Source organism: Panthera tigris, chromosome A1 (genome assembly GCF_018350195.1).
Source record: "Panthera tigris isolate Pti1 chromosome A1, P.tigris_Pti1_mat1.1, whole genome shotgun sequence".
Taxonomy (NCBI): Eukaryota; Metazoa; Chordata; class Mammalia; order Carnivora; family Felidae; genus Panthera; species Panthera tigris.
The window spans coordinates 104,606,566-104,745,141 of NC_056660.1; the positions used below are offsets into that span (position 1 = coordinate 104,606,566).

Sequence of the window (138,576 nt, forward strand, 5' to 3'; positions counted from 1 at the left end):
TTCTCTTCCAAAGCATCCTGTGTATTTGCTTCACTAAGTGGGCACACACCTAATGTTGTAAATGTTTGTCGAATGCAACTTCATACCTTGAGACTCTGCCCTGGTGTACTTTTAGTTTTACAATATTATGTTTAAGAAACACTCTTTATACTCCATATTTTTTCCTTTTAGTTTCAAGTGCTACTTGGGGCTTCCCAACGGGTATGAGAATGTATCTGTGATAATTGAATATTCTCCCAAACGTAACAATCCAGAAACTAGGCTCACATTTGAGTATCATTTTTAGGATTAGAGCCAGAAATGTTCTTACCGTCTAGTCTTCAGGCAAGGTACTGACCACATACCTTTCAAAATGTATTTTAATATTTTGAGTCCTCCTGCTCCAAGGGCCACACTTTGAGAACCACTGCTGTGATACCATTCCTGACTCATTCTTAATGTCCTAAGTTATTTTAGAGGGTGAGGTCACCAAGATAGCAGCATAGGTCGTTCCTGACTTCCCCGTTCCTCTCAGAACAGCAATTAACAACTATTCATGGAACAGATACCACTGAGAGGATCAGAACAAGGTAGCGAGGTTGATGTACCCCTCCGCCATAGAGACTAGGACCGACCACGTGAGAAGGGCAGGAGGAGCAGCGACGTATGGGACTGTTGCCGCACCACCAGGCCGGCACAGCACCACACCGAGAAAGCTTCCCTGAGCCTCTGGTCCCTCCGTGGGGCACAGAACCCAGGCTGTACATCCAGCTCCCCCAACATTATGGGTTACTTCTTGGGAGCTCCTACTCTAGTCTTGAATCCTAGGTACTGTGGGCGAATCTGCAGGACTTGAGCACAGTGAATTTGATGATGACGGGAAAGTAAGCAGGGGCTTCCAACAACCAGCACTGGCACCTTGGCCAACCCATTTCCTCCCTGCAGCCCCCAAGCAGTGGTCCCAACAAGTGGTTTTGCTCATCTGCAGCACCAAGGATGTGGCACAGTCTGATGAGGGAACTCAGCAGGGAGCAGGTCAGCCTGCTTTCAGTCCTATAATCAACGGCCTCACCAGCCCTGGATCCTGGTCTGCACCCACCCAGGCAGGGGAACTGAATCAGAGCCCAGCCCTCTGCAGAGTGTAACTCTTATTAGCCCCATCTGACCCAGAAAGGCTAGCAGAAACCCCTGGAAGCTGCCTAACCTGGCAGTGCACGTGCAAGGAGTATGGTAGGCAGAGCTGATCATCCACAAAATGAAGTCAGTGCCAGGTGACCCAGTCAGAGGAGCTAATTCCTACCCCACTCACCATTAAGTAAAAACTCCCACCACCACCACCAAGCCAGAAAGCCTGGCTCAACCACCTGCAAAGCTAAGTAGCCTATCAATTCTTGAGCAGAGAATGTGGAAGGCAGAGCTGACAGTCTGCGGAGCAAGGCTAGTAACCCTGGTCAGGTAGGGAAATTGAGGCAGAGAATGGTTTAAGACAAGACTATAGGGGCGCCTGGGTGGCTCAGTCGTTAAGCGGCCGACTTCAGCTCAGGTCATGATCTCGCGGTCCGTGAGTTCGAGCCCCGCGTCGGGCTCTGTGCTGACAGCTCAGAGCCTGGAGCCTGTTTCAGATTCTGTGTCTCCCTCTCTCTGACCCTCCCCCATTCATGCTCTGTCTCTCTCTGTCTCAAAAATAAATAAACGTTAAAAAAAATTAAAAAAAAAAAGACTATAAATAAAGAGCCTTACCACCCACCTTGGAGCTGGTTCTCCCAATGTGCTCTGACAGAGAAACTAATTCATAGCCTCACTCAATGCTGAATAAAGCCTCAGCCTGCCTTCCCAGAGAAGTTAGCCAGAGCACATGTAGTCCATCCAACAGCTCACGATTTTACCCATTTATAAAGAATAAAACCAGTGGCCTTGTTTGGCCAGGAAATACATTGTATACTCTTGTGTGATTCAGGTGCCCAATCAATGAACCATGCATGTCCTGGGTTCTGCCCTGCCAGGGCACGGAAGCTAATTCCCTATGCTGCTTAGTATCCAGTCCCAACCATCTAGTATGCCTGACCAGAGAATCCTACCACTTCACTTGGGCAAGGAATCAAACCAGGAGTTCAGTCCAACCATTCGCAAAGCCACACCCCACCTCCCAACCCAGACCAGAGCTTGGGCAGTGGCCTCAACCCACAACAGACCCTGAAAGCAAACCTCACCAGCCCAAGGATGCGCCTAGCAGATACTTCCTACCATATTGAGCTTCCTGGGGAAAAACTGTTTATGCCTAATCGAATCTGTAAAGTAGAGAAGAGGAACTGCTTATTTAAATGTGCAAATACCAACATCAAGAATTCAGGATCATTAAAAAGAGAGCAAGAAGCACCAAAGAAAACATAAAACTCCAGTAACTGACCCTAAAGAAATGGAGAGCGCTCAAATATCAGACTAAAATTCAGAATAATCCTTTTAAAAAATGTTTAGTGAACTGAAGAATACACAGATACCTCAATGAAATTTGAAAACAATGCATGCACAAACTGAAAAGTTCCACTAATAAAGAGCAATCATCAACAACAAAAACCCAAGTAGAATTCCTAGAGCTGAAAAGTATAATGACTGAAGTGAAGAACTCAATAAAGAGCTTCAAAAACAGATTTGATCATGCAGAAGAAGTCATTAGTGACTTAAAAGAACAGGTGAAATTATGCAGAGGGGGAAAAATTAAAAAAAAAAAAAAACGAATGAAAGAAGCCTACTACCAACAGGACACCATCAGAAGAAACAATATTCACTCCTTGGGAATTCCAGGAGGAGAAGAAAAACAGTACGTGACAAATTAGATTTAAATTAAAAATGGCTGAAAACTTCCCAAAACCTGACCCCAAGAACCCAAAATAGGTTGAGTTTGAAAGGGGCTGCAAAGAGACACATTATCATTAAACTGTGAAAAGTCAAAGGTAAGTAATTTTGAAGCTAGCAAGAAAAAAGAGCAGAGTTACATGCAAGGGAGCTCCCAAAACACTATTGATCTCTCAGCAGAAATGTTCCAGGCCAGGAGAGAATGGGATGATATATTCAAAATATTGCAAGAAAAAACTCAACCAAGAATTCCACACTTGGCCAAGCTGCTGGTCGTCAGCAATAGAGAGGTGTAAACTTTACCAATCAATAAAAGCTGAGGGAGTTCATCACCACTACACCTGCCCTACCAGAAGTGTTAATGGGAGTTCTTTGGAAATAAAAAGAATCCAATTAACATCAGAAAAATGTAAGAAGATAGCATAAAACTCACAGGTAATGGTAAATACATAATCAAAGTTAGATTCTGTAACATGGAAGGGTGGTAGATAATGCACTTATACTTCAAGTTTTAAAACATAGTAAAAATAACCATATCTGTACTATCCTGTTACTAAAAACCAAATATTTAAAGATATGCAAACTATAATATCAGTAAACAAAAATGGGGGTGGGGAAAGCATGAAGTTTAAGAATGCTATTCAAGTTAAGTTTTCAGTTTAAGATAGGGTGTTACAATTATCAGATATTTTATGTGAGCCTCATGGTACCTTTATTTATATATATATATATATTTTTTTTTTATTATGGTACCTTTAAAGGAAAAACCTAGGGGCGCCTGGGTGGCTCAGTCAGTTGGGCGTCCGACTTCAGCTCAGGTCACGATCTCAAGGTCTGTGAATTCGAGCCCCGCGTCTGTCTCTGGGCTGATGGCTTAGAGTCTGGAGCCTGCTTCCGATTCTGTGTCTCCCTCTCTCTCTGCCCCTCCCCCCGTTCATGCTCTGTCTCTTTCTGTCTCAAAAATAAATAAACGTTAAAAAAAATTTTTTTTTAATTAAAAAAAAATAAAGGAAAAACCTAAAGAATTACACAAACAACATTACAGTTCAAAGGATATCTGTACCAAAAGATATCAAAACACAAAATGAGAGGATATGAAACAGTAAACAACGGATCTGCAAAACACCCAGAAAACAAATGACAAAATGGCGATAGTAAGTCCTTACCTATCAATAATTACTTTAAACCTAAATGGGTTAAGTTCTCCAAAACACAAAGAATGGCTCTGTGTGTGTGTGTGGGGGGGGGGGGGGGGGAACCAACAAGATCCAATGATATGCTGTCTACAAGAGACTCACTATAGCCTTAAAAAGGACACAGACTGAGAATAAAGGGATGAGAAAAGATATTCCAAGCAAATGGTAACCAAAAACAAGCAAATAAAAAGGCAGGGAAGCTCTACTTTTATCAGACAAAATAGACTTTAAGAATGACTACAATAATAAGAGACAAAGGACATTATATAATGAGAAATGGATCAATCCACTGAGAAGATGTAACGCATGTAAATATTTATGCACTTGATATCAGAACCCCTAAATAAATGAAGGAAAAATGAATAGCTTAAAGACAAATCAACAGTAATACAATAATTGGGGCTTTTCTACCAACGTTTCAACACTGGACAGATCATCCAGACAGAGAATAAAGAAGGAAACAGCAGAAAGGGGAAATTAAAGGGGAAAATAAAAATTATCTTCAGACAATGAAAATGGAAACACAACATGCAAAAGCTTACAGAATGCAGCCAAAGCAGTTCTAAGAGGGAATTCATAGCAATAATGCCTACACTAAGAAACAAAGATCTCAAATAAACAATGTAACTTCTTCAGACATTTCATTTGGTAATTCTTGTAGAAACAAACCTACTTGGAAAATTTTCTAGGCTTAGAAAATATAAGGAATGAAAGGCACTTGCCATTACTGATTGTAATTCAGAAAGGTGATACTAAATTTTGTGTTGGCTTTTTCATATATGCCCACATGTGTAAAGTAGAATCCAAGATTAAGAATGAAGAGGATACAATAGAAAACAATATGGGAGAGAATATGAAGAATAAGTTAGAGGTGAAAATTAAGTCTATTAATTTTTGTATAAATTGCAGCTATAAAATAAAAACATTAATGAGGAAGTGCTGGGGTAAGGGGGTAAAAGTGGCATTTGAAAAAAACTAAGAACAATACTCTTCCAAAACAATAAAACATAATCCTAATAGGTTTGGGGGAAAAGAGAAGAATTTTTAAAATCTGCCGACCTCTTTAGATTAAATGGCAATTTTGCCATTCCATACATATAATTATAACTCAACAACTGTGTGTTCTTCAAAACATTTTGTTAAAATCCAAGAAAAAAAATTTTGGATTCTTTTGAGTCTCACCAACCCAGAAACTACAAGATCCCATCTCTATCTAAAAACAAGAGAAAGTAATGCTCCCAAGCTTATTGTACAAGGCTAGCATTACTCTGATACCCAAATCAGACAAACACACTACAAAAGAAATTATCGGCCAGTATCCCTTATGACTACAGATACAAAAATCCTCAGCAAAACATCAGCAAACCAAATTCAATAACACATTAAAAGGATCATACACCATGAATAAGTTGGATTTATTCCAGGCATGCAAGGATGGTTCAGTATCTATAAGTCAACATGATACACCACATTAACAAAATGAAGCATAAACATTTTATGATCATCCCCATAAATACAGAAAAAGGATTTTACAAAATGTAACATCCACTTTTGATAAAACCTCTCAATATCATGGGTAAGGAGGGAACATACAACCACTTACTGAAGGCCATATGCGATAAGCCTATAGCTAACATCATCTCAATGATAAAAAGCTGACAACTTTCCTTTTAAGACCAGAATTAGGAATACCTACTCTTGCCACTTTTGTTCAGTGTATTATTGAAAGTTCTAGTCACAGCAACCAGATAAGAAACCAAGGCTTCCAAGTTAAAAAGGAAGAAGCAAAACCATCACCATTTACAGATGACATACTATACATAGAAAACCCTCAAGCCACCATCCAAAAACTACTGGCAGAAATGAGTCCAGTAAAGTTTCAAGGTACCAAATGAACATGTAGAAATATGTTGCATTTCTATACACGTGAACTCTGTGTCAACGATCAACAAGTTATTAAGAAAACAATTCCATTTATAACTGCATCAAAAAGAAAAAAAAAACAAAACGTAGGAGGAAGCTTAAAGATTTATACTCTGAAACTATAACACATTGATGAGAGACACTGAGGATGACACAAAACAAAGTGAAAGATCTATCATACTCACAGATTGGAAGAATATTGTTTAAATGTCCAAACCACCCAAAACAATCTACAGATTCAATACAATCCCTGTCACAATATCCGTGGCATTTTCAAAAACAGAACTATAATAAACAATTCTAAAATTTATATAGAACCACAAATGACTCCAAAGGGCCAAAGCAGTCTTCAGAAAGAAAAACACGGTAGGGGGTATCCTGTTCCTGGATTTCAAACTATACTACGAAGTTACAGTTCAAAACAGTATGGTAGTGGCACAAAAATAGATACACAGATCAATCGAACAGAATAGACAGGCCAGAAATAAAACCACACTTATACAGTCAATTTATCTACAGCAAGGAGGCAAAAATCTCCAAAGAGGTAGAGACCATCTCATCAAAAAATGGTGCTGGGAAAACTGGACAGCTTATATGCAAAGAATAATAGAGTACTACTTTCTTACCTCATACGCAAAAATAAACTCAGAATGGATGAAGGACTTAAATATAAGAAATGAAACTGTAAAACTCACAGGAAAAAAAAACAACATAGGCAGTAAGCTCTTTGACACTGGTCTTTGCAATATTTTGAGAGGCCTATTTCCTTAAGTGAGGACATCAAAAGCAAAAACAAACAAATGGGACATCAAATTAAAAAGCTTTCTGCACAGCAGAGGAAACCATCAACAAAACAAGAAGGCCACACAACAAAAGGGAGAAGATAACCACAAATGATGAAACTGGTAAGGGTTTAACATCCAAGTATATAAAGAACTCCTACAACTCCATAGCAAAAGAACAATTACAAAATGGGCAAAGGCCTGAACAGATATTTTCCCAAAGGATACATACCTATCATGAAAAGATACTCAACATCACTCACCGTCAAGGAAATGCAAATCAAAACCCCAGTACGTTATCATCTTACACCAGTCAGAATGACTATGATCAAAAAGACAAGAAATAAGTGTTGCTGAGGATGTGAAGAAAAGGGAACCCTCATGCTCTATTATTGGTGGTAATGTAAATGGGTGCAGCCCCTCGGGAAAACATGGAGATTTTTAAACATATTAAAAATACAAATACTAGGGTGCCTGGGTGGCTCAGTCGGTCCAACCCTCAATTTCAGCTCAGGTCATGATCTCACAGTTTGTGGGTTTGAGCCCCTTAATCGGGCTCTGCACTGACAGCACGGAGTCTGCTTAGGATATTCTCTCTCTCTCTCTCTCTCTCTCTCTCTCTCATTCTATCTCTACTCCTCCCCACTCACACTTTCTCTCTCAAAATTAAAAAAAAAACATTAAAAAAATACAAATATTATACAACACATCAATTCCACTTCTAGGTATTTACCTGAAGAAAATGAAAACACTAATTTAAAAAGACATGCACTCCTTTGTTCATGACAGCATTATTTATGATAGCAAAGATACATAAGCGACCTAATGTCCACATCAACTAATAAAGATGTGATTTATATATATTATATATATATATATATACACACACACACATATACACACACACATACATATATACATATACATACATATACACACACACATAAATACACAATATTTCTCAGACTTAAAAAAGAAAGAAATCTTGCCATTTGTAACAACATGGATGAATTAGACTTATTGTGGTGACTTTTTAATGTATATAAATACTGAATCACCAGAAATGATACACCAGAAACTAATACTACATTGTATAGAAGTTATTCTCTAATAATACCATTCACGTGTTTACGTACTTGATTTTTCTACAAAAATAGTTTCTGTTACTATGGCAATATTTATCTGAAAAAGGCAGCCTCTGACAGTCAACTATTAATTGGAGTAACCAGTGTATCATTATGAGCCAATAGTGCAACAAATCTGGCAAGTTATATTTAATATTCAAATAATGAACAGATGGGTCAGATAGGAAAAATTACAACTATGAAGAAATGCAAATGTACATAAAGGATACACATCAAAACAGAAAGTCCACAAGGCACAAACACAAATATTAGAAGGATGCTTCAAAAATCAACTACTATTGGAGAAAGGTTTTATGAAAGCAATACAGAATCTAAGTGAACACACCTCCCTATAAATTAACAGAACTCTAAATACTTGATCTGACATCCTCACCAATGTTAAGTGCTACAATACTAATTTCCTCAGGTTTTTCTGAAAAAAAATCTATAGGATTTGTGTACTTAACTGGTGCAAAAATTTTTTCTCAACTGTACAAAGTGGAAATCACTTCTGCAGCCTTTAAAAAGAAGAAAATTAAGGGGTGCCTGGGTGGCTCGGTCAGTTGAGTGTCCGACTTTGGCTCGGGTCATGATCTCACAGTTTGTGGGTTCGAGCCCCGTGTCAGGCTCTGGGCTGACAGCTCAGAGCCTGAAACCTGCTTCGGATTGTGTGTGTGTCTCTCTCTGTCCCTCCCTCACTCAAGCTCTGTCTCTCAAAAACAAGTAAATGTTAAGTAAAATTTAAAAAAAAAAAAGAAAATTAAGAATTTCTTCACTTTAAGACAAAAAAGCAGAGTATCTATTTTGCCACACCATGTGACATATACAGAGGGAAAAGCACAGAAATAACAAATGAATTGATGAATTACCATAAGGTGGACACACTCACACGACCACCGCTATGATCAACAAATAAGCGAGCCCCTCAAATCACCCCGTAGACCTCCTTGAAATCAGTCCTCTACCTCCTCCCCAAAGGTGACCAACCCTTATCTCGCGCTCCAACACAAATAAGGCTTTTGCCTGTCGTTGGACTTTAAATACTTCTGTGGCGTCTCTTCTTCAACACCGTGTCTGTGTCAATCATTTGTGATGTTGGTACAGCATTATTTGTCCACTTGCCTTTCTGTGTAGTGCTCTGTTGTCTGAATATACTGTAAGTTATGCATTTTTTTCTTCTGTTACTGGACAGGTGGGTCTGTTTCCAGTGTTGGGTTTTTGGGGTTGTTTTCTTTTTTTTAACTATAATGGGTAATGCAGCTGTGGACAGACATCTGGTACAGTTATTGTGATGCACATGTAGAGCAATGCTGCTAGAAATATACACAGAGTGGAAGTTTTGGGTCATAATATACGCATATGCTTAACTCCAGTAGGTATTGTCACAATGTGGTCTGAGTGATCAAACCACTTTGCGCTCCCACCATTAGTACGTATTTCTTCTGCTTTCCTACAGTTAATAATTCCGTATCTTTGCCAATTCTTGCTACAATTCATTAAAATGTTTCCTTTTATTAGGGTTTCCATTTACTTTTTTCTGAATCTGAGGGGCACCTGGGTGGCTCAGTCAGCTAAGTTACCCGTTCTTGATTTCTGTTCAGGTCACCATCTCCGGGTCGTGAGATCGAGTCCCCACGTTGAATTCCACACTGGACGTGGACGCTACTTGGGACTCTCTCTCTCACTCTCCCTCTCTCTCTGCCCCTGCCCTGTTCACACTTTCTAAAAAATAAGTGAAAATAAATATTAATAAGTTAAAAAAATAAACTTAAGGGGCACTTAGCTGACTCATTGGGTAGAACGTGTGACTCTCAATCTCACAGTCATGAGTTCAATCCCCACATGGGATATGAAGCCTACTTAAGTCAATTTTAAAAAATGAATTTGAGGGGCGCCTGGGTGGCTCAGTCAGTTGAGCGTCCGACTTCGGCTCAGGTCATGATCTCACAGTCCATGGGTTCGAGCCCCGCGTGGGGCTCTGTGCTGACAGCTCAGAGCCTGGAGCCTGTTTCAGATTCTGCGTCTCCCTCTCTCTGCCCCTCACCTGTTCATGCTCTGTCTCTGTCTCAAGAATAAATAAACATTAGAAAAAATTTTAAAAAAATGAATTTGAGCCACTTTTCATATATTTGCCATTTTGTTATCTTCCTTTATGAAGTACTAAGTCTCCTATTTTCCCATTAAGTTTTTTCTATTTCTCAAATGATTTTTAGAAACTCTTTATATACTCTGAGTAATACATGTTACGGATACCACACACTTGTCTTTCCACCCCCTATGTGGTATGCGTCACTGAACAAAAGTTTAGATTATAACAGAGAGGGCTATTTCTCTCTTCCTTTATGGTTAGTGCCATTTGTGACCTATTAAAAAAAAAAAAGAAAGAAAGGAAAATCTTTACCCCAAGTTCTTGAAGACATTGTACATTGACTTATACATTCTTCACTGTTGTTGCTTTTGTATTTGAGATTGACAGACCTTCTGGAATCATTTTATATGTGTATAAAGGGCATGACATAAAGTTTACAAGTTTTTCCCCTCAATAGAAATACACAGTTTTGCTGATACCATTTGTGTAAAAGACCATGTTAGATTTACTGACCTTACAGCACTTTAACTGGATTAAAGTCCTTCTACCATATATGCTTCTCTTTCCTTAAAAAGAGAAATTCTATGTATTTTATTGATTTTTTTAATGTTTCTTTTTGAGAGAGAGACAAAACACAAGCAGGGGAGGGGCAGAGAAAGAGGGAGACACAGAATCTGAAGAAGGCTCCAGGCTTCAAGCTGTCGGCACAAAGTTTGGGGCCTGAACCCATGAACTGTGAGATCAGGACTTCAGCCAACGTGAGATGCCTTAACCAAATAAGCCACCCAGGCACCCCTTTACAAATGTTAAATCTCAGTATACATTATTGGTTTTGTTTATAAAATCAACATTCATTTATATTTACCTATGATTTACTCTTTTTATTGCTCTTTATTCCTTTTTGTGTTTCTGAACTTTCTTCTGGTATTATTTTCTTTTTTAACCTGAAGAAACTGCTTTCTACAGGTCCTTTATTGTGCATCTTCTGGGGAAATTCTTTTTTAAAAAATTTATTCCATAATTTTTTTCATAATTTTTGAAGGATGCTTTCCCTGGTTATAGAATTCCAGTTTCACATATGTTTTTCCTTCAACACTTTTAAGGACAACATACTTATATCCTCTGGCTTCTATTGTTTCTGTTTGTAAGCCAGTTGTCAGTCTTACTGTTGCTTCTTTGAAGACAGGTGATACATGCTTTTACTCGAACTGCCTTCAAGATTTTCTCTTTGCCTTTGGATTTCAGCAGATGTACCATGATGTGCTGAGAATCTGATGCTTCCAAATTCTATAGACCTCTATTCTGGGACTATAGCTACACATACAATAGCTATTTTCACTGTGTCCCTGATCTCTGTTCTCTATTCTGTCCTTTTCACTCTCAACTTCAGTCTGGTCATTTTCTTCCAATTAGCATTCAGTTTACTAATTCCTTCCTCTCTTGTGCCTACTCTGCTACTAAACTCATCTACTGAGTTCTTGATACTCTCTTCTTCAGCACTACAATTTCTATTTTTGTATTTTTGATAATTTCCATTTTTGGATAAAATTCTCCATTTTTTCTTTTAGTTCCTTCAAAATATTAATCTTGGTTATTTTAAAGATCCCACCTGGTAGCGTTATCTTCTGAACCTCCTGTGGGTCAGTTTCTATTACTGATTCTTTTCTCTTAGTTTCTGGTAAAAACCTGTCTTCTTGTAACAGCTGCTCATTTTTGATTGAGGGCTAAACATTGTGTATGAGAACTGCCATGGTAATTTGAGACTCTGTATTTTCCTTCAGAGAGGATCTAGTTTTGCTTTATGCCAAGGAACCAGGTTAGCAGCATATCAACTTAACCCAATAAGACATTAAAATAATTTAAGGTGCTTTTAATCCTTCTGAGGAGTAGAATGCTCTATTTTTGGTTCAGTCTTACTCCTGGAATGTACCTGAAACCCGTGGCAGGTCTTACACTCCATTTCTCTCTCCCTAGTCCTGTGAATCTGACAAAAGCTGTGTTCCATTTCTTACCTCAGCCACTGCTTTCATATTTCACAATATTCCCAGTGATTAAATTGGTGCCAGGCTTATGCCTCTTTCTACATACATGGAAAATTTGTTCTCCCTTCACTCCTGGACATTGGTTCCACAAATTTTCACTTCTTTCGCAGCTTCCTGATTTCAACTGAATGTTTTTTTGTTTGTTTGTTTGTTTTATACGATATGTTGTCTGGCTTTTCATTTGCTCTTTCTGGGAGGGTTTTACCTAAAAATCTCGGTTGCTGTTGCTAAAAGTAAAACTCACCTTGTCATTTAAATAAAAGCTGTTGTGTCTCTAAGTATATAGTCAGGGAAATGCAAAGATGTATCGTTTAATAGAATTTTCAAATCCAAAGTCCTTTGCAGAAAACCATTCAATTCCAAGCAAGTTCATTTGAAATATATCAGAACAAGTAGAACTAGAGAGGAGTCTATCGGAGTATTCAAATTACATCTCCACACACCCTGCACATCAGTGAGGTTATCGCATGTCAGAGGGGTAGGAGATACCTAGATTATCGCGGTTTGTGGTGGTGGCTTTTGCTCAGAAGCAGCCACTCGTCAGAGTACAGATTTAACTTCCTGACCACAACACGGTGCCTGCCCATCATCCTAAAATCTATTTGCCTCTTAGAAGGCTTTGTAATTAGCATTATTCCCTATCAATTCAATAATAGGTACTAATAGCCAGATGGTTTCTATGAGTGGGGCCTCTTTTTTTTAAAAAAAAATTTTTCACGGTTCTTTATTTTGAGAGAGACAGAAAGAGCTCCAACAGGGAAAGGGCAGGGAGAGAGGGAGAGAGGGAGAGAGGGAGAGAGGGAGAGAGGGAGAGAGAGAATCCCAAGCAGGCTCCACGTTAGCAGTTCAGCCTGACGCAGGGCTCCAAGTCGCGGACTGTGAGATCATGACCTGAGATGAAATCCAGAGTTGGACACAAGTGACTGAGCCACAAAGGCGCCCCACATACGGCCCACTTTTAATGCCTAGTTCCAAATTCTTAGTGCATCCCTGCAAAGTGAGTGTTAGTATCATTTCACACATTTTTTAAAAAGGTTATTCCACTCGAAGGATAGCCCATGGAACACCAGCACCATGGAGGTCCTATCTACCATTATACTTCAGGGCTTGACACAATTATAAATATTAATAAATTTAATACAAAAATGAGTAAATATCTTGTGACTAAAGGAGCTCAAGTGTGTATGACCCCATAGGCCAATTGTTGTTTTTTTTTTTTTTCCTGTACCATGCAGGATGATTATTTAATGCGTATGTTGTGCTTTTTCTTTTCAGTATGAAAACTTTTTTAAAATATCAAATGCAAGTCTGGCTTTGAAAGGACCGTCAGTCACTTAATGATGAAAGAAGGAGTTTAAATTGATTTAAAGATGACTGTCCATCAGAACTGTTCAACTTCAAACGACCAGACTACTGAAAGCTGCAGACTGAACTCCACCATTGCAGAATTGGAGAGCTCCAAGTTAGAAACTCTGGATTTGAAACACGGGCTCAGCCCTCAGGACCTGGGTAATTTCAAGCAAATTTTTCATCTCTTCGAGCCTCACATTTTTTATGAGTAATACACAAGTGCTGATACCACAGGCACAAGACCATCTTGGGAAATACATCAAGTGATATTCATAGTCAACTCCTTTAAGTCCATTTACTCTGAACATCTGCCCACCATGATGATGGCTGTGATGTTGGAAAATGGGAATGTTTCATGTAATGGAAACCCTAAGTGCTAGCCAACCAGTCATCCACCCAGCACTGCGGCATGTGCTACGCTGGGCATAACATGACACGTCCACGTTGCTCTCCTCTATCAGTCCTTCAGGGCTGATTTTTCAAGGATGGTTTTCACCACACAGACACTTCTATTGTGATTGGATAAATGTATTCCCAAAAACCTTTGCTTTCCGTATAATTGCGTGTAAGAAATAGAAGTTACGTGAACGGATGGTGTTAGGGTCTGATTATTCAGAACTCATCCCTCTTGGAAACCAGAGTAGTAAGAGATTTGATGACAACCTCAACCAGAATATCACACAATTAAAAACAAAACAAAACTAAACAAAAAAACGTGCTATATTCCCAATAGGACAACAAGACAACTCTTACCAGAGTGAAAAAAAAAAAATGAGGTTCTGGTTGAATATGGTGACGAAGGAGATTCCTAAACTCACCTCCTCCTACATATGCACTGAAACTATGGCTACATGCAGAAAAATATCTGCAGGTAACATCCAGTAACATCTGGATAAGTACTGAATCATCAGGCTGTACATCTCCAGTCTTTGTATGAACGAGACCTGTGTGCCTGCCTTGGTGCTTTGGCCTGAGAAGCAGGCTTCTGGTCTGGCTCCCAACTAGGAACCTACTAAGACACTGTCTGCAGACAGAGGTCTGTGAGCACCATCTCTGTGACTCTCCTCTGCTTCGCTCTGGGTCACTGGAATCTCCTGGCGGGGAAACCAGTCATCTGGTGCCCCGATCTCTGTGGCTGCCGCCAAGGTAAACACTTGTTAATTGCCTGGCTCTGGTGGCCAGAGGGATCTGCACCAGCAGGCCCCATGGGACTGTTACAAATGGACAGTTTTTAACAACCTACCTCCCTTGCAGGGCAAGCACAGAGACAGCAGAATGACACCTGTCCCCACAGTCTGTCTGTAAAAGAGTCCCCTGAGCTTATTCTCATGGCTACAGACTGAGGGGCAGGTTTGTACTTAAACGTACATCAGGAGGCTGACAATAGTCATTTCCAGAGACTAAAGAGGCCAGAAGGTGCTGACTTCATGCTCTTCTTTTGCCGCACCCTGGGCTGTTCAAGTCTCCAAAAAAAGACCTTGTGTACATATCTGGCAATTAGGCCATTATGTCTGTGGCCCACAGGACATCCCTTGATAGTCTGGTTCTAGTGGCCAGCAGGGTTTGTGCTGACAGGTTCAATGGGATGGTAGTAAACCAAGAAGCAGTCCTTTTTTTTTTTTTTTTAATGTTTATTTTTGAGAGAGAGAGAGAGAGAGAGAGAGAGAGAGAGACAGAGCGAGAGTGAGGGTGAGACGAGGAGGGGCAGAGAAGAGAGGGAGACACGGAATCCGAACCAAGCTCTAGGCTCTGAACTGTCAGTCCAGAGCCAGGGGCAGAGCTCAAACTTATGAACCGTGAGATCATGACCTGAGCCAAAGTCAGACACTTAACGACTGAGCCACCCAAGTGCCCCAATAAGCAGTTCTTAATTGTGGGTCATTCAAGGGCTCAGCACAGAGGACACAAGCAGAAACATCAACCTCCCAGTCTTCTCCTGAAGGAAGTATTTTTGCATACTTTAAAAACTGCTGGAGGCTTCTAGGTGGCTCAGATGGTTGACTGTCCAACTTCAGTTCAGGTCATGATCTTACGGCTAGCGGGTTCAAGCCCAGCGTCAAGCTCTCTGCTGTCAGCACAGAGCCTGCTTTGGATCATCTGTCTCCCTCTCTCTCTCTCTGTCCCTCCCCTGCTTGTACTCCCTCTCCCTCTTTTAAAAATAAACATTAAATAAATAAATAAATAAATAAATAAATAAATAAATAAATAAAAACTGCTGCCTAAGGGTCTGGCTTCTACTCAGCCTACATTTAGGTGCTGAGATCTGCCTCTTTGGAACAGTGACAGGTCTTACACCCTCAACTACTAAAGCCACTAGAAAGAAATTAGTTGCTTGGAAAATTGCAAAGCTTTGGTAGACAACCAAGAACTAGGACAAGGTTGAATGTTAACACCATTCCTTCAAGAATGGGAGAGATGGCTGCTTTAAACAATTTAAAGAAGCCAAGACAGATAATCAAGGAAAATGAAGAAACAGAGGAATGTGTTCTAAATGAAAGGACCAGACAAAACTTCAGAGAAAGACCTTAGTGACATGAAGTTACGTGACTTACCTGATGAAGAGTTCAAAATGATGGTCATAAATATTCCCACTTAACTAAGGAGAAGAATGGATGAAAAGAGTAGGAATTTCAACTAAAAGAGAATATAATAAAGTATCAAAATACAAGTCCAAAAGATAAAGAATATAATAAGCCAACTGAAAAACACCGAGAGGTTCACAGAAGTCTAAATGAAGAAGAAAGGATCAATGAACTCAGGCTAAGGCAGTGGAACTCAATCACAGCAGCATAAAGTAAAAGGAATGAAAAGAGTAAACATGGCTTAACAGACTTAGGGGATATCATAAGAAGACCACCATTCACATTACAGAGAACTCAGAAGGAAAAGACACAGAGAAAAGGAAGAAAACTTAATTGAAGAAAATCATGGCTGAAAATTTCCCTAACCTCCAAAGGCACAGATATTCAAAGCCAGGAAGTCCAGCAAGTCCCAAACAAGAGGAGCCCCAGGAGACCCCACAGCAAGACACATTATAATTCAAGTGTTGAAAGTTAAAGACCAGGAAATAATCTTAAAACCAGCAAGAGAAAACAACTTGTTACATACAATGAATTCACATAGACTATCTGCAGATTTTTAAGCAGATTTGCAGGCCATAATGAAATGGAATATATTCAAAGGGCTGAAATGAAATTAAAAACAAAACAAAACAAAAAACAGGTGACCAAAAATACTCTACCTGGCAAAGTTGTCCTTCAGCATTTAAGGAAAGAGAAAGAATTTTACAGATAAGGTAAGGCTTAAAAGGTTTATCACCACTAGTCCAGCTTTACAAGAAATGTTAAAGGAACTTCTTTAAGGTGAAATAAAAGAATGATAATTAGTAACAGGAAAACCTATTATAAATCTCATTGGTAAAGATAAATATTTATATTAAAATTTAAAATAATCTAGTGGCGTAAAGGTTGTATGCTAATGACTTATAAAGTTAGTATAAGCTTAGAAAATAAATTTAGTAAAAGTAACTATAACTACACTAAGTTAATGGATACACAAGATAAAACAATATTAATTGTGACATCAGAAACATAAAACATGGAAGCAGGGAAAGAATAAGAATGCAGAGCATTAGAATGCATTCAAACTTAAGTTATTATCAATTTAAAATAGGCTAATAGAAGTTGTTTTATACAAGATTTAAGTTTACCACAAAGCAAAAACCTGCATCAGAGCTGAAGAATTCAGCTCCTAAAATTGAAAATATACTAGAAGTTATCAACATATTAGAGAATTCAGAAGAAGAGATTAGCAATCTAGAAGAGAGGGTAATGGAAAGCAACCAAGCTGAATAGCAAAAAGAAAAAAAAAGAATAAAAAATGAAAATAGGTTAAAGGAACTCAGAAACATCATCAAGTATAATAATATTGGCATACAGGGATTCCAGAGGGAGAAGGGAGGAAGGGGAGGGGACGGAAAATTTATCTGAAAAATTAATAGATGAAAACTTCTCTAATCTGGTTAAGTAAACAGACATCCCAGGCTAGAAATCACAGAGAACCCCTAGCAAGATGAATATAAGGAGGTACACATGAATACACACAATAATTAAGATGGCAAAAATCACAGAACTTTAAAATCAGCAAGAGAAAATAGTTATGTATATACAAACAACAAGCCCCATAAAGCTAGGGCTGATTTGTCAGCAGAGACTTTTTGCAATCCAGAAGGGAATAGTATGATCTATTCAAAAAAATACATCATGAAAGGAAATAACCTACAACCCAGAATACTCTGCCTAGCAAGTTTATCATTCAGAATAGAATGAGAAATAAAGAATTTCCTTGATCAAAGAAAGGAGATCAAGAGTTTACCCACAATAACCAGCCTTACAAAAAATGTTAAAGGGAATTCTTTCAATGCAAAGGCTACAACTAGGAGAAAATTGGAAGAGCAAAAAAATTTACCGGTAAAAGCAAGTGTTTTGTAAAATAGTAGATCACTTGTAAACCCAGTATGGAGGTTAAAATACAAAAGTAGTAGAATAGATTATTTCTACAAAAATTAGCCAAAGGATAAGCAAAATTAAAAAAAGGAAAATATGGTATCATGTACCATATTCACAGAGGGAATAAAAATGTAGTGCTTTTAGAATGTGTTTGAACTTTCTGTGACCCTCAAATTAAGATAGATTGTTATACACAATGATGCTATAAATAAACCCAATAGTAACTACAAATCAAATACCTGTAATATATACCCAAAAAATTAAGAGAAAGAAAGCCATGTTTAACACCAATGAAAGCCATCAAAAACCACAAGGGAAGAAAGCAAGTGGAGAAGCAAACAACAGAGACAAACTACAGAAACAACCAGAGAACAAGTAACAGAATGGCCATAAGTACAGATCAATAATTACTTTAAGTGTAAATGGACTAAATGATCCAATCAAAAGACACAGAGTGACTGAATGTGAGATCATGACCTGAGCTGAAATTAAGAGTTGGCTGCTTAGCTGACTGAGCCACCAAATGCTCCCACAAAGTGGGTTCAGAGGGAATATACCTCAACATAATAAAGGCCATATATGACAAATTCACAGCTAACATTATGCTCTATGGTGATAAATAGAACTTTTTTTCCCTAAAATCAGGAAAAAGACAAGAATTTCCACTCTGACCACTTTTACTCAATACAATACTGGAAGTCCTGGCTATAGCAATCAGACAAGGAAAAATAAAGGCATCCAAATTATTAAGGAAGAAGTAAAACTCTTTATTTGCATGTAACATAATACTATACATTGAAAACCCTCAAGACTACACCAAACAAACAAACAAACAAAAAAACTATGAGAATTGACAAATCAGTTCAGTGAAGTTGCAGGATATTCAATTAAGACACAGAAATCTATTGTGTTTTCACAGACTAGAAGAGAGTAGGAGAAAGAGAATTTAAGAAAACAAGTCTATTTACAATTGCATCAAATACAACAAAATGCCTAGGAATAAATTTAGCCAAGGAGGTAAAAGACCTATCCTCTGAAAACTATAAGACAATGATGAAATTAATTTAAGATGACAGTAATAAATAGAACGATATTCCGTGCTCATTGACTGTAAGTTATAAATTTCCAGTTTTGACATTCCTAAGTCAGATAAAAATACTGCACAAAGAATATAGACAATATTACAATCATGTTGTATGGTGATAAAATGGTGACTATGCTTATCATGGTGAACATTAAGTAACTTATAGCATTGTCAAATCAGTATGTTGTACACCTAAAATATATGATTGTATTTACTTATGCTTCAACAAAAAATCCCAAAAGCCTATAGTAGATACACAATAGGTAAACCAAAAGAATTCTAATCACATCACTGTGGAAAAATCATCAAACAACAAAAGCACAGATCGAGACTAGAGAACAAAAGTATTAAAAGACTGTCAGAAAACCATGAACAAAATTACAGTAAGTCCATACCCATCAATAATTACTTAAAAATTTTTTTTAATCTTTTTTATTTTTGAGAGAGAGACAGCATGTGAGCAGGGGAAGAGCAGAGAGAGAGGGAGACACAGAATCCAAAGCAGGCTTCAGGCTCTGAGCTGTCAGCACAGAGCCTGACACGGGGCTCGAACTCACCAACTGTGAGATCATGACATGAGATGAAGTTGGACGCTCAACCAACTGAGCCACTCAGGTGCCCCTATCAATAATTACTTTAAAAGTAAATGGACTAAATTCTCCAATTAAAAGACAGAGCGGCTGAATGAATTTAAAGGGGAAAAAAAAAAGACCTAATTACGTGGTGCCTGTCAGGGACTACCTCAGCTTTAAGAACATACACAGACTGGAAGTGAAGGGATAGAAAAAGATATTCCATACAAACAGAAAGCAAAGCAAAAGAAAACAGAGATAGCTGTTTTTTATCAGGGAAAATTTACTTTAAATCAAAGACCGCATTAAGAGACAAAGTCATCATACAGTGATACAGTGATCAAATAAGAGGGTATAACACTTGTAAGGCTTATGCACCCCAAATCAGTAAGGAGCAATTAAACAGATAGGCAAACATTAACAAGACCAAAAGAGACAAACAATAACACAGTAACAGTAGGGAACTTCGATACTTTATTTTCATCAATGGTAGATTATCAAGAACAAAAACCAATAAGGAAACATTGGACTTACACATTGAGATGAATTAATAGATATTTATAAAACATTCGATCTAAAAGCAGAATACACACTTTTCTAAAGTACACATGAAACATTCTCCAGGATACATCATATATTGAGCAACAAAAAACTCTTATTACATTTAAGGCTGAAATAGTAACAAGCAGTTTTTCTGGTCTAACAGTTCAAAACTTTATTTATAAGAAAAAAACTGGAAACTTCACAAATATGTGGAGATTAAACAACATGGTACTATGCAACCCATGGGTCAAAGAAGATATAAAAAAATAAAAATAAAAAAGCAACTCTATACCTCATCAAACTGGGGGTGGGGGGAAAGAATATAGAAGTCTGAAGTTAGTAGAAGCAAGGTTATAACAAAGACCAGAGCAGAAACGAATAAAATAGGGACAAAAAAGACAATAGAGAAGATGAAACTAAGAGCTGTTTTTTGAAAAGACTGACAAACCTTTATGGAGATTCATCAAGAAAAATAGAAGAATCAAATAAATAAAATCAGAAATGAAAGAGGAGAGGAGAGGGGCACATGGGTGGCTCAGTCAGTTAAGCATCCAACTTCAGCTCAGGTCATGATCTCGCAGTCTGTGAGTTTCAGCCCCATGTTGAGCTGTGTTGACAGCTCAAAGCCTGGAGCCTGCTTTGAGTTCTGTGTCTCCCTCTTGCACTCTGTCTCTCTCTCAAAAATAAACAATAAAAATTTTTTTGAATAAAAAAAGAAATGAAAGAGGATAGGTTACAACCAATACTAGAGAAATACAAAGGATCATAAGAGACTACTAGGAACAATTATAGAACAAAAAATGAAAAATGTTGGACAAACAGATTAATTCTAATAATATACAACCTACAAAGAATGAATCATGAAGAAATAGGAACTCTGAACAGAGTAAGGAGATTTCATCAGTGATCAACAGTCTTCCAAGAATCCAAAGGCCATGAGATTAGTTTGATTGGTGAATTCTATCAAACATTTAAGGAAAATTAATACCAAGTCTTCTCAAACTATTCCAAAAAATTCAAGAGGAGGGACTCTTCCAAACTCATTCCAACTCCAAACTTCCAAACTCATTCAGTGAGACCAGCATTACCTTGATAACAAAACCAGACAACAATACCACAAGAAAATAAAATTACAGGTCAATATCCCTAGTGAATATAAATGCAAAAATGCAAAAGTCTTCTGGAGCACCTGGCTGGCTCACTTGGAAAAGCATGTAGCTCTTGATCTCAGGTTCATGAGTTTAAGCCCCATGTTGGGTGTAGAGATTACTATAAAAAATAAAAAGACTTAAAAAAAGAGAACAAAATATACGCACATTGAATTTAACAGTACATTAAAAAGATCATACATGATAATAAAGTGAAATTTATTCCAGAAAGGCAAGACAGTTCACTGTTCACAAATCAGTTTGATATACCATGTTAACACAATGAAATATAAAATTATATGATCATTTTAAGAGATGCAGAAAAAGAACTGGACCAAGTTCAATATGCATGTATGATAAAAACACTCAACAAGTGGGTATAGAGGTAAAGTACCTCCACCTAATAAACTCCACATATGACACATTCACAGTTAACATCATATTAATGGTGAAAAGCTGACAGGTTTTCCTCTAAGAATAGGAAAAAACAAGATACCCACTCTTAACGCTTTTATTCAACATGCTATTAGAAATCCTAGGCAGAGCAATTAGACAAGAAACAAAATGCATCAAAATCAAAAAGAATTAAAACTATCATTATTTGCATATGGCATTATAATATATATAGAAAACCCTGAAGACTTTACCAAAACCTGTTAGAACTAATTGACAAATTTAATAAAGTTGCAGGATTCAAAAAAATCAACCCGCAAAAATCTGTTTCATTTTTTTTACATAATAATAAACTATCAGACTAAGAAAATAATCTCACCTACAACTGCATCAAAAAGAATGAAATACCTTAGCAACAAATTTAACTAAGCAGGGTGGGGGGTGGGAACTGTAAGGTATTGATATAGTAATGAATATAGTAAATTAAAGAAGACAAAAATAATGGAAAGATAGCTCATGCTCACGGACTGAATAATCAATATTGTTAAAATATACATAGTACCCAAAGAAGACTACAGACTGAATGTAATCTCTATCCAAACTCCAATGGCACTCATAAAATTAGCAAAAACCATTCTAAAACCTCTAAGGAACCACATAAGTCCCCAAACAGTCAAAGCAATCTTGAGAAAGAAGATCAAAGCTAAAGGTATCATGTTTCCTTATTTCAAAATGTATTACAGCTATAGTGATCAAAAAAGTATTGTAAAAGGCCTAAAAAAACCATGAAGATCCATTTGACAGAAAAGAGAGCCCAGGAATAAACCCACATGTACATGGTTGATTAATTTAGGGTAAAGGAGGCAAGAATATACAATGAAGAAATGACAGCTTCCTCAATAAATGGTGTTGGGAAAACTGGACTGCCACATGGAAAAGAATAAAACTGAACCACTCTCTTATGCCATATGCAAACTAACTCAGGATGGATGAAATATTTCAAGACCTGAAACCATAAAACTCCTAGAAGAAAACTGGCAGCAAGTTGCTTAACTTTGGTCTTGCCAATTATGTTTGGATTTGACACCAAAAGCAAGCTAACAAAATCCAAAGTTAACAAGTGAGCCTGTATCAAACTAAAAAGCTTCTGCACAGCAAAGAAAACAACCAACATCGATAAGGCAACCTGTGGCATGGGAGAGAATGTTTGCAAATGATTTATCTAATAAAAGATTTACTATCCAAAATACATGAAGAATTCATACAACTCAATAGCAAAACACCAAACAATCTCATTAAAATAAGGCAGAGGATATAGATAGCTGTTTTTCCAAAGAACACATACAGATATCCAAGGAACATGTAAAGGGGTTCAACATCGCTCATGATCAGGGAGAAAGAAGTAAATCAAAACCAAAATGATGTATCACTTCATACCTTTTAGAATAGTTATTATCAATGCACTTGGGTGGCTCAGTTAGTTGAGCATCTGACCCTTGGTCTTGGCTCAGGTCATGGTCTCACAGTTCATGGGTTCGAGCCCAGCATCAGGCTCTGTGCTAGCAGTGTGGAGCCTGCTTGGGATTCTCTCTCTTCCTCTGGCCCTCCCCGACTCATGCTTGTACTCTCTTAAAAGTAAACTTAAGAAAAGAAAAAAAAAAAAAAGAATGGCTATTATCAGAAAGAAAAGAAAGAATGACCAAGATGGTGACATTGAACATTGCTTATTTCACTCCCATTCACAAAACAAACAATTAACAACTATTCTTGGACAAGACGCTATTGAGAGAATTCTAAAACTAAGGATGGAGACTGAAGCACCCAAGTAGTCCTAACTAGTAGTTTAGTTTTGCTCATCACCTGAATCAAGCCCATGGTACACTCAGAGCAGGGAATTCTTGGGGGTGCAGGTCTGCCTATTTTGGATCTTCAAATTTTCCAGGCCTGCCTCCTGGTCTTCTCTTGCCCGTCTAAGGTGAGCACAGTCATTGCCTCAGCCACTGATGAGTGAAGATCTCAGCCCCACCACACCAGAACCCTACAGGAACAAATGTAAAGCTATATATCCAGAAATATTTGAGCCAAGTCTGGCAGCCAGAGCTGATAGTCTACAGAATAAGCCAGAGACCTTAGTAAGCCAGAGAACTTGAAGCCTCTATCAGCCACCATCAAGACAACAAAGAGTCTTACCTGCCTCGGAGATGGTTCTTCTACTGCACCCATGCAGAAAAACTAACGGCTTCCACCATCGACAGAGCACAACTGTTGGTCCTGTCTGCCCAGCGACTTTAATACACAGTCTTTTTTGATTAGTATCAACAAATAATACATTGTGCGGGCCCTGGGCCCAGTCCTGCTACCCTCCCTAAAACAGAGAAGCTGATTCATAACTCCATCGACTGCTGCAAATAGTACCCAGTCTGACTGTATAGTAAGTCTGACAAGAAAAACTCGGAAAATTCATAGTTCCTCCTAGAACTTCACTTAGGCAGGAAAGCAAACCAGCAGTCCTACTCAACTCCTTTCAGCTTGCATCATGTCCTCTCCTGCTGATTCAAAGCACTGACCTTGATAGCAAGCCCTACCTGCCCAAAGACATGACCAGCAGACACATCCACACATCTGATCTGAGCTGACTGATGGAAAATGGTCTCTGCCAAACAAATCTGTAAAGTCTAATAAAGGAGGCCACTTACTCAAATGTGCAGATACTAGGGTAAAAAAATGTAGCATGATAAAAAATGTGGTAAACATGACACCATCAAAGGAAACTAATAAAGCTCCAATAATTTATCCTAAAGAAATGAAGAACTATAAACCATCCAACATATAATTCTTAATAATTCTCTTTAAGTATTTTAGTGAACTATAACAACACACAAAGAACTAAACGAAAATAGGAAAACAATGCATGAACAAAAGAGAAGCTCAATGAAGAAATCATAACCATCAAAAAACCTAAAACCAAACAAATTCTAGAGCTGAAAAATACAATGATTGCACTGAAGCAGTCAATAAAGAACTTCAAAACAGACTCAACCATTTAGAAGAAACAATCAGTTACCTTCACGACAAGAAATCTGGCATTATCCAGTCAGTGGAACAACAATAACAAGAATGAAATGAATGAAAAAGATAGAAGAAAATCTATAGAAATAATACGGCACCATCAAAAGAAACAATATTGTGATTATGTCAATTCCAGAAGGAAAAAGAGAAAGAGATTGGGACAGCAAATATATTTAAAGTATATATAACGAGGCACTGGCTGGCTTAGTTGGTAGAACAGGTGACTCTCGATTTCAGGGTTCTGAGCTGGAGCCCAATATTGGGTGTAGAGATTACTAAAAAAATAAAATAAATTTTAGAGTATGTTCATACTATAATGGGTGGAAATGTCCCAAAACTCAGGCGAGAAATGGACATCCAATCTATGAGGCCAAAGGACCCCCAAGAGATTGAAATGAATAGGGCTACACTAAGACACAATATAACTAAACGTTCTAAGACAAATAATTTTTGAAAGCATCAGAAGAAAAGCAAGACATTACATACCAGGTAAGTCCCATAAGATTATTAGATTTCTAAGAAAAATATTTCAGACCAGGAGAGAATGTGATGATATGTTCCAAATATTCAAACAGAAACCCGTCAGGGGCATCTGAGTGGTTCAGTCGATTGAGCTTCTGACTGTGGCTCAGGTCATGATCTCATGGTTCATGAGCTTGAGCCATGCTTTGGGTGAGCGGTGAGCTCCAGCCCCACAGTGGGTGAGCTCGAGGCCTGTTTCTGGTGAATATGAGCCCCATCTTGGGTAAAAAACATGAACCTCGCTTCAGGGAAGCCCCACTTCTCTCTCTCTCTCTCTCTCGCTCTCGCTCTCTCTGTGCCCCTTGTGGGATTCTCTCTCTCCGTGCCCCTTGTGGGATTCTCTCTCTCTCTCTGCCCCTCACTCATTTGTGCCCTGTCTCAAAAAAAAAAAAAAAAAGCCTGTCAAACAAGAAGTCTACACCTGGTAAAGCAATCCTTGAAAAATGAAGGAGAGATGAAGACATGAAGGAGAGATCAAGACTTTCCTGAGCAAACACATACTAAGGGAATTCATTGCTACTAGACCTGCCTTCTAAGGAATGATGCAGGCAGCTTTAAGTGTAAGTAAAAGGACACTAGTTAACATCCTAAAATGTAAAACAAGTATTGAAAATCTCACTGGTAATGGTAAATACACAGTCAAAATTAGATGCTGGAATATGGTAATGATACTGCATTATTCACTTACAACTCTAGTTTACAAGTTAAAAATAAGCAGCAAAAACAAAACCTAACTACAATTTGTTATGAGCTGCACAAGATAAAAATATGGAAAGAGTAACATCAATAACCTGGAATGTGAGGGAAAGGAGAAGTAAAAGTATAAAGTTTAGAAATGCTATCAAAGTTGTTGTTAGTTAGAAATGAGATGTTATAATTTTAAGATATTTTATGTAAACTTCATGGTAACCAGGTAACCATAAGGAAAAGCTCTATAGTGATTACACACACACACACACACACACAAAACAACATGATTGAGAAGTCAAAGTATGCTGATACCAAAAGACATGAAATCACACAAAAAACAGTAGGATACAAAACAATGAAAATGGGCCAGTTCCTGTAGTATAGTGGTTGTCATGTTCACCTCAGCAAACAGTGTAAATGGATCTACATAACACTCAGAAAATAATGAACAAAATAGCAAAAGTCCTATGTATCAATAATTACCCCAAAATAAAAAGATTAAATTTTCCAACCAAAAAACATTCATGGCTGAATGAATAAAAAGGTAAGACTCAATGATATGCTGCCTACCTGAGACTCATTTTTGTCTTAAAGATGCATAAGCTGTGAGTGAATGGACAAAAAATTTCTTCAAGCTGATGGAACCGCCCACCCTGCCCCCAAAAGGAGGTATGGCTGTACTTAGACAAAATGGATTTCAAAAGAGGTAAGAGAGACATAGGAGGGCATTATATATTAATAAAAGGAGTTGATCCATCAACATATATATGCCTATATATGTATAATACATCTTGTTATAATTACATATATATCTCCACCAACATGTATATGTGTGTGTATATAAACATCTTGTTATATAAGATATAACTAATGTAAATATTCATGCACTCAACATTGAAGCACCTAAATACATAAAGCAAAACTAAGAGCTAAAAGGATAAATAAATAGCAATGTAATAATAATTGGGGACTTTAATACTCCATTCTCAACAATGGATGTGTCAAACAGACAGAGAATCAATAAGGACACAGTGGATTTGAACAATACTATAGGCCAAATGGATCTAACAAACATATGTAGAACATTTTATCCAGTAACAACAGAATACACATTCCTAGTAAATGGCCATGAAACATTTTCTAAGTGAGACCTTACGTGGGCCACAAAACAAGCCTCAGCAAATTGAGGAACAAAATTGTACCAAGTATCTTCTCTGACCACAAAGGTATGAAACTAGAAGTCAAAAACAGGAGGAAAACTTTAATTTCTTGCAAAAGACAAAAATGGAAACACAACATATCAAAACTTGTGGGATATAGTCAAAGCTGTTCTAATGGTTTATGCAATAAATGCCAACTTTAAGAAAAAAGATCTCAAATAAACAACAAAAATTTATGCTCTGAGGAACTAGAAAAAGAACAGAGTTAGCTTACAGTTAGTATAGGGAAGGACATAATAATGATTAGAGAAGAAACAGTGAAATAGAGGACAGGAAAATAATAGAAGAGATCAGCACAACTAAGAGCTGCTTCTTTGGAAAGATAAACAAAACTGACCGTCTTTAGCTAACCAAAGAAAACTAACCGAAGAGAAAAGAGAACCCAAATGGACACAATTATAAATGAAAAAGGAGACACTGCAACTGATACCACAGAAATACAAAAGATCCTAAGTGGCTACTTTGAGAAGGCATATGTCAACAAATTGCATAATCCACAAGAAACGGTAAAATTCTTAGAAACATACAATGTACCAAGACTGCAGCAGGAAGAAACAAAAAATCTTAATAGACCAATTAGTAGTAAGGGGATTGTATGAGTAATGGAAAAACCTTCCAACAAAGTTAAGCCCAGGACCAGACAGCTCCACTGATGAATTTTACCAAATATTTAAACAAAGAATGCCAATCCTTTTTAAACTCTTCCAAAAAATCTTAGAGGAGGGAACATTTCCAAACTAATTTTATGAGGTCACCATTACCTTGACACCAAAGCCAGATGAGGACATTACCAGAAAAGAAAACTATAAACCAATATCCCTGATGAATACAGATGCAAAAATTCTCAACAACATACTAGCAAACATAATTCAGAAGCACATTAAAACAATCATTCACAAAGATCAAATGGGATATACCCCTGGGATGCAAGGGTAGTTCAACCTACACAAATCAATGTGAAGTATCACATTAATAAAATTAAAGCTAAATATCATATGGTCATGTCAATGGAGGCAGAAAGAGCATTTGACAAAATTCATCATCCATTCATGGCAAAAGGTCTTCACAAATCAGGAATAGAAGCAACGTAGCACAAGGTAACAGAGATCATATATGATAAGCCCACCGGTAATACCATATTCAATGACAAAGGGTATAAAGTTGTTTTTTTTTAAGATCAGGAGGAAGACAAGGGTGTCTCCTCACACTATTCCTATTCAACATACAAATTGAAGTCTTAGCCAGACCTATCAGGAAAAAAAAAAAAGGAAAGAAATGAAAGTCTCAGAATTGGAAAGAAGGAAATAAAATTTTCTCTATTTGTAGATGACAGGATTCTATACACAGAAAATTGTAAAGACTGCACCTAAAAACTCTTAGATCTCATCATTAAATTCAGTAAAATTACAACATACAAAATTCACATACAAAACTCAGTAGCATTTCTGTGCACTATCAATAAATTATCTGAAAAATAAATAAAGAAAATGATCCCATTTACAATAGCATCCTAAACAAAATACTTAAAAATAAATTTAACCAAGTAGGTAAAAGATCCTCTCTCTACTCAGAAAACTACAAGACACCGATGAAAGAAATCAAAGACAAGTAACTGGAAAGCTGTCCCATGTTCATGCATTGGAAAAAGTAATATTGCAACAATGTTCATATTACTCAAAGCCATCTATAGATTCAAAGCAATCTCTATCAAAATTCCAGTGGAATCTCTAAAGAATCTTAACAATCCTAAAATTTATATGGAACCACAAAAGACCCCTAATAGTTAAGCAGGACTGAGAAAGAAGAATAAAGCAGGAGGCATCACACTTTTTGATTTTAAGCTATACTATCAAGCTATCGTCATCCAAGCAGTATGGTACTGGCCTAAAAACAGATGTATAAGCCAGTGGAATGGAATCAAGAGTCCAGAAGTAAACCTACACATTACAGTTAACTAATATTGGATAAGAGAACCAAGAATACTCAATGGAGGAAAGACAGTACTGTCATTAAGTGGTGCTGCACAAACTAGATAGTCACATGTAAAAGAATGAAACTAGACCCCTATCTCACACAACTCCAAAAATTAACTTGAAATGTATTATAGATCTAAATATAAGACTGGAAACCATAAATCTTCTAGAAGAAAACCTAAGAAAAAAAATCATCTTGACATGGGCCTTGCAAATGAGATTTTTTTGGATATAATAACTAAAGTGAAATCAACCAAATGAAAAATTAAAAAGTGGGACTATGTCAAACTGAAAAGCTTCTGTATAGCCAAAAAAAAAAAAAAAATCTGCATGGGAAAAAAACTTGTAAACCATATGTAGGATAAAGAGTAAAAATGCAAATATATCAAGAACTCAGGTGACTCAATAGCAAAAAAACACAAACCATCCAACTGAAAAATGGGCAAAAGTCCTTAGTCAACATTTTTCCAAGGAAGATATATAAGTGGCCAGCAGGTACATGGAAAGATGCTTAGCATCACTAATCATTAGGGAAATACAAATCAAAATAAAAATGAGGTGTCACCTCATGCATGTCAGAATGACTAATATTAAACAAACCAGAGATAGCATATAGTGGGGACAATGTGGGGAGAAGAGAACCTCCATACCCTATTAGTGGGACTGTAAATTGGTGCATCCACTGTCAAAAACAGTATGGAGGTTCGTCTAAAAAATTAAAAACAGAACTACTATATGATCCATCAATTCTACTTCTGGAAATATATCTGCAGAAAATTAAAACACTATGATAAAAAGATATCTGTATTTTCATGTTAATAGCAACATTATTTATAATAGCCAAGACATGGAAATAACCTAAGTGTCATTTGAAGGATGAATGTATAAAGAAAATCTGGTGTGTATATTATACACCTATGTACATACATACACAATGGAATATAGTTCAACCTTAAATAAGAGGAAATCCTGCCATTTGTGATAACATAAAGGGAACTTGCAGGCATATGCTAAGTGAAGTAAGCCAGACAGAGAAAGACAATTACTGTATGATCATACTCAGGTATGGAATAAAAACAAACAAACATACGTGCAAACAAACCAAACTCTTCATAGAAAAGGGGAGATCAGATTTGTGGTTACTAGAGGCAGGGAAGATTGAATGAAGGACATCAAAATGTACAAACTTCTAGTTCTAAGATAACTAAGCACTGGGGGTGTAATCTATGATGTGATTGCTATAGTTAACATTGCTGTATGGTATATATGGAAATTAAATGAGTAAATCCTAAGAGTTTACATCACAAGGAAAAAAAAAATATATATATATATTATCTATATGAGACGATGGATGTTAGCTGAACTTATTGTGGTAATTATTTAATGATATGTGCAGCTGAAATCACGATGTACACCTTAAACTTATGGTGTAATAAGTTTAATAAACTTATGGTGTAACAATAAACAGCACTTTATGTTAATTCTATCTCAATAAAACTGGAAAAAAGAGATATAACAAGTGTTGGTGAGGTGGTGTAGAAAAGGGTAACCCTGTGCACTTTCGGTGGGAATATAAACTGGTGCAACCATTACACAAAACAGTGTAGAGTTTCAATAAAAAGAATTAACTTATCTAGCAATTTCAAATTATCTAGCAATTTCACTTTTGGCATTTATCTAAAGGGAATGAAAATACTAACTCAAGAACGTATATGCACCCTCATGTTCACTGCATCATTATTTATGATAGCCAACACACGGAAGCAACTTAACTGTCTACTTATGGATGAATGGGTAAAGAATTTGTAGTATATATATACAATGGAATATTATTTAGCCACGAAAAAGAAAGAAATCTTGCCATTTGCACTATGGATGGGCAGAGGGTAGTATGCTAAGTAAGTCAGACTGCGAAAGACAAGTATTATACAATATTACTTACGTGTGGAATCTAAAAGAAAGAAAAAAAACCCACCCCCAAAACCAAACCTAATAGAGTACATATTGGTGGTTCCCAGAGCTGAGGGATTGGGGTTGGACGAAATGAGTTAAAGGGGTCAAAATTTACAACTTCCAATTATAAAACTTATGACTTATTTAGTCATGGGGATGGAGTGTATAATATGGTGACTGTAGTTAATAATATTGTAGATGTACAGGTGAAAGTTGCTAAGACAGATCTTAAAACATCTCATCACAAGAAAAAGTGTTTTGACTATGTAGGGTGATGGATGTTAACTAGACTACTGTGGTGATCATTTATATAAAACTATCAGGTTATGTTGTATACCTGAAACTAATATATCAACTATATCTCAGTTTAAAAAAATAGTGAAATTAGCTTCATGGAAAGGGCGGATATCAATAAAGGGCTGAGGATGCTAAGTTATGGAAAGAGGACAAAAAATAGAATGATGGGAGAGAACTATGCAATGAGCACTTTCAAGCCTGACAAGGGTCTCATCTAAGCCAATGAGAGCAACATGGGATGAACTAGAAACTGGGGTAATGTTCCGAGATGCCTGTTCTCACATGTGTTTGTGATTTTGAAATTTAGGGGTGCTACATGAACTATTCAGACTTCCAGATTACACAATCTACCCATTTACCCATTTTGTAGAAACTAATTGCTACCGAAGTATGGGTTGGAACAGAATGGAATGGACTTGATGCTTGGCTTCTAATCTGTAAGAAATTGTTACGGGCTGAATTGTGACTCCCCCCTTTTAATTGTCGCAGTCCAAAATACAACTGTATTTGGAATAACAGTTTAAGGCAATTGAAATGAGGCCATTAGGCTGAGTCCTAATCCAATATGACTAGTTTCTTTATAAGAAGAGATTTGGACACAGAAACACAAAGGGAAGACCATGTGAAGACACAGGGAGAAGACCGCCATCTGCAAGCCAAGGAGAGAGGCCTCAGAAGAAACCAATCCTGCCAACATCTTGCTGTCAGCACTTCTAGCCTCAAGAATTGTGAAAAATAAATCTCTACTGTTTAAGTCACCCAGGCTGTGGCATTTTGTTATGGCCGCCTGAGCAAGCGAATACAGAAACTAATGACCACGGTATATAAAAGAGCATCGGAGGCAAAGTCAAGCGCCTGCAGGGGTCAGGGTCAGGGAGGCAGTGCAGGTGAGAAGGATGGAGGGGATACCCTGGAGAAGCCACAGCCCACCCATGGGAGACAGGTGCTCTCAGTTTCAGCTGATTGCTGTCATGTGAAATTGTGAGCCTTGGTGAGGCCAGATCATCTGGTTTTTTCAAGACCAGCTAAATGTCTGGATTTTTATAGATAATGGCCCAATTCTTACAACCCTGACCAACGAAAATATGACAGAGGTTTGGGATCCAGTGTATGGAATACCAGTTGTGAATTACTGGAATGTAAACGATTACACAAATCTTCATGTCAATTCCCCGAGAGCTTTAAAATGAGTAGAGCTCTACCAACAGTTAGGTGTGGTGCGGCACTAAGATGTATGTTTGTACCTACTCAACTCCCAATCTGGTTATTGCAGAAATTGCATAGAATAGTATACATAATGTGTAGATATTGAGATCAATTGATTTTAACTGTCACTAAAATTACCTACTATTCTTTTGTTTTCCTATTGTTGGGCTGTTTGACCCATGCTTTCCAAAAGGAACATAAAGGTGAGTTCTCTCCCGCCATTGCAGAAGGTGGTATACATGGTAAATTCCAACACTCCGAAGAACATCAGGACCTAGTGCAATGGCCTAAAACTGTCCAACTAGCTTTACTCCTTATCACTACTTTATTTAACATGAAAATGCAAATGTTTCCAACAAACACAGCTAACGAGATTCTTAAGTCTTTTCTGTAACAAAAACTGAAATAGTTTTGAAGCTTAATTAACAGGGCTTGTCACGGAAAGAACACTTATGGAGCAAAACTTAATACCACATTTTTAGATTTGCGTAATGGTTTGTTGGCAAGCTTGGTCTTTTTCCCCTGCTTCTTTGCTTGTGCTAAATGCTTTAAAAGGGTGTAGTCAAGTATTCTTGTCAGCAGGGACTTGGCGACTCATGTCTCCTTCCCGGACCCCCTGTGCCTTGCTTCAGCCTCAAGACACTGAGACAGCCAACCACCCAGGTGATGTTTTATGCATATGATGCTATGAACAGCAAGGCAGTAAATTAGGGGGATGCAGCCGGTCTCCTTTAGAACGCCCCACCTTGGGGTAAATGACATATGTGTTGCCAGCAGGGGTTTCTGAGACAAGATGATGAAATAGAAGTCTGAGTATATGATTTTATTATTTTTTCAGCTGACTTGGCCCCACTGGATACATACACGGTGAAAGGGAAAGAAATGATTCAATAGCCTAGTGGTAAAAATATACTTTCCCCCTGCTTCTTGGTATGTAACTAAGGAATGGTAGACAAATATTTCCATGAAGCAATAATTGCCATTTGAATAAGCGTCTATTACTTTAAAAAAAATCAGTCTATGCCAAATCCTAGTGAAAATGTGCTCAGAATCACGGTGGAAAATATGTATTCAGCAGGAGATCAGAGAGACAACTAGATTTTCTGAGTTTCCACTGTTGCTGCAGAAAGATCAAATCTACTCAATTATATACGTACATATACTGCGTATCAAATGGATGGATTTATCTCCATTCAGGGAGCGCCTAGTTCCAATTAAGCCTAGGCACTTTACGTACATGAAGTGATTTAGTCTTCACCTGGCAGGGAAGTACTATCATCTCCATTCTACATGGAACCACTGAGGTTCAAAAAGTTCAAGTATTTACCTAAGGGCACACAGCTATTAAGTGACAGCAAGACTCAAATCCTGTCCTGTCTGGGGTGTGGAATGTCATACTCCTATTTTGACTGGTGAGATATAGATAAAACGATGCTCACGTTCAAAATTGTGTAGTATTTTATACAACATATATACAATAGGTTTATATACATATATACATACCTAAAGACAAAACAACAGATGGGTGGTTGCCAGACACAGGAGGTGGGGGTGGGGCGGGAGGGTGAAAGGGCTGAAGATGGTCAAAAGGTACAAACTTCCAGTTATAAAGTAAGTAATGGGGATATCATGTGTAACATCATGACTGTCACCGTGTATTGCGTATTTCAAAGTTGCCAATACGTCTTAAAAGTTCTCATCACCAGGGGAAAGCTTTTTTAACTCCATTAGTGACAGGTGTTAGCAACAGTTATTGTAGGGATCCTTACACAATATACAAACATTGCATTATGATGTTACACCCCAGAAGCCAATAAAATGTTCTATGTCCTTTTTATCTCAAAAACAAAACAAAATCAAAAAGTGGGGCACCTGGATGCCTCAGGCAGTTAAGTGTCTCACTTCAGCTCAGGTCATCATCTTGCAATTTGTGGGTCTGAGCCCCGCATTACTCTCTGTGCTGACAGTACAGAGCTTGGAGTCTGATTCTGTGTCTCCTCTCTCGGCCCTTCCCCTGCTCACCCTGTGTCTCTCTCTCTCAAAAATAAACATTAAATTAAAAAAAAAAAAAGCATGTTCAATTGTACTGCTTTAGTTTTAGCACATTTTTATGCAGATTTTGCGCACTATATTTTATATAATAAGGAAATCAGTTTTTAAATTAAAATGTAGAATTTTGCTCTGGAGGAGGTCAAAGTAGAGATAAATGCATAAGCAAGTGACAGTAAGATTCCGGTGAGCAGTGCTGCTGTCCAAGCAGATGGTGTGAGATCATGGGCAGGAGCCATTGGGCTACTGGGATGCTTCCTGGAGAGGACATGTGCAGGACACAAAGGATGGCCAGTGGTCTGTAGAGTTCTGCACAGAGGGCAAAGCCTGTGTGAGCATAGCAAGATGAGGAGGGGAAAGGTGAGAAGCAACTGAAGAAGTAAGGGGGGGGTCATTTCATTTTGTTGTACTTTCTCCTAAGTTCACCAGATAATACATTTTTGAGACAAACCAGTTAGTAGCCGTGTAAAAAAAGTCAGTGGGCAGGGGAGAAGATACCCAACTTGGGAGACATAAAAGAATTCACAATGGGAAATGACCAAGGCCTGAACTGAGGCGCAGTGTCCAGGGCAGATGAATGGGGGACGCTCCAGACCTAGGCGAAGATGTCAACTCAGGAGGAATGTGGGCTCTGCCCTGGAGACAGGTGGGGGGTACCAGCGATAAAGATGATCCTCCAGGCCTAAGAGCCATTTGTATGGGAACAAAGACCGGACAGCAAATACCTATGTAGGGATACTTAGGTGGATATTAGCTCTGGTCTTCTGCTGGCTTGAAGGTATTTCAGCTCACAAGAGGTCCGTATTCTGTTCTGGCTAGAGATAGTGCAATGTTTGAGTTATGTCCCCTTATTCCACCATTTCTCGGTGCCAAGAGCAACTGTGTGATTTTTAGAGCTTATTTCAATGATCAGAGACGACCTCGAAAACCTGTTTCCAGCTAGCAAGTCTCCCAGCGATACCCGGCAGAACAGCGTCTTCATCTGAGGACCCTTATCTTGTAAACCCAAGGATGCCCGCTGGGATTTGCCTTCTGAATTATAAAGGCACCCTAAAGCACCTTCTTGCCTTAGAGCTTCTTCATTTTCTCTTCCCTCCCTGTAAATCTGGGGTAGGATAAATTAGGAAGAGGGGATTTCTTCAAGCTTCAAAAGGAGAGGCTACAATGACTGGAGATTACTCCCCGTCACTAGAGGGCACCAGCTGCATGTAGAATGTCTAAGCGTTCCCGTGCCAAGCTTTCTTCAAATACAACAATATGTCACATAAAAAAGGCTTGTAATGAGGTAGCTCTCCCACTACCCCATCCTTATTCGCTTCATTTCTGCTACTGAGGTTACAGTGTTTTCAGATTTTTCTTTTAATTCAGCAATCCAATAATACGGATGGGAGATATGAAGAAGGTATGTTTTTTCAGACTTGCATGCCTACACAGTCTATGCTACCACTTACCTGCCTCTTCTGTGCTAGATAACGAGTGAAAACCATCAACTTTGCACATGGTTTTACTACAAATTCTGCAACCAAAGGGCTGGTGTGACAAGAATGTCTCTCCTGGATAGCAACACGGCAAAATGAAATTCCCCACTTTACACATTACAGTACAGATGTCTCCAGGAAACCAAGATAACGGGTTCTTCCACAGAGATTTAGCAAAACTGCCCCGACATTTCATTTGTTACTCTGTGAGTAACTGCACAGAAATACAGGGTCCCAAGGAAGCTGCCAATGGTCTAGTTTCCTTCTCCCGGCTTTGCCTCAGGAGGCTGACCCTTGTGTCAAGACTGCTTCAGTTCATTCAAGCAAAATTGGCTCATTGTTTTATCTGTGATGTTTTCCCTAACACAGAGGCTTGCATTTTTGTGGGGGGGGGGGAAGGAAGTGAGCATTTACTCCAAAACTATTTGATTCTGTTGAGTGCTGACAGGTCCTCTGTACTGAAAAGAATTGCAGGGACCTGGCCTAGCCTGGGCACATCCATTATCAAGTCAGGTGTAAGTGCCCCCTGGTGAGAGAGAACGGGGTGTGGGAGCCTATGCGTTAGGGGCTTCACGGCAGCCTCTGTGCATACAGAAGCCTTGTCAGGCGGCATCTTTAATCACAGAGTGCTTTGTGCTTTATCCTCTAAAAATGGAAACGAAACCACTGGCTTCTCAATAGAGTGTGTGAGGCTTGATTGATGGGCTAAGTGAACCCAGGAGAAAGAAATTAGCCCAAGTAGAAGGCAAAAGAGGGATTAAGAAGTAGGAGATTTTCTTGCCCTTTGAATCCTCATTTCTTTTCCAGGACGGAAGCAAACGAGTTGAAGGGGCCTCACAGTGTCAGGGTGGGGGTGGCTGGAGGACAGGGTAACATCACATGCTGAGAAACCACTCTGTGCCTGACACTGAGCTAGGCTTGAACATTTTTTTTTTTTTTTAACGTTTATTTGTTTTTGAGAGACTGAGAGAGAAAAGGGCAGGGTCAGAGAGAGAAGGAGACATAGAATCTGAATGAGGCTCCAGGCTACGAGCTGTGAACACAAAGCCCGACATGGTGCTTGAACCCACAAGCCGAAAGATCGTGACCTGAGCCGAAGTCAGACGCTTAGCCGCCTGAGCCTCCCAGGCATCCCAGAGCTAGGTTGGGTATCAACTCAACTCTCTTAGAAACGTAAAGTATGATTCCTACTTTATACAGAAAGAAATGAGACTAGATGGATTTTCAAAAACTGTCCCCGGTCATCATGCTCATTTTAAGAACGAAGAGGATAATAAGTAACAGCCAGCACTGACCACGTGCATAGTCTGTACCAGGTACCACCCTCCGCTCTGATTTTCACAACACCACATGGGAGATTTTATCGCACCCATTTTGTAGAGGGGAAACCTGAGGCTGCAAGGAGTGAGGTCACTTACCCAAGTACACCACCACCTCCGCCTGACTCAGCCCTGCTGGCACCCTCAGGCATGCTCCCGGCTGTACCGGCTCTTTCTACAATTAAACCCCCCCCCCCAAAAAAAAAACCCATCCTGATAAACGAATTCACAGGCATACCCTAAAAAACTGTTTAAGTGAGATACACCATGAATAAAACTTGCCAGGGGTCTGGCAAATACGCAGCCCCCTGCTTCTATCCACGCAAAAGACTCTGTGACCAAACACAAGTAGAAAATTTAGCATGCTTTATCTTCTACTTAGAGATTCCTATCCTTACCATAAGAAAGCCGGGGACACAGAAGAAACTTTCTTGCTTAAGTGGGGTTGAGCCCCTCCCTACAGAATGTGGTGGAGACCTCCTCCGAACAAAGGAAGGCGACGGGGTCCAATCAACTCCTATACACGTCCGCGTAGCACTGACCCCAGTCTGCACCTTGGAATATGTCCAATCAGACTATACGTCACCATATATGGGAGACAAAGAAGTAGAAATTGCATAAAAGGCTACACCCCGCTGGGCTCAGGGCTCAGTTTTTAAGGTACAACCCCTCCCCCCCCCCACCTTGACCCCATGCCAGCATGATGAATAAAGTAGCTTCCTGGGCAGAAAAGTCTCCGTGTCCCGTCCCTCTGTGGGAGAACCCTGCTACAGAAGGACAGCACCTTTTACTTACTCGCACCAACCATGCCTCAGCGACGTCACCTCGCGCCTCATCCTTGTCTGCGAAGCGACTTGGCCCACGAAAAACCAGCGCGACCAGGTTCCCCATAAGCAGCGGGGTAATTGCTACCATTATCTGCACCTGTAAACGAGGCTTCCCGAGCACGTGGGCGATGCGTGGGCGGCGGCATTCAAGGTCGTGGGCCAGGCTTCCCGCGGCCCTTTGCACGAGTGAAAGTGTGGTTGGAGAAAAGATGTCGCTTTTCAGTCAGACAGTTATGGGCCGTGGGCTGCTTAAACTTTCTGTGCTTCACTTTCCTCATGATAAGACGATGCTACAAGAGTCCCTTTCTGATAGTCTGGAGAAGATCAGGGGAGAAACAACTCAACAGGTGCGAGCTGTTATTGTTAGAAGACCAAGGGAGAGCACCTGCCCAACCTAGGGTGTGACGCTCCTGGGAGAAAGCTAACTTCCCTAAATGCGTCTGAGAAGCCATTCTCGTTAAGAGTTAGATTTTCTTCCCTATAAAGTTTATTTGGATGAAATCATATTATCATGGGATAAAGTATGATGAAGCAACGAAGGAAGGAATTGACTACTATGGAGAAGAAGGAATGAGGTTTCTGGCAAAAAACAGATGGCGCCCTTCCCTTTGGAATAGCTAATCTGTGAAGCCACATCAGATCCTGTCTGTTGAAAGGCCCCAGGCTGCCTGGGAAGGTGTGCAGGGGACGCAGGCCAAGTGATGACAGCGGGGGTGTCGAGGAGAAAGTGGGGTCCATATAAGGGACGCTGTGTATTAATATATCAAGATTCCACATAATCCTTTAAATAAACACAACCTGTTTCCATTTGAGTAACTGTCTTATTCCATAAATGTTTAATCTGAAGAAATAATAGATATTTCTCTGGAAAAGTACTGAGTAATCACACGCCTCTTCCTTGATTTCTCAGACCAGGTTCCCTTCCTGGGAACCGCACTCCTGCCGGGTGGAAGATGGGGCAGGAAGGTCTTCAGATGTCAAGCCCGGGGTAGCGGAGTGGGACAAGTGGGTGAGGGCAAGAATAAGATGGGGAAGGTGAGAGAATGGCATTTAGAAGGGCAGAGAAGCTGCTTTTCTCAACACTGTTCAAGATACTCCCCATTCCCAGAGGCTAATCAAGTCCTAGAAGGGGGAGGGGGAGATAGAGGACCCGCCACCAATAAAACTTAAGGTATGAAGTACAGAATGAAAAGAAAGAACATCTGTTCGTGTGTGTGTGTGTGTGCGTGCATTTTTGTATGAAAAACAGAAAAAGTATTCTCTGCACATTAGTAGGTGGTGTAGCTTTTTAGATGCGGTTGGGCATATTAGTCATTCAGAGGACTCCGACATCTGTTGGCACGTCATAAATTGCGTTACTTTTTGATTTCTGCTAAAACTGAGTTCACTGGAAGCATGGCAGGTCAGACTGAGCCACGGGAAGGAATCCTTATAGTTGTTGAATAACACATGGAAAACTCTCATCTCAAAGCAGGAGCTCAATAAATGTTAGTATATTTCTGTTTCCCTTTCTTTCCTAAAAAAGGATGAAAAAGAAAAGAGCGGGTAGGTGGGAGAAGAGGGAGAAGAAGGAGGAAGGAAGAAAGGAAGCTAAAGAGAGAAAGGAAGATAATTTTTCCCCAAAAGACTATGGCAGCTGAGATCTGGAGGAAGTTTGTGTGTTTAAGTATTGATGAAACATGTCAGGGAATTTTCCACAGTATGTCCTATTAGTAAAATCCCATAATGTAAGGAGTCTTTCTTTCTTTCTTTCTTTCTTCCTTTCTTTCTTTTTGTATTAGACTTCAGATTCAACTCACTATATAATTGCATATCTCAGAGATAGGACCACAAATCAGATTAGCTGTTTCTTCCTCTGCTTGTTTCTTTTCTGAGCATTTGTTGTAAAGGAAAAGAGAATTTAGCAGCAGTTGTGTATTGTCCCTTTAAAAACTAATCTTTGATATCAGGCTGCAATCATCTTGTTGACCTTGGTTGGACCATATGATTCTCTTGAAGTCCAAAGGCTTGAATGGATCTCTTTGTGTGCTCAGCCCTCCTCCAGGCCAACCCTGCACAGGGTTTTGTTTTGGCATGCTGAAGAGAAAGCCATAGACAAGTAGGTTTTGATTTACAGATACACATAAGGAGATGTGATTTCCTTTCCAGGAAAAGGGCGTGATGGGCTAATGTGCTTTAATTTACACACACGGGGCTCTTTCAGAAGCCTGTATTGTATGTAGTCAGGGCTTGCTTAGAGTGACTCTTTAAGCAGGAAGCATTGCTCCCAAATGCTTACGGGTAGACAGGAAACCTGGAAAACCCCCAAGACGAGAAGGTGGGAAGGGAAGACATGGACACAGAATTTTTGAGGCCGGGACTTAAACATCTCACTCTAAAGGGTTCAAACTTTCACATGCCTCCACATTTTATTTGGATCTGGTTTTCTTTGTTTTAGCTATTTCCTGTTTTTCAGCCATGGGTGGTCCTTTTGCCTGGAAACACTGACTCCTAGATTTTTCCTAACATGTGGTTTTCTGGGGGATAAGATTTCTATAATAAATGAGGCGGATTTGGTCTGATCGGCCAGGTGTCAATTTTCTGGCTGTGGACATGGTTCCTATTCATCGCCTAAGCAGAAGCCATAACCTAACCATCCTCAGAGCTCAACAACATTTATGGGGGCCCCAGGACAATGACTTTTTGGTTAAGCAAGTTTACTTGCTAAGTTTAGCAAAAACCTAAATAGGTAGTACCATTTATCTACCTATCTATCTAGAGTGTGAGCAGGGGAGAGGGGAGATGAAGACAGAGAATCCTAAACAGACTATATGCTCAGCATGGAGCCTTATTGTAGGGCTTAATCCCACGACCCTGGGACCACGACCCAAGATGAAATTAAGAGATGCTCAACCAACTGAATCCCCTAGGCACCCCAATAGTACCTTTCAAAAGCATGAAGACTCTTCTCAAACATTCTTGTGCACGGTTGAAAGCAGTGGTATTGGCTACAGGTTGAGCCCCAAAGCCCAGAGAAACGCCCGTGTTGCTCACAGGGGTTGTTAAAGAAAAGTATCCTTTGCAGCTTTTCTAACCCTATTCTACGCATTTGTCCTTTGTTCCCTGACAGGCCAGAGAGACAAAGAACACCTCTGTCTTTTGTTTGGTTGGCGTCTCCTGAGTGGAGAATTTCTGCCCCCAATTTGGATCCTACACTCCATTAAGACTATTCCTGTGACCGGAAGGTGATAAAAGAAACACATTTCAAATCATAAAAACAAGCGGGTCCAGGAAGGATCTTGCCAGCAGGTTTAAACAAATGAAAAAGCCAGGCCTCCAGTTGCTTTGTCTGGATCTGGAACAGCTGAGGGAGGAGTATCAGCGAGGCTCTGGGCAGCTGTCTCAGGCACGGAGAGCCTGGCACACTGTGTGTGTCACAGGCTGGACATGGTGGTGGTGGGGGGGTGCGGGGAAGGACACATGTCTAGGGCAGCTGCTCCAGTGACACGGACGGCTCTTGCTTCCTTTTGTCTCATGTCATTTCCCCCCCCCCTCCCTTTTTGACACTACTTCTCCCCCTTTTCCTTTTTTTTTACTTGGCATTTTTGTGCCCTCATCTCAAAGCTCTAAGCTCCTCTCACCTTCCATGCACCTAGTAAATACTTTTAAGTCCCCACTCTTCAGTGTTTCTCCTACACATCATGGCTAAGATAACAAAGGCTATCAGGTACTGAGGGCTTATCACAGGCTTTTGATCTCCCTTAGTGTTCCAGCAAACTTTGAGGTGGTATACTAATCAAGATAGGCTAACCGCTGCAGTATGTAGTCCCAGAATTGCAGCCAGGGTGTTTCTTGCTCTCGTGCAGCGTCTGGAGCTATGCTCGTGACTGCACAGCTCTCGTGAGTGCCGTCCTTGAAGCAGTGAGCAGAGGGTTGCAATGCACCTCCACTATGAGACTCCACCTGAAGTCTTTTGCATAGAAGGGAGGGAGTAAGTGAGAGATCATAGGGGGGCTTTAGGGGCCAGGTCTCTGAGTGGGATTCCATCACTTCCTCCGCATTGTATTGGCCACAATCTGACATATCGTCCCCTCTCCCCGCAGCTATAGGAGAACCGTGAAGTACAGGATGAGGACGAAACTCTGTGGTGGGTGTGGCAGGGTCCCTACGAGTAGGTGATGTCATTTCCTCCGGGTAAGGGAATTGAGGCTCGAAGATTCAGAGTCATCAGCTAATACATGGTAAAACCCAGATTCCAACCACATCAGTAGGACTTCAGTACTACCTTCTCAACTTTGCATTCTGCTTTCTTGGCCTTCCGATAAAAAGTTATTCTCTCTTTTATCCCAACGCTTTACCTTTTACAATTTTGTACTCCCCTCCGTATCACACTGTGCTGCACCTGTTGTAGCAGTCTGTGAAAGTCCCAGGGAGAGGGAGTGCTGTTTTTCATATCTGCACCATCAGCAGAGAGCATAATGCCTGAGACACGGTGGGGCTCAGTGTCAGAGTTTGACAAATAAAGGATAGCTGTGGTTTGTGTGCTGGCTCATGGAAAAGGCTCTGAGGTACTTCACAGTGATGGGATTATTCACTGTACAACTTTCCTAGGTTAAAGTCAGGGAGTCTGGATTATTGCAATAATCACCCCCATGTAGCTATTTTCAACCCAGCCGTAAGAAGACTCATCATTTGAAAACGTAAGTCAGAATGTGTATCTCTTCTCCCCAAATCTCTCCAATGACACACCTGCACCCAGATCTTGGGTTTTTCATTCCATGCCCCCAGTTAGAGGAACCAGGGTTGCTAAGAGCAGTGGGTAATTCTAGGGCTGGTATAGAGAAAATACAAGATGAGCCCGGAGTACCAAGAATTTTTTTTTTAATTTTATTGATTTATTTTGAGACAGAGAGAGAGCACAAGCAGGATGGGGGTGGTTGGCAGAGAGAGAATCCTAAGCAGCCTCATGCTGTCAGCATGGAGCCTGACTCAGGGCTTGATCTCACAAACTATGCGACTGTGACCTGAGCCGAAATCAAGAGTCAGGCACTTGCCTGGTTGAGCCACCACGTCACCCCTCCAAGGAATCTTGTCATACCAAGAAAATACAACTATATCTTGTAGTACCAAAACATAAGAATATGCTTAAAACAAAAAAGGAAATGGAAGCATGTCAAATGGACACACAGGAACTAATCTGTTTTTTTTTTTTTTTAATTTTTTTTTCAACGTTTTTTATTTATTGTTGGGACAGAGAGAGACAGAGCATGAACGGGGGAGGGGCAGAGAGAGAGGGAGACTCAGAATCGGAAATAGGCTCCAGGCTCCGAGCCATCAGCCCAGAGCCTGACGCGGGGCTCGAACTCACGGACCGCGAGATCGTGACCTGGCTGAAGTCGGACGCTTAACCGACTGCGCCACCCAGGCGCCCCACACAGGAACTAATCTGAAAGAGTTCTCAATGTCCAAAGCCAGAAAAGTTGGAGAAACAAGAAAATAATGACAGTATTGGATTATAATCCAAAGAACAAAATGATTATACACGAGTGTATCCTGATATCAGTAACTGACTAAATAGGGGAGAAGGGTTAAATATTCCATACAGAAGAATTCCAAATAGTAAACGTAGTAGGGATGAAGGAAATAGAAAATCAGCATAACACTACTTGTTATAGTCAAGATCCACTGACAGATGCTAATATTAGCAGGTAAAGCTTTAAGGAGAAGCAGGATACATCCATAGCCTCAACGTATCTGCTGCGAAATACTCATTAATTACTGTGGCAGTTTTATCATATATTCACAAATTCTTTGATAACCCTTTACTACAGGAGCTGGAACTTAATTCCCTTGAGTGTGGGCTGAACGTAGGATTCACTTCCATTGAACAGCGTACGGAAAGGAGAAAAGAGTAACTTCACAGTGGAGAATCCTGGCAGACACGTCTTTAATTAAGTGATCAGAGTTAACACCACCAGTACTTAACCATGGCGATATCGTGTGCCCCGTGATATATGAAAAGAAGGGCACTCACCTCTGTGGGAATCTTCTCCTAAACCTGTAATCGGTAACCTGTTTAGTTAATCGCTTTGTACCAACTTTAAATTACTTAGTTTTGATAAACGCCAGGGTAATATAAGAGGTTAATATGATCGGAAGCTGGGTTAAAAGTATATGGGGTCTTTGTGGATGATAATTGTAATGCTTCTGGAAATCGAAAAGTATTTAAAAATAAAATTTTTCTAAAAATACTGAAGATGAGGTGCCTAGGTGGCTCAGTCGGTTAAGCATCCAACTCTTGATTTCGGCTAAGGTCATGATGTTGGTCATGGGATCGAGCTCTGTGTTGGGCTCTGCACTGAGCATGGAACCTGCCTGAGAGTCTCTCTCTCTCCCCCCGCCCTGTCCTTTACCTGCTCACATGTGTGTTCTCTCTCTCTAAAATAATAAATAAATAAATAAATAAATACTGAAGAAAAAACCCCCACCTCTCCATTTTATGCTAAACCAAATCCAAAGTCATTTTAATTAGCCTGCAAAGTGTGATGTGATGCCCCCCATTCCCACACTCTGTCCATCTTCTTCTCTCATTCCCTCTGTACCTCAGACAGTTTCAGCTACCCTCTCCTTCTTCTGATCCTGGACACTCTCAGCCTGCCCTCACTTGATGCTAATTGTCCCCTTTGCAGGAAGGCTTTCCCCAAAGATACCTTCCTGGATACTTCCCTTATCTCTCAGAGATTTTTACTCATGAGAGTCAAATCATGAGACCTTTTGGATCAACCTGTATAAAAGAATACACCTGTCTAGCATACCCGATTCCTGCTCCTTTATTGCTTTTCTCTATTGTTTTTATCATCATCTATCATTAAGTATATTTTATTTGTTTTTTCCTTGTCTATCCCCCTGTGGTAAGCAGAATAACGGCCCCAAAGATGTCTGCGTTCTAATCCCTGACACCTATGAATATGATAGGCTTCATGACAAAGGGGAATTAAGACTGCAGGTAGAAATAAAATGGCTAATCATCTGACCTTGAGATGGGGAGATTATCCTGGATTAGCTGGGTGGAAGGGGGAGGCAGAAAATAAATTGGAGCAACTTGATATGACTCAGTCCCTGTTTGCTGGTTTTGGAGGTGAAAAGGAGCCATGAGCCAAGGACCACGGGCAGCTTCTGGAAGCCAGAAAAGATGAGGAAACTCTTTCCTATGGCCTCCAGAAGGCCTAGCTGACATCTTGAGTTTAGTCCAGTGAGGCTCACATCAGAATTCTGCTTACAGAACTGTAAGATATGAAATTTGTGTTGTTTTAGGCTACGAAGTTTACTGTAATTTGTTACAGCAGCACAGAAAACTGACTCATCATATGAACAAAATCACTGACTCATCCCTAATGTCCAGGTGGGACCTTGGGTCTCATGAGTGCTGTCATTTGGCCGGTGTGGAACTGATGTACAAGGCGAAGACTGGGTCATTCTCAGCCCTCTGGAGATTGGTCTGCAAGTCAGTGAGGTTCCATGAGCACAGGGAATGTCTGAGGGTGTGAATGAGCGAGGATGGGTGATGTCTGGTGTGGAGTTTCTGCCATATACTCAGAGACCTCATAGGGAAGGTGCCTACCTGTGGCATAAATGCCATCAGTGAGTCCTTGACCATTTCTTGTGTTCAAGATGCAGAATCTCTAGTGGACTCGGAAAACACTTCTGGACCCCTCTGCCTGAGTACCACCTTGTCTGCTTTAGACAAGACAGAAATGGTAGCCACAGCATCAGGGAACTTTATGTTTAGGGCTGACTGAGGCATTAAAGAAAGCTTACAAGCAAAAGTTGATTTATGAAGGCATTGCAAAAGCCTCTCCTGATTTTATCCAGAGTCCTTTTCAACTAGAGTCAGACCTCTGAGGGGTTGTAGATTGATGGGTGACTTTGCTTGTTTTTATTATGTAAAATAACAGAAGAGCCAGAAGCAATAAAACCAAAATACAAGAGAGCTTTATAAATAAACTAGAAATAACAGATACTTGAAGGATAATGTCCTCAAGCACTTTAGAAATGGCGAAAGCGCTTAGAAATGTTTAAATGAATGACTCTGAATTCATCTGGGGATGGGGGTTTCATCATTAAATTTCTTTTCTGAGTCCGTCAGCAAAAGTTTTAACTAGAGATAAAACGCAAATTGAACTCCAAGAGCATCCACCATAAATTGTTCATTGGTGTACTTCATTGAGCTATAAGCATGTTGTCTCAGTAGAAGATTTTGGTTTCCACATGACAGGAAAACGTTCCTCAGTGTGGCTTAAACAATAATGGGAATTTATGGGTTTATATAACCAAGACTCCCGAGGTAGGTCAGGCTTCGACAGAGTTGATCCAAAAGTTTACAACATGGCTGGGACTGTGCATCCGTTCCCTGCAGTTATTTCCAACATTTGTTGGTCTTTCCCTTGGACTGGCTTCTCTCACTTCTACTGGTTTCCAGAGTGGTCAGATGCCTTACTCACATTTGGTAGACGGAGACACCCCAGAACTCCTATTCAAATCCCATGGCTGGGAAATTCAAGGTTTATAACAGAGCAGAGGTCACAAAACAAGACCAATGGGTGAAATCCAGCCAGCTTTCTGATTTTGTAAATAACATTTTCCTGGAAGATAGCCATGCCCATTCAGTTACGTATGGCTGATGGCTGCTTTCACACTATAATAGCAGAGTTGACCGGTTGCCACACAGACCTTTCATCTTGCGGAACCTAAAATATTTATTGTCTGGCTATTGACAGAAGGTTGCTGACCCCCAGAGCAGAGTAATAGAAAAGAACTCCTTGAGGTCACAATTAGCCCAGAAACTGTTCTCTTCTCCTTAAGAACAGGTACTTGTTTCTTGCTATTACTCTCTTTTTCCCACCCAAGAACAGAAAGAAAATTTTTCTCCGGCAAGTACAGTGAGTAGTTTTCAAAAATCATGAGCTAGGCTTCCTGATGTCTTAGGATTTGCATGGGTCCTCGCAATACCTAATAGTAACAGCAAGAAGCTATGGTCGGAGAAACATAATTCTTGAGGATTAACACTGATTCACACCAACAGCATGCACTAGAGGTCAGATTCTGGGTAAGCCCTTTACATGTCTTAACTCCCCACAAAATCTCATGACGTGTATTCTGTAATTGTTGCCACGTTATACGTGAGGCACTGAGAGTTGAAGAAATGCCCCAGTTTATACAGCCGGGGCAGTGATCACTGAAAGCCAGGCCGTGGGACTCCAGAGTCCACACTGTCAGTCAGCACATGGGGCTGCCTCTCTGAACTGAAATTCCAACTGAACAAATGCAGAAAGAGGCTAAGAACTATTCGCACTCTGGGATGTGGCTCAGCACTAAACATGTGACATGCGCAGAACAGGAGCAAAGGGCCTTCCCATGACCAGAAGAGGAACAGAGCACAGAGGAAGTGAGGAACAGAAAATAAACATTTCCCTTAGAGGCCCCTCGCTGAAGGTTCAAGCAAGATCCTGCCGAGGAGGCTTTGGAAGGGAATGTGTGAACCACATCAGCATCAGCCAGAATGAGTGCCGTGGAACACGTACCCCAGAACTCACGCCATAGGAAAATGGGCCTCTAGTCATCTTGGTTGCAGAAATACCCACATACATACACTAACCCGCTCAGGGAGATCCCCAGTGCCAATGTTATGAAACTTTAAGAAAGTCTACAGGAAAGGTATCTGCTCATTTGACCCAGTATTTACTGAATGTATTTGACTGCTGTGTATTCTTTGCAGGTATGTCTGATGTCTGTAAATATCCCAAAGAACAAATTTTTGATCCATTTTGTTGTACAATTTAAATGTGTCATTTACATGCTTAGCAATACGATTGGTTCTATAGCCTGTAATGTGAAACCATTGCCTCTTAAGGTAACTTTCTTGGTTATTTTTTATGAAGGTAGTAAAAGAGCCCTTCTAAGTCAATTAAAATATGAATCTGAAGTAAATGGATCTCTGGGGATCAGATGGACTGACGACTGAACTCGGTGAGCTTCCTGGCCAGAAGGTGCAGTCTAAAGCCCGCTCATGGGAGGGCCTGCATCATTCTCTCATTGTCACGGTGGCATCGTAAGTAGGATTGTAATGATATACCATAATATACCAAAGAGTTAAATTGTGCAGAACAACTAAGTAGAGGATCAGAGACAGAAAAAACCCTGCAGATAGTACAAGTGATAAATTCAAAGAAATTTGAAGATGGAAGCTATTGACATGGCATGGATTAAGGCTGACAGGAGAGGGTGCATGGGAGGATGGGACACCTGATCTGGACCTTAAAGGGTCTAGTGGATGTGGGCAGTGGGGATATGATGGGAGTGGGGGTCTCACTCCAGCAGGAGCAGAGGTAGCCCGGATGTACCTAGGGCTGGGGCTGGAACATGGAGGGTGTCAGCTGTAGCTGGTGGGATATGAGAGGTGAAGTAGCTGGTGTATGGAAGACCTTAAAAATCTTGCAGAGCCATGTGGCTTAAATTCAGCTGTTAACACTGTATATTTCTGAAGATGGCCCAAGTGTGTGTCATCTGACATTGATCTTTCAGGCTAAAGCATAAAAATGGATTGGCAGGGAGGAAGCTAAGGGAGGAAGTAGAATTTCCTTATTACAGAGAAGAGCCAATTAAGGATGATTGATTTGAGTTCCATCCTTCCAAGAGGGCTAACTTCCAAATTACCAAAGTCAGAGTCATTGATGTTATTCTTTGGAAATGTCCACAGACATGGATTCTATAAGCAACTATAATTGACTGACTGTTGAATCACTATTACAACTAAGAAGATGATTTGCTTGCTTTTTTAAAAAAAAATAACATGTGTGCCTATCAAAGGACTATAACCATGTATATTATTTGTTTATCACAGTACATTTGGAAAATACAGAAAAATCCATGGAAGAAAATAAATCAAGCACAGTCAGAAATGGCTGTGTATTTTGGGACTATTTCCTGGAAACAACATGGTGGGGCCTGAGTGAGGTGATGTAGGTTCCAGCAGACATGGCAGGGCTCAGCCATCACTGAAAGGATGCAGTGAGGGGAGAGGAGCAGGAGTGGACATGTGGGGGAAGTCATGTGGGTGCTCATCTGTCTTGCTCATAAGCACATGTGAGTTAGGGTCAAAGGCTCTTGCCAGGTTTGGGCCATTTCCATGACATTTCATTCTCAAGGGCAGGTCAACTGCCATTATCTCATTAGTGTGACCCTTTCTCATGCCACCCAAATTGTGTCCATCAACCCCTGCTCTAAGGTCTAGCCCAAGTCAATAGCATGTATAAAAGAGACACTTCCACTTTCCACAAGTCTTGAAACATAATGTCTATAGTGAAAGTGTCTGAAGGAGGGTTGTATCACGTAACGCAAGACTGAAATGCCTGGAAATCTCTTTACCTGGTCCACTCTGTGAGGCCCCACCCTGCCCAGGAGTAGCTCCTTCAAAGCTCTCCCAACAGTCTACAAATCTCCGGGACATGCTGGCTTTCTCTCCAGTGCTCTAGATACTTACGCTTGCTTCCTCCTCTCCCTGATGTTTCTGGAAGTTTTCCTTTTCAGAGAACTTGTGTCTTTCTTTCTTTCTTTCTTTCTTTCTTTCTTTCTTTCTTTCTTTCTTTCTTTGTCTTTTTATCCTTCCTTCCTCCCTTCCCTTCCCTTCCCTTCCCTCTTTGAATTTATGTGAATATGAAGTGTCTCTAAGCACTTTTCTTCACTTTACCTATTGCCCTTAGAGTTCAAAGCTGAGCAGTTCAAAGATTCTTCCTTAGAAAGTTGAGGAGGTCATCAGGGAAATACAAATCAAAACCACATTGAGATACCACCTCACGCCAGTCAGAGTGGCTAAAATGAATAAATCAGGAGACTATAGATGCTGGAGAGGATGTGGAGAAACGGGAACCCTCTTGCACTGTTGGTGGGAATGCAAACTGGTGCAGCTGCTCTGGAAAACAGTGTGGAGGTTCCTCAAAAAATTAAAAATAGATCTACCCTATGACCCAGCAGTAGCACTGCTAGGAATTTACCCAAGGGATACAGGAGTGCTGATGCATAGGGGCACTTGTACCCCAATATTTATAGCAGCACTCTCAACAATAGCCAAATTATGGAAAGAGCCTAAATGTCCATCAACTGACAAATGGATAAAGAAGATGTGGTTTATATATACAACGGAATACTACTTGGCACTAAGAAAGAATGAAATCTGGCCATTTGTAGCAATGTGGATGGAACTAGAGAGTGTTATGCTAAGTGAAATAAGTCAGGCAGAGAAAGACAGATACCATATGTTTTCACTCCTATGTGGATCCTGAGAAACTCAACAGAAGACCAGCGGGGAGGAGAAGGGGGGAGAGAAAAGTTACAGAGAGGGAAGGAGGCAAAACATAAGAGACTCTTAAATACTGAGAATAAACTGAGGGTTGATGGGGGGTGGGGGAGAGGGGAAAGTGCATGATGGACATTAAGGAGGGCACCTGTTGGGATGAGCACTGGATGTTGTATGGAAATGAATTTGACAATAAATTTCATATTAAAAAAAGAAAAGAAAAGAAAAGAAAGCTGAGGAGGGCAAAAGGTAGTGAATAACTATGTTTCCATAGTCTTGTACCTGTCACAGAAACAGGTGGATGTGGTCCATATTATTAATAGGCTGGAACTCTTTAATCCAGATTATCTACAGATTAACTCCAGGCAAAGAAGATCTCTGGAAAGTAGAAAGCTGATTACTGCTAGTAAATAAGCTGACTCTAAACTCTGCTCGATGCCTGAAAAAACCTCTGACTTCAAAGTAGTTGGTTCCTTTGTTGATGTTTTCTGCCACTGAGAAGCACAGGCTTGGATACACTGATTTATAAGATGAAAAGACTCACACCAGGTCTGGGGCAACTTACTTTTCATATGGTTGTAGTTTTCTGTAAAACTTTTCAGAAACTCCTGAGTGTTATTTGAGGACTGAAATGATTACTTCTCAGCCTTAATATTCCTTCAGTCACTATTCTCATCACACCCAAAGGAGGACCATATCAGGTGCACGGTCCAGGTCCCTGTATTAGTGTTATGACAGTTAAAGATGGCTGGGTATGGTCTCACTTTTGAAAAAGTCTGTGAGTCTCTCTTGCATTGGAAGGGAAAATTTTTTTTTTAAGTTTATTCACTTTTGAGAGAGAGAGACAGAGTGTGAGCAGGGGAGGGGAAGAGAGAGAGAGAGGCAGAAACAGAATCTGAAGCAGACTCCAGGCTCTGACCTGTTAGCACAGAACCCAACGCGGGGCTTGAACTCACAAACCGCGAGATCATGACTTAGCCCAAGTCGGATGCTTAACCAACTGAGTCACCCAGGCGCCCCTATGTTGGTAGGAAAATCTTTATCTCCTATTATTTCTTAGGTGTATGGATCTGCTCTCATTTATGCCTCTCCTTGTCCCTCTGTCTGTCCTGCAGTTGTATATACTCCTAGCTGCATGTACTGATGTCTTTATTGTGGAGCTTTGCCCAGCCGCGTCTTTGTGGTTTCTTTGAGAATCTTTTGAGCACAGAATACAATCCTCCCCTTCTGCCATACAAGATGAAGTCTTGTATGACCCAAAGATGGGTCTGTGCTGTCCCAGTGGAGCCTCCAACCACAGAATAAAAGATGAGGTGCCAAATATGTTAGATCCCATTTGTTAAGGAGATGGCAGACGCTCTGTGAAATAGACCAAGAATTCAGACATTTTCTTTGCAGGCAGTTCAAAGTGCTGTTGTATTTCTCTTCTCCCTCCCTCACTCATCCCAAGTTCTGCTATGGAAAAGGGGAGGGCTTTACCCCATAAGCCAAGCGAAGGGAGCTTCGAGGGAGCACGCAAATATTGGTCTTTGTGTCTCGCACAGCCCGTCCCCAGGCTTGACTCTTTGGCTAGGTCAGCCTGGATGTGGCAGAGGAACTGGAGGGTGTGCCTCCTGGAGAGGGAAGGAGCTGGAAGGGCAGAAGTGATGGTTTCCCTGGATCAGTTCTGGGCCTCACATGAGAGAGCCAGCCTGCCCACAAGGATAGTCCGGATGAGTAAAAGGACCCTAAGGAGGTATAGACCTCTGAAGCCCAGAGGTCAACGGGGTGATAGGTGGCCAGGAAAAAGGCACCATGGCCAAAGGCTCCAGCTAGATTTTCCTAGGAACCTGTTGACATACCCACCAGAAAGAAGCCAACCTCAGATATGACCCCTACCTAAAGGGCACTGACACCAATTTATATCTGTACCTTCTCTCTCTCCTCTACCCTTGGGCCTAGTCACGGAGCAATTAGAAACAGAAATGGCGGGGGAGAGATGGGAGGACAAGAGAGAAGAGGCCCAACATTTGCCCCTCTCCTTCCTCATGGCAGAATTCCAGGGTAGAACAGACCCGGATGGAGGGATAAGGAGAGGCTTTAACTCTGAATGAGTATGGAGTTTTGTTATTCTACTAGAACAGACTGACCTCTATAATTTTCAGCTGGACTGGACCTAATAATGTGTGAAGGTAACCAGAGAACTTTTATTATGTAAGCATTATTGGAAACCAGAGACATCCCTAAAATTTTATTTCAGGATCGGGAGACAGCAGGTGAGGGAGTTTAATCGGCAGAGAAAAATAAAAGGAAATTGGTTTCTAGATCAGTTAACAAGCTCGTTCCATGACCTGAACACACATTGAGATTGTGTGGCTTTGGGGTTCCAAGGAAAAGGTCGACTGCCAATGACCGGTGATGGTATTTGACTAACTTGCATTCTCTCTGAGACAGGGTCTGTAAATTGCTTAGCAGAATGGTGCAGCAGAATCTCTATAAACAATAGTATTAGTATGGTAGTTATCTTTAATGGTTATTACAGGGCATCTGCTTTAAGACATCTCCAACTAGACTCTCAACCAGCAGCTGAAGAAGCAGAGAAATCAGGCCTCCAAAGAGATATCTCTGCAACCATCCATCCCCAGGGTAAGGAGGGGTGGGGACTCAACCAGCTGGGGCTTCCCTGGGAAAGTGGTTCAAGTGATGAGTTAGACTCCAGGGAGGTACCATACAGAAGGATTGGGCTATCTTGATTTGGAATCTCTAGTTCATAGTCAGTGGTGGCTCAAATTATTAACCTGTCTGAACTTCAGTTTTCTCATGCTTAAAAATCCCAAAATAATGAGTACCTACTCTAGGGGGATTAATACCTACTTAACTGGGTTGTTGTGGTACATTGTGGATATTCCATTTATTTGCTTCTTTCTCCTTCACTTAGCTGTGTGTCTCTTTTAATTCTTAATACCCAGCATTCTTGAACTTTCCTGCTCTGTGCCCTGTTTGCTCTACTTATTTGGGAAAGTAGTCTAGTAAACTAATCTCTAATGGTAGAAAAGAGTGGCAACTGCTTAGACTGGAGTTTACCTTTTAACAGAAGTATGTGGAAGATGAAAAGTAGAGAAGAAATCTCAGATCCTGAACTTTCCCACTGGTGTCACCCTGATGGCACAGGGTTAGGGTTTGGAAGGCCCACATTAAGTACCCCCACGAGGCTGGTGCTCCACTGATGGCAAAACCACCTTTTTCCCAATGTGGGAATTTAGCTCTTACTTACAGTTGATGACAGCTGCCTCTTCTGTAAGCCTCTGAGCCTGGCACTGAGCTGGGAGCCTTGCGTCAGGATCTTCCTGCATCTTTGCAACATCCAGAGGGGAGGTAGGGTTGCCTCAGAGAGGTACCTATTCAAACCTGAAACCAGACAGACTTCAAAGTAGTCCTTCAACCCTGTCACAACCCCATGAAAAGACGGTACTGGAGTGATTCAAGAAATACACGTATGGGTGGGGAAAGCAAAAAGGTGAAAGCTTTGCAAAGAGGAGCAGAGGGGGCTGGGGAAAAAGACGAAAAGTCCCAAACTTAAAATGCTTGAGATTGTCCTTGAACTCATTATCTTCCTTCCTTGTGAGCTAATACCCATTTCTGTTGGATCAGCACACAAGCTACTTTCCACAAATCTGCCAGGTACTCGACCGGTGACAAGAGGTCAAAGCGTAATGCATGCACACACCCTTTAATCTGGAGCTGGCATTTGGTGGAGTTTGAGGGGACTTAACTTTAATTAATTGACTCCTTAGGAATAGAGCTGACAGTTTTCCCCTCATGGATTTAAGAAAGTTGACATTTTTTCCTCAAAGAACTCTACAGTGCTCTAAATCCCTGGGCCTGTGGAGAAGGCTATTATAAAATAGACATCTTCTCTTTTAGAGGGTCTCTCTCTTCACACAGCAAACACGGTGTTACTCATCTGTGTGGGAAAGTGTAGGTCCTAAAGGAAAATCAAAAGGATATTTGGTGATGAAGCAAGGGCAAAATGAAAATATCATAACTGAGGGGTGGCCCCGGAACATTCCGCCTCCTCGTCATCAGGAAGCTTTTAGGTGGCTTCTCCCTGTGTCCAAGGGAGAAGCACTGAAGTAAGACAGGGCAAAAGCTAATGAGCTCTTGGGGATGAGGAACCAGCAACAGAGGCCTCCAGAGCTGGCGTTGATGGAGCGTAGCTCCCTCAGTGGGCACAGCACCAGCTTTGATGTGGCTTTGCTGGGAACCACCAGTGGCTTTGTCATATGCTAGGACCTGGCCAGGTGGGAGGCAGTGTGGCACGCTGGTGTTGCAGGCATTGATGTTGCTGACTGACGACGGGTTGCAGTTGGAACTAGGGCTTTGGATCAGCCACAACAAGAGAAAGTTTCGTGGTGAACAGCCAGAAAGAGCTGTGATTGTTGAGAGAAGCAAAACCTGAATATTCAAAGAAGTGTTTCACCAAACATGTGTAGGAACCCCTGAGAATTCCCACAGGTGTCATGCTACATTTTGAGGGGAGAGGTACTCGAGTTCCCACAGACCTAGTGGAGCTGAATCAGAGAAGTGTGTAATAATGTTATTTTAAGACTCCTGCTACTTACTCCTGGTTGATGCGTTATGGGGAATCAAGTCTGTGTGTGTTGGGATAGTGGGTCTATATTGTTGATGGCAGGCCATGAATCCTGGTAGGTCAGGAAGTTGGTGGGCCCTGGAGTAGGAGGATGGAGAGATCTAATGTGCTTGTTGACCTTCCCTTGGCTTTACGGAGGCTGGACTGTCGTCAGCGCCACCGATTCGATAGATCCTGGCCTATCACCATGCGTGTAGTAAAGCAGAACTGGGCACTCATTTTCCAAGGAGTGTTTCCTAATTAAGCCATAGTAGTAAGTGCCGTTTGGGTGGAGGATGCAATCCTGGGAAGAACATGTATTGGAAGTTGGACACCTCTGCCCCAGCTGCTTTACCATCTTGAGTGACCTTGGGATAGTGACAGAGTTTGTGTGTGGGGTGGGGAACTGTGTCTCTATAAAGCTATAGGTCTGAGAGCAATCTCAGCGAAATGAGACACGAATGCTGCTCTTCCATGAATGGGGAGAAACTCCTATCAGGTCAGCATTGGCAGATGTGCTATGATTTCTCCAGCAGACAAAGACTGCATTGGCACAGAGGCAATAAAATCACTACAGCTGAAGAGAGCCAACTACTTGACTGATTGCTGTAGATGAATGTTTGTATTCCCCCAAAATTCATATCTTGAAATCCTAACTGCCAATGTGGTAATAGTTGGAGGTGGGGGCCTTTGAGCGGTGATTCATTCCCTTATAATAGAGACCTCTGAAAGCTCCCTTGATATATCCACCATGTAAGGACACAGCAAGAAGACAGCCTTCTATGAACCAGGAAGAGAGCCCTCACCAGACACCAAATCTACCAGGGCCTTGAGCTTGGAATTCTCAGCCTATGAGAAACAAGTGTACCTATGTATGTATGTGTATATGTATGTATGTATTTGAGAGACAACGAGAGAGAGGGAGAGAGAGAAAGCATATGCAAGCAGGGGCACAGGGAGAGAGAAAGAGAATCTCAGGCAGACTCCATGCTCAGCACAGACACCGATGCGGGGCTCAATCCCATGACCCTGGGCCAAAATCAAGAGTCAGACAGTCAACCAACTGAGTCACCCATCCACCTAAATAAGTGTTTATGTTTTAAGCCATACAGTCTATGCTATTTTTCTTACAACAGCTTGATCAGACTAAGACTCTGAACAAGGAGGGTGTTCTATTTTCTCTCCTGGAAGAGTTGGTCATCAAAACTGGCCCATTGGACTCATCAAATGCCTCTGAATCTTGGGACTTCTTTGGGAAAGAAAGACCACAGGAGTGGAAGAAATACTTTCCCCCACAGGTGGATTGGGGGGTTAGGGAAACTTAATTTGAATATTAAAAAGAATGGCACCTTATTTTGGTTCCCTAGTTAGTAATGTAGGACAGACAATTCCGTATTACACTGTGCAGATTGTTGGGAAGCCAAAAAATTGGTGTTCCCATTCAATGGCCACTTGTTTTTAGTGGTGATATAATGGCTTCAAGAAAACTTTGAAAAACTGGAGAAATCAGTAGTCCCTGCTGGAAGACAGGCTCATGTAAAGCTATGGAAGAACCTGCAAACACAGGATAGACAAGTAAGAAAATAAGCCCGAAGCTTGTCTTCATGAATTAGTTATAAATGCCTAAAGTGGAAACTAGAACCTGGTTTGAAAAATAAGTAAGTCCTGTGGTTTGAATCATTGAGCTGTCTCCATACCATCAGATTCTAGCAATGATCTCTGAATTCCATCTTTCTCTTCACAGTCTTTGTGAAATGATGAATCATTTCTGGAAAAAGACACTTGGATAAAATAAGAGATGAAACAACAAATAAGAACATGAAATATTTGCTTTCAGGAAAAATGGAACAAATCTCATAAGCACCTTCAAATCTCATAAGCTTTTCTGTAAAAAGTCTTCTTTCTTCAACAGTCATAGCAGAATTCTATCTAAATTCTGCCGTGTATCAAAGACCACGACTTAGGAATGGGTGTGGTCTTGTTTCAAGTGTTTCATTGCTAATGGCTTCATTTTTAACATTCTACAGACACATCATAGAGTGAAAGCTTCCCAAACCAGAATAGGTTTTGGGCAAGCAAATTAGATCATGCCCAGCAAGGATCAGTGTGAGTACAAGATGCCTTAAAGACTGGCAGGGAAACCATTTTAGAGTACAGGTAAGAGTCAGTTGATTAGAAATTTTGTTCATGTCATTGTGAGAATCAGTGAATCTTTAATTATTATTGCTGTCTACTGAGAAAACCAGGGAATTACAGTACCTTAGAGCCTGACTTCACCTTCCTTTTCCATGGTAATTAACCCTTGACTAAGTCTGGTCTTGGTTCAGGTTATCTGGAGACTGTCCTTGAAATGGAGATTCGTGTGTAGTAGTTTATTGAGGCAGACGTTCAGGCATAATACCTGTAAGGTAGTGAGGGAAGCAAGACTGAGCCAGGGAAGAAGTTGGATGGATACAGTTGCAACCAAAATCTTTAACCTACCCACCAAGGAACTCTGGAGCTGTGACGACCCTTCTGTGTGGCCAGAATTAATGCAAGGAGGCCAGAGCTTCATATCCTGAGCCAACCAGTATTGGATGTGGGCTGTCCTTTGGCTGAGGACAATTCCTGGAAGAGGACACAGCTATGAGCCCTCAGCAGACAATATTCCTCTCACCTTGGGGAATGAGTTCTTTGGTTCTAAATGGGGTGCAGAGAAATGGAGGCAGAATCTCATCACTATGCTATATAGATCTATTGCAAGGCCCCTTATTGAACAGGTCTCTAAAGAAAGGGAGAAGATAGTCTTCTTTCTGTTATCTAAAACTGTGTAACCTATTATCCCAAAACATAGTAGCTTAACACAACATAAATAATTTATTATTGCTCCTGGTTTCTATGGGTCAGGAATTCATAAATGGCTTGACTGGCAGAGGTGGGAGGGAGTAGGCTCCACCTCAGGTTTCTTGTGTGAGTGTGGTCAGAGAGTGGGGGTTGGTCAGGCACCACTCTCTTTGCATGCAGAATCGGGGCCCCACCGTGAGGGCTCTTTGGCCAAATTTGGCCTTCCTCACAGTATGGCTTCCCGGTACTTCTTACTGACATAGAGGCTTGGGGTTCCAGGAATGATTCTTCCAAGAGGGACTGGAAGACAGTGCGTTGTATTTTCTGACCTAGCCCCTGAGGTCACGTGGCATAACGTCTTCCACATTTGATTGGTGAGAGGCCCACCCAGTTTCAAGTGAAAGAGACATAGATTCCCACCTCTGGATAGGAAGCAGTAAGATCTGTAAGATCAGGTAAGGAGGGGACATTTTTGTGAATAATATAAAAGCTATAAAGCTTATATTTTCTGACAGTAATAAATTCATTGCAAAAGGGTTTTACGATAGTGGTATAACTCAAATCCTTTTTTTTTTTTTAACTACTCAATGTGTTAAGTTCAGCCTAGAATATTCTGTCAGTTGTAAGAAACTAGACATTGGCAGATATCAAATCCAGCATTATCATCTTCCATCAAGCACTGTATACAGGAGTATAGGAGACATTGGCTAAACCAGGTTATTCCTGTGTCACAAAAGCCAGCTGAGTGAATTCTACATCAGTTTTTATCCATTATCACCCTGTATTTTTACGTATCACAATGCACAGACTCCAGTCAATCTTCATTTTTTGCGGTTATGTTAGGAATTCATGAGATCAGTACCCATGTTTTCAATACTTTGAACCTGTACTAGGACCACAGAAATACTTTGACTCCCACTTGTCTTACTTGGTTGAAGAAACATGGTCACCACCATGGGAACTGGGACCTCATATTTAGATTCCAAAGTGACATAAACTTTGAAATCAGACAAATTATGTTAGCTCTGACCAGGACAGACTCTTGGATTCCGATCAATGGTAATACGTTTGTCTTTCTGAAATTTCTTTGATATTTCCCAGGAGGAACACAGAAGTACCTCTGAGTGATGCACACAAAAACCAGTCATTGTGCCTCAGAAGGGCAGCTCTGTGGGGATGGCATTCAGACACTTTCAACATCTCTGTCATTGTCTCTGATCTCTTTCAATGCTGTTCTGAGTGACCAGGATTACCAAAGGGGTGAAACAATTGAGGCAGGCACACAATCAGCATTTGTCTCCGGGGAACAAAAAGATTTGTTTTAGATTAGGAATCCACCAAATCATGCTTTTCCAAAAACTTGTGAACTGTCTTACTATAACATCTATTGTTTTAGATAGGAAAGGCTTTTTAGCATACAATATGTTGCCGACAAGTGTACAATGTACAATTTAGATGATAATAAACAAGGCTCCAAATCCTTTTATGGTGCAGAGCATTTTTTTAGGCAGCATTTGGCAGTATAATCGATGTTGTTTTCACAACTTAAAGTAAAAAGCATTTGATGCAAAACCGCTGTTGCAGAATGACATTGTATTTTAGTGCTTTCTCCAAAAATGAACATCGTTAAAAATAACTTTTAAAAGAAATGATTAAAACCCCAAAGATATAAACTTACCTTAAAGTAGTTAAATGATGGATATCTGTATATTTTAATCTACATCCCGAATTTGGAGATAATGAAATGAAAAGCAAAGAATATTCGTGGTTGGACAAATAATTACATATTTTATTTTCTAAAGAGAGGCTTTTTCAAGTCTTTATCTCTTTGAGGCTGGAGTGACTGGTTGGAAGATGGGCTTGCATATTTATTTGAAAACCTTCAGGGCTGTTCTCCGTTCAGCTTCCATTTGGCCCCAAGTCAGGGGCTCTCTGACTAGAGTTGCTGCATTGTTACTCAAAATGCTTACAAACACAACAAAGGGTAAGGCTTGGGAACCTTTTAAATTGCTGAATATCATCAGCAGGGCAAGTAAAATGTTTTGGGTGCTTCCCACAATACCTTTAAAGCTCCCTGAGGGGAAGGGGGACATGGAAAGAGACTACAGGATGGGAAAGAAAGAGGAGACAAATGGTTCCCTGCTAGACATGGCTAGTTGTCGCCATCTGGGGAGTGACTTAAGAACTCTTTACTGTGAGTGTGTGTGTGCATGCCTGTGTGTGTGTGTGTGTGTGTGCGCGCGCGCACGCATGCTGAAGGTATAGATTTAAGCTTGGTCATTATTGCTCAGGAGATCACTATGAAGAAGATTGGTATGGCACATACATACATTTTTATTTTTACTTTTTAAAGTTTATTTATTAGAGAGGGGGGAGGGGCAGAAAGAGAGAGGGGGAGAGAGAATTCCAAGGAGGCTACAAGCTATCAACATGGACTCCAATACGGGGCTTGAACTCACAAACTGTAAGATCATGACATGACCAGAAATGAAATTGAGAGTTGGATGCTTAACTGACTGAGGCATCCAGTTGCCCCCATTTTTATTTTTAATATTAAAAATAAAAGGCCTCAGTGAGCTTGGATAATAAGGCTGGGGCTATAGATGCCAGCTCAGGGAACCCAGATCTGTCTTCTTAGATTCACCCTGGTCAGGGAGGCACCTCTTCCCTATTAACAATGATCAGGGTAAGGGTTTCCCCTTTTTTCTTTCTTTACCGGTGAACTCCTAAGGGATTCTGAGGAAATGACCTTGAATGGTCTCTCAAAAGAAGATGGCAGGTGGTTCTGTTCTCTGTTTTTCAACCTCTGTCCTTTGCTCTCCTCAGACACTCTGAAATTTGTCACTTTTGTCATTTTCATTTTCAGAAAGTGACAGTTCCCTGGAGATTTTTCACTCCACATCATCTCCTGACCTTTCTCTGAGAGGTTGTTTCTCATTTTGCTGCCAGCTTGCTGCATGGCCCTTTTTTATTTGCAAGTTTTTAGGGTGAATACTTTCTTGTGTGAACTTTCTGTACCTCAGGCTGTATTTTACACTGGGGCCAACTGTCCCTGGTAAAAAAATAAAATAAAGAGAGAGAAACTTACAACACGGATAGGATGAAACACTGACCTAGGTTTTCCTGCAAACTCTTGAATTCTACCATTTGGACTTTCATATCTCAAATCTTAGGCAAATTTGACTTTTCATGATTTCTCTTTATGTTTTGTAAGCACTTTCATGGAAACCGAAGAGATAGCTGCTTCAAACTAAAGAGTCTGACATTCTCTTAATGTCCTTTTCTCCTTAAACTTGTGTGTGTGTGTGTGTGTGTGTGTGTGATACGAAAGCCTAACATTAATAGATGATCGAAACCATGTGCATTTATATTTTACCCAACCTAGTTTGAAGCATCACTAATATAAGTGAGTAAGATACTAAGGAAGAGTCCTTCATTTAGGGATAAATTCTAACATAAGAAGGGAGAAAAAGAGTTTGGAGAGTATATGTTCCTGACAGCACAAAATTGTTCTTGAAGTTTTAATGATGGAGAAAATATTTGACAGGTTTTGATTTAAAATAGCGAAATCACCTTACTTGTGGAAATGTGGTTGATTTGTATTTCAGCTGAATTACCTGATTCATTCCAAAGTAAACAGCAAAATATGTATTAAGTATGGGGAAAAAAAAACCCTAGCAATATAATGTATGTATAAGGAAGAAAAGCTCAATGAGTCCCTTCCTTCTTGTTTTAGAAACTTCTATGCAGACCAAGGTAAGCAAAGATAAGTCAGAGGAATTCTGAAAATTAGGACACTACTCAAGGAAGCCTGACTTACATATAAAACTTCAGTTTATATATGTTCTGGTAAGTACAGTTCCTGTACTTATCCAGTTTGGAATGTATTCTTACCTCTCTAAAATTTTTACTTCTCTGAAATCATCTACTTTGCCTGAGATGTTATGTCAAAACATTTTTCCATCATGGGATTTTTCAGATTATTTGGGTGAGTAAGGGCATTTTTCATCCTCCATTTTCTGCTCTTAAGTGAGTAGCAACTGGCAAAAAGGGCCCAGGCTAAGGCCTTTTTGGTTTGGAAAAGTGGGGATGGGGGTGGGAACCCTGTAACTGTTCTAAGAATCAAATATATTCACCCAAAGTAAAAGTGATAGAAGCGGTTTCCTCTCTTTATTTTCATTCATTCTTTTAGGAGCTTGGTAAACGTATTAGTTTCTTATTGCTGCTGTGATCAATTACCACAAACCCAGTGACTAAAACAACACAGGGTTATTCTCTACTCTTCAGGAAGTCAGAACATTGTCATTGGGCCAGCCTCAAGGTTTTGATCAGGCTGTTTCCTGCTGGAAGCTTGAAGGGGAGAATCCCTTTCCTTGCCTTTTTCAGCTCCTTCTCTGCTGCCTGCTTTCCTTGCTCACGGCTCCTTCCCCCACCTTCACAGCAAGAGGCAGAACATCTTATTTCCTCTCTGACTCTTGCTTACAGCTTCTCTCTCTGACTTTGACTCCTCTGGTGCCTCTTTGGTGAGGACCCTTGTGATTTCTGGGCACAACGGGGTAGTAAGGATAACCTGCCCATATCAAGGTCCTTAACGTAATCACATCGGCTAAGTCTATTTTGCTACGTAAGGTTATACGTTCCCAGGTTCTGGAGGTTAGAACGCAGACACCTTTGAGGGGCCATTATGTATCCCATTCTGTACCCCACAATAAACAAATACTGTCTTTTCTTTTCTCGCTGGGCTTACTTTTGAACACGAGGGCAGCAGGATGCCTTAGAGTTATCAGGCACTCTTCTCATAACTGAGGAGAAGAAGTTTAAGCTGCAGCCACTGTTATGATTTTAATATTTACACCATCTTGTCTCACAGGGGGGTCTCTCTGCTGAAGGTTTATTTATAGAATCTGAGCTTAGGAGCTTCGCTCTTAAACCTATACCGCTGTTTGTAAAAGAGAATGAGGGCAGGAATATCTAGATGCTGTGAAATAAATTTTAGGAGTGCTTTACTTTTTTGGATTCCTTCCCAGCAAAAACATTTTCCATTTTCCCTTTCCCATTTATAGTCTGTGCCATTTTGAAAATGACCTGTCAGGACTTCTAGAGGCTGGCCAATGAGTTTCAAATATTCTTATTGATGGGCTAGATTAATTTTTACACCAAGATTTTTTCCAAAAGCATTAAATCAAGATGCAGGTACTTCAGTCATCTGTTCAGGTTTCACTCAGGTACCACATTTGATGTTGATTTTGTATTCAGAAAAGGGGGGGGGGGCATTCAATGAAAGGGTTCCTTGAAGCAAGATGGGGACAAAAGAATTCCCAAGATTCTGGCAAACAGCAATGAAGGTTAGAGTGGTCCACAAAGGGCAAAATAGGCTGAATGGTCACAGTCAGAGAACTATACCCCAGACTGGCACAGGAGATGACCCCATACACTCAAGGTTATTTCAGAAGCGCGGGGGTGGGGGGTGTCAAGAAACACCTTCAGCCATCACTGCCCCGCAGTCTCCCAAAGGTAAATCTATGGGTGTAACTTCTAGGTTTTTCATTCAGTTCCAGAGCAGCCCCTATGCTGGAGTTTCATTCTGCTGATATGGACTTCCATAGGGCATTGGAAGTACTCTCCTTCCCCAGCCGGATTCTCTGTGGAATCATAACACGGGGAGCTGCCGAAGGTTCTAGAGTAAGGGTAAAGACCAGAAGAGCTTCTATTAAGTGCCCATCTTTGATATCACTCATCAAGTTGCCAAAGATGTCTTTATCCCCACTGAGTGTTATCACAGTTTTTGTCGTAAGGAAATAAGCCCTGGAAAGGCCTCTGTTAGGATTTTTAAATCTCAATAAATCTGTCTGCATTTCGATTTAATAAAAAAAAAATTCAAATTAGTCATCAAAATGCCAACCAAGCCAGTTATCATAAATACTAATCTGAAAGTTTATTTAAGGTAAGTAAGATTTTTTTTTTTAACCCTTCAGCTTATAAAGTGACTCAGGGATATGATTTTCAAGAAGTCAGGAATGTGTTTTCCTTGTAGTAAAGTACCCATTTTTCTTGAAAAACATCAATATTTTTAAATGTCTGTCTATAAATTAGTTCACACAGACAGTCTTATTTCATTTTTAGTTAATCTAAGAATTGGATTTTTAAAAAATATTTACTTATTTTTGAAAGAGAGAGAGAGACAGAGAGCGTGAGCAGGGGAGGGGCAGAGAGAGAGGGAGACACTGAATCCGAAGCAGGCTCCAGGCTCTGAGCTGTCAGCACAGAACCCTATGCAGGGCTTGACCTCATGAACCACGAGATCATGATCTGAGCTGAAGTTGGACACTTAACTGACTGAGCCACCCAGGGGCACCTAAGAATTAGATTTTACTTGTTATCATGGGTATTTGCTAATTGCTTATGAAAGTGCAAATATCAGGGGCTCCTGGGTGGCTTCATTGGTTGAGCCTCCGATTTTGGCTCAGGTCATGATCTCGCAGTCTGTGAGTTCGAGCCCCATGTCGGGCTCTGTGCTGACGGCTCAGAGCCTGGAACCTGCTTCGGATTCTGTGTCTCCCTCTCTCTCTGCCCCTCCCCTGCTCGCCCTCTGTCTCTGACTCTCAAAAATAAATAAATATTAAAAAAAAAATTTTAAGTGCAAATATTAAATTCATGCCTTCCGTAACAAAACAAAACACTTTTTTTGTTGTTGCAATCCACAGTAAGAGGTACATTTTACACTGTATCCAAAGATATACATAGTATACATACACATTTACATAGTTTTGAAACAAAATTTAATGAAAACTAATTTCCCTTCTTGTAGCTGTACTGTGATATTTCTATTTTATTCTGTTTCTTTAAGAAACTACTTGTTATGACCCACTAAATGGATTTCATGACCAGCAGTATGAAAACCACTGTGTTATGAAATGATACAAAAACCTATTTCGAGTTAGAAACAACAAAACAAAACAAAACAAAACAAAAACACATGATCCTGAGCAAGTGAAATGAATTATTGGAAACATTGTATTATAAAAAGATTAAAAGTTAAATCCTTGAATCAAGAAGATTATGGTTGAAATGTTTTTGTTAAACTTATTTTTGTTTGATTTATAATGACTTCTGAAAGAATGATATTGAGTGACCCAGACTATCATAAAGATAATTATTTTTTTAAAAACTGCAGCGGTGGTTTTGCCCCGCCCACATTGTTGATATGGTTTCCTCTGGAATCTGTTGTACTGCTTATAAACACCTGTGGTTCCATTTTTAGCATGAGGATTCCATCCAGAATGTCCTACCGAGGTAAATGCATGTATCTAAGGGAATCAAATGTTACTATGTTTTTTCTTTGTGACCAGCAACCCCTGTCTCCCTCCCCAAAAGAAGTTACAAGGTCTGAGTATTTTTATTCTGGAAAAATACCAAGATTGTCAGCGCTCTATTGGGTCAGAGGAGAAGACACGACTGGGAAAGGTAAGGTTTAGACGAATGAAAGATGGAGTTTACTTTTGCAGGAGACCTGAATGGGTGTCTAGAAAAGCGTGGAATGACCATCTTGAGAACCTGAAGCCCAGAAAAGATTAAGATGCTTTTTTATTCTAGAATTCAAATGGAAAATAAGACTAAACTGGGAAATAAGCATAACAAACCAGTTGACTTCTTATTTTTCCAAAGGTGAGTACTTCAGTGCCATCAATATCTATAATCATTTCAAGGTTTTTCTCAACCTCTTTGATGCCTCTGATTTGGAAGTGCCCCAGGCACATCCTCATTATCCTGCCTGCTGCCTGCCCCAGCTGCTTCCGGAAAGAAGTGAGGTTTGTAACTGTAGTTTGGTGGTTGGTGGCCCATGGGTATTTTGTAACCATGTATAAGGCATTTCTGCCGGAGAGACCAGATTTTTCTTACCTTACTCCTCGGGCACATTTTTACTGAATATAAATAACTTCAATTCATCTTCACTTTTATATTGCCTTAGTTGCTGCTTCTAAATGCATTTCACATCAACTGAAGAGTTTTCTAAATGGGTGACCTTCACATCCTTGTACGGGAGAAAATACAAAATGAGACCTGGGATTACCATTTTAAATGGAATTGCTATAGTAGAGAGAAAAATAGCTCCTCGGGGCCCTTGAAGCTGAGTTGATTAGTCACAAAGAGCTAGAGGCAGAACACATCTCCTCCTGCTATTTTAGCTGAATTTCTTGACTGGTTTTTAGGTTCTAGGCTTTAAAATGGAAATCCCCAAAGCAAAGAATGGTGTGTGAAGAATGAGAACATTTGTTCAGCGTCTGGGCCTTCAGATCTGCACTCATTCACGTGGCCCAACAATACCATCCATTCTTTTGCCAAATAGTCATTGAGCACTACCTATGTGCCCGGTTTTTATACACACACACACACACACACCCACGCACACTCACGCACGCACACACACCACCTATATCTTACATAGGTATATAAGTATCTTTCAGAAAGTGCTAGAGAAAACAACAGTATATCGAAAGAGGAAGAAGAGTGTGGTAGGCAGGCAAGATCGCTCAATTAGGGTGACCTGTGACCAGAATCCTAAAGTAAATGAGAAGAAAGGTAAACGCGTGTAAACCCACATGTGGGAGCTGCTTGGCATGTTTAAGGAACAGCAGGACGGTCCAAGTATCTGGAGCTGAGTGAGTGAGTAGTATGTGATGAGGCCACAGAGATAAGGCCTTAACCTCCTTCTCTTCCTCCTCCCTCCCTTCATCCTTCCTTCCTTCCTGCTGTGTATTCATTTGCCCTACAGTTAGATTCATTTGTTTCCATTTGCTTCCAGTGTCAATTTTATTTTTCTGTTCATATTGATTCAATTCCATTTTCAACTAGGTAGGATATTGAGATGCTTTCGAAACCCAAAACCATGCAAACTGATATACTCCGAGAAATGTCGCCCCCTCCTGTCTCCCTTTACCATCCCTGCCTTATGGACCACCAGCTTCATTATTTTCTGGGTTTTTATTATTCCTGTGTGTTTTGTTTGTTTGATTTTTTTTTTGGGGGGGGGTAAGGATAAGAAAACAGGTGCATATTTTCTTATTTTCTCTTCTTTGTTATGAAAATTTTGGCATTTTAAATATGGTCTTTTGTACTTTGCTTTTTTTCCACTTGCTAATATCTCCTGGAAATCACAGTTGAATAGACTCCCACCGGGTGTAGCACAATAGTTTATCTGATTAATCTCCTACTTGAACATTTAGGAAGTTACCAGCGTTTTACAATTATAAGCAATGCTGAAAACGAGTAACTCTGTGCATATTTTGTATCGATGAATGTGTATCTTCAGGATACATCCCCAGAAGTGAGACCTGCTGGGTCAACAGCAAATCCATTTGTAATTTTGTTACTTGTCCTCCATTGGGGTGATATCATTTTATGTTCCCAGGAGCAATGTATGAGAGTGCCTGTTTCCCCAAGGCCTTACCAAGAGACTGTATCGTCAAGCTCTTGAATTTTTGCCAGTCTGTTGAATGAGAAATAGTATCTCAGTGTAGTTTTAATTTGTACTCCACTTATTGCTAAATGGAACATCTTTTCATATGGTTTTAACAGACATTTTTAGATCCACTTTGTGAATCATCTGTTCATATCTCTTGCTGATTTTTCTATAGAATATTTTCTGTCAATTAAAAAAACTTACCGTAGGGGGGCCTTGGTGGCTCAGTCAATAAGCGTCAAGCTCTTGATTTCTGCTCATGTTACGATCTCATGGTTCATGAGTTCGAGCCCCACGTCAGGCTCTGTGGTGACAGCATGGAGCCTGCTTGGAATTCTGTCTCTCCCTCTCTCTCTGCCCCTATCCCTGCCTCTCTCTCTAAAAATAAATCAACATTTAAAACATTTATTGTATATTAGAGATGATAGCCTTTTTTTTTTTCTGAGATCTATGTTGCAAACATTATCTAGCAGTTTGACACTTGTCTTTTGATTTTGTTCTTGGTGTTTTTGTTTGAAAGTAGATCAATTCCTGGACTTTCTAGTCAATTCCATTGATCTTTCTCTCAATTCATGAACCTGGATGTGTTTTGAAGGTAGAGATGATAGGGTTTGGTGATGAATTTTATGTGGGGCTTCAGAAAACGAGGAGTGAGGCATGACTCTTAAGATTTTGACTCTTAAGATTTTGAGCAGAATGTTAGAATTTCCACTATGGAGAATTCTATTTTTGTGGAGAATACCAGGAGTTCTGCTCTGGCGATTTGAAATCTGAGATGCCCATTAGACTCACTGGTGGAGATGTGAGAGGGCAGACGGCAGCAGGTATAGAATTAGGGAAAAGGCAGGACATAGACATGAAGACTTAGCCACGTAGAGACAGAATTTAAAACCATAAAACTGTTAGGAGGTTTGATGAAAGCCCTGTGTCCACGTTGGGGATACATATCCTGATATCTTGAGGGTTTAAGTCACTCCCCAAGGAAAGCGCACTTGTGGGCCATGAATCTCGGGCTTGGCCTCTGTATTAGTCACCCAGGGCTGCTGTAACAAAGTACCACTGACTGGGTGGCTTAAACAGCAGAAATTCATTTTCTTCTAATTCTAGAGGTTGGAAGTTCGAGATCGAGATGTCAGCGAGGGTGTTTTCCTCCGAAGCCTCTCTCTTTGGTTTGCAAGTGGCTGTCTTCTCCTATGTGTTCACACAGGCTTTCCTGGATAGCATGTCCTTGTGCTAATATCTTCTTATAAGGACGTTGGTTGTATTGGATTAGGGCCCATGCTGATAGCCTCAGATTAACCTAATCGCCTCTTTATTTTTGTTTTTAAAAATGTTTATTTATTAATTTTGAGAGAGAGAGTGAGAGTGAGATTGAGAGTGCATGTGCACATGGGTGTGTGCAAGAGAGAGTGGGGAGGGGCAGAGAGAGAGGGAGAGAGAGAATCCCAAGCTGGCTCTGTGCTGTCAGTGCAGAGCCCGATGTGTGGCTCAAAGTGACGAATCATGAGATCGTACCTGACCTGAAACCAAGAGTTGGACACTTAACTGACTGAGCCACCCAGGGACCTCGAACATAATCGCCTCTTTAAAGACCTCATTTCCAGATACAGCCACATTCTGAGCTATCAGGGGTTAGACTTTCAACGAATGAAATTTGGGGGTATAACACTCCTCTTTCCATGATATCAACTTGTTACGTGTTTGAGAGGAAATAGGGATTTAGGGTCTAAAGGAACTTATTGTTTCATAAAAGACTTAAAATGATTACTTGGATGCTCAGGAGTTAACATTTCTCCTCTATTTGGAGAATATTTAGGTGGATGATATAAACACAATTGATAAGTAATATGATCCCACAGTCCTCAGATCTGCTCTCAGGGAGAAGGCCTTGTCCTCTCCAGGAAACACAAGATCTGGAAAAGCCTCTGACATAGAATTATCACAGAAGTAAATTTGGGTCTTGTCTGGGGGAAAGAAGGAGGAACATATTTTACAATTGGTGCTAATGTTTATCTCAGAGAAGTTGTTCTTTCACTACTAACTAATGTGGATTAATGGAAGTCAGAAACATCTTTTAGGTAAACAACAAACAAACAAACAAACAACAACAAAAAAACATATCCTAAACTCCATCCATACACTTTCAGTTAGAAGTAACCCCAAGGAAACTTTGCCTTTCAGCTGTAGTCTTTAGTTATATATAGAAATCAGGAGCCTAGACTTCTAAATTGTTGTAATTGATTTGTTAAACATTTGTATTTTTGGAAGTACATTAAGAAGAGAAGAACCAATCTGTCTGGGCCTCATGGAATGTTTCCATAACGTCTCCAAGTCACCTTTACTTGTAAAGTTCCTAAAAGTACTTTTCTGCACTATTTTGTAATCTGTTTTTCAATATTTTTTGCTACTGGGTTATTATTCACTAAACTACAATGTCCTGGTGCTGGAAAACATCTTCATAAATTACAAACTGCAACTCATCGAGATTCTACAGGAGACAAATTGCTTCAAGTTTGCCTTCCAAGAATTTATAGTTATTTCCTAGTAACTTTGTCACTGACATCTGTGATAATGTTTTTGGAATTAGAATATGTTCTCTAACATTTTTGCTTCTCAGAATAAATGATCTGAATGGAGAAAAATCTGCTTCAAGACATTAGGCTGGAATAGAGGCTGAGACGACTTCGATTTTAGCTGATATTTAAATATTTTTTAAAAAAATACCATTTATTTATTATTTTTGAGAGAGAGAGATAACAAGAGGGGGAAGGGGCAGAGAGAGAGAGGGAGAGAGAGAGAGAGAGGCACAGAATCTGAAGCAGGCTCCAGCCTCTGAGCTGTCAGCACAGAGCCTGACGTGGGGCTTGAACTCACGGACCGCGAGATCATGACCTGAGCCGAAGTCGGCCCCTTAACCGACTGAGCCACCCAGGTGCCCCTTGAATAATTTTTTTTAAAGTCTAAGTTTGGAGGGCTAGTAAGACAGAATATTCCAATTGCCTTGGGTTGCTTAGGAAAGTGACACTGGGGCAGGGACGGTATTTGGATAATGGCAGCCTATCAGCTGATATCGTGGTGGGTAATGGACAGAAGAATGTATAGACACTGTAAAAGGAAATAAACACAAATCAGACCAAAATGTCAGTGTTGATCAGTCAATGAAGGTTAATTCATCCTTAAAAGTAAGAAAATACACCCTACTTAGAGCAAAATGTGGGAAAGAAATAACTTCTGATCACACGTACTGCCCATCTTCGTTGGATGGACCTTCATCTTTAAGAACCAACCTTTGGTTCTCTCTTCTGTGTGGTGCCTAGGCTTCGCTCACAAACGTTAGCTCCGCCTCGATTTATTCAGGTAGTCACAAAGGTACATGGCCAGGACTGAATGTTTCAAATGCGGACACAACACCGCATCCCTGTTTTGGCATTTCTTTTTTTGTCGGTAAACAAAAGTAGCCTTGGCTGCTGGAGACCTCTGGAAACGCTAGCGGATACCAATGACTTGAAGACTCTGCTAACGAAACCACCTCACTGGCCCTGTGCTCAGTGTGCCCTTTAGGAGCTGTGTTCCTCAAATGAAATGGTTTCGGAAGCGTCAGGCTTCCCAGACAGGATGTCCCTCTCTCCTGTGGGCCTGACTCTGCTTCCTGTCCTTTGTCACTGTATTTTGGGGGAAAGTCATTCAGGACTCTAGTGTCCAGATGTTTTTAGTTCATTTGATTCTGGCTGCTCCCTTTCTGGCAAATTCTGAAAACATCTCAAACCCAACCTCACCCACCCCAACAAAAACGTCAAACAGGTTAAATACAGGTCTCCCTGGCTCTATTGTGATCAGCCCTTCCTGCGTTGGTTGTTTTTGTTTGTTTGTTTTTAAGTTTATTCAGTTTTGAGAGACAGAGAGAGACATAGCATGAGTGGGGGAGGGGCAGAGAGAGAGAGGGAGACACAGAATCTAAAGCAGGCTCCAGGCTCTGAGCTGGCAACACAGAGCCTGATGCGGGGCTTGAACCCACGAACTGTGAGATCATGACCGGAGCTGAAGTCAGTCGCTTAACCCACTGAGCCACTGACTATCAGAATTCATTGCTTGCTTTAGAGAGTTGTGAAATGGCAAAGTGCGTGTGCTGAGCCCTTTAAATGCTGTCCTGTGGACTTGCTGTGCCCCTGGGCCACAGAGAGAGATAAGCTCTGGGACCTTGCCACTTGACCTAAACTGTAGTTTTGGGTCAAGTTTACTTTTATTCTACTCCTGACAGGATCCACTGGAGGGACAATAGAACCATAGCTTTGCTATCACCAGAACACAACAGAAAGGTCTGGAACTTCTTTATTTTTTAATTAATTAATTAATTAATTTTTTAGAGAGAGTGAGTGAGCAAGTGCATGAGTTGGGGAGAGGCAGAGAGAGAGAGGGAGAAAGAGAATCTCTTGCAGGCTCCTTGCTCAGCGTGGAGCCCAGTGTGGGGTTTGATCTCACGAACCTTGAGATCATGACCTAAGGTGAAATCAAGAGTCACAGGCTTAGCCACCTGAGCCACCCAAACTCAGGACTGGGCCTTCTTGAAATCATACAGATATGTGTAAGAAAAAAGTGAAAACCCCTTGATCTCTGAGACCACCTCCCCCCATCCTCAATCAATGTGTAATCAAGAATATGCCTTTATAACGTTTTTTTCTCTAAATTCATATAGGTAGAAAGTTAATGAATAGGGTGAGTTCCCATTGTGGAAATAAATGAAGACCCTCCCCCGCCCCAAATAAGAACAAGCAGAGACTATGTATTCAGAATTTGCTACAGCAAGGGAGCCAGCCACCATCACTTGCGTTCAGCGGAGACCCAAAGGCAGGCAAAGAAGAGGGAAATCCTTGCAGGGGAAGAGGGAAGGCATAGGATAAGTGCTGATTGGAGGTTGTTGGCATGGGGAAGCTGCAGGTGGGCTAATCAGAAGTAGGGCATCTTAGATGATTGCTTGGGGGTACCTATTTGGCTTTTTCCTATTGGTCCAAGGGTGTGAGCAGGGTTAAAACTAGGGAAGCTTAAGGGCACCTAGGTGGCTCAGTCGGTTAAGCATCCGAGTTGGGCTCACGTCATGATCTCTTGGTTCATGGGTTTGAGCCCCACTTTGGGCTCTGTGCTGACAGCTCAGAGCCTGGGACCTGCTTCAGATTCTGTGTCTCCCTCTCTCTCTGCCCCTCTCCTGCTCTGTCTCTGTCTCTCAAAAATGAATAAACATTAAAAAAAATTTTAAACATGAGAGAGCTGTCAGTTAATAAATAATCAAGTTTTGGCTGTTTTGCACCAAGTGCTACCAGGGTAAGCGACTTCCTGGGCTGTTTGCTACAGAGTTCTATTTTTATTTAGGGTCTAACCTTTCTGTCTGTATATGCAGTCTCTCACCACAAGTAATTATTTATTCATAGGTACTCTAAATATCCTGAATATGTTCCCATTGTCTGTTGTATACTGGAAATCATAGTTTCTCCCAGACTGTTGTTTTTCATACTTATAAAAGTGTTGTTTTACATTTTTATATAAGCAAATCTTTTTCTTCATGACTTTGAAAATATGTAGCTTTCTAAAGAAGGCCACCCTCTTTATAATATTACAACAAATGTCTCCTAAATTTCCTTTTAATGTTATTGTGGTTTAAAAAATAGCTTTGTGATCCAGACAAACTTAATTTTTGCACACAGTGTCAGAAGGAACTACAGCTTTCGTTCCTTTTCCAAATGGGTAGCCATTTGGAGTTACGCATTCTTCCCCCAGCGGCTCAAAAACCCATGTGCTTGCTTCTGGGCTTTGCTCTTTCGGTCTATTTTTCTGCTTTCCGACTAAAACATCACAGTTTATTTTGAGGAAAATATCCTCTTCAGTTTTAGCTTCTTTCTTTAACTTGCATCATTGAGAAAAGTTTTTATTTTTTTTTTAAATCGAGAGAGAGAGAGAGAGAGAGAGAGTAAGGGAGAGGGGCAGAGAGAGAGAGAGAGAGAGAGAATCTTGAGCAGGCCCCAACCCTGGGATCATGACCTGAGCCAAAATCAAGAGTCAGAAGCTCAAATGACTGAGACATCCAGATGCCCCAAGAGAAGTATTTTTTTAATTTCAATTTTCATAGGCTTTCCCTCTAGGTATTTTATAAAATTACTGCTTCATAGCACAAGAATGTGGTCTAATTTCTGCTTTTTGATTACTGAAGATTATTCTGGTCTAACTATGTCAATTTTTGTGAAGTTCTAATAAGTTTCTGAAAGTAATGTATATTCTCGATTTCTTGGCTTAAACATCCAGTCTTGTTATGATAAACCTCAAATCCTCTATGACCTTACCGTCTTAAACAGTTTCTAAGACATTTATATTCAGTTCTCTCAGTACAATTATGGATTTGCCGATTCTCCCCTGAATATCTAACAGCCTCAACTTATATTAAAGCAACGTGATTAGTTGTGTAAATGTTCATGAGTATTATAGTGTCTTGGTGGATGTCAGATCTCCTATCTCGGATGCCTCTTTCCCAGTGTTGGAACGCACATCCGTAATTGGGAGGTGAATGGAAATCAAAGCAGAAAGTGACTAAATGTGGATTATTTTTACCTGGACACAACTGGGGCTCATAGTCTCCTCAAAAGAAAACATGACAAAGTCCTTTACCTGAGAAGCAGCAGATTCCTCCTGGGACTGTCCGGAATCACCACAGCCACAATGTGACCATGAGCCCTTCCTGCCCTGGTGTTTCTGTTTCCACATAGTCCACTGCCCATTTAATTACTTACTTTTAGACTTTAAGACCATTAATTAGAAAACCTTTGGGTTTGCTGGGCTTTTTTGTCTTGGCAATGTTCCTTTCATGCTCTTACCATTAAGTATTGATTCTGTAGGTCAGGCTCTCCCATCCTGAGTACCTTTTACTCTGTGCTTGTTATACTATCTTTAGATAAAAATGTTGCGATGGGAAAGAAGTGGCTGTTTAACGGCTACTAGGTTACTTTTTTGAGTTGAGATGTCAAGCATTCAGCGAAAGGGTGCCTGTTCTCCCCCAGCCTAGAAGTCTGTTTTGTAGCTCTCGAGACTTGGAAATCACTGAATTCCAAAAAGCTGCGATTTCTTGTACAAGCAAGGGTGGAGAGTACCCAGAACGATACCAGGGGTTGTGAGTGCCATGGCCACTGTGACCTTAATGGATAGTTTAGTTTTTGTGGATTTTTTTTTTCTTTTCAATCGGGGCAATTAAAAGTATAACTAATGCAATCACATTTGTATAATGTTAGTAGGATTAATGTTAGTAGGATTCACGTGTAAATTAATACATTCTAACAACCCATTTGTATGTCAGGCTACACACCCCAGTTTTTTATAAAAATGGACATTAGCTGGAAACTACTAGTAACAGTGGAGAACACAAAAGAACCCAAAGAATATCCCTTGAAGTATTGACAAACATTTTAGGGAGAAAACACCCTCTCTTAAAGACCATTAGAAAATGGTAGAATACATGGAGAAATGCTAATTGTAACAGCATTGTCTGTAAACTTTCCAGAAGTTCAGAGAAACTTTCTTCTTATATAGATATACCTTGGTTATTCCAGACATAGCTTTTACAGACAAGACATCTCTTCCTAGTCCTATAATTTTGAGCAGCCCAGGTAACTTAAGGACGTTGGGAGCATATAACATTTCTCCTCTGTCTTGGGGTCTCGATCTCTCCCAATTATGCAAAAGAAAAAGGCAAACCTACGTCTATCGAGTGCCAGTCATTTGCTGAGTACTTTTATATGCCCTATTCCACTTTATCTTTACCACAAACCTGCAGTGTTAGGATCCACTTACAGATGATAAAACTGCAGTTCGGATTAAGTTTCATCCTTGAATTACTGAGCTTCGAATCAGCAGGGCCAGGCTTTTATACCAAGTCAGAACTTCTGGTCTTTCAAAATCATTATCGTGTCACGGGAAGCTCTTGGTTATATAGGGGAGTCAGACAGTAGTTGAGAGTAACCTGGGGACCCACTACTTGTGATTAGCATCTGAAGTGGGGGCAGTCTGGTAACGTGGAGCTCTTAACCTGTGGGGACTGTGCTAACTCTAGCCAATTCGTGTCACATAACTCACACAGCTGGCGTCAGAAGAGTTTAGTAAAGGAGAAGAAACACAGGAATGCTTTTCCTATTCCGCAACAATAAATTACCAATACCTTTGTAACAGAGACAGCGATTCAAATGCTTAGTCCGGTTTGAAGTATGAAGAATACATCATGATTCGTAGGACTGGGTGACTTCTTTATTTATTATCATCTACCATGTTTTCTTAATAAAATAACATGGAGCAGGGGAGCCTGGGTGGCTCAGTCAGTTAAGCCTCCAGCTTCGGCTCAGGTCATGATCTCGCTATTAACCTAGCTTGAGCCCTGTGTCGGGCTCTGGGCTGGCACCTCAGAGCCTGGAGCCTGCTTCGGATTCTGTGTCTGCCTCTCTCTGTGCCCCTCTCCCACTCATGCTCTGTCTCTGTCTCTGTCAAAAATAAATACACATTAAAAAAAATTAAAGGGGCACCTGGGTGGCTCAGTCGGTTGAGCAATCGACTTTGGCTCAGGTCATGATCTCACGGTCCGTGAGTTCGAGCCCCGCGTCGGGCTCTGTGCTGACAGCTCAGAGCCTGGAGCCTGCTTCGGATTCTGTGTCTCCCTCTCTCTGCCCCTCCCCTGCTCGCAGTCGGTCTCTCTCTCTCTCAAAAAATGAATAAACATTTAAAAAAAATAAAAATAAATAAAATGATGTAGAGAAAAACAGAAAATGATCACCCTGAGTTTCTAATGGATTGTTTACAGGCTATCCTATTCAATATTAAAGACGCTAAGGCATCATGGATAACAGCGTGGACAATGGAACTATGAAGACTAGATTTTACATGTTGCCAGCTATGTGACCATGAGCACATTATCAATCGAAGACCCAGTTTTCCCACTTGTAAAGTAGGCAGAGTAATCACAAGTGCCTCACAGAGATCTGAAGGGATGAAATATCATAATGCGTGTTCTTTATACATTGAATGACTGGTAGTGAGTGCTCAATAAATGTCAGCTATTACAGAGATGCTTTCCATATGAAAAGTGTGTTCTGATTACATTTAAAATGGAAATTTGGCAGATAAAGGACAGAAGCTCAAACCCAAATCTTGCCAGCATGTTATTTTTTGTTAATGATATTAGCAGGATCAGAATGACTTTCCGTTCATCTGGACAAGTGCACAACCCCTGACCCTGTGAACTTGGGTGTTGTGGAAAGCTAATCATCCCCAGCAATGTCAGTGTCAGGGCAAAGCACCAGCTGGAGGAAATTTAATCAGAGATACATCTTCCACGTTTTTATGTTACATTTTATATACATTTAACCTAACTAGAATATTCATAGAATAGGAATAGAGAATTCACAGAATATTCATGAATATGGCTTCTTATACCTCTCATGTCTTATTTCCTGGGTTTATACATTCTTCCGTCACACACACACACACACACACGCACACACTCTATTCAGATAATCATTTATCAGCTGATTTATTGATAATTGTAGAACTCTGTTGGCTAGAAGATGTCACTGATCATGAGTTGACTCCGTAAACAGGGAAGAGAAACTGTTGTAGAAAAGGGGTTGGAGAAGCAGAAGAAAGGGAAAGAAAAGACACTAATAGAAAATGCCAAATAGAAGAGAAAAACCATCATAAATAAAAATATGGAGACCAAGGGGAAGCCATAAGGAAAAGGAGTATTTGTTTGGTGTGAAAAAATAGTGCATGGATGACTGAAGGAGAAGAAATATTTGAGAATTTCTTATGACTGTCACCTGCACTTACATTTCATACTGTTTCCCTTAGCTAATTTCCCTAAGGAAAAGAAGGCTATTGTCCATCTACAGCACTAAGAGAAAGTGCAAGCTTAGACCGTAGTCACATTAAACATTTGCCATAGCTTTATGTGCTTACTCTTCACAAACACTGGCTTAGTTGCAGTTTGCTGGCTCTACACTAGAACTTGAAAGAGGGTTACACGCTGAGAAATAAGATGATTATCAGGGTTCCCAGGTAAATAGGGCAGCGTACTGGTCGGAAGAGTCAGTGTCACCACCAAGACATAGTTTTCCCATCTGTATGTGGAAATCATCGTATGCGTCCTTCCTTCATACCCGAACAACAAATGAGTCAATGACTAGATGTGGCCAATGAGGTGGAAACACACTCCTTATGTTTAACACTGTAAAGCAGCAAATTGCAAATGGATTGCAAGATGGCGAGGTCTGGGAGGGGGCAGTAATGAGAGTTTAGATCACCAGTCTCCAAAGGAAGGATACGCCATCAAGCCTGCAAACAAGATTCAGGTGAATGTATATGCATATCGGATGCAGAGTGATTGGTTGCCGGGCTAGGCTTCCATCACACAGAGAGGACAAAGGAAGATTCTCGTTTGGGGAGTCTGAGCAGCCTGAGAGAATTATGACCTGAGCTGAAATCAAGAATCTAACACGCAACCAACTGAGCCACCCAGGCATCCCAAAAGATTTTTTTTTTGGAGATTAAAAATTGAAAAACTCCATGAGAAGTTGAAAATAAAGTTAGAGAAATAGTCAGAAAGTAGAGCAAAAATGACAAAAAATAGGTGAGAAGCGATGAGAAACTTAGAAAATAGTCCAGAAAATCTAATACATATAAAAGAAGTTTAAAGGGAACAAGAATGTGCCATTTGAAATAACATGGATGAAACTAGAGTGTTACTACGCTAAGCAAAATAAATTGGGCAGAGAAAGACAAATACCTTATGATTTCACTCATATGTGGCATTTAAGAAGCAAAACAGATGAACATAGGGAAAGGGAAGGAAAAATAAAATAAGATAAAAACAGAGAAGGAAGCAGACCATAAAAGACTCTTAAAGGTAGAGAACAAACAGAGGGTTGATGGAGGGGAGGTGGGTGGCAGATGGCATAAATGGGTGATAGGCATTAAGGAGGGCACTTGGGAGGGTGTTGGATGTGTACGTGATGAGATGTTCAGTTCTACTCCTGAAACCAAATACTATGTTATATGTTAACTAACTTGAATTAAAAGAAAAACTTGGAAGAAAATAAATAACTTGTATTTTTTAAAAAATGAACAAAAACAGAAAATATAGAAGATAGGAAATCATAATAATTGAAGGCATTTCTTCAGGACTAAAGGTCACAAATGTCCAGATTAAGAGGGGTCCTAGAAGGCCCAAACAATGAACGAAAGTAGGTCTACGTAAGGCACGTCACTGTGAAATTTCAGAACTGGGCACAGGAAAGATTCTCAAGGCGTCCATATGGAAAAACAAATCATATACAAAATGTTAAATACCTTATCAACTCTGTAAGCTAGAAAAGTGGAGAATTCTTTCAAAACTCAACAAGAATATTATTTCTTAGGTAGAATTTAATACAGAACCAAAATATCAATCAAATAAGAGCAAAGAGTACAGATGTTATCAAACGTGATGGACATCATTTTCCAGAAAATGCAACACACCCAAACTGAGGGAGCAGGAAAAAAACATGGAACACAGGAAACAAGAAATCCAACACAGAAGAGAGGGAAAAGGAACCTTTGGGACAAGAGTGAGGAGGGATTTCAAGAAGGCTGCTCTGTACCCAGGATGCAGGGTCAATGTGCCACAGGTTTAGATGGAAAATCTGTAGCCAGGGACAGTGCAGAATGCTTTTCTCTGTTGTGGACCTTCCCCCAAACCAGAGGGAAGAGATAGGTACCAGGAAAGTCCCTGAAACCACTGATAAGATCCAGGATGATATATGATTGAGAATGAAGGGTGGCATAATAAAAAATTATGGTCTACGGTAGCCTGGGTGGCTCAGTCGGTTAAGCGTCTGACTTGGCTCAGGTCATGATCTCATGGTTCGTGGGTTTGAGCCCCGCGTTCGGCTCTGTGCTGAAAGCTCAGAGACCGGATCCTGCTTCGGATTCTGTGCCTCCCTCTCTCTCTGCCTCTCCCCTACTACTGCTGTCTCTATGTCCTTCAAAAATAAATAAATGTTAAAAAAATTTAAAACATTTAAAAATTATGGTTTACACGAAAGATTGATGTCATTTTTTTTTTAATTGAAATCTTGGTAAGAGCTTGTGGTTCCCATATACAAGAATGAAGAAGAAAACACAATCCTACCTGAGTAAGAGTATATCACCCTTATATCCAATCCTTCAGACGCTACACTATTTTTCCATTAATGAGGGATAGGTACCTCTGGGAATGTGATGGTTGCCACTTTTATTTTGAGAGATCATAATCATTATGCATAATAGAAGCAAGGACTGTATCAAAGTCAATCCTGGCAGGAAATCTGGAAGGCTGGGAATGTCTTCCCCGGATGGAGCAGTCAGGGGGAGAAGAGAGTCCTTATAAAATAGGACAAGGTCTGTAGCTCAATTTTGCTTTAAGGAATCCCATGCTCTTTACATGGGTAGCTATGTTGAAGAACATAGAAAAATTGTTTTCTCTCTGGCAACTGAGGTCTTCTGTGTGACTGATTTTCAGTTCAATTCTGGGAGATTTCTGATTGTCATTCCTCACATAGGCCACTCCAAAATACATGCCTTTGTATTTATTAATCTTTATTAATCTTAATTAATCTTTATTAATCAAGATTAATCTTTATTAATAAAGATTAATCTTTATTAATCTTAAGATCTAGAATTCTAGGGGCACCTAGGTGGCTTAGTTGGTTACATGTCTGACTTTGGCTCAGGTCATGATCTCACAGTTCGTGGGTTTGAGCGTCGTATCGGGCTCTCTGTTGACAGCTCAGATTCTGTGTCTCCCTCTCTCTCTGCCCCTCCCCCCACTCGTGCTCTATCTGTCTGTCTGTCTCTCTCTCTCTAAAATAACATTAAAAAAATTAAAAAAAGACTAGAATTCCAGTGATTTTGTCAAAGAAATATACACTTATTAGATTGTTTTAGCCTGCTTTGTTTTGTATAAATTAATGGCACTCAGTTCAACTATGGCCAGTTGTTTAGAATATGTAAGTGTTTGGGATGACATTAGCATTAGTGAATGTCTTTGAGAATTTCACTGGTGAGGTACTGTTTTTTCTTTGTGCCTCAGGACATCAGGAGGACGTGTCATGGCCCCATCAGCCACAAGTACTACCTGGAAGTGGAACATGTCTCCACACCTATGACAGTGGGTATTCTCTCTTCTTAATTGGTTTTGATCCATGCTTTCCCTCAGACAATTTGAACCATGCTGTCAAAATCCATCTATTCAATTCATTAAAGTCTTCTCTCTTTAATTTTTGTGTCAAGATTTGACAGATAAAATAATGATAACTAATGGTTATTCCTGAAATGAAAATGACTTTGCTTTTGTTTACAAAAGTTACTAATGAAGTTCAAAGGCAATTTTTGTTTTGTGAAAGGAAAAATTGTTTTAAGTTTATTTTCACGTGACTAGGAGAGATCAGAAATAGTTCAGTTGCAGCCTATCTGAATTAATTGCTTATGTAGAGAACTTGCAAAGGAATTTCTGCATTTATGTTTTATGGCCCTAATCCTAACGTCAGATTTTTTAAAAAAATTGTATTTCATAGCTGATATCTTCTGTGGTTTATCCTCCAGAAAATCATATTTGTCATGGGCGATTCTGCAGAGTCTCTTTGGTTTGCCTAGAAAACATACCATCTAATCCTTTTATTTAGTTGAAAATAAACAATGAGGACCAGCCCATTGTGAAACTGTCAGACTGTAACTGTTACAAAGCATATGAATTAAAATATATATTGGAAGTTGCTTTTAAAGACATAAGAGCTTTTAATGCCATCTGCTTTGCATTAACCCAGCAAAACTCCCGTCTGACGTACAACTCACTATTTTGAGTACCATTTGGTATTCCCAAAGTTTCTGAATATCGGCTTTGAATCTTATGATGTGAATGAAGTTAAAAATCACACAGCTGGTTATGTAACTTACAGTCATAAACTTCAGGTGTGAAAAATAAAGGCAACTTTATTTTTTAATTCTGAACTCAGAATAGAATGCTTCCGTTTCTTACTCAGCCAAATAGCAGGAACTTTTTTTATCCGGTTACTTTCAAGCAATCTGTGTTACTTGTAGATTTGATCTCAAGTGTCTCTGGTAAATAGATCTAGGGTTTCCACTTCCTCTTTATTCTCCCTCTTCTTCCGAGGTTGAACGATGTTCAGGGGTGGGATTGAGAGAGGCACGTGGTTTTACTCCCCATGTGCAAAGGGTACTGGAGCGTATCACACAGTTGGGTGTGTATCTGTATGTCTGTGTGTAAATACTCGGGGAACAAAGGACCCCTGCTTAATGCATGCCTCTGTGGATGGCACTACCACTTTGGATTGGGCTGGAAAGGATGATTGTATGAGGCATATTTTGGAATACAGATTGTGAGTCTAATTTAAAAATCCTAGAGTATGAAAGGAGATTTCAAATTCCTGGTTGTCCTTTTGTCGAGAAGTTCTAGGTTTGTCACGGAAGGAAAAACACTGCTGAGAGAGGCTGACCGGCTCCATTAATGTTAATGTAAGATGCTTTGAATAATCAGGCCATACCTATATATGTATATATAGATATAGATGCATGCATATATGAATATAAATTTACATATTAATGAATAACTATTTATATGTTAATATGCACAATATACATATGCACACAATGAATTTACATATTATGTACATATGTGAATATATGACTTTACACACTAACATACACACTATATTTCTTTTATTTGAATTTAAAGCATTTTGACTCATATCTCTATATATGTTTGAAATTTTGTAAGATTATACAGGGGTGTATACATCACACACTCACACAAAGCAATTAATGTTCTCCATTCCAACCTTTTCCCCATTATTCAAGATACTTAGGTGAAATATGCTCTTGGAATACCATGAGCCTAGAAGAAAACTTTGGTGAGACTCCTGTGCATAATCTTGTCGCTTCCCCATGGCAGGGCTGTGAAATCCATAAAGGAGGTGTGAGAGTCTTCCCACTTCTCATTCACACTTGTACGACTGCACCCACTCACCCCAGAAGTGTTTCTAACGGGAGCTGTGCACCTCCCCCCCTCCCCGGCCCCTCTGCTGTCCCTTCAGCACTGCCTCTCCTCAGGCCTTCAGGGTCCTCTGAGAATCTAGGGCCTGGCTCAAGCATGAGAGTGCCTTGTACCTTCCTGTCTTGTGTGTGCAAAGTGGACACAAAGAGATGAAAGAGAATAAGACTCCAAATAACACAACCACGTGCAAATGTACCGCCAATTGGTTGCCGTGGAAACTTTCCTGAGAGCCGTGAGCCTTGGATTCTAAACTAAGCTCAGGATGTCTGGTGTCAGAAGGTGACACGCTTTTGTCCCACACCCCAACACCTCAGGCTTTGAAGTTTTCTTCACCTGATTTTACACAAGGGAGGAGAAAGGGAACACTGTCTACACTGTCCTGCTCTCATGCAACTTTTTAAAGAGCAAAATCATGGCGAGAGCTAGGCTCGCACAGCCTTGAGGTGACAGGGAATTTCTGGCCATCCTATTGGAAACTAGACTCTTCAGAAATAACGTAATCTTTTTCAGAATGTCATTTTTGCCTTCTTGGCATGAATGTATAAATCATTAGGACTCTGTGGAAAGGGGCTTTTTTTTTTATTTCCCAACCATCAGAACTCTAAAAGTTTATTTGTTATTGCTGAAAATGTGTGGATTTTGGAGGTTACCGGCATACTCAATCACTCCACTTTATTAGCACATTCAGAGTGATTGCAGAAACTAGTTGGCAGGGCTCTGGAAGAAATACTGATATAATATCTCTGAAGGAGGCTGGGTCCCTTTACTCCGGAAGAAGGAGGCTGGGTCCCTTTACTCCGGAAGAAGGAGGCTGGGTCCCTTTACTCCGGAAGAAGGAGGCTGGGTCCCTTTACTCCGGAAGAAGGAGGCTGGGTCCCTTTACTCCGGAAGAAGGAGGCTGGGTCCCTTTACTCCGGAAGAAGGAGGCTGGGTCCCTTTACTCCAGAAGTGAGCAAAATAGGATATCCCTATCCTATTGTTACTCATGTCTTGGAGGAGGCTGGGTGCCATGGTTAGTTGTCATTTCTGGTGTCTGTCCCCATCACGAGGACCACTACTCCCCACAGTGTAGAAAGGGATCTAGCAATGAATGCGGCCATGTTAAAGTTTGCCTTCTTTTCTTTTAAATATCCAGGAGCCTGCTTGTTGATCCCCACATGCATCCAACCAATAGTAACCAAGCATGAATGGATACAAGTATCTGAAGACTTAGACACAAAGCAATGTTTCACGATAGATTTCAACATTGCATGGCCATGCAGGAGGTTCAAAATTTCTTCTCTGCTCTGCAAATCATTTTGCCTCCTTACCTGGAGGAGAGAGCGAAAATGAGAGAGAGAGAGAGACGCCTATGTTCCCTACCTTCAGCTACAAAGTAATTACTAAAATAAATGACTTCTAAATGAATCTGTGAGAATAAATGAGACATTTTAAGCAATAAATAGTGAACTCTGGCAGGAAGAGTTTCTCTCATCAGAAAAGTCAGTGAATATAATTAAAAAATGTGAGGAACCAACCCCTTTAGATATGCTGGATATATATTTATGAAGTGTATTTATGGCCACAATGTCACCTTTTCTAAACACATTTCAAAATTCTTCCTGAAAGCTTGCCTAAATAAATATATATTTATGCATGGCAAAAAAAAAAAAAAAAAAAAAGAAAGAGAATTCTTGTTATTACTTGTGTCTAGGAAAAAATAAACACATTTATAACTTAAAATCCATTTAAATATCTATTCTTGGGATGCCTGGATGGCTCAGTTGGTTAGGTCTGACTCTTGACTTTGGCTCAGGCCATGATCTCACCATTCGTGAGATCTCTCAAAATAAGTAGATAAACATTTAAAAAATATATTTATTTTCACTGCTGATCATTTGTTTATTTAAAAATATTCTGCCTTCATTAAAATTTTTGAATACTCATAGGAATTTAATAGCAGTGACAAATTCAGTTAATTATCTCAAATATTTATACCTATAATAAAGGCATATGGTTTTGCTTAACCTAAAAATTGTTTCCTGTTTTAATCACAGGAATATATACTGAAGAGTGATTTGTGAATTTTCTCACTACTTTTCCTTGATATGGTCATTGACCACTCATGTCTTTGGCTGCCAGATATATTCAAGAAACATTTGTGTATGCCTTTATTAGAGACCACACCAGAAACATTAAGCCTGGTTGAAATACGAGCTCCTTGAAAGGCAAATCACTATTTTTTTTCCCTTTCTCATTGCAGCTAATGACCTATTTAAGATTGAGCCACTTATACAAGAAAATTTTTTAAAAAATTTAGAAGTATAAGTGGGTTGAAATTCATGAATTAACTAATTACGGTCATAAGCCCATGGGTAGCTGAAGCATATAGCCAATATGATGAAGTTCAGATGATTACAGCATTATTTAAATAAGTTCAACAGAGATTAGAGGTTTTTCATTATTTATAATTATTATGCAAAGAGGCCCCTTACAATCATAACCTTAAAAATATTGCCATGTATACTATTTGGCATGAATATTTTTCACTTACAATCTGTGTATATAGTCATTACTATCAAGACTGTGTCTTAAGTGCTCCTCTGGGCTGGGCTATTTAGGCTAGCTTTGTGTGGAATGAGGCGCCTGTCTCCTTGTATATGAGAATCTCGAGAAAGCTCTTGGGGCGAAAAATACCTCCCTCTTTGCCTGTAATTCCATCTGTGATACACACTCATTCCTGCCATTTTGATTCCCTTAAATATAATCCTAATTAAAGTACAGGATTCCAGAGAAAGTCATATGTTAAGGCATGAATATCCATCAACATCATTGTGTTGATCACAACTCCTTCCTAATTGACAGCTAGTTGAGAACAGAGTGCTAATGAAGTTGGTAAATTTTGATGCAGGGAAATATAGAAAGCACTTTTTCAAGTCAGCATGTGAATTGACAATACAAAGGGTCAGCACTGAAGACAATGTCTAGGAACAACTCTGGGACCCCAAATAAGTTAAACTCAGTTCCTATACGACCCTAAATGTCAATCTAAGATATAAAATCTGTATACATACAGACATGTTAAACATTCAACAGTTCCACCACATAAATAAATATTCACATTATAACATTCAAAGGATGATATAATCTATCTACTTTAGTTTTTTAAATATTTATTTTTGAGAGAGAAAGGTAGGGAGTGAGCGTGCATGAGCAGGGCAGGGGCAGAGAGAGAGGGGACAGATGATCTGAAACAGGCCCTGTGCTGACAGCAGACAGCCCAATACAGGGCTCAAACCCATGAAAGGTGAGATCATGACCTGAGCTGAAGTTGGATACTTAACCGAATGAGCCACCCAGGCGCCCCTAATCTACCAACTTCAGTAGACACTTACTTATTCTAGTAGGTAAAACTGAGAATCATCAGAATACATATTCAGAGGAAGCAGATTTGGGAGAGACCCCCACATTTTTTCGGAGGGAGCCAGCAAGATTTTAGGGTGTGTATGTTGTGGGAGGAGCTGTATATTTGAAGAGAGAATATAGATGTCATTGACCTAGGAAAGATGAAAGAAGAGCTTGCATTATGAAAGGTAGAAAATGAGCTTGTATTGTGCCAGACAAAAAGCTTCAGGTTCAAAACTGGTTGCTCCTGAATACTATCAAGCACAGTAAGTTTATCTTTTCACTTCAATTTCTAGACTAGGGGACTGTTCTGGGACCAGACTTTTTGATTGGAGTTTTCAGAGTCATCTTTATAGCTTGCTTTTCCTATATAGCAAAATTTGTTAGTCACCAATGCAGAGGGAGAAAAGAACCTCACACAGTTCTTACAAACTCAGCAAAATTTTCAAAGTTCTTTCCTCAGCTGTTGGTATTGTGGGCTAGTAACATCATCAGTGAGTTTCCAGAAAAATAGGCGTTGCAGGTGAACTGCCTTCCAGGATGTGAATTAGGCACAAGGATAATATCTACTGTGTGTGTGTGTGGGGGGGGGGACCATAAATATTGGGACAGGAGATCTAGTATGTATGTAGGGAACTTGGGGTTTTCTTCCAACTGAAATGACCTCAGTATTGTTCTGATAACTGTTGAGGAATGCTACATGATATCCAACGTTTACTCCAACTTGGTAATTCTAAGATTTTTCCTGTTGGAATGAAAATAGTTTAGACCTTCTGTCTTTGGTGTTGCTCAAGTTTTAGAAGTCTTGAGACTTTCATAGAGGCGCTCATCTGTATGAATTTCTAGCTGCAGTCATGTGATATTTTTTTAAAAAGTATGAAGATCTGAAAGTAAAAGATTTTGTCTTGGGCCTTGCATTAGCTCTCCTAGCGATCTTGCTACTCATTGAGAAAGACTGTATCCATGGTGATCAGGAGAGTAACAAGTGGGAAACTTTCTCAACTGGAACGGAGCCCATTTCTCCCCCTGGACAACAGGTAAACTCACACCACAAGTTACGAGCAGAGTTCACATGCTTAACTGAAATCCAGAAGTACCATGCAACTCTGAAAAAATCTTTTCAACTATAGATTTTTCCTCGACTCGGAGAGATGTAGCCTTATTTGAATTATTCTGAAAATGCTCTTCAACACCAAGACGCATAAACAAGCTTGAGATTTCTTTCTTTCTATTTGGATTTGTTTTCTGCCTGTCTGTCATGCAGAATGATAATGGGCTGAAGCCGTTGCTTCCATTAACAATCATGGCTCGTATCCCATCTTTTCAGTTCTGATGCTAATCACGGCAAGGCCCCAGCAGCCTCTTGAAGCGCCACAGAGCAATCCATGTTCAACTGTGACTGGAATTCCAAATGTAGAAAGTAAAAGGTAATGTTTCCAAATAACTTATCAAGAAATGTTTTCACACGAGCACAGGCCAATTTGAGCATCTCTTAAAGATGTGACATTGCAGTTATGTTCATTCCCGTTCTTCCTTCCTTTCTCCCTTCTTGTACTGGTTTGCACATTCCTGTGATTCTTGGCATTAATATTCATTGCTGATATTACAAAATCTGATTTTCATATATTGAAGAAAATATGGCGGTTGCCTTCAAAGGACTCATAGGTGAATTGAAACAGTGGCAGAGGACCTAGGGCCTGGGCGTCAGAATTGGCGCACCTGTTTTTGAATGGCCTGTGAGCTATGGATGCATTTACTTTTTTAAATGATTGTGGGAAGGGCACCTGCGTGGCTCAGCTGGTTAAGCATCCGACTCTTTTTTTCTGCTCAGGTCATGATCCCAGTGTCCTGGGATCAAGCCCCAAGTGGGGCTTCATGCTGAGTAAGGAGCCTGCTCAAGATTCTCTCTCTCCCTCTGCCCCTCCCCCCAAATACTAAGCAAAAATAAATCAGTGATTAGGGGAGAAATCAAATGAAAAATAATATAATTTGACACGTGAAAAATTATATGAAAGCCAAATTTCAGTGTCCATAAATAAAGTTTGACTGGAACACAGACACATTCATTTGTTTACACATTATCCCTGGTTGCTTTCCTGCTCTAACAAAATTTCGTAGTAAATACTAAGACTGCCTGGCCCACAAAGCTGAAAATACTTCCTCTCTGCCCCTTTATGGGAAGTTTCCTGACCCCTGACTTAGAATATAAAACAGTGAGTTCTAAAATGAAGACAGGAAGGGGTGCCTGGGTGGCTCATCGGTTAAGCGACTTAGTTGGGCTCAGGTCATGATCTCACAGTTTGTGAGTTTGAGCCCCGCGTCGGGCTCTGTGCTGACAGCTCAGAGCCTGGAGCCTGCTTCAGATTCTGTGTCTTCCTCTCTCTCTGCCACTCCCCTGCTTATACTGTCTTTCTCTCTCTCTCTCTCTCTCAAAAATAAACATTAAAAAATAATAAATAAAATGTAGACACAAAGAAAGTGATGCTCTGAGGGGAAATGAGTTAAGTGCCTTGGGTGGTTACATTTTCCATAATCAGTTATTAGTACTTAATATTTTCAAGACATCTCATATTCGTGGAGGTTTTTTTTCCCCCACCAAGAGTATTTAACCATAATGGCCAATGCAAGCTGAGGTGACCCTATAATTACAGTGAGTCAGAAGGAAATGGCTTTTTCCAGAGTAAATAAGAAAACTGAATCCATAGGAGAAGGAAAAATTTGCTTTATATCCAAAATCTTCTAAATTTCAATAAATAAATGGGTGTTGCTAACAGAATTAGAGGAGAATTTTCTACTGTCCCTAGTAGAGCCTTGGCAGTTCAGGGGCTGAACAAGAGTCTGGGCCTAGAGTTTCACATCTGAAAGAATGATGGGTGGAGAGAAGCAATGCTTCCCTAAGATTCTCCCACAGAGCTGACTTCTAAATTCACAGCCTCCTCCCCTCTACCTACTTCAGCATTTTGCATTCAATTCCACCTTATCTTTGAGGTTGAGGACACTGACAATGCATAAATCCATTGCATGTTGTTTTCAGATAAGAGGTCTTACAAATATATACATATGTGTATATATATGTATATACAGACACATATATACATATATATGTATATACATATACATATATACATATATATGTATATACATATGTATATGTATATAAATATACATATATGTGTATAGATATACACACACACATATATACATACATATATATATGTGTATATATAATTTATTGTCAAGTTGGCTAACATACAGTGTATACAGTGTGCTCTTGGATTGGGGGTAGATTCCCATGATTCATCGCTTACATACAACACCCAGTGCTCATCCCAACAAATGCCCTCCTCAATGCCCATCATCCATTTTTCCCTCTCCCCTGCTCCTGCCTCCATCAACCCTCAGTTTGTTCTCTGTATTTAAGGGTCTGTTATGGTTTGCCTCCCTCTGTCTGTAATTATTTTTTTTCCCTTCCTTCCCTCCATGGTCTTCTGTTAAGTTTCTCAAATTCCATATATGCATGAAAACATATGATATCTGTCTTTCTCTGCCTGAGTTATTTCACTTGGCATAATACCCTCCAGTTCCATCCACGTTGCTACAAATGGCAGGATTTCGATGGAGGAGAGATTCAGTGAACAGGTCTTAATCACCAGTTATTTGGGTACGTGCTTTCAGATGGACATTTTCAATGCTCCACTCCTCTGTGAAGTTTCCGAAAGTCCTGTCTACTGGTTAATGTTTCAAAAGAGGAAAAAGTCAGGGAGGAAGGGAAGAAAGAACAAGCTTTCGAGAATGATGATCCTGACTCCTCATTAGCGCCTTACACAGTATGCCTTTTAAAAGACACACTCAGCTGTTGAAGTGTTCCCGGGAGTTAAATAAAGCGCAAGAAGGCACTCACGGAGAGCATATGGGGAGGGTTAGCACACCTATCCTCATTTCACATCTGAGAAAACTGAGGCTCAGAAACATTAGTCAATTACCCAAGTGTATAGAATTTGGGAACTGGCAGAATTAGAGTTTGTACTATCGAGTAGAAATTTTAGGCTTCTTCTTCCATACCATAACTACCACCCTGTTGTAGAATATAATGAAAGCTACGTGTCTAGATTTAGCTGTCTCCGTTGGACAAAGTTTAAAGATATCAACTTAGCACCTTGCATCCCTGCGAGGATATTTCCCTTAGATGCATGATATGACCTGTGTTACCTACACCAAGACTCCTGGGAAGAAGGTCTTGAAGCCCCACATATGACAACTTCAGCTCTTAAGCTAACCTTGTCTGGAGAGTTCCATATTTACATCAAGGGCTGAGGGATAACTTTCTTTTAAAACCAAGAGAGAGGCAGATGGCTCTCAAAAGAATGAAAAAAAAAGCCTGGCTCGGTGAACTCGGTACAGAGTGACCAGATGTATGGCATAGGGGAGAAGTACTGTCAGGGGAAGCCAGTCCTTAACCAGAGGTGGAAAAATCACCTCATTCAAACTGAATTCTTTGAGGCTTACAATCAGATGGGAATGTATCACCTGTGTCCCAATATATATGGAGGGTCTCCCACATGCCTTAAGCCATGCTTGACTTTCTGGAGGATGGAAGCCTCCTTATGAAGGTTCATATGTAATTAGGGAGATAGGATATATACTCTGTAGAAGTGTGTCCATTAAATAAAATTGTGCTTCTTGTAAAGGATCTGAACTTGAGCAATTCTGCCAAGTTACAGAGGCAGTTGCTTAGCACTGACTACTGCACAGTGGTAACTGCTACCTCAGGAAGTGAGATGAGGAATTTTCCATCCATATCAAGAACAGGATAGAGTGTAAACAAATGACCTCTGGGGCCACTTGCCTCCATCTGAATCCTTCATTCATCACCTTCTACCTGTGTGATATTGGGCAGGTCACGTAACCAGCTTATGTCTCAGCTGCAAAATCAGGATAATAATACCTAATTTGTGAGGATTAAATAAACTGCTACATGTAAAGCATCTTTAAGCTGCTTGGCATATAGTGAAAGTTTGCTAAAAAAAATAACTCTGACATATATGTTAATGATTCAGAATAGATCTCACTATTTCTTTAAGGTTTCCATTCCAACTTAAGCTTAGGTAGTAGGTTTTAAAACTATGCTTACATTTGAATTTACTGGATTTATGCTGAAATGAAAAATTATAATGTACTTTATCATGGGAAAATGTGCTATGATCATTAGTGTCATCAGAAGAAAAAAGATAAAAGTAATATTATGATTATATAATAGCTTGTACTTATATAATAGACTATACTTCTATGTGCCAGGAATGATTTTAAGCTCTATTATATGATTTTAATTCATTTAATCCTTACAACAACTCTAGAAGATAGGCGAGTGCTATTATTAAACCCATTTTACATATGTAAGAATACAGGCACAAGGAAATTGAGAAAAAAGAAGGACAATGCAGTTACTCAAATTGCTTTATGTCTTACATTCATGGCAACTATGAACTCCTGGCCATCCTTTAGACCTCATTCTTTTATATGTTTATAATCTATTAGTGTAATATTTTAAGTGAAATTTTGTCTATGAATTATTTATACTAAGATTTTGCTGACTGTGTATTTTATGGAGGATCATTTGGGGATAGGGCCAAGCTAATCGAGGAATGGAGTATGGTGGATGAGTGGTTTCTGGAGAGGATTAAGAGATGGGTCAGAGAACTGGAGACACTAACACAAATGACAATTGCTAACAACAGAAATAATTTTCAAATTACATTACGCTTCAATATGACCAGCATTCGAAAGGGTAAAGATGCTGGAGTGTAGGTATTTAGTTGTTTTATGGGGGAATCTTAATGGCAAAAATTCATTTAGCAAAGCATCATGAGAAAATTTCCATTCAAAGTACAGATGAAAGCACCATGATTTCTAATTACTCCCTGAAATGACTCTTTATTTAGGTCTTCACAGAATATGCTTCTGCTTGAAATCCATTGAATTTATTTTCATTTTATAAATAGTAGCCTTTGAAAGGAACATAGCTAGTGCTGTTACCAGCCACTAAGTTTGAATTGAACCATTACTCAAATCATGATGGATTTGGATTAGTTTTCTTTGTGTTTATGAAAACATGCTTGTAGAATTGCATTTTTCTTTTCATCATTTATCAGTAAGAAGAAAACTCAAGCATTTTAGAATAACACTATAATTCCGTATGATTGGTTTACAGGCAACACTGAACTATTTCGATACTCAAATGGATTGTGGAAAATACTTCCGGATATTGGATGTTTTCAGTGTGAGAGGCAGGACTGTGTATGGAAATTGTAACTGTACTTCAGTCCTACTGGATCGTCTCTTCTGCCCCCCAGAGGGTGGCAAGCATACATGTTAGATTTGGGTAGAAGTTCTTGCAGCAGGGAAAGACGGCTCACCACCTCCTGCCATGCTTCAGAGCCTTCACTCCTCAGATTTCAACAGTTGACCTCTGCCTGTGGAGGTGAAGTCTCGAGTTCACCTCCACAGTAGAGTTACCCCCATTTCTTCTTTCTTTGAGAGAAGCAGTCTGTAAGGCAATACTTCAGCCCCCTGAAATACGTCCAAGAACCCTTAAGAAATTGCTCTCATCCTTCAGTTGAAAATTACCTTCTAATTTTCTTCCTGAAATGCTGGTGTAACCATTCTACTCTGGAAGAGTGGAGTTCTTGAAGGGCTATGTGCTCCTTCCAGTTATCCTGATGAAGGTGGTATGTGGTCTGGAAGGCTCACCCAAGCATGGGAAGATGGTGGTGATACTTTTCTTGTGTGCATATGATAGGCATAGAATCAACATTTTAGGTCTAGTTATACAACCTCTTTCATTTAGCAGCTGAGGAAAGCAGGACCCAAGGGCTATCTTGCTTAGGATAACTGTCCCACAGCCACTGTAAGCATACAAGTTCCTTTTTTTTTTAAGCTTTCTTATTTATTTTGAGAGAGACAGAGAGAATGAGTGGGGGGTGGGCAGAAGGAGAGGGAGTCAGAAGATCTGAAGTGGGCTCTGGGCTGAAAGCAGAGAGCCTGATGCGGAACTCAAAGTCGCGAACCACAAGACCATGACTTGAGCCAAAGTCGGATGATTAACTGACTGAGCCACCCAGGTGCCCCAGAATACAAGTTTCAAACTTCCAGGCACTGCTTCACCTCCCACACGTCCCAACCCAAAGGACCCACGAGTCTTCCCACGACGTTCCATCGTCTTTTCTCAGTGGTCGATTACGCTGCTCTGAATGAGTTATTGTGTCCACGGTTGCATAAGATTCCCTCCAAACTGCAGCTTGTTTGCATTCTTGTCATAATATACAGCCAGAGACTCAAAAAATTCTCCCTGAAATAAAGGAACTCAGTATTCTTAAGCTAGCAAAACTCTGATTGCTTTATTTATTGATACCCCCTGCAGTAAAACATCACAGAGATGGAGTGTGGAGGTCTCTTTTGGTGCCAAGCTAATTACAGTACAGTTGTGAGAAATGGTTTTGTACTATTAAACACGAACATCAAAAACATTGATGGAAATTTTTTCTTTAAATCAAATTATAATATATTTAAATTTGTTTTAATATTTATTTGTTTTTGAGAGAGAGAGACAGATTGTGAGCAGGGGAGGGGCAGAGAGGGAGAGAGGGAGACACAGAATCCGAAGCAACCTCCAGGCTCTGAGCTGTCAGCACAGAGCCCGACGTGGGGCTCTAACCCACGAACTGGATGATCATGATCTGAGCCAAAGTCGGATGCTTAACTGACTGAGCCACCCAGGTGCCCCTCAAGTTACAATATCTTTGTGGACTTATGGGTTAGACAATCTATTCCCTCAATCAACCCCTGACCCATTGCTATGCTGAGGGGGGCCACCTATGATACAATATTTTAACTCAAGAGCAAATTTAAGTGTCTCAGTGTTAGAGGTGGGGACAGGTAGCCAAGGACCAAGGGAACTCAGCTGTCCACTAGTTGGGTTAGTGGTCTTACCACACAGTGGCCTCTTCAAGACCCATATTAACCTAAAAGCTCTTAAATCTACACAGGAAGCTGAGTGGGCCAGTCCCTGTCAAGAACACCAACATCAGGTGAGGGTGTTTTTTTTTATTTTGTTCATTTTGGTAGCTCTGAGGAGCTTTTTGTGTCTGCACTCAGGACGGTATCAGGTTTCTGTTCTCCTCCGAGGACAGAGAGGAAGCAAAACCATTACACAATGTTTATGCCTTATGGTCTCTCTAGCAGTCTCAACTAATACTTCCACCTTATTAGAAATGTGGCTGCTATTTTCGAATTCTGATTCTACGTGCATCCAAGAGAGGGCGTGGCCAAGTTCAAGGTGGTTGCAAGGATTTGAGAGGGGTGTGCAGTTAGGAAAAAAAAAACGAAACAATAAAAGAGAACAAGGAAGACAAAAGCAATCTGATTAATAAGAAGGTTATTTTTGAGACACTGCAGGTAGGTCACAAATATGAAAAGGGAGTACCTAAATGACTTACCTCTAAGGATCTCAAACCTGAGACAGGGTTGGTTGCCTCATCGCGGAGATCCAGCTCCCTGCCCTCCACCTGCCTCCCAGTCTCCTCCACACCATGCTCTCCTGACTTCTACTGGCATAAGACATTTCTGCAGACCAAAGCGTCAGCGCTCAAACTCCAGATCTGATGCAGTCTCTTGTAGTGTCCACATCCCCTTTCTCTGCCCACTAAGAAATGAATGTTTTTCCAGAGTACCCTATCAGAGTTTGAGTTATTCTGAGACACCGTGTCTATTTATCTGAGGTGCTACAAAAGAGAGGTAGGCAAAAATACTTCAAATGCAATCTTTGTGTTCTTGAGCAAATCACTTCATCTCCCCAAACCTTGTCTATGTAGCTATAAAATTGGAATAATGATATTAAGTATCTTGGGAGGGTATGGCCCCTGTGAGGTACTGGTTGGGACACTTGACCCATTAGGGATGGTGTCCGGGTATGGGAGCGGATCTAGAAATGTCAGGCTGTGACTTTGCCCTCTACTCAAGAGCCAAGGATTCTTGGAACTGCGCTGGAAGGGCAGTGTGCTAGATGGACTGTGTTATTGTGCCAAGCTAGAGAGGAGACGAGACATAATCTGAAAGAGAACCCAGGAGATGAGAGGCTAGAGAAACCAAATGAACCCAGGCATGAAAATCCAATCTGAGACTGGGAGCAAAGGGAAGACAAGGAGGTTGAAGCAGAAGATCCAACCAAGGTCAAGGCAAACTGGAGTAATGACTGGATGGGAGCTAATGTGGGTCCAGGATGAAGCTCAAGGATGCTGAGATGACAGGGGATGCTAGACAAAGGTTATCATGGGTGCACCATCTATGGGAAGTCATTATGTAAAGGGTAAAACGCTAGTTAAACATAGTGGTAGACTATGACATTGTTTGACAGTGTCCCATGTTCCTTCCTAGGGAAGAGTTATACTTCTTAGCCTATGAAATTCAGACGTGGCCATGAGATTTACTTTGCCCATGTAATTTAAGCCATCTTGTAGAGCCTTAAGAGCCAACACATGATTTGCTATGCTCTCTTTTCCCATGACCTCCATGGCTGGTAGAGGCTGTCTCCTCTCTGTCTGGGTCTTGGAATGAGGAAAATGATCACACTGGAACAGAATCCTCAGGTAACCCTTAATGGACATGTAGTAAAAAATAAATTTTGCTATTTTCTGCCACTGAAAATGCATTCGTTTTTTAATTGCAGCATTATCTAGCCCATCTTGACAGATACAAATGCAGATTACTGGTTGCAAGCTGGTGATTAATGGTTATGCTTGGTTAGACTTATTTTAATATGGCTGGCAAAGTATGGCAATGATGTTGCAAGAGAAAACAAGTAAGAAAAAAATACAACTATAATGTTTATTTAGGACAATGTGTAATAGAGAATGTAGTCTGTGGGTAAAGTTGTTACTTCTGCTAATATCATAGTCAGTCAAAATAAATTAATAAATAAATTAAGAGAAGGCTCAGCCTCCTTTATTCTCAAGTATCTTCTGGTTTAATCAGAAAGTGAGAACAAATTCACACACACGTGCATGCACACACACATACACACACGAACACACCCTACTTTCACTTGATAAAACAAGTAAAAGGGTACAATTCTTGCCATTGTAAGAGTTTAAAGTCTAGGGAGACTGAAGGTATAAGGTTGCTGAATTTTATCATTGCAATTGTATTGTTATTCTAATTATTGTTACCGTTGCTTTTGTGGTGTTAGACATTAAGAAGCTATCACAAGAGTGGTTGTGGATTGGAGTTGCAAAAATAAGTTCCATTGTTTGTCTTTGTCATATTTAGTCTCCTAAGCCAGGTAGCTTTTGAATGGACAATACATGATGGGAGAAGGGTAATTTGTTATTTTAGATAAACAGATGCCTGAGGAAAAGTTGTGGTTCTGGAGTGATGGGACTACAGAATGAGAAAGGTTTTGGGAAAAAAGATGTAAGGAACTGTAATCAGGTAGATAGACAAGGCTTGGACTCCATCCTCAGATGGAAATCAAGACAGAGCTCCAAGAGCCAGCAAGAGCTCATCTGAAATCATAGAGGCTAATTTTCGAAGGCAGGACCAGAGAAGGGGTGACTGTTCATGATGAATGGGCCATTCTGCCATACTGACTTGGCCTAGAAATGTGGGCATGTGCCGGGAGTGATAGAGATTTTTCTTCATCCTTTTCTCATCTGCAAACACAGCTTTTCTGGGCTTATACATTAGTAATCCATAGTCCATTGAATATCGTGTTGGCATTTAACCCACGCCCCTAACCATATTCATGATATGCAATACCAATTGCATGGCTATTGGCAATGCTAAATGTTCATTTTTCTCAATTGGCTCCATATCCATTTTTGAATTAAGAAAAATGTTGAGCACAAGAGCAAGGACCCTTCCTAATAGTGATGCTGAAGGGCATTCTCATGAGGATGAAAGCAAAAGGAAGTGAGACTTAGTGACAGTCTGTTCTGCCTCAGGGCACTTTAAAGGTGCTGTTCTCCAGCATTTCAAGTGAAGAGTTGCCTTTTTCACAAGCTCTTTGAGAATGTTTCCTGAATTAATATTCAGTCTCTATTAATTACCCATGCAACATTTTCAGCTTGGCATTAGTAATATGCACTGAACTTATTGATGGCTATGTGGTTGCATTTGTTATATATATATATATTTCCTAAAAAGTCAAGTTTATAAAGAAACAAGGTTTTTTAATTTTTCAATATGGTGTCTAGTGCTTCAGCCAAGAAAGCATTCTGAAAAGATTTTATTTTTCAAAATTTGAAAACAAGTACATCTAGCCTTTTTTTAGATTGGCCATGGGAAAATTCACTGAATACATAATAAAAGTGGTATTTTGCTACCACTAATGATGTATAATCTACTTCACAACTTTCTTCAAACGTTTCTGAAATTTAATGGGGTATAAATATATACACATAAATTAATGAACAAATAATTGAACACAAGTTAGCTAGCTAGCTAGCTAAATAGCACGTATAAAAATTAGATGATGTCTGAATGATACGAGGAAATCAAGGCCATAGTTTGGCTTTTATTGCATTGCATGTGATTACAAGAAATCATGTTTTAAGGGCACCCAAGATGTTTGAAGAGTGCCTAGAAGGACTAGTTTTACTTATAAGCAGAAAGGACTGTAATCCTGGGTGGGGGAGATTCAGGGGTTCAAAGAAGCCCCCATCCCCAAAGAATTATCCACTCATTTGTTGCTGGACCCTAAAATGCCATTATAAAGAGACTCATTGCCTGGGTTTCAAGCAAGCATTTTATTTCTTTTTTAATGGTTTGCCCATATTACTCTTACAGTTTTTGCAAAGTGGAATGGCACATAGTTAAACAATATGCACATGGTTAAACAATCAAATTGCTTAGAAAGCCTTATAATGAAAAGTAGCCCTCCCGGGTGCTACCCTCCCCTCTCAGGTCTAATCTCAGAGAGAACAAAATTTTAACAGTTGCTCTTTTCAGGTTTTCTGGTTATTTTCTTATTAACAAATTGACCTCACGCTTTCCTATTTTATCAATGCTGACATTCTCTTTTCCTACCCTGCTGTCCTAAGTGACAATTTGGCTCAATCTTCACCACTGCCTCTCCTGATAATTAGATCAGTGTTCCCCGGGCCCACTGGATAGTGTACAACCACAAAAGACAGGGGCGTCACTCACTTGTCCCCAGACCTTGCACTTCTTCCTGTTTGTAGCCCCGTTTCTCCTTCCTGAGCTTAGTCCCCACTGCTGGAAAGGTCCCCTCCTCCCCCATGTCAGTTCCAGCTGAAGCCCCCTCTGCATGTTTTCTGAGCTCGCTTCACCAGTCAGCCCTCCTTGGTTCATTTCCTGTCCCCGAAATAGAAATAGACCAAACTCCTTTCTGCCTCTAGTTCCACTCTGCTGTCTTCATCACTACCGGCCTTTATTGTGGGCACTGTTCACTACCACTTTATTGCACATAAGATGGGGAGGAAGAAAGAGAAGATGCACGTATTTTGAAAGGAAATTTCAGGCAGAAGTTCTCTAAGCAGGATACAGTACATGCATATTTCTAGTGATGGGTCCATGGGTTTAATCAAAGAATCTGGGATACCCCCAGAGTTAAGCTTAAGCTCTTCCCTCAAGAAGTTAAAATGCTTAATCTTGTGGTGAACACAGCAAAATGTATAGATGGAGCTGTGGAATCACTATGTGACACACCTGAAACTAATGTTACATTGCACGCCAACTATATTTCAATTACAAAATAATAGTAAAACAAAATGCCTAATTTGGCCAGTCAAGGAGGGAAAAAAACCAATTAACTTTATCATTTTCCAAGGGTAGACTTCATATTCCCCATCTCATTAGTCATATAGGTTTCTTATTCAAACTACAGATTCTTGGCCTTAATGAATTAAAAAAATGTGGGTCTATAAAAAGTAAAAAAAGAAAAACGTGGGCCTGGGCTCCTCAAATCTGCATGCTTAACAAGCTCATGAGATACTCTAATATCACATAGAATAGAAATAGAGATGACAGATAATATTCACACACTTAATATATATAAATATAACATAGATATTATATACAGGCAAAATTATAGATGGTAGGCTGCTTATCAAAGTTTGAAACATAGGATTGGAAAAGAAAGATGTATTCTTAATGCCTGCCTTTTAAAATAATATGCTACATGACCAGAACTTTTGATTGATCTCAATGAAATATTGAAATACTTGTAAAGTTAAGTGATTTTTCAAGCAGCAATTGGTGACATCACCCACTGAGGCAGCTGAAATTTGCATCCAGCGACTGTGTTTCGTAACTTCTGTTTATGGCCATTTTTTTAGCCTCCTTTCCATCGTTTCCCCATAAGCTGAAATATCAGAAATTGGGATTCGTTTTTCATAAATTTTTTTAACCCGCATTTTTAAATGGCCTCGTATGATTATTTTTCTCCTCTGGGGATTTTCAAATTGATTTTCAGTGGCAAGATTTTTAGTTCCAGAATTTGGTCAGGTATAAAAGTCCGGCTAACAGTTAAGCAATTCTCAGGCCTATTCTATTTTATTTTCTAAATCATCTCAATGTTGTAATTTGTTCAGTCCTCCAACTTTCCATGCAGTAGAGGTCCCTTCTAATGTACAGCTGTTGAACAGAAAGAACAATGCCAAAATAAGAGCATAAAAATTTAGAGGAGTGGTTTGTATAAAACTCTAATTGGCACTTTACATGACATTTTAAAGGCATTAAGTATTTCAAAGTCATTAAGAAAACTGTTATTATTGTACAAGTCATTTAAAAAGAATAAATTTATCCACCAGGCTGTTAACTCCTCAGTATGAATTTCTTTCGAAGAGTGAATAATCCATACTGACGTTCTCATACTTTCATGCTGTAATTAGAATTAATATCTGAAAGTTTGCAAATATTGTCTCTAAATAGAACAGGGTTGGACATCAGTGTTTTCAAGATGCATTTCCTTCGTTGATACTTTTTTTTTAATGTTTATTTATTTTTGAGAGAGAGAGAGAGAGAGAGAGAGACAGAGTGTGAGCAGGGGAGGGGCAGAGAGAGAGGGAGACAGAATCTGAGGCAGGCTCCAGGCTCCGAGCTATCAGCACAGAGTCCAAAATGGGGGTCGAACCCACGAACTGTGAGATCATGACCTGAGCTGAAGTCGGATGCTCGATGGACTGACCAGCCTGGCATGCCCCTCCCCTTTTTTTTTACTTATAGAGAGAAAAATGAGTGAACTTGTTCATTTTACAGGGCAGTCTGAAGTCTTCACATGTATTACATTCTATCAGTGTTTTGTTTCTTGCAAATACATTTCCACTGAGTTGCAGCATTGATTGCTCCTCATTTCATTTCAAATACTACTGTGTTCCAGATTCATCAGCTGCTAATTGAGCATTCAACATATCACAGTTGTGATGGGTAGAGATGCATACAAGAAAAGATCAAACCAGGAGGCTGCCAATTTGTGGCTGGACTTTCACCTGCTTGCTTTTAATAATGCTTGAATATAGATCCTAATTTATAGGCTTGGCGTGAATATTATTAAACCTTCCCTCCTGTCCCTTGTGCTTTGAATGTTCACCGACCCATGAAGATAGCTGAGTGGATAAATAAACTTATACTTAGACCTGGCAAATCAGCGGGCTATTAGAAATAGAGCTTATTTTAATTTAAAAAAACCCAACTTTATATGACATGATATATTGATTTACTTTTTTTAAACTAAGAAGAGATAAATATAAAAATAAGAAATAAAATGACTTTCACTTTTTTCTTTTTATGAGTTCAAAGTGGTGGAGCCATTAACACGCATCCTGGCCTGCCTGCTTTTCCACCCTTAATTTCATATTGGTTGGTGGTTTCCTGAGTTAAACTTGGCTTTAGCCTCTAAGGGAAGATGAGAGATGAAGGAAGGAGAGGCACCAAGGGGGCATTAGGGCAGAGGGGTAGACCAGGAGGGAAGAGGGCTGAAATGAGATACCAGCACTGCTGCTCTGCCTCACTCTGCATGTCCTTTTATTAGAACTTTTCTGAAGAGAGCGGACAGCTATGTTCAGTGTTGCCCCAAGGGGAGCGAAGACGATAAATGCAAGAACTTTTTTTGTTTGTTTGTCTGGGACAATGAGAAGCCACAGACGACCTTGTGAAATCAAGTCCTGTAGAAGAGTGAGGACATAATTCAGCGGTCTGCTGGCTGAGGAGTGAAGAGGGTGTGCGGGAGCAGGAGGCAGTGAAGGTGGGCTGGTCTGTGTGGGAGTGTGGCCACCACTGCTGGATGTGGACCTCCTCCAGCTCCTCACCAGGGAGCCTCTGAGAGTTGTGCAGTGACAACCTTGAATAAACTCACGCACGGACTGACTTCCCCTATTTTTCCTTCTTTCAACACCCAACACAGAACACATCTGATACTTCATGAATGAACTGAGCGAATGCTTCTGGACTACATGAAAGGAAGATGTACACAAAGGAAGAAACAGATTATTACAAAGAACCTAGTGGTGAACATGAAAAGAGAGTCATGTTTCTATGTGGAAGATCAGTTTGAAGATCAAACCAAGAATCCATTCAATTTTGAGAATCAGGCAGTCAGAAAGAAACGCAACAATGGTCATGTTAATAACAACAGCTTTGTGTTGGCATAAAGCTGTGATGGCTCATGGAGCGTTTTTTCTTTGTTTTTTAATAGTCATTGTCTGTTACCTTATGAAAAAGTGCGACATGGAACATTGAGGGAAGAGTTGTAATCTAAAGAATATTCAAGGTGACACTTGAAATTACAATGTAGACAAAGTTCTTAAAATAGATATCTAGGGGTGTCTGGATGGCTCAGCCGGTGAAGCATCTGACTCTTGGTTTCGGCTCAGGTCACGATCTCACAGTTCATGAGCTGGAACCCCATGTTGGGCTCGGTACTGACAGTGCACCGCGTGCTTGGAATTCTCTCTCTCTCTCTCTCTCTCTCTCTGTCCCTCCCCCACTCATGTGCACGCTCTCTGTCTCTCAAAAAATAAATATTTTTAAAAAGTAGATTTCTAATAATATTGACTCATGATGTTACATGGTTAAAAAGAAAGACTGAATTAACACTGAGAAGTAACCCTGGGATCAGAATATATAAGAGAAGCACAGCTTGAAATCATTCTATTCAATACAAATCTGTATTAGTCTGAGCTTTATACAGCTCTATGTAGCATTCTAGGTTCCCGGTCTAAAGCTGGAAAGCAGAAATTTGAGGAAGAATTCCGAGAAGAGGTAAAAAGAGTATTAAAGAATCAAGAAACAGGACCTACTATGAAATGTTCAAAGAACTCGACTTTTCATGAATCCTTATTGACTGTTTCAGAAGTCACGACGAGTCACAAAGTGTAGCTGCATGGCGGGGGGGGGGGGGGGGGGAGGGCTCAGTCTCATAATTTCAATTACAATGATCTTATAAAAGAAACAGCCAACCTTCGCTGTGGGACCTTCCCCAAATGTTCTTTGGTGGACCAAGCTCAGCTTCCTTGGGGGAAGAGCGCTCTCACAGAATTGTATGGTGGATAATGACTGACTTTCTGCCGCTAGGATATCATGAAAAGGAAATATGCCAGCCCATTTAGACTAAGTAAGCAACGGAAATGTTAGTTTAAACAGAGGTTGTCAGAGCAGGGTATGGAATCTAATTCTCTGGAGAGTGTTAAAAATAGGCCAGGCACTCATCTCTCTGGGATGGTTTCAGCCTGCGGGGGAGCTGAAGGGCAGCCCCGGCCTCTCATGTTCTCTACCACCTCTATGAGTCTGTAGAGGAAAACAATATCTGAGGAGGCCTCATGGGCAGGGTGAGCTCACAGTAACTCAGGCTCATTTCTAACTAGAGCGCTTTCTCAGCCCATGGAATGATAAGTAAGGGTGGGGTCAGAATGTTCCCTGAGCCACACTCTGTGGGCATTACCGAGACAGGTCCCTCCATCTACCAGCGCCGACGGCTGAAAAGCACAGAGGATACCAGTTAGTATTGAATGATAGTGCTTTGTCAGATTTCATTTGTCCCATTGCTCTGTGTGTGTGTGTGTGTGTGTGTGTGTGTAAAACAGTCAGAAAAACTAAATAGAAGGAGATTCAGTCAAAAATCTTGAAAACATATGTGTAGAGAACCCTCATATTCTGGTGGGCTTAGCTTCTAATGGCAAGTGTTTGATTCTGACATTAGATCATAACATTTGGCAATGACATCTTCCTGGGTGTGAGGTCTATCCAGGATTGTTGTCTGTTGCTAGCAGATGGAAATTTTCTTCTTAGAAAATGAGCTCTGTTCCAGCCCCCTACAGCTACCGGGTAATGGCCGGCTTCTTGCGAGAGCCAAAGAGACAGCAAAGCTGACAGGCACAGTCAGAGTGAGCTTTAAATACCATGCACCCCATCATTTGGTGGGTGGGTGTTGTTGCTAACTGTGTTTCCACTTCAACAAAGAAAGTGGTGAGTTGCCAAAAAACAAGGATGTTCCATCTTAGGGATTGTGTTGAATTCTTTCCAGAGAAGCAATTTTTTTTTTAAAGATGAATTTTATCCTAAAATATTTTCCAAATTTATTTAGGCATTCTATCCAAGGAAAATAATTTAAGTATTGTGCCATGTAACGAGAATCTGTAGAATTAGAATAACTTTCTCTCACCAAAGCTCTATTCATCAGCAGTCTCTGACAGCCTGTGTGGGGTGGGGTATGGGCCAAGGTCACAATTACGCAGGCTGGCCAATGATACACGGGACCTGGAAAACTATAGCCTAGCAAATTTACAAACAGGTGGTAAAAATATGATTTTTTTAAATTGTTCTTTCCTTTTTGCCTCCTATCATTACTACTTTTCTGAAAGGTCAGTTTTGTTTTCTTTAGGAAAAACAGCCTTTCCTTCATTTCCCAAATACTATGTTGATGCCCTTCCTTAGAAGTCTTCCTCTTAATTAAGTTGGCCCGAAGGTCATAAACCGTAATCAATATGGAGGCTGGTCGCTGCAAGGTGATAATTGACATCCCCAAAGAGGAACCGTGTCAACAATCGATACAGAAGAACAGAGTACTGGTAGATTTATGGCTTTGATTTTGAAAAGGTATGGGAATGCCCTGTGATGTTTCCCCCCCGTACTCCTTTTGAATGTTAATGCTTTCTTGAAGATGATTTCAGACACACTGCTAGGATACTGCCTCTACTCACTGAAGCAGAATCCTCTGAAGAGTTGCTGAGGCAGAACTGAAATCATGGCTCGCCACAAAGAAGCAGCCGTATTGGCCGCTAATGATGCCTCACACAGAAAGGCGATGCTCCTTTAACTCGGGGGTTTTAATGGGAAGTTTCTAAGCCTGAAACAACAGCTTTAGATCTGGGGTGTGCCATCAGCTGCTAGCAGCTACCACTGTCTACTGCTTCAACACAGCTTGATCGGGAAGAATGGGAACTAAAGAGGCTTGTAACTACCTGTAACTGTTCCACCAGGAAATGGATCAAGTGTTTGTTCAGCCAGACCCAGGTACTTGACCAACACTGTGTCTTTGATGGGCTAATTAATGCTTTTCTCTAACTTTACGATTCATGCATGAGCAATGATCACATAGATGCTTTTGGATCCAAGATCTGAATTTAGATCTAGATGCCTGATAAAGTCTGATTAAACAGTTGCCGGGTAAAGTTAATACGAGGGGGGTGAAATGTAATGGTACCTTTATTTTTAAAGCATGCTTAAGTTTATGCTACTGATACTGGATAAAAGAGTAGTAAAATAGGCTTTTTTCTTTGCTAAGCTGCAGTAAATTATTCTCGAAAGCTATTTGTCCATTATAGTATTTTTTTTTCCATTCACCTAAAACGTCCAACCTCCCAAAATGTAACAGGGATGTTTTAATTTGTTCACAAAGAATCACAACTCAACAACTCATAATGATGATGCTGACCATCCCTGGTGCCCCTGCGTGGTGAGCCCTGTGCAGCTCCAGCCTTCTGAGGTATCAGCAAGCACGCTTTTGCATTAGGAAACACACAAGGAAACAGAAAGAAAACTGGGTATGACAGTAAGGTGTATTGTATGAGGTTACAAGTTCCAGTTTGCTACTGGTGCCTTTTGGTACCCCCACGTACTGCCTGGGCACTCACGTGGGATTTTTCTCAGCAAGGCTGCAGCCGTGCCCTGCAGTCCCTTCAAAACTCTTCTAGCAGATGTTAGGAGGAAAATGAAGACAGGGAAGAAGTAAAGCTGAGGTTAGGGCTCAGGCTGAAGAGAAAGCTCTTGTGCTGACCCAGAGCTGGTGAGCCAGAACAACAGGGTCCACTCCCAAACCCAAGCAGACATCTGCAGGCTGACTTTGCAGTGACAGTCAGAGGGAACAGACCTCTCATTGCAGCAGTGAGGGCTGGCGACAGTTCCAAAACTGCCTGTTGACATTTGTAGCTGACCACATTCACATGTATTTAAAGTCACTGTTTTAGGGCTTTTTAGTAGCCTTGGGTCTGTTTGTTCAGTGTGTAAAATAATATCTGTCCTTAGCCATCCTGTGAATTCTGAAACATCAGTGCTATTGTACTGGATCAAGAAGTCCGTATTCAGAAAAGAAAAATATGGAGGTTGCCATACATTTATGTGAGCCAAAAAAAAAAAAAAAAAAAAAGGAAGGGGAGTGTATGTTGGTTAACATACATGAAGTACCTAGAAAGAGCCAGGAAATCTTTACCTGAATTTATTTCTGGGCTGATCACTAAGAGGGCCATGAGTTCTCTGAATTTATAGGAAATATTTTGCATCCCTGTGTGTATATCCTGGAATGCAAATTATTGTTCACTGCGTTCCTACACAGAATTTCCACAAGATTCATAGGTAATAGCTTTTGTTTATGTAGTGATTGGATTACTTAGATGATGAGGTGGCTTTTGTGGAGGGCTCACAGTTAGTTGTAGGGGGAGATATATAACAGGGCTGATGGGGATGTTTACACATCCAGGGTGGGTGGGTTGGGACAGAGGGTGGAGTATATCTCCAGACACTCCAGTTATGCAAACAGCAATGCAGCTGAGGTTTTGTTTAGCTCAAAAAAGTAGAGGTGATTCTATTTAGCCTCAGTCTCAGGATATGTACCACCGTTAATCACCCAAAGGCGTGCTAACATTTCAACAGTCAGTTTCAGAACTGTTGCAGAATAATGCAGCACTTTGAGGAAGTTTGTCTCTGCTGGTCATTGCAAATTCAATCTTGCCTACCCAGTCAATTCCCTTCCTGTTACAGTCTACAAATTGGTCTCGCTAGTCTGCCAGATAAATATAAATAAGGTACACAGGATGTCTTTGTAGCACAGAGCGTCCTGTCCGTTAAATGTGAACATAAACTATACAAACCTGGGAGTGTTCTTGTTCCACAGACACACTGTTTTTTACATCTACTTTTGGAAAACATGTCGAGTCACATAACCAGGTTTCTGGCTTAGAAGTTTTAAAAATGAGGTGCGGTGCTTATGTGGTTTAGAGGTACTTAAAAATACAGACACTATGGCTTGCCTGCACCCTGCATACCATTAGCAGCGGGGGGACGACCGACTTTCTACTCATTCTGACATGCCGGAGAGAAACTTGTGAGTCAGCATCCTTGGGGAGATGCTTCTCCTCTGGTAACTGGTTTTTATGATTTGGGCCAGTTTACTTATAATCTCTGCTCCCTGGTGTGCTTGTTTGCATAATAGAATTTAGAGATAAACCTCATTTTGCACAAAAAAACGGCGCACAGAGAAAATGCTATTCATCATCACATATTTATTGAACGCCCACTATGAGCCGGGCAGGACTCCACATGACATGCATCCATTGTAGCTATTATCATTGCAGCCCGTTGCAGGAGAGGGGGTATGGGAACGGATCCCCACAAAAGTGAGATGGTGGGATCAAATGCTCCACAGAGCGATGTCTCCAATGCGCTGAACTAATTCTGTGGCTGTCACTTTAAAAATAAGAAAAGACATATATCATTGCTTTAAGGTCTATTTTCTCCAGATAAAATAATTTTCCTTACTGTTAAATGGTATCATGCGATGCTCGTGCAATGAAATGTCCAAATGAGCCGAGCTTGAGGGAGGGTCATGTTGACATTTACAGTTTCCAGGTAGGTCATCTGGATTCAGGATATTTTAAATGGCAGCTCTTCCCCACCCACAAGGCCAATTAACTAAGAAAGTCTTGAGCCCTGAAACAGAAAGTCATGTGCTAATTTTTCTGTTTGATGGGACCCTACCCATCCGCACTGAAACCAAGGAAAAGGTAAAAAGCCAAAGAACTGCTTTTTCAAATCATGAAATCCAAGACTGATGAAGAGTCACAGTGACCCAGACTACCTGTCTGTATTCTTAGAAATCAGACCTATTGCAAACATGAAGGTCTGACATCCCAGTCAGGCTGGATGACATGTGCTTTTTCACCCCTTCTTTCTATCAGCTGGCACCTCCAAGTTTGAGTTCAGTTCCTTGGTTGGTAGGGGCCAGAGATTTGATTGAAACTCTGTTTAAAAAGGCAGTGACCCCGGAGCAGCAAGGGATTCCTCAAGGAGCTTGCTGTTTCCTAAGGAGACAGAGTTGAACACCGCGGAGACTTGCCCTGTGTGACGTGCTGCCCCAGGACGCAGGTGCTGGGCTCCAGGGGACAGAGCAGGAGGCACCCTGGCCGCTCTGGTGAAGGGAGAGACATGCAGGCCCCACCAGGGAGGTGGTATTTGGTGTGTACCCTGAGGGAGGGAGCGAAACCCACAGGCGCGAAGAGAGCGAGGAGGAGGGCATCAGGCAGAGAGCATCATGACTAAAAGCTCAGAGGTGGGAAACCTGGAGGAGTTCAAAGAACAGCCTGTGTTAGGTACAGCTGCAGAGCAAACCAAGTGAGAACGGCTTCCTCAGGTGTCTGCACACTCAGTCACACGTAAGTTTTTGCCTCTTGGTCATTTGACTCCGGACCAAACGCAATTTGATGTTTGTTCTTCTGGAAACTTATTAGGAAAATAAATTAATGCCTTACAAAACTTCCATTGGAAGAAGATGACCTAAATCTTGCAGTCGAGAAAACAGGGGTATCAGGTCTGTCTGTAAGGGGGTTAATGGGCAGTCAGGGTCCTTGGACATCGGAGCCCAAAGGTTTTCCGAGGGAAGAAGGGTTGAGTTCTGAGCTGATAGAGATGAATTTGACGCAGTGTGTCAGAAGCATGAGGAAAGAAAGACAGGCCTCTTTGCAAATTATTATAAGTAAGGCGAGTGGCTATTAGTGCCAATGGTGATGGCTAAGATGAGCTGCTCACTTGGGGCGTCGTAAGTAATGCAGGGGTTTTACACTTTGTGCCCATCACAGAGTCCGGGGGTTTGACTTAAGAAAAGGAATGTGGTATATGATTTTTGAGAAGCGCTTCTTTTTAATTAAGCCTTCCTTGGTCCGGTATGAAAATTAGACTTTACTGTGTCCTGAGTACTTGCAAATAGACCTGCAAAGGGGACACAGGGCTGTGCCGTGGACGGGGATGCCAGCTAGGATTAAAGCACCGCCGTGAGTACCATGGTCCTTCTTGTACTTAAAACAACCGCCTTTTGTTTTTGTTAGCACTTAGGATGGTTGTGTCAGAATCCTTTCAAATAATTTACTTGCCCAGATTTCTCTATTCACCTCAGAGGAAGATTTCATTATTCAGGTAAAAGCACCCGTGAACATTTTCTAAGGATCGTTTTTTGCCAATAAGGGACATTTCACTCTAAGGTAGATGTTTTAAAAGATCTTGATGTCTTTGCATATTTTTTTACTGGGGCAGTCAAGTGATTACATTTCTTTCTTTTTCTGCATCTTACTCTGTCCGCTGCTTCCTTTAACTTAGATGTGCTGTTGAGCTTTCCAAATTTGTAAATTATTGATTAGCTGATTGCGGGTTTAAAATCAAGCAGGCTCGTCCAGGGATTTCAATCAGTCCCAGGCAAAGCTTGGGCAAGAGCTGGCTTTTCTTCCTGGATCTATGTATCCCCCATATACCCTGATGAACTCTCTCCGGATCTTCTCATCTATACCCATCATCCCCCACCCTCTCCAGGACTTTCCTCCTGGGCCATCTGCCCACAGAACCTCATGTCTGCTGCCCCCAACCCCGATGGCCCCTCACTTCCGGAAAGACACTTCACTTTCCTTTCTGTCTACCACACCTCCCCTCCTTCAAATAAAAGCAGTTTTCCTAGACAAATTCCTGTTAACGTGTTCATGTGTCATTCTCCTTGGTAAAATATTGCAATTTAATGAGAGGCTTTGATGATTTGACCAAATGAAGTTATTTTAATAGGAAGTGGGTTATCACAGTATGGTGGGAGGGGAGAAGCTTGCAGTTTATAAAGGGCTGTGGAGTTTTTGAAATACTTTCATCTCCGTTTTCTCATCAGTTTGGTTTATCAGCAAGGGGCTGGTGACGAAGGGGTTGGAGGATATATATTTATATTTTGGCAGGCTTGTAAAAAGCATGTGATGAGGCTATAGAGAGGGTTAACCATATCACAGCATCTGCTTTTAATCAGCAGAGGGTGGTAACACTGCAAATTAAAACTGATTTTTAGATCATTCTAAGAGTTGACTTCCCTGGGAAGAAGCCAGGCTCCAGACTCATTGACAGGGAGACGGAAAAGGGAAACGTAGCTGATAATGTGAATCAGGATGACTAGGTGACTTGCTGGGACTTCTTGGAATGATTACCCATCACTGCAGCCCCCAAGTGAACGGTGGACCAGCTCGAAAATCTGAGTTCTGGAGGAAGCCTAGGAAGTATGAGCTGGGAGAAAAGAAGTTGGCATTTTGCCTTGTGTGAAGGACAAGGCTGGGGAAGACAGCTCCCAGGCATCAAGCGGACACCGGAGGTGAGAAGGGAAAGGCTGACCAAGGTATCGCTATATTAGCCCCCCTAGCTTGTGTCAAGGGAGCCGTCACAGGCTCAAATGGTTCTATGTCTAGTTCTTCACCATGTTCAATGAACTTCACAGATCCAGAAATCTTTACGTTGTGTGTATACACAGTTAATGGCCTTCACTTCTCCTGATTTCCTTTCTGGCTTACATAATGTTTTCGTAAAGAACTTCCAGAAAAGTCATATCTACCTCAGCCGTGTTAAGAACAGACAAAGAAAACGGCTCTGGCCTCATTTGGGCTGGAGGGAAAATGGACATAGAGTGGGATTCCAGGAAGTCAGTGGAGAGGGCAGGGTCAAAGTGAGGGGGTCCTCCATAGGACACAGAGAGACCAGAGGGACCATGACAGGGTAGCTTAGGCGCCTCTCCGTCTATCAGCATGTGACTGTCTTTTGACCCAGCCCTTGGTAATTTATTTTTAATTTTTAATTTTTATTTGTTAGAGAGCACAACCAGGGGAGGGGCAGAGGAAAAAAGACAGAGAATTTTAAGCAGGCTCCACGCCCAGCACGGAGCCTGTTGTGGGGCTCAATCCCAAGACCCTGGGATCATGAGCTGAGCCGAAATCAAGAGTCGGACCCTCAACCGACGGAGCCACCCAGGTGCTCCCCCCTTGGTGGATTTTATACTTGGCATGAATAAGTCTAGTTTGGATATTTCCTGGGAGTGCAGATGGCCCATTACTGGAAACACTAAGGATGCTGCAGAGGAGGTTCTGGCCACCCTTTCCTGCCCCCTCCCCTCACCCAATTATCTGCTGAGAATTAACACCTGATGTCGGGAGGGTGCCTAAAAACAAGCGCACCAAACCAAACCCGATCCATCAACATCCTCTATATCCCCACGGAGCTTATTTTTAAGAAATATAGTCAAATTTTATCATAATCTTACTTCAAAATAAAAATGAATGATAAACAAATCTACCGCAACGACTCCAGCCTTAAAAATATCTAGTCATAGAGCTGCAAAATTTTTTTTTTCCTCCTAACTGGTAACTCCTTCCTCCCAGACACTGGTTGTAAATCTCTTTATAAACTGTGCCTTAAACCGCGATTTTATAAACTTTGAAGTGTCATCATACAGGCAAACTGTTATTATGATTACTAATGCAACAATTATAACTATAGAAATATTGTATTAGAGCTTTAGGTCATCATTTCTATTTTCATTTGGTTGCTTCTTCTAATTGAATATCATTTATTTTGATTCCATGTTAATTCCTATAGCTGACTACTGTGCTGTGTAATTTTTCTTATAACAGACTCATACATAGATTTAGTTCAAAATATCCGAAGTTTTTAAGGCCATTGTGGATCCTCCAACTTGCCTTTATTTTTTTAATTTTCAAACAATGTTTAATGTTTACTTACTTTTGAGAGAGTGACAGAGAGAGCATAAGCGGGGGAAGGGGCAGAGAGAGAGGGAGCCACGGAATCTGAAGCAGACTCCAGGCTCGGACTGTCAGCACAGAGCCCGATGCGGGACTCAAACCCATCAACTGTGGGATCATGACCTGAGCCGAAGCCAGACGCTTAACCGACTGAGCCACCCAGGCGTGCCCTCCAACTTGCCTTTAAAGACAAACAGTAATATTCATATATCTTAATTTATCCACCGGTAAAATGGAAATAGTGATAACTTATCTCTTCCCTTGTCTTCCTCCTTTTCAGGTGGTCTTACACAGTAGGAAGCTACTGTAAAGCTTTTTAAAAAAAATACAGCCAATCAATCCCTTTTCCCTAGCTCAGTTCTCGAGGTGCTTCTCAGGGTCAAGTATTGAACCTGGTCTATGTTTTCTGAAGAAAAAAGACAAGCAGCGGAAGCTTGATAGTCTGGGAGTCTGAGACGCCTCCTTTCTCCCTTGATCCAGGCAACAGAAAGGAAAGAAGCAACCTGGCTCCCATAGGCAGTTCTTAAGTGAAGCGACTCTTGGTTTTGTTTGTCTTTCTTCTCTGTATACTTTCCGAAGTGTTTTCACAGACATTCATCCTCATTAAAGCACCATGAGATACACAGGCATTTCTGATTCCGTTTTTACAGCCTAGTGACTATGAGGTCCCACACTCATTTAGTAGTAGAATGGAGGCCAGAGGCTGGAGCCCAGAACTCGATACTCCCCGGGAGTTTCTGTATTAAGCACCTTTTCCAGCCTCAGTTTCCTCCCGCTGAGGCTCTAGAGGTCTTGGCTTTCACGGAGCTTGTAGTAGAGTGGCTAACCTATGTTGCATCTAGCTAGAGTCTTGGCACATAGCTGGTGTTCCATCAATGGTATCATTATAAGAATGATGTGAAAGTCATACTATTGGAGGGAGTCTGGAAGAGACTTGGCAGGGGACACTGGCTTTGGATGTCAAGTTGGCAGCACACCCCGAGGTCAACATTACCTTGCGCGTTTCTCATCTTCTGTACTCTGGTTGTCTTCCCCGCCCATCCCTCCTGGCTCCAGGTGGCTGCTCTGAGGACAATCTGGTAATTTCATGCAAGAGTAAAATATTCTTTCCCGTAATTACACAGAATTTAGCATCTTGGGTGAAAAAGTTTAGAGATTCCTTCTTCTCTCTGCAAAACATGACTGTGAGCGCAGAAATAAAGTTGCTCGTTGGTAGTTTATTCCCTCTCCTTTCCCTTTCTTTCTTCTTGCAGATAACTCATCCTGTCCAAGGCGCAGTAGCCACCATGACCTCAGTAGACTGATGATGGAAGAAAAGGAAACTGGGAGATCCTGTGCTCTAACTTCCCTGGACGATGGATGGAGGACAGCCCGTCCCTTCACCCCTAGTGCCCCTTGAGAACACATCATCAGATTCTAGCATGTCTCTGGAACAGAAGACCACATTTGTTTTTGTGATTTTGTTGTTCATTTTCTTGGGCATCCTCATTGTCAGGTGCTTCCGGATTCTTCTGGACCCGTATCGGAGCATGCCAACCTCGACTTGGGCTGATGGACTTGAAGGGCTGGAGAAGGGGCAGTTTGACCATGCCCTTGCTTAGCGGAGGGGGAGCAGGATCCCCTCTGGAGGAGGTGACGTGCATCATGATTTGGCAAGGATTTCTCTTTAGCCAATATTCTAAACACACCAAGTTTCATCAACACCCAGTCGTAGGTCCACAATCCCTCATTTATTAACCATGCCGTTGGGTTACAAAACATTTGAGGATACGGGGGATGAAGGTTTCTAACACTCGCCAAAAATAGGAAGGTTTGAATTTCTCTGTTTACTCAACGAATGAATACTTCTGAATACGTGTGGTGGTGAAAGCAAGAGCACCAGCACTGACATAAACTTTGCCATAAAATGAAGCACTCTCCCCCCTCAACCAGAGAATAAAGAACAGAATGGCTCTGAAATGAATCTGGTCACGGGGCCACGAAGAGACTTCTTTGCTCTGAAGGTGTCTCTCAGTTTGCTTTACCATCGTGGGAATCGGGTCCCTGGCAGAGAGTAAGGAAGACTGTGCTGAGTGGACCGAAGAAGGTCCCTATTATCTCCTACAAAGCAGGCAGCTTTGGGGAGCAAACAGCGCAAACAGTTCAGCGCAAACGGTCCCATCCCTAGTAAAGATGAGTGAGGATGAGCTCATTTTATTTCTCAAATACAACTGAAATCAAAGACTTGCGGAGGTTTGAAAACGCTTCACCAGGCCAAGTACACTCTAGGTATTTGTATTAATAACCTGTGTGGAGGTGTCCATACATAATGCGAATTTACTTTTTTCACACACGTGACTGAAATTCTGGGTTGCAAGGGCAGCTACGAGTCGTGTTTGTAAGCAAAAAGTTAATTGTCTAGAAGAGAAGACTTTCACAGTCTTAAGAGGAATGTGTGTTTATGACTGAATAGGGAAGCCAAATAAAACTTTGCAAGAAACGGTAGCATCTCCTCTCCTATTTCACCGAGACGAATGCACTGGTGGCCACGTGTGAGACAGAATGCGGAGGACAGACAGTGTCCCGAGAGACAGAAAAAGCTGCAAGGTCATCGAGTTCAACCCTCTCACATTTCAGAAAGGGCTCCCACAGATCGTCCTGCCTGCGTACAACCTGTACTAAGCACTATTTAAGACCCCAAAAAAGAGAGATGAGAAAACCTCTTATTCCAACTTCTAATGTAGGAAAACCTTGTACCTAAATGAAACTCCTGAAGCTGTATTTATAATCTATGTCTTCTAATTTTCTCCTCAGCTAGCCATCCTATTTTTTTTTATTAAAAAAAGAGTTAAAAAGGCCAACCATGCCTGAAAAGGCAGCCCTTAAAAAAACTGCTTTATTGTCTCCCCCCCCTTTTTTTTTTAACATTCTTTGGAGGACCTGCTGTGCAGATTTCCCCCCTCCCCATGTTGCCTTTGACTTAAAAATATTTGTTAATTAATTTTTTAAAAATAATTCCTACACCCAACGTGGGGCTTGAACTCACAATCCAATATCAAGAGTCAGCTTTTCCAAATGAGCTAGCCAGGTACCCGTCTTGAATTAAAAAAATAAATTAAAAAAATAACAGCTTTATTGAAATATAATTCACATGCCATAAAATTTACACTTTTAAAGTGTACAATTCAGAGGCTTTTAGATCCTTCCCAGAGTTGTGTGACCATTACCACTGTCTAACTCTGGAATTCTACACCCACTAGCAATGACTTCCCATCCCCTTCCACCCAGCCTGTGGCAATCTTGAATCCACTTTCTATCTCTATGGGTTTGCCAATTCTGGACATTTTATACAAACAGTATTATAGAATATGTGGCCTTTGGTGTGTGGCTTCTCTCACTTAGCATGTGTTCAAGGCAGGTTCATGTTGTAGCGTTCCTTTGCATGGCCAAATAATATTCCATTGTTTGGCTATACCTTGTTTTGTCGGTCTATCCTCTGTCATGGTTATCCATTGGCCAGTCTGGAGAATGCTGCTGTGAACAACTGTATAAAGTCTTTGTATATTTTCAAGCCCATGTTTTCAGGTCTCTTGAGTATATTCCTAGGAATGGATTTGCTGGGTCAAATGCTAACTCTATGTTTGACTTTTTGAAGAATCTGAGACTGTTTCCCAGAGGGGCTACATCATTGTACATCCCCACCAGCAACTTTTGATTCTTAACTCTCTCCAACTACTTAAATTTCGTCTTTAGCTGTAGATTTTATAATTGAACACACCACTTCAAGAATGAGTCCGATTCAAAAGAGAGAACCACCTTGTGATACCTACATGCTGGTAGTTTACTGACGCCTCCAAAGATCCTTTGCTGTTAGATCTAAAGTAGAACGCTGATGCCAATCTGTAGTCATCCCAGGGTCCACTATGTCACCTGAATATTTTTTCTGTTTTACGAATGCATATTTCTTTAACCCACTAATTATAATGTTGTTTTTTTTAATTCAAATGTACCCATGTCACATATGTCCCTAGTCAATTTTTTCTATTTTAATGGGAGTCTATTTAAACCCATTCAAGTAGCAGGACACCTGGGTGGGTTAGTCAGCTGAGCATTTGACTTCATCCCAGGTCATGATCTCGTGGTTCGTGGGTTTGATCCCGGCATCAGGCTCTGCGCTGACAGTTCAGAGCCTGGAGCCTGCTTTGGATTTTGTGTCTCCCTCGCTCTCTCTCTCTGCCTCTCCCCTGCTTACGCTCTGTCTCTCTCTCTGTCTCTCTGTCAACAATAAATAAATATTAAAAAAAACACACTCCTTCAAGTATTTATTTAAGCGCCTGCTTTGAGCCTGGCATTTCTAGCACTGGAGAAACAGGAAAAGTACAGGGCAATTTTCTTGCTCTTGAGTACCTGTCAGTCTTGGTGGAAACCTAAGAAATGAAAGAAGGCATGTGTCTGAATTCTCATTCAAATGACTGCTATGGACCTATGGTTCCCACACTATCAAATTCATCTGGGACTTTAAAAAATATATATGCCCCCCACACGAATTGTTCTTATAAAAGTTGTACATGATCATGATAAAAAAAATGTGTAAACATCAGGGAGAAATATAAAGTAAATATTCATAGTCAAAATTCTGCCTCCTTAGGTTACTCTTAACTCCAGTTTTTCCGGGGGGGAGCTTGTTGAAAATGTAGATGACTACAGCCTTCCATCCCTAAATTTGATCCTATAGAACTGGTTCAGCGAACAAATACTTCAAGAAACAGAACATGGGACAGATGGATGTGGGTCAAGATAATGAGGGAAATATCCTAGTGGGACTCAAGTGTGATGGTCCATGTTTCAATGTTGGCTATAAAGCTTTACGCAATGGGAGTGATTGTGATGAAATAAATTATATCTTGACCTAACAGGATGGAGATGTTTTGGGCATATGCGAAGGAGGAGAGGAGGGAAAACAATAGAGTAAAGGAAGAGAGGGGCTGGTGTGGAGCTTGCAGCCAGGAGGGCAGACTGGCTGGGGAAGGTGGAAGGTGGTTGGGGGGTTGCCGGAACTTGTATAGAAAGGATCAAGGTGGACCGGAACAGCAGGGCGTCCTTAAAAGCAAAATGCAGTGTGGGAGTCAGTGCAGATTGGTGAGAAAGAAAATGACATGAAGAGTGGCTGTCATTTCGAGTTTCCGCACCCTTCCTCAGGGCAGCATCGGGATGGGCTTCTATAACGGGAACAGACCGAAATAGCCACCTGGCCTCTGCGGCTCTGAGCCCGGGATTGCCAGTAAGTGCCACGGGGCCTCCGGAAGCCTGCTTTTCTTCCCTTCTTCCCTTCATTGCTCACTCCACTTCTGTCTCCCCTTCTCAGATTACTGTTCCTTGTTCATCGTGCCCTCACTGGGTCTCCCCTGCTCCTCCCCTCTCTTGGTGAGAGCAAGAGTATCCTAGCAAGTGATCACAACCTTCGGGCTATTCGGAGTAAATCGATCCCTTCTGTGAGAAGTGCTAACTCTCTGTTTTAATTACTCACAGCTCCTTGGGGTGAACAGTGTATTCTCGAAAGGTCACATAAGCCCTCTCTTTCCCAGCTTTCTGGCTTCCGGAGTCACAGTGCAGCATTTTGCCTACCTTACAAGATATTTATAACAAGTGCAGCTGCCCTCTACCTTGTATATCCGCATCCCAGGATGAACACATTACTTTCCCAAGGTCACTCTAGAGGAGAGCTACGTCTGGATTCAGAAAGATGTGGCAAACTCATTGTCAGTCTAAGCTCTGCCTGGTTAATGCCCCCAGGAGACCCCAAGTTCTAGATCAAAAGTGCTCCCTCCAAGAGACCTTTTTTTAACTATCTTAAGCACTGAGTAAAGTAAGTCTAACATGGGGTGTGAAGCAGATTAACTTGACTCCTGCTGTTAAAGTAATGAACATTCCAATCCAGATCATTCTTTCACTATTTTTAAGGGTTAAAGCTGAAACAAAATAAGCAACAGTTTTAGGAGGCAGAAGTTGGAACAGATGCTTATGTATGTAGGAAAAAATATGCATTTAAGTTCCTTTTTTACTGGCTTCATTGCACAGTGTTTTATTGAAAACCTGAAGCTTTCATATTGTAAATGTATTGGTGAATTTGGTGAGATGTGAAATTTTATTTGTCCACCATAAGTCATTAAAAGAAAAGGATAGTTAAGCTGTCAACTTTCAAACCTGACATGTAAAACATATTGAGACACAATTATTTTCAAAGATATTTTAGTCCCCAAACCCTAAATAAATTCTGAGATCTGATTTGTGATATTTGAAGTGTGTGTCTTGTGAGACAAATTATGCACAGGAGTGGGAGGCGGAGTCTCAATTGTTGAGGAATCTCAAAGTTGTAGAGTAGAGCCCTTATCTCCAAAGTGCCCAAATCAGTAAATGTGTAGCTGTTATCTGGGATCAAACTAATCCATGCCGGAAAAAGTCATTTGCTTGCTGTGAGGTATAAAAGAAGGACACTGTAAACTCTGTATCTCTTGTTTTTTTGTTTTTTGATGTTTATTCATTTTTGAGAGACAGAGACAGAGTGCAAGTGGGGGAGGGGCAGAGAGAGAGGAAGACACAGAATCCGAAGCAGGCTCCAGACTCCGAGCTCCCAGCACAGAACCCGACGCGGGGCTCGAACTCACAAACCGCGAGATCATGACCTGAGCTGAAGTCAGAAGCCCAACCGAATGAACCACCCAGGCGTCCCTGTATCTCTTGTTTCTTAAAAGACTCAACAAATCATTTCCAGACAGAAGTCTATCTCTTCAGAAGCGAGGCCTCCCCAGCCTACAATGTGCCCTGGCCTGAGGAGCCAGGCTCCAACACTTCAGCCAGTCTGCGGCCTTTTCCAAGGTCAGTTTTTAGAATAGCATTCCAGGCTGATTTAGCAAAGAATGGAAATTTTGTTTCCAGTTTCCTGCCATAAACCACACCCAGGTCTTGTCACAAAGCAACGCAGGACCCTACTCTACCCCTCCATTCCATGGCCTTTCCCCATATCCTGACTGATGTTACTACGCTTTAGGGTAGGAGAGATTCTCTTTAAACCATCTTTCAAAGGTGATTTCCGCCCTCATTTTTTTCCCAAGCCCTATTACCATCCCTAAGAGCTCCAAATTTATGCCAGCTTTTAAGAAAATGGCTCTTCCTGGATTCTTTGGAGTCTGAAAAGCTGGAAAGAAACACGGCTGCTGTCTATTTCAACACCTCACTTTCCACGTAAAGAAAGAGAGAAGCAAACAGGTCAAATCACATCCTCCGTCATCTCTACCCGCTGGCTACAGCTGTATATCACCTTACATAAGTGGTGTGAGAAGAAATTCAAACAGAATGGGCAGGTGATAAATCCACAAAGTAAAAACACATCCATTTGCTAACTGTCATGATGGTGATTCTTAAATAATCTCACTCTCCTTTTCTCTCCCCCCTTTCTCTCTCTAGAGGCGGGAAACAAATGTTTCATGTCTTTACAACAAACAAACAAACAAACAAACACCCTATGGATAATGTATTTTCTTTTGAAGTATTCCCAGACTTCACTTTAAGTGTCTGGACAACCAGAAGCATCTAGGTAGATTATAAAGGATTCCTTAGAAAAGATTCTGTTTCTCAAAACAAGGATAATCAATCTAGGGCAAAGCTTCAGAGATTCTTTATTTCCAAATAGACTTTTGAGCTGTTTTTCTTAGCCGAAGGAGCAGACGAGGGAGATTACAACATAATGTTCATAAAGGCTTTGGATACAGCCCTATCTCTGGCTTATCAAAGAGATGTCTGGATCCTCTTGGGGCCCAGATTGAGCTTTAGAAGATATACAATGAAGTATTTCAAGTTTGAAAGTACCCTTTATCCTTTTTTGTCATGCATTTTTTCCTAGTTACTTCACTTCTTTCTTTCCCTCTGTTTTCTGATAAATGGAGTGTCAGAAGCAGCTTAATGTAACATTAAATTCAACACTTCTCTGGTATATGAATATTAATAGTCCTTCACAGTCACTACAAATGGCTGCCTGGCTTCTGCCTGACCACATCTAACTTCTTGAGAAGTCCTTTGCATTTTTGGCTTGCCCTGCTTCTTGTTTCTTGTTGTCTTTTTTATAAAAATATTTCCCTAGCCACCATAAATGTGGCTTTTGGTAACTGTCACCAATTGGACATGGTTTTTTCCTTGGAAGTGATGGATTTCTAGAAGTGTCATTTTTTTTTTTTTTTTTTAACATGACAAAATGTTATTGTTGAAAACAGTGGACGAATCACTTCTCTTTGTGCCCATCTTTCCAGCGGAGGCACTGATAGCTTTTTGTTCTTTTCAAAGCTGGGTGATGAGAGACAGTATCTCCCATCCCATAGGAAAATCATTGGACGGGTTTGCTTGCAGACTATGATAAAAGATTGGGATTTCCTAATCAGGGTTCCTTTCCTATAGTGCAACCCACCATGTGCAGGCGCTTCCTGGTTCTTTTGGTGTTGCCCTGTGGGATTGGAGTTGAAGGAACTGGCACAAGAAAATGCTGATAAGCTGGGTCCTGTGATTGCTGTAATGAAGTGTCCTGTGTCTCTGAGTCTTAAGGCTTCTATCAGCATCCATGAAACTGTATCAGGCTAACTTATCAGCTTGCAAGTATGGTAAAATCTCAGCTCCTTCATAGCTCTTGACATATCATTATTCCCCCAGTATGAAAAAAAAAATCCCGTTCCTTTAACTAGTTTTCATACCATCAGGTCTTTTGAATCATCTCTTGGTCTTATCAAACATTTTGGATACTCTTCAGTTTAACCATGTCTCTGCTGCACAGCAAGGAAGATAACAGTCCAGACGTGGTTTGACTAAAATGAGTGAAAACAAATTGTCATTTATTTTGTTCTGAAAGCCACATGTTGTAAGACAGCCCAAGATGAAATGATCTTTTTGGCAGCCACATCGCTGTTGACTCGTATCAAATTCACAGTCAACCTAAACTCTGGAGCATCCTGACCTATGCCAAAGTAAAAATTTACGTATGCCAAGGTGATGTCAAACATAAGGTCCCACCCCATTCTTGTACAATTTCTAAATTTTGCATCTGAGTCGAGGGATTTAAATTTTCTCTTTTTTGATTTCACTGTATTCCATTTGGACTATCACTGTGGGCTTTTTATAACTTGATTCCCTCATTAACATATTCATGGTGCTCACCATCTTTATCCATAAGATAAAGATAATTTATGTTATCCATAAGTTGGCTGAGCAAGCCGTGTATATATTTATCCATGTTAATGAGAAAACTCTGAACATATCAGAGCCGAGGAGAGAGCCCTGGGCCGTGCCACCGAGGTCTCAATGCGTTTAAGGCATCATTTGGCAGCAGTAATTATAAGCGACTGTTTCCCACAGAAGCTCCATGGAGATGCTCACCACGGGTAAGCATGGAGCACGAGCGCTCATTGAAGTGTGCAGCAAAGCCTGAGAAGACAGGGAAACCCCCAAACTGGTATTTGGGGAACTTTCAGAGCTCACTGAAATGCTAGGCCAATCCCAACTGGCAGGTGGGAGCCACACCGATGTCAACAAGGGACTCGATCCACATTCGCTAGAGCTTAAAACTCACAGGCAGTGAAAAGACTTAGCTATCCTCACTGCTCTGCCCAGCACTGTCGCTCTGGTTATACGTGAAGATAATCATGTAATTTCTGCCTGAGGAAAACTTCTCTGGGTGGCAGAGATCATCAGTCATACGTTAATCCAGAGGATAAAGCACGGAATAGTGAAAGCACACACGCCTGGTATTCTGGCAGCTCGGGTTCCTTACTGGTTCCACAAGGAGCTAGCTGGGAAGCTTTTCAAAGTCACTTAATTCCTCTGGGCCTCAATTTCTTTCTTGTAAACTGGGATGTTTGGACTTTTTAATCTCCAAATACCCTTTTACTTCTTTAAAAAAAAAAAAAATTACAGCCAGGGGCTCCTGGGTGGCTCAGCAGTTGAGTGTCTGACTTCGGGTCAGGTCATGATCTCGCAGTTCATAACTTCAAGCCCTGCATCGGGCTCTGGGCTGACAGGTCGGAGCCTGGAGCCTGGAGCCTGCTTCGGATTCTGTGTCTGCCTCCCTCTCTGCCCCTTCCCGCTCATCCTCTGTCTCTCTCACTCTCTCTCAAAAATATATGAACATTAAAAAAAAAGAATCTTAAAAACAATTTATAGCTAGAAATTTGGAAACCATTTATTGAACACCAATATGAAAGGGACTTGAAGGACTCAGAGAATATGCCCCAGGTCACAAGGCCAGTGGGAGGCAGAGTGAAAATTTGAATCCAGTTTTCCCTGAATGCTCCCCTACCTACAAAATAGTACTAGTCAAACTAGTGGTGAAAATTCTAAAAATAGGAAAAACTCCAGAAATAGAAATAAGGTTTTCTAGAAATACTAAGCTGAATCAACATTCTGCTGAGGTTTTTGTTGTTAATATTGTTATTTTTAGGAAACCACCTGGAAAAGAGGTTTTATGGGCTAGAAAGTATCCTTTGACAGGGCTTTGAGGTTTTCTTAATATAGTGAGTTTTGTTTTGTTTGGAATACTCAGCCTGTTGACATTTCGCCTCCCAACCCTCATTAATTTTGTGATCTTGGGAAAACGAGTTAACTTTCTTAGACCTCATTTGCTCATCTGTACAATGGGCATGATATCACTACCATCTCCCCTCCCCCAGTTTTGTTTTTATAAGAATTAAACGAGAAGATGAGAATAGTCCTTGACTAGCAAGCTTTCAACAAACGTTGGCTTCGTGACTATACAGTGCAGGAGAGGTCTTTTACATGCATGTCTCACTGCGATACTATGTCATTTTTTTTTTTTAATTTTTTTAAATTTTTTTTAATGTTTTTATTTATTTTTGAGACAGAGACAGAGCATGAACGGGGGAGGGGCAGAGAGAGAGGGAGACACAGAATCGGAAGCAGGCTCCAGGCTCCGAGCCATCAGCCCAGAGCCCGACGCGGGGCTCGAACTCGCAGACCGCGAGATGGTGACCTGAGCTGAAGTCGGACGCTTAACGACTGAGCCACCCAGGCGCCCCTATACTATGTCATTTAAATACGTGCCTCATACACAAAACTCTGCCACTAAAAATTAGGCCATTAAGGGAAATTTTTTTTTAATTGTGCTTTTGTGATTAATTCATTTGTTCTTCCAAGTTCGGGATGCAATGAGGAAAATGTCCATTTAAAGTGAAGATTACTTTCAGCTCTGCACCTAATGTAAACGCTCTAACTTTGGAACTAACATAAACCTCTGGGCATTGAAAGACAAGGCTTCTCTTTTTCATTCCCCAGAGGCACTCTTTCATCAGAAAAAATTTTTTCTTTACAGGAGCCAACTCGCAAAATCTTTGGAAGCAGAAAGGATTCTCTCTCAGGTTTCTAAGCATTGTTTTGCTGGTGACCTTGGTAAAGTCAATTGAATTCCCTCACGGTCCCTCATAAAATGGAAAGACAGTAATAGGTTGTACGAGTTAGCAGATAAATCAAAGATTCTCTTGGAGTGCTTATAATCTTGCCAAAATATTAAATATCAAAATATGAATGTTTAAAAATAATGAAGTTTTGTTTGTGTTCCAAAAAAGCACACATTTTATTGCTAAAACAAGAAATACTGGGGCGCCTGAGTGGCTCAGTCGGTTAAGCGGCCAACTTCAGCTCAGGTCATGATCTCCTGGTTTGTGAGTTCAAGCCCTATGTCTGGCTCTCTCCTGACAGCTCAGAGCCTGGAACCTGCTTCAGATTCTGCATGTGTGTGTCTCTCTCTGCCCCTCCCCCACTCATGCCCTCTCTCTCTCTCTCTCTCTCTCTCTCTCTCTCTGTCTGTCTCTCAAAAATAAACATTAAAGAGGCACGGGGGTGGCTCAATCGGTTAAGCGTCCGACGTCAGCTCAGGTCGTGATCTCGCAGTTTGCGAGTTCGGGCCCCAGGTCGGGCTCTGTGCTGACAGCTCAGAACCTGGAGCCTGCTTCTGATTCTGCGTCTCCCTCTCTCTCTGACCTTCCCCCCATTCATGCTCTATCTCTCTCTGTCTCAAAAATAAACGTTAAAAAAAATAAATAAACATTAAAAAATTAAAAAAAATGAAAACTACACAAGAAATACTGCACAGGTGACAAATGCTCCTTTGTAGTCCCTGAATAACGTATTTGGTACTGAAACACTGGATAATTGATCATGGATGTTTTCTAGCAGGATAATCCCTGCCCCTTGCTAGCCTGCCTCCCCTTCTAAGATAAGTAAAGCCTGTTGCAGTTATTTTTAGTTGTAAATCAGTTTTAAATAGGGAAAACATTAATCTTGTGATTACCCTCCCCATAGAGTTCCAAGATGGAGCTTTCTCGGAGGTCACACTGTTCCTATGAGTGATCTGTAACTGAAGTTTCAAAGAATACCCAGGAATGAAACTGTGTTTATTTAAATATCTCACCAACGTGGGAAGAATATGAGAATGATATGTCCTCTAACTTTTGCAAAGGAATTCTTGGCAGTAACTCTGGCTGACTCTTTAAAATTGGATAGCTCCACTCAGTACGTTGGACCGTTTTCCAGGATATCAGGTTATTGGTCATGGTTTTTTGTAGTGAGGTTTCTACGGGGCAAACACCTCTGGGAAGAAAGCTACAACGGGAACATGCTATAGGATACCATGGGGAAGCTGAGCGGAGTAGCTCCTACGGTCTGCTGTAACCACCATCACCACCCACAGGCGAATTTTCTCAGAATGTAATCTTTCTCTTGTGCCCTGGGAAACACCTGCCTGTTTTCTTGGGTTGTTCTGCATTACTGGGTCATTCTCTTACCTTCCTTCACCTTTCTGGGGAATTTAAATTGAAGAAGCAAAGGCTTTCACATGCTGCAACATCACATTTTTCATGAATCTATTCATTCATTTATCCACAAAAATCACTGGTGCCTAGTGGGTATCAGGCACTGTACTAGGACCTCGTTAGGTTTACCGAGATAATGACAGAGCACTTACTGTTAAGGAGTATACATTCTAGGTGGGAAGCAGAAAACGATTCAGATTCTGACTACTTACTACTTCATAATTTTTGCAGAAGCTAACATTTTGATAAAATTTTGCCCAAGGTGCCTCCTGAATTCAACCTGTGTTTTAATTTACCTTCTGGAAACAAATCACTCTGTTTTTCAATGGATATAATTTTAAAGCATTTCATAGAATTCTGTAAAATACAATACATGAGCAAATGTTACAGATGCATGTAAATGTCTTGAATGAGGTGGTCACGTCCCACAACCACCCAATGCTCCATTTCTGGAAACGTCTTTCAGGTGGATTTAAAAAAAATCTTTGGATTTAGGCCAAATGAAGAGTCCTAAGTTCTAGGAAATTGAATTAAATCAGGTAAATGGTGACAAAAAGTTATCCGGGTAAACCAGACCCCTTCTTCCCTAAGGAACCAGTGCTAAAGTGTATAAATGAAGAAAGGGTTGATATTCAGATCATCTGATTTATAAATAGTATCCACACTGCCTGAAAGCTCTGATTAATTTAAGGATAGGAATTACTGTTATCATCTTTATTTACCTTATATTTCCTAGCCAGCCAGAGTTAGATACAACAAGGATTCAATAAGTACTTGTCAAATAGCATGGACGCAAATTTAGTTAAGTGCCCAAGTGTCTTCTTATCCCTGTGATAAACTTCTACTCTCTGACTCTTAAGGTCAAAAACATGGAAGGCCTGTTACTGCCTTTTCCTTTCTTTCTATCCACCCTCTCCCATTAAAAAAAAAAATTACTACTAGGCCCTCTCGGAGCAAATTTTGTGGGTTTATTTTTTATGTGTGGGGATCTTCCCTGGGGTTAATTTTCATTAGGGATAAGTTTTACTTTCTAACCATCTTTTGAGCCCTATGTAAAGGACATATTTAAAAATAGAAATATATTGATGTTTTTGTCCCTTTTAAGCTAATCCCATCTTATATTAAATTTTTGCTTTTTAAAAGTCACTCCCCAGCCCCAGTTTGTAATGGAATTTAGTATAATAAACATTTACTTAATAAACATAACCAGGACAGAAGAACTGGGGTGACAGATTATCTTACATTTAAACATCCACTGGCAAAAACTAACCAACTCTTTTTCCATTTAACTTGACTAGATCTTTTTGGCTGGCAGCCTTTCTGCACTCAGCTGAGCTGGAACTCTTCATATTTTAAAGAGACACATGGATTTTCAAACTTAATCTTTAAACCTCTTATAGCATGGTCTCTGCCATAATTCACTAATTCCCTTCTGCTTATTCTAATGAAAGGAAAAGCTTACGCTGGAGGGATGCAATTATTATTATTACTTTTGATCAGTAACAAACTTTAAAATGGATGTGGAGCTTTTTTGTTCAAGGAGATCAAAATTCATGGCATTATGGTTTCTACTTTTTACATTTTCATGCATCTATTTTCTCATTATCAGCTTGATAGCCAAGACTCCAAGTTGCTATGTCATTTTCCTTTGTTTAGTCATTTATTTGATAAAAATGCATGTAGAGTTTCCTATGTGGAAGCCATTTTACCGGGCATATATTGTGTCAACATCATGGGCTTTGATATGTATACAATCTAAGAGGAAGCTAAGGATCACAATATCCAGGAGGCTACAGACTGAGTATGGGCAAAGAAGGATGGGTCTCGGCTGGTTGGTCATAATGAAGGAGGTGCCATTTGTCTTAGATCTTGAAGAGTAGGTGAAACTTCAGTATGCAAAATCAGAAGAAAGAAGAAGAATGAATGACGTAATGTAAGACGCACATGTCTGCAAAGTGACAGATCTGAGTTCTGACCACTCTCAGAAACTCACTTCCTGAGCTCCAGGATCTCTGTGTCTTCATTTGTAAAATAAAGGATTGGGCTAGAGGCTGGAGAGGATGTGGAGAAAGGGGAACCCTCTTGCACTGTTGGTGGGAATGTAAACTGGTGGCAGCCGCTCTGGAAAACAGTGTGGAGGTTCCTCAAAAAATTAAAAATAGATCTACCCTATGACCCAGCAATAGCACTGCTAGGAATTTACCTAAGGGATACAGGAGTGCGGATGCATAGGGGCACTTGTACCCCAATGTTTATAGCAGTACTTTCAACAATAGCCAAATTATAGAAAGAGCCTAAATGTCCATCAACTGACGAATGGATAAAGAAGTTGTGGTTTATATACACAATGGAATACTGCGGGGCAATGAGAAAGAATGAAATATGGCCTTTTGTAGCAACATGGATGGAAGTGGAGAGTGTTACACTAAGTGAAATAAGTCAGACAGAGAAAGACAGATACCATATATTTTCACTCATATGTGGATCCTGAGAAACTTACCAGAAGACCAGGGGGAAGGGAAGGGGGTGGGGAAAAAGTTACAGAGAGGGAAGGAGGCAGACCATAAGAGACTTAAATACTGAGAACAAACTGAGGGTTGATGGGGGGAAGGGGGAAAGTGAGTGTTGGACATGGAGGAGGGAACCTATTGAGATGAGCACTGGGTGTTGTGTGGAAACCAATTTGACAATAAATTATATATAAAAAAATTAAAAAAAAAGAAAAAGCATGGGATTAGTATGATGGTCTGGAATGAGTACTAATATGGATGAGCTGGTGTGTGTGGGTTCACGTTGAAAGAAATAATAGGCTTTGGTCTTGAATAGCAAACTGAGAAGATTACCTTGAACGATATTAACGATAATAATGACATCCCCTATTAAAACAGGATTAGATTTTAGTTGGCAGGAACAAAAACTATGGAGTCTGCTCCACCCAATGTTTGACACTCAGAAAACAAGCAGCCCGGCTTGACATCTGCATGAGGTATTGTCACTCTTCCCTTCCAGCTGCTCCAACTAGTTGCTTTAGAAAAGTTTGGTTATTTCTTGCTCTTCTCAGAGAGGAACCTGTTCCGCCACTTGGGACCTTGAAGACACAATATGATCAATCTTGACATTTCAAAGGAGAAGCTGAGATCCTTGAACAGCATCAGAAACCCTACCTACAACCCTGTTATTTTTTTCTACCCTGTTTTTACACAAGGTGCTAGTTCTGTCAACATGTTGGGGGGTTTAGGAACTCATGAAAGAGGGTATTATTTCAGTTTGTGAAATATTTGCGAAGGTAATTTTCTTTGAAACGGGTTGGATCAGGTTAAAGTGACCAGCTCCTACAGAGATGCTATTTGACTCCCACAACCTCAAAATAAAAGTGTTGGGGGAAAGATTCTTCCAGGTAAACAGACCTTCATTTTGTCCTGCATTACCTACTACCCCAAAGCATCACAGCTCACTTGTGAAAGAGCAAGGAGCTGGGGGCTATAATGCTTTAACAGTTTGGATTGATAGGAAGAGAGAAGTAACTGTCATCAAAAGAAATGGTTTGATTTGAACCTTTCATTAGGAAAAGTGATTTGGAGACAGAATGCAGCACGGATGAGGGGCAGTGGAGGAGGGAGACTGCAGGCAGAGAAAAGTTTCAGGAAGCTTTAGCCAGATGTAATAGTAAGACTGGAATGAAAGACATTCGAGAAATGTTGAGAAAGAAGATTAGAATGATCTAGAACAATGCTGTCCAATGGAAATATAAAGCGATCCATACATATAACTTAAATTTTCTGGTGGCCACATTAAAACAAAACAAAAAAAATAAGAGAAATTAATTTTAATAATATATTTTATGTAAGTCAAAATATCTAAAATATTGTCATCGCAACATGTGATCAATACAAAAAAGTATTGATGGGATATTGTGCATTCTTGTTTACCACACTAAGTGTGTGAAATCCAATGTGCACTTAGCACATATACGTCATCACAATTCAAGCTAGCCACATTTCTTTCTTTTTTTTTTTTTTTTGAGTTTATTTATTTGAGAGAGAGAGAGAGCACAAACAGGAGAGGGGCAGAGAGAGAGAGGGAGAGAGAGAGAGAGAATCCCAGGCAGGCTCTGTGCTAAGCCCAGTTGTAGGGCTTGAACCCAGGAACCTGTGAGATCATGACCTGAGCCAAAACCAAGTCAGACACTTAACTGACTGAACCACCAGGCATCCTCAAACTAGCCGCATTTCAAGGACTCAATAGTCACATGTGGCCAGTGGCTACCATAGTGGTCACTGCAACGCTAGAACAACAAAAAATCATATATGGACTGGAGGCTGGAAAAAGGGAAGGGAATATCTGGGGGTTTGAGTCTCAAGGAAGAAGAGTGGCTCCTTTATTACAACTGGAAATCTTAGAGGATGTATGCGGATGGGGAAAGAGAATGGATGTAGAGGATGTGCAAGTAAGGATTCCATCATTTTGACTTACAGGTGCCAGTGAAAGAAGTGTTAAATATGTAGCCTGCAATTCTAATGGAAGGGTTACAATTTGCATGGACCACAGAACTCAGAATAGACAGAGAGACTTGGGAACTTGTTCTAAGGGGGTGACAACTGAAAGGTGGTATTCAGTGAGCTTACCAAGCACAGGGAGAGGAGAGAGGCTTGAGAAAGGCTGCAGTTGGAGAGGACCAGGAGGAAGGCAGTCTGATAAATGAGGAAGGGTCACAGGCAGAGAGGCCTGGAAGGAGAGGCAGGTCTGGTTGCAGCAGGGTGAGGGATATTGAGCTGAGGTCTACCCAGGATTCAGAAGGCACCCAGGACATAAGAGAAATGGAAGCACAATAAGAAAGAGGTAGTAAGAAATGCATGTGTTAAGTCTGAGTTTCAGTCTGCCATGACTGGCTTTAGAGAAACTACTGTTTTTCTGAGCTTTCATTTTCTAAGTAGAGTAATAGAATAATACAAGGTAACTCATATTACTTGCCTCCTCTCCTATGTGCCAAATACTGTGCCAAGGGTTTTAGAAAATTCTCTTACTTGGTTTTCACAAAAGCCTTGTGAAATAAATCTCAGGGATCACAGTGTGATAGGGTGTTATTAAATGATAATATGGCCAAGGGACTCACTTACAACTTACCCTAAATGCCTTTCTTCTTAACGAAGTTCTCAAGAAGTAGAGAGATGTCTATGGGACATGGCAAATAGCAGATTTATAAATTACGCATATATATTTTTTATCCCCCTCTCCAAAAAAACCACCTGTCTGTCAGCTTAACACCATGCTTTCTTGGGCCTTTGGGCATATTAATCCTCCAAACACCAAGTGATGATATTAAGGTTTCTCCTGAAATCAACTTTGCCATACTCATGTGGTTTAAACTCTCTTAGGTCAGAAAATGACAAGATTAAAAAAAAGTCTAAGGCTGGGGAAAGATTACATTTTATGCCTGTAGCAGAGGCTAACCTTGGTCATTCTCAACTTGCATTTGGCATAAACCTCCTATGATTTCATTCAGACCTCGCCTCCCTACATCTTCATAACTATATGATCCATCTTCTAGAAATTGAGGCTAAAATGACATTGGTTTTTTTTGTCCCCCATCAACAATAACCAAAACTAACAACAGCCAGCGTTTTGTGCAAATTGCCAGCTTAGGAACATAACCTATGATTGTTATTCAACCATAGCAAAACAGTCAGCATTTGTAGAGTGTTTTCTGTTTACTAGGTATATTATATGCTGATTATGAATTAATTTGTTTAAATATCCCAGGATTCTGTGAGTTAGATGCTATCATTGTCCATAGTTTATAGGCAGAGGACACTTAGGTCAATTGTTCAGGTCACACAATTAGTAAGTCGGAGAGCTGGAATTCAATGACATTTGTGAACACTGTATATTAACTAATAGAAATTAAAATAAAAACTAAAAAAAAAAAACCCAAAGACAGTGTGGCTTTAACCACTAAGTTATATTATATTTCAACCAGAGGGCATGGATGTCTGGAATGCAAAGAAACAGTCTAAAAAGTTTAGGCCCCACTTTAAGAACGGATTGTAATTTCTTAACCAAATTTACAAGCTAAATGGAAATTTTGTTATTTCATTTTATCGATGCACATTTATTTGGCATCTATGATACAGCACACAAGAGAGAATGTTGTAATGCAAATTGATCATCCAGAGTCCTTGCCCTTGAGTCATCTATAATCTAGTTGGGGAGACAAAATGACACATGGAGAAGACAGCAATAAAAGTGTGTAGTTAAACGGCCAGTCACGTGGTGTATTAAGCTGTATACTGGAAGGACGAAGGGAGAAGGCAGAGGGCCAGTGTGGGCTAGGAAAGACTCACAGAGGATCTTAAACGATAGAGAGAAGCTGGATTAGGAAAAGAGATGGACGGATACAGCAGTCAAGAAGAGCAAGATAAAGATGAATGGAAGCTCGGAGAAGGGAATGAGGACGATATGGTGTTTGCTAGTCTTTATCCCTCGCTTTCCTTCTCCTTTTGTCCCTCCCTCCCTCACTCTCAGTATACACACACATTGCTACATACCTACGTGCTTACAGTTGCATAGGAGAGTATGTATAAACACATAGATTTAACTCCAAATAATACTTGTCTTACACAAGTATTATTAAATGTTAGTAATTAAACATTAACCATTAAACATTAAAATGTTTCTGATAAATTTGAACATGATGGGTCTCTGGGAGATAACAATTCATAATCTTTCAATCTGCAGCGGATAACCCATAAAAATGAGAGGATATGAGAGAGAAATAATATCCAGCAAAACCACCTTTCTTTCAGAAATCAAGAATAGGCCAATTCTTACACTAAGAAGACATTTTTATTTAAAAAAAACCCTCTTTATATGGTAAAATTGATTGTTTTTTGATTGACATCATACTTGACTCTTCACTTGTACACATTTTTTTGGTTCACCATTGCTATGAGCAATAGAAAGAAAATTGCTCTGTAATATCATCCCTCTGTGTTTGGCAATAAAATCCAAGAAAAATAAAATATTCCTTCAGTACAGTGAGTTAGGTGACTGAGATGAAAATTTCAAGTTTTATGGGTTGAAGTAGAGTTGCGAATCATGGATACTGTTACTAAAAAAGCTACTTTCTGTGACCAGGACAAGGAATTCCTATATAAAATTCACAGTATCTTCTGCTGCCTTGATTGTGTAAAACAGAGGGACCAACATTTCTGCTTTTATTTTTTAAAAATTTGAGACATAGTAAATTGGATTTGATTTGCCACAGGAGTTTTACAACGGGTAAAAAGATATTGCTTCACTGCGAACTGAAAACCACTGTAATACACAGCCTGGGATTTAAAAGCTATCTTATTTCACGTCAATTGAGTATGATATTCTGGTTCTATTACTGTATCTTTAACAACCCTCCATGAGCAATCTGTGAAGGAACAGCCACGTTTGTATTCTGTGGATGTGCTCAACTGGGCAATTCTATTTGGGCACTATCATATCTGGGAGTTCACTAACATGAGAACCAGGTGGCAAAATTGATTCTCTCCTCTTTTCTAAAACACATTATGAATTTATAGATGTTATAAAAGTAATAAGTAATACTAATTGTTCCTGATTCCATCAAAAGGAGGTACATCTGTATCTGAGTCTTTGTGCCTGGGTGTCTAACCAAGAAATTCACCTCTTGAAGGAATCACACGTACTCTGGATTTCTAGAGTCACTTTTGCCTTAATATTTAGGCAAAAAGTTCATGGACACCTTGCATGTGGTTGGAAACGTAGCGTGTTTTCCAACAGTGAGATTGATTTTTGTTGGGGTCGATTGGTGAGTGGCGTTACTTAGATTTTTTCCTGAGGACTTCTGACTTCTGGTTCTTGCTCTGTTGAATTGTCAATCTCTTCTCAGTCTTTCACTTGCTATCTGTCAGGCCTTTCTCACTACTTCACTCTGCTTTGCAGTCTCTGAATCTCTCCACTAGAAAAATACCTCTGGACCTAGGCTATGTGTGTAATAGGTTTTCCGGAAGGCCTGCTAGGTTAAAGGAGAGTTATGTAAAATATGTAGCATATTTGATGGAATCCAACCTTCCATGTTAGACAAGCTTGTTCTTAAACTGGATCATTCCCACCGCAGCTGATTTTCACTGGTTATATATTTGACTTTGGCTGCTTCTACCATCATGTTTTTGGGTTCCCCTCTCTCTTCAGCTTACCGGTGTCTAACCCCCAAATTCAGTACTGTAGAATAGTTTATCTGTATCTTCAAGTGGAAGAATATTACCAAAAGTGGCCGTACGAAGCTCTGCTCTGGAGACTTCATCTTTGTCATCAAAACACCCCGTGATATGATGTGTGTGGCTAATTCATAAATTTAAAATGTTTTTCTAAAGTGTGATACACATAGGAAATATTACAGAAGAAATGATATGTCTGGGCCTGGTTTGAAAATAATGTGCGGGAGAGGAATGGGTAGAGGAAGAGATGAAACAATGATGAGGATGAATTGTTATGTCAGTATGGTTGTGTTGGGTCAATATTGAACATGACCATTGAAGGTGGCTGACAAGTATAGGGTGGTCCACTGTACTTTTCACTCTACTTTTCTATATGTTTAAAATACTTGATAATAACTAATTTTGTTCTACCATATATACATATATTTAATTTACGTAAAATTAGCTAATACATACTATAATATATACATAATAGTATATAATTATAATGATACTGTATATAATTAAATATAATTAACATAAGTCAATCTAAGATTAGTAGACTAAAAATCAGAGGATAAAGGCAAATGCTGGATGAAAGACAAACTTAAAGGCACCCTAGAGATATTTTAAGATGGGGAGGTGCAGTGATAACAAATGTGTTAGTTATCTTTCAGTGCACAACAAATCCGAACAACATTTAGTGGCTAAAAACAATAAATATTTATTATCCTAAAGTCTCACGGGAAAGGAATCTGGGCACAGCCCACCTGGGTGTCTCTGGACCAAGGTCTTTCAGAGGGCTGCAGTCAAGTTATCGACGGGGGCTTAAATTATCTCAAGGCCTGACTAGGTGAGTATCTGCTTCCCAACTCATTTATGCAGCTCCTGGAAGGTGCCAGATCCTCACTGGCTGTTGGCCAGAGAGATCAGTTCTTTGCCCACATGGTTCTCTCTATTGTGTAGCTCCACAACATGGTAGTGGCTTTCTTTCTTTTTTTCTTTTTTTTAATTTTTTTTAAAACGTTTATTTATTTTTGAGACAGAGAGAGACAGAGCATGAATGGGGGAGGGTCAGAGTGTCGGAGACACAGAATCCGAAACAGGCTCCAGGCTCTGAGTTGTCAGCACAGAGCCCGACGCGGGGCTCGAACTCACAGACCGCGAAATCATGACCTGAGCCGAAGTCGGCCGCTTAACCGACTGAGCCACCCAGGCGCCCCGGTAGTGGCTTTCTTTAGAGAGTGAATGAAGAGCAAACTTAAGACAGAGGCTATAGTCTTTTTGTAACCCAGTTTCAGATGACATACCATTGCTTCCGCTATGTTCTATTTGTTAGAGGCACATCCCTAAGTCCAGCCCACGAGGGAGAGGATTACATAAGGTGAAAATATGTGGAACTGAGGATCAATGGGGGCCATAAGAGAGGCTGCCTATTACAGCCTGCATTTTAGGCCCCAGTAATTCACATTCCTTCCACATTCCAAATGCATTCACCCCCTTGGACGCTCCTCAAAGTCTCATTCCATTATTGTGGCAGCTCAAAGTCTAGAGTCTCATCATCTAAATCAAATCCAGATGTAGATGAGGCTTCTCAGATGTAGCTTCTTAAATAGTACCCTGTGTGCAGTTTCTTTCACGTACAGACCTGTGAAACTAAAGGTCTGTGTCATCTGCTACTGATACACTTAATGCATAATGGTGGAATAGGTATAGGATAACCATTATAAACATTTGTGGTCCGAAAAGGAGAAAAATGGTAGCCACAAAGGAGACTTTGGTGCACGGTGATTCTGACTTCTAACTGACAGAATGTTGGAAATTCTGTGATTGGGTCCAGCAATCATTCTCCACGGCTTTTGGCTCTGCTATCTGGTCTTGTATTAGTCAGCTCAGGCTGTCATAACTATACCATGGGCAGGGTGGCTTAAACAACAGCAATTTATTTTTTCACAATTAGGGGCCAGACGTTGAATATCAAGCAGCAGCACTGTTGGTGTCTGATGAGATATTTTATCCTGGTTTACAGATGGCCACCTTCTCACTGTGTCCTCACATGGCCTTTCCTCTCTTAATGCATGTGCAAGAGATCTGGTGTCTCTTTCTCTTCCGAGAAAGGTGCTGGGCCTATCTAATCAGGGCTCTACTTTTATCATCTCATTTAACTGTGATTATCTCCTTAAAGGCCCCATATCCAAGTATAGTCCCATTGAGGATTAGGACTTCAATGTATGAATTTTGGGGGACACAATTGAGTCCATAACAGGGCTTTTGGTTCTGCTTGCTGAGTCATCCTTCCTTTTTCATGAAACATCTCATGTATTTGCCAGTGAGTAGCTTTCTCAGCCTATTTTCTGACATTTGGGGGGATCCAACTTCTTCTTTGTACTTTTACACTGTTTCTATCCTTTTTGTACATCTTTTAATCTCAAAGTGCCTTTTCTATTACTCTGAGGCACTAGCTTTGATCTTCCTGAGGTCTTAAAAGATTTTGCAATGACACTCTTGGCTTCATCTCTAGACCAAGGTCACAGTATCATGTCTTCGGTATTTTTGCCAAAAATGTACAACTGAATTTAATCATGAAGAAACATCCAACAAATCCAAATCGAGAGAAATTTTACAAAACAATGAGCCAATGCTCTTCAAAAGAGTCAAGGTCATGAAAGACAAAGAAAACCTGAGAAACCATCCCAGATTGAAGGAAACAAAAGAGATGTGACAACTAAATACAACATGGGGTCCTAGGTTGGACTCTAGCCCAGAAAGTGGACATTAAGAGAAACCTGGCAAAATTTGAACAAAATATGTAGATTATTTAATAGTATAGTAATATGAAAAGGCTGGGTAAAAGTATATTAGCATATTGGTATATTGTCCAAGGAGTATTTATACAAGAAGACACAGGACTTAAGAGAGTAGGGCAGGAAGTGGTCAATAGTGGGGGAATTGTCTGAAGAACAAGGTAATAGGTAGAATGTATCACAGCCAATCTTAACCATTCCCAATTTTGGACCACCAAATTAAACTAATCGTGGTCATGAAAATACGGTCGATACTGGGTACCGATATCTATGTTGACTTTGCTCATTTTATTTATTTTTCTAGATAGATATGTAAAGATACACAGATAGAAATGTCTTTCTCATTATTATCATTTAGATGCCAATTCAATATGCATAAAATTTGGGATAAATTATTCATTTGTAGACCACTTATGTTCATAATTATTAAATAGCAGACCAAGAAATATATAGTATGATATATCCAAATAAGCAGGAATGGTATAACAAAAAATGTCTTGTCTCTGTAGGTTTGGATACTGGAATGCTGTTATGCCAGTAGAATGTTGATTGCACCGTCTTACACAAAATTAGATAAAGTAAAACAAAGAATGGGTACCTGGGCCACAAATTCAGGTTAAGGATTGTGTTTTCCAGGGGCAAGGGAAGATAAAAACTTGTGTGGAGTGTGGATGGGAGACAGAGGCAGAAAATGGGGCTCTGTAAGTTCGACTGTTACAGGAATGTGTAAACTGGGGTGTGTGTAGTTGAGGTTTGTGCTGACATGCAAGGATACACTCATCTCCAATCTGGTGAGTGTGCAAAACCAAAGGCATTTCCAGATAGGTCTGATTCAAAATTGGGGTCCTATCACAGGGGCTAGAGCAATATGAAGCATCCAGTGTAGCCAACTGTGAGTGTGTGGTACCTGATGTGTTAATTATAATAATTAATGAAAAAATGGTAGGCAGGAAATAGTGGAGTATAGAAGAGTCATTAGAACAGTTTTTATCAGATAGTTTCTGGCTCTGCCCCTCACCAGTGTTGTGAGCTTTGGAATATTAATTATTAATTTTGATCCTTGGTTTAGAGTAGTAAAACCTGTCTCATAGAGTTATTGTGGAAATTAAATGAAGAAATGTATATCAAAAGCAAGACAAAGAGTAAGCATTCAGTAAATGGCAGCTTCTGTTTATATCATGATGACAGTGAGGATGATGTCAGGCTGCATCTAAGCACAGTGGGTTTCGGCCACAGGTGTCCTATGAAGACACTGAGTTACAAGGCAGATGAAAGGAAAAAAATCAAAAGAATTTTCAGGATAATGGTCAACATTCTGTGGTTTAAGGGCAAAAATTATAGGTTGGTGAGCCTTGGAAGTTTCGGGGTTCCACTCAAACATTGCAGATCCTTGGAAGAATCCAACAAAACGATTTCTGTTTTCTCTGCCTCACAGATAGAAGTAGAACTAATATGTTCATTTTATCACTCAGGAAATGAAGAGGATTTCATTACATCATGCTGTTGAGGTTTCTCAACAGCAGCACTATTGATTTTTTGGGTCAAATAATTCTGAACCCTGATCCTCTGAAGGATGGGTGGGTGGGGAAAGCCAAAGGGGAGAGCAAAGTCAACAGCAATTGAAAGACCCTGAAGATGAATTTAGCAAGCTTGCATTTCAAGGGCACGGAATGGAGTTCAAATATATAACACAATTTTCTATAATCACAATGGAATACATTTTCTGACTTTGAGGCTTCACATCTTCATCTGCTCAAATGCACAAACATAGTCGTAATTTATTCTAGGTAAAGTCAGTGAAAATACGGTGATTTCTCTGGCAATGCTAGCACGTTATATTAATTATAATCCAAACACGTTCTGCATAAAGCTTTCTCTTTGGCTTTTCTCCCTTCTTTTCTCCCTGGATTTGAGTCTAAGTTGGAGGATTAAGGTAGGTTGATAAAGAAACTAGCTCAAAAGCCATGCAATATTGTTGGGAAGGAAGCCAGATCCTTCTCAGTTTTGATGTGTTTTGATCCTATGCAGATGTCCTTTGAGCTGTAACTAATTTGCTTTGATTTTCAGGCACACCTCATGTTTTAGCACCCGCCAGAACATACGATTTCACAGTTGGAGCGTGGTCATTTGTTCATCAGCCTCTGCCCAGGGTTTATCCATTTAGAAGTTTGTGATGTTTCCATGGTCTTTGGTTGTCACACTATATTACTGTTGGCCCAATCTCTAGGCTTCTTTTGCTCTGTTTTCTCTTGGCCTAGTTCTTACCCCCACCAATCTTGAGATTCAAGATTAAGGGATGCTCAGAGGCTCTCACTCTGTCCCCTACACTGTCTCTTACCCATCTCTGCTCTATTATCTGCAAACTCTGTTCTCAGGCAGAACACTGACTTGATGACTAATTCTGGGAAATCAGACTGGACCAGGAAGATATTCTCTTCCATCATTATGGTGCCAGGGACTTCTCCATGTATGTTGCTCTTTCATTGAACCTCACCTAGGATGCGAGAGAGGTTACCTTTTGTCATCAGAAACCAAAATTTAAATGACATTTCCATTGTACCCTTCCCCAGCTTTGGGTGTGGGGAGAGTGACAGGGAGGGTCAGGGTCAGGCACCAAGACAGACAAAAGTCTATAGGTTCTTGATTCTCTTCCACATTTGTTCCCTTTCCTGCACAGCTTGGATGGTTTTCTGGTCTGGGGATAGGAGAGGAGCATGGATGTACTTCACCAGATTGCTTTTCCTTTCAAATCTTTCTGGTCATACTTTACACTTGCATCAATGGTTTTGAATTTAGGAGCCGTGAATTTGGAATCTGCTCTCCAGCCCCATCAGATCCTAGATAAATGGCAGTCTCATCTCTCAAGATCCATCATGGAAGGGGTACAGGAAGAAAGAATAAATTGATATCTCAAATTATCCCCCTGAAAAGTGAATGCTGTTCAGGTTTGACTTGGCCTCTAATAGAAATCCTGCCTTCTATCATACTTCTGCTGACAGTAACTTGTAGGCTGCCCTAAAAAGGATTCTCCTATGTCATACACTCCTCTGATAAAGCACCACTAGTTCTCCTTGGGCCAGTATTCTGGTTTTATTCATTCAATGTGCATTCCCCTCTGTTGACAGGTCCCTGTTGTCCACAGACTGCACATGCTCACAACCTCCCTTCATTTTTCTGGATCTTATCTATAAGACATAAGGTCAGCTTTAAGCACCTTATGACATCTTTCCCATGCATCTTTCTTTTCTAAGACGTAGTTCCTTCTATTTTGAGTTATTTATTATTTGTTTCATAACTGTTAGTGTTAAAAAAGAGCCAAGAGTCCTGAAATGGGGTCACTTGTGCTAATCCCACATCCCCAAACCAAGATTAACACCTAACCTAATTTCCGCCAGGAATTTAATCCTTTCTTTATCGAAGTATAATTAACATAAAATGTTATATTAGTTTCAGGTGTGCAACATACCGATTCGACAGTTCTATACGTTATTCAACG

The 138,576-nt window shown here is 40.5% G+C and overlaps 1 protein-coding gene across 14 annotated transcripts; it reads left to right on the forward strand.

The window, feature by feature from the left end:
- The first annotated feature begins 47,013 nt into the window (after positions 1–47,013).
- On the forward strand, positions 47,014–114,008 carry CTXN3 (cortexin 3). Of its 14 annotated transcripts, XM_042983262.1 has the most exons (10): positions 47,048–47,274; positions 48,107–48,194; positions 53,042–53,145; positions 65,302–65,416; positions 80,539–80,616; positions 83,654–83,893; positions 86,824–86,939; positions 87,230–87,329; positions 95,478–95,543; positions 112,484–114,008. In XM_042983262.1, the coding sequence occupies exon 10, from the start codon at positions 112,586–112,588 to the stop codon at positions 112,829–112,831; it is 246 nt and encodes an 81-aa protein (XP_042839196.1). In that variant the 5' UTR covers positions 47,048–47,274; positions 48,107–48,194; positions 53,042–53,145; positions 65,302–65,416; positions 80,539–80,616; positions 83,654–83,893; positions 86,824–86,939; positions 87,230–87,329; positions 95,478–95,543; positions 112,484–112,585; the 3' UTR covers positions 112,832–114,008. The 14 variants fall into 14 exon arrangements, with proteins under 14 accessions (XP_042839161.1, XP_042839130.1, XP_042839196.1 ...); XM_042983270.1 differs by lacking the exon at positions 53,042–53,145; XM_007087798.3 differs by lacking the exons at positions 53,042–53,145; positions 65,302–65,416 and having other exon boundaries at positions 48,107–48,276.
- The last annotated feature ends 24,568 nt before the right edge of the window (positions 114,009–138,576 follow it).

Bases quoted from the DNA above. Each gene is read 5' to 3' on its own strand.
- CTXN3 (XM_042983196.1), top strand. From the start codon at position 48,235: ATGGGAGGGCCTGCATCATTCTCTCATTGTCACGGTGGCATC. The intron at 48,277-65,301 runs GTAAGTAGGATT...CTTTGTGACCAG, and splicing joins CTCATTGTCACGGTGGCATC to CAACCCCTGTCTCCCTCCCC. The intron at 65,417-80,538 runs GTAAGGTTTAGA...TTTGTGCCTCAG, and splicing joins AGAAGACACGACTGGGAAAG to GACATCAGGAGGACGTGTCA.